This window comes from Salmo trutta, chromosome 27 (genome assembly GCF_901001165.1).
Source record: "Salmo trutta chromosome 27, fSalTru1.1, whole genome shotgun sequence".
NCBI lineage: Eukaryota > Metazoa > Chordata > Actinopteri > Salmoniformes > Salmonidae > Salmo > Salmo trutta.
Window position 1 is genome coordinate 19,674,679 of NC_042983.1, and position 113,251 is coordinate 19,787,929.

Consider the following 113,251-nt stretch of genomic DNA (forward strand, 5'->3'; position numbering starts at 1 on the left):
ATTCAGTTAATAATGAAATAATCAATCTTTGTCATCCTTCATGTTTACTTTTAGATTACAAATAAGTTGTGTTTTTCTTGTCAGGTAAAATATTTCTATAACTGGTGTAAAATATGATCATTCCATGTGTTGGCAACAGGTGGCGCTCAACTCAGTAAAAACCATGACTGTTTTAACTCTGGTTCTTAATGATACACAGTATGAGTTAAAACTCCCTTTTTATTTTTGTCTCTAATTGCATAGTTAGTTTGATATCTGATTTATAGATTTCATCAAGTGATAATAAGGCTGTGGTATCTTTGTCACATCTACGGAAGGGTTCTGCCTTGTGTCTGGGGCAGGGGGAAGCCTGTCTCTGATAAACAGCTTAATGTCTCTTTACAACTCGACAAAATACACGATGAACTGTGTGACTTATAAATCACCTGAGTAGTTTAGTGATGACAATGCCAGCCAGGAATAAAAGTATGTGTGCTGTGTGTGTCAATGCATCTCCATTGGCCTTTCTTTATATCGACTATGCATCCGCCAGAGGGGTGTGATCATTTGGGATGATGAAACAAAATGTTATTTGTAACTTTGGAATGATAGGTTTTCGACTTACCTTCAAATTACACAAACCAAGTCAAGTTTATTTCTCATATGTACAGGAACACATGGTACACCAAAACATAAGACTGGTTGCTCTTCATTTTCCAGTATTGACCATGCACATTTCGATCTTGTGCTGTTGAAATGAAATGTGTTTACACAATGCAATCATGTTTGTTAAGTTTAGGGATTTTATTTAAAGACTAAGATAAATAAGTATTTTACAGACGAGTAGGTACGGGCCCCCATCGCTGTGGCTCCTCTCCATAGAGCCCAACGTGATGATGTGCCACGATCACCGAAGTTTGCCGGAGCACGACTACGGAGCGAATCACTGCCCCATAATCAAGACTTTGTGGAGAGGCTGAGCTCTGATTTTAAACCCGCCCTCCGGAGAGATCTAATTTCCCCAAAACCTCCCATTTTCTCTCTCTCCTTCTGTCCCTTTTTCTTTATCTCTTATTTTTCGTCTTTCGCTGTAACCTACCCCCCACTCACGAATCATGGATCTCACAACGAGATGTTTGTTTCTTCTACCCTGCCTTTGCATGATATCTGCGATCGATTTAGAAGCAATAGAAACAAGCTACTATGTGGAGCCCACTGCCACATCAGATGTGATCGACTATAAGGATCCCTGTAAAGCTGGTAAGATTTTGGAACGCTATTTACCTCATTTATGTGGACCTCAAACATGCCACGAAATGCTTTTGTGTGTCTGGAAGCTTGTGGTCAGTGAAGGAAATGCATTTGGAGATGACAGCGGTGAATCGAGTTTTAAGGTATAAGGATATTTTATATTTCTTTATTTTTGACCTATTGTCATAGTTTTGCTGATTCACGCGTTGAACATAACATACTGTTGACATAGCTGGTGGTGGAAAGCTGGCACTCGTTGAAATAAAAGGACAATGTCATTTCTCAGGGTATAATGTTCAAAGCATGGAAGAAAAAAAAGTTTTGAATTTTTACTGGAACATAATGCAAACATGTTATTAGTTTAAAAGTTTTGTCATATCTTTATAGAAAGTATTTTCGATGTATGATATGTCTGTGTAGTTAAAACATTATGGCATTTTTAGAATAGCCTATTTAAAGAGATTAAGGAGTTATAGCTTAACTTGGAAGAATAAAGAACCATTGGAGAGCACCAAATAACCACCTATTGAACTGTCAATTGAAACTATTATAATCCTTTCTACCGATCTTACGTTCACTTAAGTAGGCCTTGATCGTGAAGAAAAACGTTGTATTTTAGTATGTTATGAGGCTCCAGTGTTACCCACTTGGTTTTGTCATTGCGCAAAATGACGTGCATTTAATACTTCACCGGCTGTTCATGTGACCACTGAAAACAAGCGGCTGGAGGGGGTGCTGTAATGTAGTCCACACCTGGTCTGTTTTATCCTCATGTATGATCTCCAGTTCTGACCACTCAAAATCCCAATTCTGTTGACATTAATTGGGGGCCTATGTGATCTTCTAATTATAAACTACATGACCAAAAATATGTGGACACCAGCATGAAAAACAGGCCCAGACCATTATTCCTCCTTCACCAAACTTTACAGTTGGCACTATGCATTAAGGCAGGTAGCGTTTTCCTGGCAAACACAGATTCGTCCATCGGACTGCCAGATGCTGAAGTGTGATTCATCACTCCAGAGAACGCGTTTCCACTGCTCCAGAGTCCAATGGCTGCAAGCTTTACAGCCGACGCTTGGCATTGCACATAGTGAGCTTTGGCTTGTGTGAACCTGCTCTGCCATGGAAACCCATTTCATGAAGCTCTCGATGAGCAGTTCTTGTGGTGACGTTGCTTCAGGAGCCCGTTTGGAACTCAGTAGTGAGTGTTGCAACCGAGGACAGAGGATTTTTTTGCGCTTCAGCACACGGCGGTCCCGTTCCGTGAGCTTGTGTAGCCAACCACTTCATGTCTGAGCCGTTGTTGCTCCGAGACGTTTCCACTTCACAATAACAGCACTTACAGTTGACCGAGGCAGCTCTAGCAGGGCAGAAATTTGACGAACTGACTTGTTGGAAAGGTGGCATCCCATGACGGTTCCACGTTAAAGTCACTGAGCTCTTCATTAAGGCCATTCTACTGCCAATGTTTGTCTATGGAGATTGCATGGCGGTGTGCTCTTTTTTTCTGCACCTGTCAGCAACGGCTCTGGCTGACATAGCCAAATCCACTTATTTTAAGGGTTGTGTGTGTGTGTGTGTGTGTGTGTGTGTGTGTGTGTGTGTGTGTGTTTATACATACATACAGTTGAAGTCGGAAGTTTACATACACCTTAGCCAAATACATTTAAACTCAGTTTTTCACAATTCCTGACATTTAATCCTAGTAAAAATTCCCTGTCTTAGGTCAGTTAGGATCACCACTTTATTTTAGGAATGTGAAATGTCAGAATAATAGTAGTGAGAATGATTTATTTAAGCTTTTATTTCTTTCATATTCCCAGTGGGTCAGAAGTTTACATACACTCAAATAGTATTTGGTAGTATTGCCTTTAAATTGTTTAACTTGGGTCAAACGTTTTGGGTAGCCTTCCACAAGCTTCCTACAATAAGTTCGGTGAATTTTGGCCCATTCCCCCTAACAGAGCTAGTGTAACTGAGTCAGGTTTGTAGGCCTCCTAGCTCGCACACGCTTTTTCAGTTATGCCAACAAATGTTCTATAGGATTGAGGTCAGGGCTTTGTGATGGCCACTCCAATACCTTGACTTTGTTGTCCTTAAAGCCATTTTGCCACAACTTTGGAAGTATGCTTGGGGTCATTGTCCATTTCGAAGACCCATTTGCAACCAAGCTTTAACTTCCTGACTGATGTCTTGAGATGTTTCTTCAATATATCCACATAATTTTCCATCCTCATGATGCCATCTATTTTAAGACGTGCACCAGTCCCTCCTGCAGCAAAGCACCCCCACAACATGATGCTGCCACCCGTGCTTTACGGTTGGGATGGTGTTCTTCGGCTTGCAAGCGCCCCACTTTTTCCTTTTTAACATAACGATGGTAATTATAGCCAAACAGTTTTATTTTTGTTTCATCAGACCAGAAGACATTTCTCCAAAAAGTACGATCTTTGCAAGCTGCTTGCAAGCCTCCCCCTTTTTTCTTCTTAACATAACGATGGTCATTATGGCCAAGCAGTTCTAATTTTGTTTCATCAGACCATAGGACATTTCTCCAAAAAGTACGATCTTTGTCCCCATGTGCAGTTGCAAACCGTAGTCTGGCTTTTTTATGGCGGTTTTGGAGCAGTGGCTTCTTCCTTGCTGAGCGGCCTTTCAGGTTATGTCGATATAGGACTCGTTTTACTGTGGATATAGATACTTTTGTACCTGTACCTTTTGTACATAATTTTCTGGAATTTTCCAAGCTGTTTAAAGGCATAGTCAATTTAGTGTATGTAAAAAACATGTTTTACAGTGATTTATAAATGAAATAATATGTCTGTAAACAATTGTTGGATTAATTACTTAGGACATCTACTTTGTGCATGACACAACAGACTTGCCAAAACTATAGTTTGTTATTAAGAAATTTGTGGAGTGGTTGAAAAAAAAGAGTTTTAATGACTCCAACCTAAGTGTATGTAAACTTCCGACTTCAACTGTAGGTACTGCCAGCTATAGCAAGAAGTAAAAAAAGTTAGCCCAACTAGATAATCATTAATTATTTGCATGATCTCAATTATCATTCTGTCACTGCACATTTGTTATAGCCTGCAATTATTTTTGTCTTCAAAGCCAACAACAAGACATGTATTTTTGGAAAATGCTCTTGTTCAGTAGTTTATTTTCATACCAATAGGCCTACATGAAACCAAAATTGCAATAGCCTGCTGGACGAATAAATGAAAATAATAAATTAGGCTTACAGCTATCACAACCTATATTTTAATAGCAATAAAACAGCTTTTGGTTTCAAAAAAGGAGGACTCCCCTCCTCCCAATTAAAATGAACCCCTGGCTATCAGATTACAACAAGGCTTACAAGACCAAGTTCAAATGCCAACATCAAATTCAAAGCAATCAGCACACTGCCTAAACAGCTTATCGGCAAAGGAAATGGCACTGTCTCTGCCCTCTGCTTTCTAAAAGTGACAGAAAAAGGCGCACAGGCTAGAAGCTGCTCTTCAATGCTCTGCATGGTCCTAAAGCCAGCCTTTACAGGTAAACAGACATTGCAATTTTAAATCAGGATTGGTATGATTTTAGTCTACGTGTCTTGTTGTTGCCTCTGCTGGAGCGGGGTGCTGAGATTTTTCGGCACGCTAGAGACGGCTATATCGAAATGCTAATACAGAACTGGTTAAGGCCCAGTGCATAATATTGTTTTTTTTATTCCAATTTTTCAGGGGGTGCAGCAGCACCCTCAGCACCCCTACTTCCCACGGCTATGCCTACAACCTAGGCTATGGGAGACTATCCATATGATGAGAGAAATACCACGTAAACAAACAACAGCCAAGATATATACACAGTACCAGTCAAAGGTTTGGGCACACCTACTCATTCAAGGGTTTTTCTTTATTTTTACTAATTCTACATTGTAGAATAAAAGTGAAGACATCCCAACTATGAAATAAAACATATGGAGTCATGTGGTGCCCACAAAAAGTGTTAAACAAATCAAGATATTGTATTTTATACATTCTTCAAAGTAGCCACCCTTTGCCCTGTTGACAGCTTTGCAAACTCTTGGCATTCTCTCAACCAGCATCACCTGGAATGCATTTCCAACAGTCTTGAAGGAGTTCCCACATATGTTGAGCACTTGTTGGCTGCTTTTTAAAATTATATATACAGTTGAAGTCGGAAGTTTACATACACTTAGGTTGGAGTCATTGAAACTTGTTTTTCAACCCCTCCACAGAATTCTTGAGAACAAACTATAGTTTTGGCAAGTCGGTTAGGACATCTACTTTTTGCATGACACAAGTCATTTTTCCAACAATTGTTTACAGACAGACTATTTACATACACATACACTACCTGTACCGAGGCGCTGTCCATTCAGCGGTGCTGAATCACGAACGCTGCCTTAATGCGTAGGTTTTTCGTCATTCCTTGGTCGAGTTGTTTGTCCTTGTCGATTGTAGGCCTAAGTAATTCCTTTTATGTATGCCTTTTATTTCAATGCATGTGCAGGATTTTTCTGGCATAGTGTCAATGTCGGCCTTGATAGCGTGTATTATGCATCTATTTCTTCATGTTGCGCTGTTCCCCAAGTAGGCTAAATTAGTCTGTGTAGCATATGTATGAGGTTGAGTAGTGCATTGTACACGCCATTTCACAGACATTTAAACATAATATTGACGTGATAATGTCTGGGGGACATTTTTGTTTGTTTTTGCTGTTCTCCAAATAGCATTTTATTGTTTTAAAATTGTGTATAAGTACAGTAAATGAGCTTCAACTGGCGGGTGTATTTCTAGACACCCCGCTTTGCCATACCCTAGGTTTAGCTGAGCTGCACCACCCCCACCCCCAAACTATGGCTATGGTTGTAGGGGTGCTTCATTTATAACCCAGGTAAGATGTGTAGCCTAATTAAATCCAATCAATACATTCGGATTACATCAAGATCTGATTACACCATCCTCTGGCTAGTTTATTTCTACAAATATGACAACATTCAGAACAGAATAGGCATATATATTTTGTGTGGAAGAGCATATCTCAGTTGTCATCGTAATAAACAATGTGCTGTGAATTCACTGTCTCCCAAAGTGTCTTTGGTGAATTTCTAGAGATTATTTTCCCCATCTGCTGAAGGCATTTAGGGTACAGACAAGAGACATGGCTCCTGGTACTTAAATTGTTTGGCGCTTGTGTCTGTCTCATTCGTGCTTGACAGCATCAGGCAGACGAAGGGTATGTGTAAAGTCCTTCATGTCCCTGTTAGTTCAGTTCTCCTCCTCCTACTTCTCCTCTGTCTTCATGTATCCTCAGTCCAGTGGCCTGGATTCTTTGTCCTGTTAAACACCTGAGTAGAAGCTGGGTTGAGCATGATACCAGCCACTATATTTGGGCAATTCCATGGAAACGGAATTGCGCTGAGACTAAGATTTTTTACTTACAATGTATGCCAAACCAAAACTAATGATTTAAAAGTTTAACAAACCATATAACGCTATGATCAAGGACTACTTTAAAAATGTACAATGAACATTTGTCAAAAACACATTTACTGGAAGAGCTGTGCAGATGCAAAGTTGGGACAGAATTTCAGGAATATCTCCCTCTGTTTGTTATGTGACCACGTTTTCCAAATATCTGCTCCGAATTAAGATTCAAAGATGTCTGCAGAAATGATTGGGAGTCAGCTATGACATGACACCTTGCGTTTTAAAAATATATATTTTGGTTATTGAACTACAGTAAGTGAAGTGGATTTACACTTAGTAACGAATATTCATCATGGGTCCCTGATCTATACTACACAGAAATGCATAATTATGGATATGTTGAATGTCATTCTCTTCATGGGGATGTATACTAAATAGGATTCAGTACAGCACATTATAGTGTGCTCAACTGTATTGTACTAAGCTCTACTTTACTTTTCTTTACTGTACTGTGCTGTCCAAGCATAGCCATCTATGATTGGTTCTGATTTGGTGGAGGATGCTGGTTATAGAATTACATAGGAAAGAGAGGGGGCTCATGGGTAGGTGTCAGTAAAAGTCGGGAGAGGTCGCGTTCATTTTTATTTTCTATTTTATTTCACCTTTATTTAACCAGGTAGGCCAGTTGAGAACAAGTTCTCATTTACAACTGCGACCTGGCCAAGATAAAGCAAAGCAGTGTGACAAAAACAACAACACAGAGTTACACATAAACAAACAGAGTCAATAACACAAAAGAAAATAAAAATTGAAAAATCTATGTACAGTGTGTGCAAATGTAGAAGAGTAGGGAGGTAGGCAATAAATAGGCTCTAGAGGTGAAAATAATTACAATTTAGCATTAATACTGGAGTGGTAGATGTGCAGATGATGATGTGCAAGTAGAGATACTGGGGTGCAAGAGGGTAAGTAATAGTATGGGGATGAGGTAGAAGGAAAGAGATGGAGAGAGAGAGGGTTCCAGACTTGAGTTTTAATCACTTAATAATTCATAAACAAAATGTATATCAGTGAAAACACAAACTAACTGATAGGTCCACCTTTCCTTGTTACTTCTGTGAACTTTCATTATCCTCCCTCCTCACAAGGGAAAGAGAAATTAGAAAATATCTTAAAGATATGAATTTCAAAGCACAAGGCAATGTTTCTTAAACTTACAGAAGGCAGAAAAAGTTATCCTAAACTAAATATTGATATTAGTTCAACATTGTGTTAATGTATATATGCCTTAATTAAAATACATTTTGAAAAACAAATATATATGAAATTGTATTTGTCACATACACATGGTTAGCAGATGTTAATGCGAGTGTAGCGAAATGCTTGTGCTTCTAGTTCCGACCATGCAGTAATATCTAACCTAACAATTTCACAACTACCTTATACACACAAGTGTAAAGGAATGAATAAGAATATGTACATAAAAATATATGAATGCGTGATGGCCGAACAGCATAGGCAAGATGCAGTAGATGGTATAGAGTACAGTATATACATATGAGATGAGTAATGTAGGGCATGTAAGCATTATATAAAGTGGCATTGTTTAAAGTGGCTAGTGATACATTTATTACATAAAGATGAAGTAGATGGTATAGAGTACAGTAAATTGAGATGAGTAATGTAGGGTATGTAAACATTAGTGGCATTGTTTAAAATGGCTAGTGATACATTTATTACATACATTTTTCCATTATTAAAGTGGCTAGAGTTGAGTCAGTATGTTGGCAGCAGCCACTCAATGTTAGTGATGGCTGTTTAACAGTCTGATGGCCTTGAGATAGAAGCTGTTTTTCAGTCTCTCGGTCCCAGCTTTGATGCACCTGTACTGACCTCGCCTTCTGGATGATAGCGGGATGAACAGGCAGTGACTCGGGTGGTTGTTGTCCTTGATCTTTTTGGCCTTCCTGTGACATCGAGTGGTGTAGGTGTCCTGGAGGGCAGGTAGTTTGCCCCCGGTGATGCGTTGTGCAGACCTCACTACCCTCTGGAGAGCCTTACGGTTATGGGCGGAGCAGTTGCCGTACCAGGCGGTGATACAGCCCGACAGGATGCTCTCGATTGTGCATCTGTAAAAGTTTGAGTGTTTTTGGTGACAAGCCGAATTTCTTCTGCCTCCTGAGGCGCTGCTGTGCCTTCTTCACCACGCTGTCTGTGTGGGTGGACCATTTCAGTTTGTCCGTGATGTGTATGCCGAGGAACTTAAAACTTTGCACTTTCTCCACTACTGTCCCGTCTGTGGATAGAGGGCTGCTCCCTCTGCTGTTTCCTGAAGTCCACGATCATCTCCTTTGTTTTGTTAAAATTGACTGTTGTGGTTATTTTCCTGGCACCAGACTCCGAGGGCCCTCACCTCTTCCCTGTAGGCCATCTCGCCGTTGTTGGTAATCAAGCCTACCACTGTAGTGGTCTGCAAACTAGTAGTGGTCTACCACTGTAGTGGTCTGCAAGCCTACCACTGTAGTGGTAGACCTGTAGTGGTAGGCTGGTCTGTAGTGGTAGGCTGGTCTGCAAACTGTAGTGGCCTACCACTGTAGTGGTCTGCAAGCCTACCACTGTAGTGGTCTGCAAACTTGATGATTGAGTTGGAGGCGTGCATGGCCACGTAGTCCTGGGTGAACAGGGAGTACAGGAGAGGGCTGAGACACCCTTGTGGGGCCCCAGTGTTGAGGATCAGCGGGGTGGAGCGTCAGGAAGTCCAGGACCCAGTTGCACAGGGTGGGGTCGAGACCCAGGGTCTCGAGCTTAATGACGAGTCTGGAGGGTACTATGGTGTTAAATGCTGAGCTGTAATCGATGAACAGCATTCTTACATAGGTATTCCTCTTGTCCAGATGGGTTAGAGCAGTGTGCAGTGTGATTGCGTCGTCTGTGGACCTATTGGGGCGGTAAGCAAATTGGAGTGGGTGTCAGGTAGGGTGGAGGTGATATGGTCCTTGACTCGTCTCTCAAAGCACTTCATGATGAGGGAAGTGAGTGTTACGGGGCGGTAGTCATTTAGCTCAGTTACCTTAGCTTTCTTGGGAACAGGAACAATGGTGGCCCTTTTGAAGCATGTGGGAACAGCAGACTGGGATAAGGTTTGATTGAATATGTCCGTAAACACACCAGCCAGCTGCTCTGCGAGCCATGTTTCCGTGAAACAAAGAACGTTACAGTCTCTGATGTCTCTCTGGAAGGCAACTCTTGCTCGGATTTCGTCTACCTTGTTGTCAAGAGACTGGACATTGGCGAGGAGTATGCTCGGGAGTGGTGCGCGATGTACCCTTCTACGGAGCCTGGCCAGAAGACCGCTCCGTCTGCCCCTTCTACGGCGCCGTTGTTTTGGGTCGCCGGCTGGGATACGATCCTTTGTCCTGGGTGGTGGGCCAAACAGAGGATCAGCTTTGGGAAAGTCGTATTCCTGGTCGTAATGTTGGTGAGTTGACGTTACTCTTATATCCAATAGTTCCTCCCGACTGTATGTAATAAAACCTAAGATATCCTGGGGTAACAATGTAAGAAATAACACATAAAAAAATTAAATACTGCATAGTTTCCCATACATACTGTCACGATTGTCTAGGACCAGTAGATATGTGAAATCAGGAGCAGGAGACAGAGGGCCGGAGCAACTGAGTTTTAATAATAAATACCAGACGCAATAGCCGTTGGGCACAGGGCGCGTGGCGAAGTCCGCCAGGAGAAAACACTTTTCTCAAAACAAATAAGCGCACTGGAAAACAAACAGCGCGCGGGGCGCAGCCCGGCAATATAATGTCTACTTAATCGGATATAATTACAACTGTCCTTAGTGAACAAATGAACAATCCCGCACGAGAACCCCAACTGAAAATACACATTAAATAACCCCCCACTAATGACAAACACAAAACAGGTGCGGGATAGACAGACAAAACCAAAAGACACAGAAACAACGATCGGTGGCAGCTAATAGGCCGGCGACGACGACCGGCGAGCGCCGCCCGACCGAGGAGGGGCGCCACCTTCGTTAGATACTGTGACACATACATACATACATACATACATACATACATACATACATACATACATACATACATACATACATACATACAGTTGTAGTCAGAAGTCTACATACACTTAGGTTGGAGTCATTAAAACTCGTTTTTCAACCACTCCACAAATTTCTTGTTAACAAACTATAGTTTTGACAAGTCAGTTAGCACATCGACTTTGCATGACACAAGTCATTTTTACAACAATTGTTTACAGACAGATTATTTAACTTATAATTCACTGTATCACAATTCCAGTGAGTCAGAAATGTACATACACTAAGTTGACTGTGCCTTTAAACAGCTTGGAAAATTCCAGAAAATGATGTCATGGCTTTAGAAGCTTCTGATAGGCTAATTGACATAATTTGAGTCAATTGGAGGTGTACCTGTGGATGTATTTCAAGGCCTACCTTCAAACTCAGTGCCTCTTTGCTTGACATCATGGGAAAATCTAAAAAAATCGGCCAAGATCTAAGACCTCAACAAGTCTGGTTCATCCTTGGGGGCAATTGCCAAACGCCTGAAGGTACCATGTTCATCTGTACAAACAATAGTACGCAAGTATAAACACCAAGCATACTTCCAAAGTTGTGGCAAAATGGCTTAAGGACAGAAAAGTCAAGGTATTGGAGTGGCCATCACAAAGCCCTGACCTCAATACTATAGAAAATCTGTGGGCAGAACTGAAAAAGCGTATGCGAGCAAGGAGGCCTACAAACCTGACTCAGTTACACCAGCTCTGTCAGGAGGAATGGGCCAAAGTTCACCCAACTTATTGTGGAAGCTTGTGGAAGGCTACCTGAAACGTTTGACCCAAGTTAAGCAATTTAAAGGCAATGCTACCAATACTATTTGAGTGTATGTAAACTTCTGACCCACTGGGAATGAAAGAAATAAAAGCTGAAATAAATAATTCTCTCTACTATTATTCTGACATTTCACATTCTTAAAATTAAGTGGTGATCCTAACTGACCTAAAACAGGGAACCTTTACTAGGATTAAATGTCAGGAATTGTGAAAAACGGAGTTTAAATGTATTTGTAAACTTCCGACTTCAATTGTATATCAAATATATATATAAACTCTTAGCTTTCATTTGACACCCAATTTGACATGCTCCCATGAACTTCACATGTTGGTGCTCATGGGTCCTTTTACATGGAAATGACCAGAGGCAGAACATAATAAAAGTGGTGTTTTGCAATACAGAATCTATCACACACACATTGCTCTAATTTCATATAGCTTGTTTATACTTTTCTTGTATGTAGTAAGGCGTGATTACGTGAGATGTTTTTACAGGGGTTCAAGAGGTTGCTTCCTCTACTATCTACATAGATGTGTTTAGGGGAGCAAAGTTACAGTATTTGTCATCTCAGTTGTCCAGGCAAATAGTTTTACTTATAAATAGGAAAATGTGGGATCTGATATGCAAGAGGATAACTGACACATGACTCATGGTTAGGAGCCCCCTGGAAGCAGAGTAACTCAATCAGTACAAGTGCTCCAAGTGGGATTCCTAAATGTAAACAAGTATGTCTTCAAATCGGGATTGAATGGTTAGGAGCCCCCTGGAAGCAGAGTAACTCAATCAGTACAAGTGCTCCAAGTGGGATTCCTAAATGTAAACAAGTATGTCTTCAAGTAAGGTTTGAATGGGCTGGAATTGAGGATGCCACATAAACAAAAATGTGCAGTGTTTGCTAAAGATCAAAGGTCCGAGGTGTCAGTTGTTTACTCGTTGCTTATTCCATTGACCTAACATGATATCTTTAATTTGTCTAGACAGAGCAAATTACCAAAATCAAACAAACAAATGTCAGGGAATCACACATGTCAAGAAATGACTTATTTTAGTAGGGATGGTAGACCAGTCCCGTCATCGTTTGAACAGTGGGTTAATATGTTCACACGTACCCGTGGGCAATGTTAAGGACAGGTTCTGGAAAGACGGTTAAGTACAACACCCACCCATTTCTAGCCTCCGCCCCATTTCAGCTGTCTCACTCAAACTTCTTCACTCAATGACTCGCTTACTGACTTACTCATGCTCTCTCGCAAAAGGTGACAACCACTGTCAGCAATCGACAGTGGTGTAGTGTTCCATCGCTAGTGCCTGTATCGATTTTTACTAAAGGATACCATTGCATTTAGTCAATTTGATAGCAGTCTGCTGCTTTCAAGGTTAGCTTTAGGTCAACAGTGGTTAGTGCGCTTACAAGATTATAAGATTAAACAATAAATTCAACAATAAATTGTTTACTTGAGCAAAATAGAATTGCTAACATTACAAATTGATTAATATAAATTGTAAATGGGGAAAATCCATTTAAAACAGTTATCTGATGGAAAACGCCTTAGTTCAGAGCTCCAACCATGGCAGCATCCCAGCAACTTGTTTACTGTAAAAACCTATTAAGATCCACTCATTTTCTATATAAAAAAAATGAGTGGATTCTATATAAAAAATGAGTGGATTCTATAATTCTATATAAAAAATGCAAGTCACGCTCAATGCCTCCTGTATTTAAATCATGATAGATCTTCAAGAGAGCAGAAACTGACTTGACATTTGAGTTTGCATTATGGGGTAGATGACTTAATCTACCAAGGAGCTTCTTTCAAGGGATGAGTCTGTTGGATTTGAAATCATATATCCTTCTAATTTGTATTCTGACATCATTTAATTTGAAGTCTGTGGGCTACAACAGGCTTTGCCCTGCATTTGAGCTCCTCTGCTGTAAGCGTTACCAAGAGACGTGCTGTAGCCTATAGGGAGGGTGAGGAGGAGACCAGCCTCAAGCAGCCCTCGCTTATGCAAGTGGTTTTCCTGTCTCCCCCACCCCCTCCTCTCCCCTCTGACTGTACCTGGCAGTTCCCACAGACTGTACTGTAGGTCATTCACGCCATGCCAGGGCAGAGCTGCTGGAAGGTGGAGGGCAGGCTGGGCAGACTGGCCACGCCAGCATAAGGTGAGTGAAGCCCATTGGCAGCTTATCTAGGAGCTGTTAACTGGCCCTGAGGATTGCATGCATGCAGTCAACCCAAGCCTTTAATCATCCCCACCATTACTTATGCATTTGACTATGAGCTAGTTTCTGACTTGATAATAAACAATGGATCATGGGTGATAGGGGATGTTTGGAAGGCAGCTGTTTACTCTGATGTCTTTGTCATCTGAAGAGTCTAGTTGGATAATTCCCTAATTAATTTCAGGTGTCCTGCGCTGTTGATAGTGTGACCCAGAGGGAGCTTGTAGCTTGAGGCCATGTTCTCTAAGAGACCTCACATGTGCTACTCAAGGGTTCAAAACCTGGATATTTAAATCACTGAATATAAATCACTCCTCAAAAAATGTGATCCCAGCGGGTAAGGTTATTCTCAAACAGATCTAGTGAAATGTTACTTGTGTGATTTAGACAGCAAGAGCCAGATGTTTGTCATTGGGAGAGAATTTGATAGGTGATTATATTAGTCAACAAAACAAAAACATCTAAAATATCAGCGTTGTTGTAAACCAATAGTATTTTAATGTCTGTTATATGGTTTGTTGATTTTAGAACTAAACTCTCCATCTCTTATTTTTGGAGAAAAATAAATTAAAACGGTATAGTCTTTGTAAATGATATCATAAATATGACTGGTGGAGTTATGTCATACATGCAGCTAACAAAACTATATGGAAAAGTGTGCTTATTGCAGCAATAACGCAAAAATGGAAGAGGCAAGTAGAAGGGGGAGAAAGTAAAGAACTTGTCGGCCCTGCATTAAAGACCGAAATTGGTTAAAGAAAAATTGGTTAAAAAGGTATACTAGTTTCATTTAAGGACCAAACAATTAACAGCTGTGCCATATATATATTACAAAATAGTTGGGATAGATTTTCGATGTACCGATTCCATGGCACATGGTTTATGAACTAATACACAAAATAACGCTGGATTCAAAACTTTTAGTTTTTCCATTTAAATTATTATACAAAATTCTTGCAACCAATAGAATGTTATATACTAACGTTACCGTTCAAAAGTTTGGGGTCACTTAGAAATGTCCTTGTTTTTGAAAGAAAAGCAAAAACGATTTGTCCATTTTAAAATAACATAAAATTGATCAGAAATACAGTGTAGACAATGTTAATGTTGTAAATTACTATTGTAGCTGGAAACGGCAGATTTTTATTAATGGAATATCTACATAGACGTACAGAGGCCCATTATCAGCAACCATCACTCCTGTGTTCCAATGACATGTTGTGTTGGCTAATCCAAGTTTATCATTTTAAAAGGCTAATTGATCATTAGAAAACCCTTTTGCAATAATGTTGTCACAGCTTAAAACTGTTCTGATTTAAAGAAGCAATAAAACTGGCCTGCTTTAGACTCGTTGAGTATCTGGAGCATCAGCATTTGTGGGTTTCTTCTGAAACTTGTCAGTCTATTCTTGAAATGAAAAATGAAAGCTATTCCATGCGAGAAATTGCCAAGAAACTGAAGATCTCGTACAACGCTGTATACTACTCCCTTCACAGAACAGCGCAAACTGGCTCTAACCAGAATAGAAAGAGGAGTGGGAGGCCACGGTGCACAACTGAGCAAGAGGAAAAGTACATTAGTGTCTAGTTTGAGAAACAGACGCCTCACAAGTCCTCAACTGGCAGCTTCATTAAATAGTACCCGCAAAACACCAGTCTCAACGTCAACAGTGAAGAGGCGACTTCGGGATGCTGGGCTTCTAGGAAGAGTTCCGAAGAAAAGGCCATATCTCAGACTGACCAATAAAAAGAAAAGCTTAAGATGGGCAAAAGAACACAGACACTGGACAGAGGAACTCTGCCTAGAAGGCCAGCATCCCTGAGTCGCCTCTTCACTGTTGACGTTGAGACTGGTGTTTTGCGGGTACTATTTAATGAAGCTGCCAGTTGAGGACTTGTGAGGCGTCTGTTTCTCAATATATACAGTTCCAGTCAAAGGTTTGGACACACCTACTCATTCCAGGGTTTTTCTTTATTTGTTATATTTTCTACATTGTAGAATAATAGTGAAGACATCAAAACAATGATATAACACATATGGAATCATGTAGTAACCAAAAAAGTGTTAAACAAATATATTATATATATATGAGCTTCTTCAAAGTAGCCACCCTTTGCCTTGATGACAGCTTTGCACACTCTTGGAAATGATGCAGACAATTACATTGATGGAATCCACGATCTATCTGCAGTATTAATGCTGATCTACCCCCCCCCCCCCCCAAAAAAACAATTTCAAATAATAATAAATAGAACTCCATAAATCTCCATTTAGTTACTATTGGGACTTGCTTCTAGAAAGCTCCCAAGGCAATTAGTTATCTAAAGGGTATGCAGCCATGCATGGAAGATGAAATGTATACAAACCAGCCCACACATAATGTAGTTTACATCAATAGCTTTGCTCCTGTAGTTTTCAGGTGATTTAGGGTGCCATGGTGTGGTCATAATCTGGGTGCATTAGTGGGAACAATATGTTTGTTGTCAATGCTAAGAAATAACAAATGCTCTGGGAGTGCTCATTTAAATGACTCAAAGCATGCCTAATTAAGCAACAATAATGAGGAGCTAAACAAGCAAAAAGGGAACTTCTTTACAGTTCAGTCCCATTTGTCATTCATTTTGACTTGTCTGAATTATTCATTTGAGCTCCATTACTGTTCATCTGGAAATAGTGTTTTCCCCACCTGTAGTTTCTTTAAAAGTCTCCTTTTTAATTTATTTAAAGAAGCTTGGATGTCTCTTCATGACACAATGCATATTTAAGCCTATCTCAGCTTGACTAATGACTATGATAATTCTAAAGTAAATTCTCTAATCTCTGATTTGTACCTTATGTAGCTACCACTCTTCACTAGCCATAAAAATGCATCACAAAGATATGGCATATGAGTAATAACAGACATCATGTAACCATTGCAACATATTATGATCTCATAAAACTCTAATGATTATTTGAAAATGTTATGGCTATACGATATGGGAGTTATTGGAGAACACGATGTCAGTCATGATTTGAAGATAACATTTTAGACATGGATAAATGTGGGAAATCAGATCCTGCTAATGGGCCTGATGGAGTTTGAAATACGTTAGAAGAGACAGGCTCTGGACATGTGGCTCTCCAGCTGAAGCTGTCTTCATGGTGTCAATAATAAGACTCTGGACTGATCTCTGCTGTGGTGCCTGATGAGACTTCTAGGCTTTTATTGGAGTGTAATCCCCTCTTAGAATCTGGGGCTTTAGCCTGAGGCTTCTCCGGAATCTCTCCTAATTACACCTTTAGTTATGTTTTTTTTCTCCTGCCTTGGGCTCAAATTGCAGTGTGAGGAAGTATCAAGGTAAACATTTGCTCAAGAATAACAGCTGGAGTTGTTTTTACAGAAGGAGAGGGGCACAATATTTACAAGACTCCCACCTTCCATAATATCACCAATCACCTCTTACTATAAGCTTTTCATAGACTGTAACACTGTTTGCCTCACTATTTGTGGTGCCTGGATGTTTTGTTTGTATTTTTCTCTCAGGAATTTTAAAGATACAGCCACAGAAGGCACAATGATGCCTCATTTTCGACTCGAAAACCAGTGTTACCCTAGTGTATACTAAGTGTAACAAAATGTGTTTCCATAGCTAGGGCTGACAGGGAAAGATCAGAATCAACAACCTCTGCGCAATCAAAACAGTTGCGTTGTGAGAAGGTGTTGAAGTTCACAGTTAGCCATTGTTATTTAAATGATATCTGAAAAATACCAGTGGCCTTGCTTTGGCCCCAAGTGAGAGCAGGTCTGCCGGAGCCATGGCCCATTGAGACACGGGTGCCGGCCCGCGTAGATGGAAACAGAAAAGTCTGAGCCTTTTGGGTAAATGCTATGTGGAAATGTGCCATGAGTGTAGGGTATCACCCTGCTGCCACACTGTAGCCAACATGTGTGAAGTCAGATAGGGTTGGCATTCACAGAATGAAACCTGAAAAGTGATACTTGCCCTTTTCATCAGATGGTAATCATCTTAACGCAATACACTATTGGCTGTCATTGGAATTCAAATGCATGTTTGTTTTCAAAACACCCTCACTGTGAGAGGCATTGCCATTTCATTGTAATGCATTTCAAGCCCACGTCAGCTGTTCTTTTCCAGATCTCATCTCAGGGTCTTCGATAGGAAAATATCACTTTTTTTCAGGCAACTGAGTACTAGAGAAGTCCAGGTCTCCTAGTGATCCTACTTTCCTTTATGTGATAGTGGTGTTGGTTTTTAGAGGTTGTTTGTAGTTTTACTGTACCAGATGTGGTGTCCTGGTGGTCACACAGGGAGAATAATCAGTAAAGAGGGTTAGTAAGGGTAATTTCCATGTAAAAGGATCCATGAGCACCAACATGTGAAGTTCATAGGAGCATGTCAAATGGAAGCCAAGAGTCTGTTTATTTTATTTTATTATTAAATACATATATACATTTTTCTACCATTTTCCATCCTAAAAATTTGGAATAAGCAAAGGCTTTGATTTCTTTTCAAACAGAGGGAAATGGGGTCTTAGAAAACATCTGCCAGAAGAAATATTTAAAGCTATTAGAAATACATCAAAACACAATGAAGTGGAAGTAAAGACCCCTGCCAACTAATATCAACACTGATATTTAGTTAAGGAAAATGTTGTCCGCGTTCTGTAATTTTAAGAAACATTGCCTTGTTGCCAAAAGCCCAAATATCTTTAAGATATTTTCTAATTGAGGAGGGAGGACAATGAAAGTTCACATAACTAGCAAGTAAAGTTAGAACTATCAATTAGAGTTTTTACTGAAATCAATTTTGTTTCTGAATTAAGTGATAAACTCATTCTGTTACCAAATCGGTAACAGAATTTCAGAAAAATCGTTAACAGAATTTCTGCAATTGAATTGGCTGAACCAATCAGACGTCTATGTTTCACAAGTTTGGACAGCACAGTACAGTAGTCACAAACCAGAGTCACCTGCTACTGTCCTCCTTTCCACTGGCATACTGTTATGTTCAGCTGAAACTTTCTCTTTCTGTCATCTGATGGTCAAAGCAAGTGTGAAAAATCTGGACAACCCCTTTCTCTCTCTTCTCCCTCTTCTCTCCTCTCTCTCTCCAATGAATGTGATCTCTCCCGGCTCTTACTGACAGCAATTCCAGTCCTCGAGGGCCTGATTGGTGTCACAGTTTTGCCCCAGCCCCAGCTAACACAGCTGACTCCAATAATCACCTAATCATGATCTTCAGTTTAGAATGCAATTTGATTAATCAGCTGTGTTTGCTAGGGATGGAGAAAAGCGTGACACCAATCAGGTCCTCGAGGACTGGAGTTGCCCACCGCTGATTTAGGCATTTACTGTAACCAACATCCTCACCCACTGCGCACGGTCCGACACCGGAAGTCCATGGACATTGAAAAGTAGTTTGGTCAGTCCGCCCTGGCCGTCCGGACCGGCCTTCGTTTGTCCAAAACATATACGTCCATGATTTGTTAAGATTTGGTCTGGTCTGAACCAAATCTGAACCAATCATAGACGTCTATGTTTCACAAGTTTGGACAGTAAAGTAGAGTACAGTGTAGTGTAGTATAGTACAGCACAGTCCTGTATTGTACAGTAGAATAGAGTACACAGTAGAGCACACTATAGTTGCGTGCTCACTGCTTTAGCACACTCCGCTAACCCTGATGTCCTTGCCGTGTCTGAATCCTGTTTTAGGAAGGCCACCAAAAAATCAGAGATTTCCATACCCAACTACAACATTTTCTGTCAAGATCGAACTGCCAAAGGGGGAGGAGTTACAATCTACTCTAGAGAGAGCCTACAACGTTCTGTCATACTTTCCGGGTCTATGCCCAAACAGTTTGAGCTTCTAATTTTAAAAATGAATCTCTCCAGAAAAAAGTCTCTCACTGTTGCCGCCTGTTATAGACCCCCCTCAGCTCCTAGCTGTGCCCTGGACACCATATGTGAATTGATTGCCCACCATCTATCTTCAGAGTTCGTTCTGTTTGGTGACCTAAACTGAGATATGCTTAACACTCTGGCAGTCCTACAATCTAAGCTAGATGCCCTCAATCTCGCACAAATTATCAAGGAACCCACCAGGTACAACCCTAAATCCGTAAACATGGGCGCCCTCATAGATATTATCCTGACCAACTTGCCCTCCAAATACACTTCTGCTGTTTTCAATCAGGATCTCAGCAATCACTGCCTCGTTGCCTGCATCCGCTATGGGTCCGCGGTCAAACGACCACCCCTCATCACTGTCAAACGCTCCCTAAAACACTTCTGCGAGCAGGCCTTTCTAATCGACCTGGCCCGGGTATCCTGGAAGGATATTGACCTCATCCTGTCAGTCGAGGATGCCTGGTCCTTCTTTAAAAGTGCTTTCCTCACCATCTTAAATAAGCATGCCCCTTTCAAAAAATGTAGAACTAAGAACAGATATAGCCCTTGGTTCACTCCAGACCTGACTGCCCTCGACCAGCACAAAAACATCCTGTGGCGGACTGCACTAGCATCGTATAGTCCCCGCGATATGCAACTTCTCAGAGAAGTCAGGAATCAATACATGCAGTCAGTCAGTCAGGAAAGCAAAGGCTATCTTTTTCAAACAGAAATTTGCATCCTGTAGCTCTAACTCCAAAACATTTTGGGACACTGTAAAGTCCATGGAGAATAAGAGCACCTCCTCCCAGCTGCCCACTGCACTGAGGCTAGGTAACACTGTCACCACCGATAAATCCACGATAATTGAGAATTTCAAGAAGCATTTCTCTATGGCTGGCCATGCTTTCCTCCTGGCTACCCCAACCCCGACCAACAGCTCCACACCCCCCACAGCTACTTGCCCAAGCCTCCCCAGCTTCTCCTTCACCCAAATCCAGATAGCAGATGTTTTGAAAGAGCTGCAAAACCTGGACCCATACAAATCAGCTGGGCTAGACAATCCCTCTCTTTCTAAAATTATCCGCCGCCATTGTTGCGACCCCTATTACCAGTCTGTTCAACCTCTTTCGTATCATCCGAGATCCCTAAAGATTGGAAAGCTGCCACGGTCATCCCCTCTTCAAAGGGGGTGACACTCTAGACCCAAACTGTTATAGACCTATATCCATCCTGCCCTGCCTTTCTAAAGTCTTCGAAAGCCAAGTTAATAAACAGATCACTGACCATTTTGAATCCCACCGTACTTTCTCCGCTGTGCAATCCGGTTTTCGAGCTGGTCACGGGTGCACCTCAGCCACGCTCAAGGTACAAAACGATATCATAACCGCCATCGATAAAAGACAGTACTGTGCAGCCGTCTTCGTCGACCTGGCCAAGGCTTTCGACTCTGTCAATCACCGTATTCTTATCGGCAGACTCAACAGCCTTGGTTTCTCAAATGACTGCCTCGCCTGGTTCACCAACTACTTCTCAGACAGAGATCAGCGTGTCAAATCGGAGGGCCTGTTATCCGGACCTCTGGCAGTCTCTATGGGGGTACCACATGGTTCAATTCTCAGGTCGACTCTTTTCTCTGTTTATATCAACGATGTCGCTCTTGCTGCGGGTGATTCCCTGATCCACCTCTACGCAGACGACACCATTCTGTATACATCTGGCCCTTTTTTGGACACTGTTAACTAACCTCCAAACGAGCTTCAATGCCATACAACACTCCTTCCGTGGCCTCCAACTGCTCTTAAACGCTAGTAAAACCAAATGCATGCTTTTCAACTGTTCGCTGCCCGCACCCACCCGCCCGACTAGCATCACTACTCTGGACGGTTCTGACTTAGAATATGTGGACAACTACAAATACCTAGGTGTCTGGCTAGACTGTAAACTCTCCTTCCAGACTCATATTAAACATCTCCAATCCAAAATTAAATCTAGAATCGGCTTCCTATTTCGCAACAAAGCCTCCTTCACTCACACCGCCAAACATACCCTCGTAAAACTGACTATCTTACCGATCCTCGACTTCGGCGATGTCATTTACAAAATAGCTTCCAATACTCTACTCAGAAAATTGGATGCAGTCTATCACAGTGCCATCCGTTTTGTCACCAAAGCCCCTTATACCACCCACCACGTTTGCCCACTGATAAAGAAAGGATCAGTCTATAATTTTAATGGTAGGTTTATTTGAACAGTAAGAAACAGAATAACAACAAAAATATCCAGAAAACCGCGTGTCAAAAATGTTATAAATTGATTGGCATTTTAATGAGGAAAATAAGTATTTGACCCCCTCTCAATCAGAAAGATTTCTGGCTCCCAGGTGTCTTTTATACAGGTAACGATCTGAGATTAGGAGCACACTCTTAAAGGGAGTGCTCCTAACCACAGCTTGTTACCTGTAAAAAAGACACCTGTCCACAGAAGCAATCAATCAATCAGATTCCAAACTCTCCACCATGGCCAAGACCAAAGAGCTCTCCAAGGATGTCAGGGACAAGATTGTAGACCTACACAAGGCTGGAATGGGCTACAAGACCATCGCCAAGCAGCTTGGTGAGAAGGTGACAACATTTGGTGCGATTATTCGCAAATGGAAGAAACATAAAAGAACTGTCAATATCCCTCGGCCTGGGGCTCCATGCAAGATCTCACCTCGTGGGGTTGCAATGATCATGAGAACGGTGAGGAATCAGCCCAGAACTACACGGGAGGATCTTGTCAATGATCTCAAGGCAGCTAGGACCATAGTCACCAAGAAAACAATTGGTAACACACTACGCCGTGAAGGACTGAAATCCTGCAGCGCCCGCAAGGTTCCCCTGCTCAAGAAAGCACATATACATGCCCGTCTGAAGTTTGCCAATGAACATCTAAATGATTCAGAGGACAACTGGGTGAAAGTGTTGTGGTCAGATGAGACCAAAATGGAGCTCTTTGACATCAACTCAACTCGCCGTGTTTGGAGGAGGAGGAATGCTGCCTATGACCCCAAGAACACCATCCCCACCATCAAACATGGAGGTGGGAAACATTATGCTTTGGGGGTGTTTTTCTGCTAAGGGGACAGGACAACTTCACCGCATCAAAGGGACGATGGACGGGCCCATGTACCGTCAAACCTTGGGTGAGAACATCCTTCCCTCAGCCAGGGCATTGAAAATGGGTCGTGGATGGGTACTTCAGCATGACAATGACCCAAAACACACGGCCAAGGCAACAAAGGAGTGGCTCAAGAAGAAGCACATTAAGGTCCTGGAGTGGCCTAGCCAGTCTCCAGACCTTAATCCCATAGAAAATCTGTGGAAGGAGCTGAAGGTTCGAGTTGCCAAATGTCAGCCTCGAAACCTTAATGACTTGGAGAAGATCTGCAAAGAGGAGTGGGACAAAGTCCCTCCTGAGATGTGTGCAAACCTGGTGGCCAACTCCAAGAAACGTCTGACCTCTGTGATTGCCAACAAGGGTTTTGCCACCAAGTACTAAGTCATGTTTTGCAGAGGGGTCAAAGACTTATTTCCCTAATTAAAATGCAAATCATTTTTGACATGCGTTTTTCTGGATTTTTTTGTTGTCATTCTGTCTCTCACTGTTCAAATAAACCTACTATTAAAATTATAGATTGATAATTTCTTTGTCAGTGGGCAAACGTACAAAATCAGCAGGGGATCAAATACTTTTTTCCCCCACTGTATGCTCTAGTTGGCTGGCCCTCGCTACATACTTGTCGCTAAACCCACTGGCTCCAGGTCTCCAGACCTTAATCCCATAGAAAATCTACAAGTCTATGCTAGGTAAAGCTCCGCCTTATCTCAGCTCACTGGTCACGATAACAACACCTACCCATAGCACACGCTCCAGCAGGTCTATCTCACTGGTCATCCCCAAAGCCAACACTTACGTTGGCCGCCTTTCCTTCCAGTTCTCTGCTGCCAATGACTGGAACGAATTGCAAAAGTTGCTGAAACTGACGACTTATATTTCCCTCACTAACTTTAAACATCAGCTATCTGAGCAGCTAACCGATCGCTGCAGCTGTACATAGCCCATCTGTAAATAGCCCACCCAATCTACATACCTCATCCCCATATTGTTTTTATTTACTTTTCTGCTCTTTTGCACACCAGTATTTCTACATGCACATCACCATCTGCTCATCTATCACAACAGTGTTCATTTGCTATTATGGCCTATTTACTGCCTTACCTCCTCACGCCATATGTAAACACTGTATATAGACTTTCTTTTTTTTCTATTGTGTTATTGACTGTACGCTTGTTTATTCCATGTGTAACTTTGTGTTGTTGTGTGCTTTGCTTTATCTTGGCCAGGTCGCAGTTGTAAATGAGAACTTATTCTGAACTAGCTTACCTGGTTAAATAAAGGTGAAATAAAAAATGTATAAAATAAAAAAGTACACTAATAGGGCCGGGACGATACCAGTATCGCGATACTCATTAGTATCGTGGCAAGGAACCAAAACACGAAGCGGATTTAACTTATTTAGGAAAACAGCATGTTGGTGTCACGTCCGTCGTAAGGAGGAGACCAAGGCGCAGCGTGAATATCGTTCCACATCTTTATTATGTTGTGAAACTTAGCCAAACAAACTATAAACAAACAACAAACCGTGACGACAGTGCATGTTGCACCTCTAACTCAAAATAATCTGGGAAAAACAACTACTTAAATATGATCCCCAATTAGAGACAACGATGACCAGCTGCCTCTAATTGGGAATCATACAAAAAAAAACAACATAGAAAAAAGAAACTAGAACACAACATAGAAAAAAGAAACTAGATAAACATAATCTAGAATGCCCACCCAAATCACAGCATTAGCCATGGCAAAATACATAGAATTGCAGGAGATTAGCTTCAAAACTGCTAAATGTTCTCTCAGCTCAGTGTATTTGTTTTGTTTTTATTGCAGAAAATTTGCAACAGCAACATTTGCTCTATGCCGCCAAGATATTTTTCTACTGAATAGACTGTTAGAGTTTACACGTCCTCTTCCAATAAACTGTGTGGAGGTCAAAATTAATTAATATAATGAAACTGTCTACCAAATCTATTCATTTTAAAATGTTGATTACTTCTACTTGCCATTATCGTTCACTTGATGATAAGACAAGACGTCACTCTTTATTAAAATTTTTGCTAACATAGGATTTTTTACATTTTATTTTACCCTTATTTTAACAGGTAAGTTGACGACTGAGAACCCATTCTTATTTACAGCAACGACCTGGGGAATAGTTACAGGGGAGAGAAAGGGGGATGAATTAGCCAATTGAAATCTGGGTATGATTAGGTAGCCATAATGGTATGAGGGCCAGATTGGGAAATTAGCCAGGCCCCCGGGCATAACACCCCTACTCTCATGATAAGTGCCATGGGATCTTTAATGACCATAGACAGTCAGGACACCCGTTTAACATCCCATGAAAGACGGCACCCTACACAGGGCAATATCCCTAATCACTGCCCTGTGGCATTGGGATATTTGTTTTTTAGACCAGAGGAAAGAGTGCCCCCTGCTGGCCCTCCAACAACCCTTCCAGCAGCATATTGTCTCCAATCCAGGGGCCAACCAGGACCAACCCTGCTTAGCTTCAGAGGCAAGCTAACAGTGGGATGCATGGTGGTATGCTGCTGGCAGTGGGATGATGGGGGCCCTGGGTTGCAGGTTTGCCTGGGCGGGGGGGTCCCTGGGCAAGAAAAGTTTGAAAACTCCTGCTGTACTGAACTCTACTCTACTGTTCTGTACCGCACTGTACTCTACTGAGCTCCACTGTGCTGTACTTTGATGTTCAAATTTGTGATTGGTTCAGATTTGGTGTTGTCCAGACCAACCAAATTTGGTCTTGGTTGGTGTCGGAGCTCATTAAAACAATAGCAAGTGTGTAGAACAATACCCAAATATGTAAATTAGGATATTGCATATTTCTACCTTTTTTGTGTACTTATTTAGGATACATCACCATGAGGAGAATGAGATTCATATCCATAATTTTGCATTTCTGTGTTCAGATCAGGGACCCAGGATGAAATTCTGTTACCAGGTATATATACACTTCACTTACTGTAGTTCAATAACCACAGATTTTTTTCAAACTCAAGGTGTCATGTCATAGGTGACAGGCGATTGTTTCTGCAGACATCTTTGAATCTTAATTCGGAACAGATATTTCTGAGTTTATTTAAAACATGGTCACATAAAAAACTGAGGGAGATTTTACCAAAATTCGGTTACCACACTTTGCATCTGCACAGTTCTTCTAGTAAATGTATTTTTGTAAAATGTTGAGTGAAAATTCTTAAAAGTAGTCATTGTACATAAAGTTGTATGGTTTTTGTTTGCGCAAATCTGCAATTCAGTCATGGTGTGTGTCTTACACCAAGGAGGCCGTGTCCTGGGAATTCCCTGAATCAAATGGTGTTTAATTTGATAGAGATCTTGTGCGTAATCTGACGGGCCAAACTGATTGATGGGGGTGGTCTGAGATGAAAGGTATTATGATGGTTAAGATGATCTAAAGACACATTCCAGCGATGGGGGAGGAGAGGGAGAAAGTGTAACGTGCAATCAATCAAATGTTTAATCAAAGGCTGTTTTTATCTTTCCAGTATGTCCCATACAGTGATGAACAGCATCACTGTCCCAGCCACTAAGTGTGGCACGTAAATGAAAATGCCTGTTGTTTGTGTTTCTCCACAATAGATATTTATGTTAGGACACTGAGAACCATATCATCTTTAAACTGGAATGGAACGATCTCTTAGAGCGGAAATGATCAAATTGTTCAACCTTTACATTTCTGTTGAAATTAATACCATCGTTGCAGCTGTTGTCAGTTAGGTAATGAATGTTGCTCGAAAGAGAGTGGTGGCAGTGCTGTGCTCAATAATGATTGTCTGTCTGTCTGTCTGTCTGTCTGTCTGTCTGTCTGTCTGTCTGTCTGTCTGTCTGTCTGTCTGTCTGTCTGTCTGTCTGTCTGTCTGTCTGTCTGTCTGTCTGTCTGTCTGTCTGTCTGTCTGTCTGTCTGTCTGTCTGTCTGTCTGTCTGTCTGTCTGTCTGTCTGTCTGTCTGTCTGTCTGTCTGTCTGTCTGTCTGTCTGTCTGTCTGTCTGTCTGTCTGTCTGTCTTGTCTGTCTGTCTTGTCTGTCCTGTCTGTCTGTCCTGTCTGTCTGTCCTGTCTGTCTGTCTGTCTGTCTGTCTGTCCTGTCTGTCTGTCCTGTCTGTCTGTCCTGTCTGTCCTGTCTGTCCCGTCTGTCTGTCTGTCTGTGCGCTCAGTCTGTTTTGACAGTCGTGTACATGTAGTGGGGTTTCTCTGTTTTTAAAAATCAACTGGCCAGTGCAATGGCTGCCATCCTGTCCTCTACCCGGTGCTCCATATTGAAGAATCCACAGATTCTGTCTGTGTCCGTGGATAATTAAAGCCAGTAGACAAGGGGATTAATTTTCAATCCCTGGGAGACTTTCCCTAAACCTGCAGCGTCTCCAGGACGACTGGGAAGCCCGGGGGAAATGAGACCTAATGCCGCCGGGGCTGTGCATTTGCTCACTTCAATCTTAGCTGTTGTCAGGGAACAATTATACGCTGGATTAAGAGCTTGTCCCCAGAATGTTTTGTGGATGAGTGGGTCTCAGCCATGGACGGAAAGTACATTAGCCCTCTGTGCACGGCGTGGGGGTGGGGACAATCCTGCAACTTGTTGTGTGGTTAGTTGGTTCTAGCATTAGGCCAATAAATCAATGTTAATAACTGTGTGTAACTCAGTTTAGTATTACTGTAGCATTACGTATTAGGTAAAGCAGGGTTACTCTCATAAATTAAGTCTTCAAATTGCAGCTGCATTTTTATCTTCCACTGTGGAAAGAGTGCTCCCTGTCCTCTCGGTGACAGCCCCAAATTGATGTTGGTTTTGTCGAAGTGCTTTCTATTCTCTCATCCTTTAATGTTGTCAGTTCTTGGAATCAAAAGTAAGAACAAGAGGATAAAAGAGCATTGTGACAGTAAGTTTGTATCCATTGCATACTGTATGGACAGCTGGTAGCTTGTAGTGATCCGATACAATGTCTTCAGAAAGTATTCACACCGCTTTTAAAATAAAATAGAAAGTAAAATAAATCATGAAATAAAAACAAATACATTTATATTACATAGTAATTTCATGGATGTAAAGCCCCGTTAGTTAAGAGTTCAGAAATGTCCGCTGCAGCTTTTTTCCATGTGTCCAGAGTGGAGACCTTGGCCCTGGTGGATCCTGGCCGTGGAGAGCTCCATAAGTACAATTTCCTTAAATGTGAGCAACCATTGTTGCAATGGTAACTGATAAGGTGGAATCCACCTTTGTACAATAATCTTCTTAGCAGCTGTGGTTCCTGCCAACCACACTCTCTGTTGGCGTTTTGACAAGTGCAAATCAGAGTCATCACAGAGCAACATCACTATTGGATCTAATGGCATTATTTTATCTATAAGTACAGAGATGACATTGTTGACTTTCCCCCGCGGGCATTTCCACAGCATATGCTAAAAAGTACCAAAGTCCCCTGTGGTGCAGAACTCACATAATGGCGATGGACTAATGCCCATGTGATGTATTTTTTGAGGTGTTAGATAGAAAGGGGGATACCTAGTCAGTTGTACAACTGAAATGTGTCTTCCGCATTTAACCCAACCCCTCTGAATCAGAGAGGTGCAGAGGGCTGCCTTAATCGACATCCACGTCTTTGGGGAACAGTGGGTTAACTGCCTTGCTCAAGGGCAGAACGACAGATTTTTACCTTATCAGCTCGGGATTCGATCCAGCAACCTTTCGGTTACTGGCCCAACGCTCTAACCACCAGATATGTTTTTATTAATTAATTGGTGATTGGGGTTTCTAGATGATCCAGATATATTTTTCCATACTGTCTCCCAATTTATTTGTCTGTCAGCAAGTGTAAAATCCTTTTCCCATACAGTGGATAGAGTTAATGGTTTTTGTGCTGCTAGAATTAATTAACTATAGATATTAGAAACAACTCCCTTTGATGGGGGTCTGTCCGTTAGAAGTTTGACCAATGGGTGTTCTGCTAGTGCTGCTCCCCAGGGGACCCCACAGGCTCACATGGATAGGCGGAGTTGAAGGTAAAGACAAAATGATGAACCTGGGACATTAAAACACTGGCGGATTTCCTGGAAACTGAGGAGTCAAATTGAATGTCTTTTAAAGTATAAAAAATCTCTAAATGTATTGTATGAATCCTATGAATTGAAATAATAAACTTTATGCAAATGTATTACTGAATATAAAATGGATTAAATTCAGATTTTGTGTCACTGGCCTACACACAATTCTCCATGTCGTCAAAGTGAAATGTTTGGTAAATACATTTTTAAAAGAAAGCTGAAATGTCTTGAGTCAATAAGTATTCAACCGCTTTGTTATGGCAAGCCTTAATAAGTTCAGGACAGGATTTTTGAATGACTACCTCATCTCTGTACCCCACAGTTACAATTATATGTAAGGTCCCTCAGATGAGCAGTGAATTTCAAACACAGATTCAACCACAAAGACCATAGAGTTTTTTTAAGAAAGCAGATATTGAATATCCCTTTGAGCATGGTGAAGTTATTAATTGCACTTTGGATGGTGTATCAATACACCCAGTCACTACAAAGATACAGGCGTCCTTCCTAACTCGGTTGCCGGAGAGGAAGGAAACCACTCAGGGATTTCACCATGAGACCAATGAGGCCTATTTCCAAGCATGGTGGTGTCTGCATCGTGTTATGGGTATGCTTGTCATCGGCAAAGACCAGGGAGTTTTTTGGGATAAAAAGTAATGGAATAAAACAAATTCCCCTTTCAGCAGGACAATAAGCTAAAGCACAATGCCAAATAAAGCCTACGGTGGAGTTGCTTACCAAGACGACATTGACTTTTCTTGAGTGGCCTAGTTACGGTTTTGACTTAAATCGTCTTGAAAATATATGGCAAGATATGAAAATAGCTGTCTAGCAGTGATCAACAACCAACTTGGCCGAGCTTGAAGAATTGTAAAAAGTGTGCAAATATTGTACAATCCAGGTGTGCAACGCTCTTAGACTTACCCAGAAAGACTCTCAGCTGTAATCGCTGCCGAAGCTGCTTCTACAAAGTATTGACTCGTGTGTGAATACTTATGTATATGAGATATTTCTATATTTCATTTTCAATAAATTAGCAAAGCATTCGAAAAAATATTTTTGCTTTGTCATTATGGGGTATTGCGTGTAGATGGGTGAGAGAAAAAATAGATTTAATCGTTTTTGAATTCAGGCTGTAACACAACAAAATGTGGAATAAGTCAAGGGGTATGAACACTTTCTGAAGGCACTGTATACTCTTGGCACAGAGTGTCCATATTAGAGCTGAGTACGAATAGTCTATTTTAATGTTTTGGGGATTTGGTGACACTCACAGTGATTGAGCATTTTTCTGAGTGCAAATGATAGGATCCCTTTGACTTATGGTATTTTAAACCTGCCCGCTGAGCTCTGAGCATGCAATATGTTGCAGGCAAAGATCTACACCTTTTCTTATTGCTGTCATTAGCTTGTAATCTTGCTAGCCCACAACATGCCCTCTCCGACCCTCTGTTGCTTGTGTGAGACTGTGGCTACATCTCAGCCAGCTACATATTGTCTAAATAATTATCCTCTGGTGGATAAGGGGACACAAGCTAAAAAGTTTTTTCCTCTATTGTTTTCCTTCGTCGTCTTTTCTCTCTGACACAAACGCACACCACGATCTGACTGTTATTAATGGTCGGGCCAATGATAGCTCAGTTATAACAGTCTTAGATGATTGTTGTAGAGTTTTAAAAACAACCTTAAGCCCTGAAAAGATGCATTCACTTTGATTCCCAGACCACAGTTTGTCAGTTTTTAGTTATCCATCTTTCACTATAGCAGTTGATGTTGTTTTTGCCAGTCAAGCAGTTCCCAGAAGGGCAATTCCACAGGAACAGAATGATGCTGAGACTCGATTTGTCACTTTAAAATGTATGCCAAACAAAAACCAATGATTTGCATGGGTTGTTTAACTTTGCACTCTATGCACAAGGACGACTTTAACATTTTACAAAACACATTTACAAAAACAATGCAGATGCAAAGTTAGGTGACAACAGCACAAACCGTCATTCTGCTCCTGAACTTTGCATCTGCACTGTTCTTCAACTAAATGTGTTTTGTAAAGAAAAATTGTGGAAATTGTTAAAGCAGAACTTGTGCATAGAGTTGTATGGTCCACTCCTGCACACAGGACAGGACGTAAATTCAGCAAACGTGCTGGTTTAAAAGCTTTTAAAACAGAGCGGCCTGTATCTGTGGAGAGGACTCCTGCCCAAACTGCCGAAGAAATAGGGCATTTAGCAAGGAATGCCATTCTTCATAAAGGGTGACTGTTTGGTTATTTTTCCTTCTCCTTGGCCTCATTAAGAACTTATTACTTGTTCAAGGTGCCCCATATACAGTATTGAGGCAGCATCTTACAGTATTAGGTCTGCTCGAGGACTCATTAACGGTACAAAGATATCAGGACATGACATATTCCCCCAGAGTTTTCTCAACGGCAACTGGATTGACCCAGCACATCTGGGGTATGCTGATCTGAAAGCTTTTGAATGTAGCTCTCATTAATTGATTGAATATGTCCTCCACTGAATGTCATACAGAGATGTTCCCTCCCCTGATGGTATGACTTATTTAGCTTGGAGCTTATAGAGCTCTGAGATTCAGACCGCATTCCTCTCCTGTTATTCAAACTTTCACATAACTGCTGTTTCACAACTCTGTGTGTCTGTTTGCGAGAGGGGAGAGGGGGCCAAAGAGATGGGAGGGAGGGAGAGAATGTCTAGCTTTTTCACCCTCTGTTTTAATGGATGCCTATGTGATCGACAGGGTTTGTCGGACTGCAGAGCAGGAAAACCTTGAGGCTATTGAACGGTGCAAAACAATATTGTAAAGACGCCTTAAATATGTCTGCTTTCTCTCTTTGTGTGTCTGTTTCAGTTGCCTTTTGGGGAGACATTGCTCTGGATGAGGAGGACATGCGCATGTTTAAGGTGGACCGGATTATAAACATGGCCCAACGGACCGTCCAGACCTTCAATGAGACAACCACAGGTGAGCAAGAGCTGTGAGGCTGGCTGACCCGGTCATGGTTACTGAGAATAAAGACTAAGGCCTATCGCCATAGCCTTAAAGCGTGCATTTTCTTGTAAACGTGCCTGTCATCAATTCTAAAAGTCTGACTCCATTATTGCATGTGCTATTATATAGTGCTGACTAAAATGTCTCCTTAATGATACAATGCAAACCAGTCCAAGAAAGAAAACTTGCATTCAGTTAAATAGTTCCCACATTTTCCCACCTCAAGGCCAATTATGCAAGGAGGCTTTGTAACTCTCTCCCAGTGCATCTGCCAGGAAGATGTTTACGATGCATGAACCGCTCAGCACCAGGTGATGACTCCTCTCCAACACTGGGTTGGCCAAGACACCTGTTGTAAACAAACAGCATGTTTATCACCAGCACTCTCAAAGTGTTTATGTAAAGAAAATGCTCAACAAAGTTATAAAGCATGCTTCATTGTCATTATCATCTCTTTACCATTTAGGAACAGCTGAAATGTTGTAATCTCATCATGGTTTTTACCATGTTCTCACCAGAGTTGAACTTTTTAATTGGATGGTTTTCTGTGATTATATTGTACAAACCTCATCTTTGGCTGGTAATTGGGAATGACAGGGTCTTCTGCCAATGAGTCCAGTCGAAACAGAGCATTGCCAAACCGGCAAGGATCACACCGCAGGAAAAGGGCGGCGACCTCCAGACCTGAGAGGGTGTGGCCAGAAGGTGTCATTCCCTATGTCATCAGTGGGAACTTCAGTGGTAAGTCCCACATCATCACTGCTGTTTACTTGCCCTATGTGTCTTATATGCGCCCTATAACATAGTACCCTACTAAAAGGTGGTAGCTGGTGTCCATTAAGCATACTTCAGCATACTTGCATCCACTACATTAAAATGAATGTCTTGGCAGCTATTGGACATAACATTTTTTTATTAACTTTACTTGGGATGAATTTGGCACTACGAGCAAGCTGTTAGCGTTGGTATTTTATCCTCCTTTTTATGTGACTTATGGACGTCAGCCTCACTGATCTCCTCCCTTCTTCCCGTCACATTCAGGCAGCCAGCGGGCGATATTCCGCCAGGCCATGCGTCACTGGGAGAAGCATACCTGCGTGACCTTTATCGAAAGGACAACAGAGGAGAGCTACATTGTGTTCACTTACCGTCCGTGTGGGTAAGTCCACGCAGGCCTGGGCTCACTTCCCTCAGGAAGGAAGTGTAGCTGGTCAGCCTGCTCAGACATGACAGTTCTTTATCCACACAGCCATAATGAGTTATCGCTTAAGTACTTTTCCATACCACTCTTCCATTGTCCTTTAGTGCTGACTCATCCCCTCTGTCCACAGTCTGTCTGCGTGAGTTGTGCTAATTGCAGCCCCCTGCAAGTCCTGAGAAAGATGGCCATTCATGCCCAAGGAATGCATGCTGTGCCTCATAGTTCAGGCAATTCTTTCACTGAGCACTGGTGTCACACATGTTTTTTTTAATGTCACCCAAGGGAGACATCCTCAGCTTTACCATAACCCGTAATTCCACATTATATATTTTGTCCTTTTCCCAGCTATACATGTTTTTAAGTTCAAAAGATTTTACACAAAAACTGTAGCCACGTTGATGGCGTTATACTCTGGCTCTGCATGTACAGTAAATCCGTTACCAAGAAGAACATATTAAAGAGCGGATATGGAGCATAAACTGGTCTTTTTCCACCCAGCTGTTGATAGCCATTTTTAGCCTGGTAACTGTCTTCCAGAGTAACAGGGATGACATTATCCACTCAGGCGGCTGCGGTTAGTGGGAATGCCTGGGCTCTGGGCTGGCCTGCTGCAGGCCCCATCTGTCCTGTGCAAAGTTCAAGGCCCGTCTCAGGAAAGCCTGGCTCACAGTAATTAGAGAGAGGCTGGTTGGCCTACGGGGGTGCGGTGTGTGTGTCCATGGACCAGGCTTCCACACTGACCCTTTCATGTCAGGGAGGGAGAGAGGGAGAGCCCTGCAGTCTAAAGTCAGCCAGCCTTCACTGTCACACATTGTAACCTTCCATCTACAGTGAAGCACGCATCAATGAATGTCACCACTGTATTAGGATGTAGGGTCACCTCACCTCCGCTAGTTTTCCTATGACGTGCTAGAAAGGCTGTTAAGAATGCTCTTCCTAATACTGTATATATGCATTAGAGATGTGAGTTGAACCACAAACTGTTGAGGTCAGACCCTGCGTCTCTCCAGGAACAGGGATTCCTTCCATAGACTACTTCACTTGGCTTATTCATATTTGTTCACTCTTTCTGGTTTACACTTTCATGTTTGTGGAAGTAAAGTTCTATATATTCGGTGTAACACGAAGTTCACCAAGTTCTTAATACATGATTGAGATGTACACAGAAATGTAGCATTTACATAGTACTATGGTAAGCACGATGGCCAATCTTAAGCTAATGCTCTCATCTTTGTGTCTGCCAAGTTAAAAGTGACTTAGTTTAGTCTAATATGTAGCCAGTTACCACAGTCTTTGAACTAGCTTGTTACCCTGCCAGTTGACCTGTCTCTGATCTTTGTTCTGTGTGTTGGACCCTGCAGGTGCTGTTCCTATGTGGGCCGCAGGGGTGGCGGTCCCCAGGCCATCTCCATAGGAAAGAACTGTGACAAGTTTGGAATAGTGGTGCATGAGCTGGGCCACGTGATTGGTTTCTGGCACGAGCACACCCGGCCCGACAGAGACGAACACGTCAGCATCATCAGGGACAACATCCAGCCAGGTAAGACTGCTTTGTAGACTGCTGTGTATGGAACAGCCCACTCATCTTTCCCTTTCTAGGAGATAGCCTCCCGCTTTTGCTATTTAGTATTCTGGTACAGTATTTGAGGTAATGGTGGGTTTCAGGTTTCAGTATCTGTTTTCTTGCTTCCATTCACAGGACAGGAGTATAACTTCTTGAAGATGGAGCCAGGGGAGGTGGACTCTCTGGGTGAAGTGTATGACTTTGACAGCATCATGCACTATGCCAGGAATACATTCTCAAGGTAGGAGATGGGTCAAGTTCCACTTCATACACAGCAGAACAGACATCATGGAAATCAGTTACAGTTTAGGCCAGAGAGCAGTTTCCCAGACTGGCACTTTTGCTCTCATGTCTCACTTCAGGTCTTTTCCATGTGAGTCACTTCATAGTTCTACAATGTGTCAATGTCTCTTTTTTTTCTCCATTATTTTGTTTAATTTTAGAGCCAGGGGCTGACTTCAAGGCTTAGGAAAGGTGGCGCAAATTGAAGCTTAGATACTATTCAGTTAATGACCTGCTGACATTCATAGCCTGGGGGACAAATATACTGCTGACTTGTCAGTGTTACTTAGCCTGTATGATGGTTGGTCTGATGAATTTAAAGTACAGGGAAGCAGGACAAAGACACAACTCAGTGATGGACCTCATGAACGTGTCAGTGCCTTGGCTTAAAGGAAGAACATCTGCAGAATATAATACTTTTTGGGAGTGTCTACTCTTTCTCTCTCTTCCGCAAATTTATTTTGGCTTGGATCTTTTAACTCTCTCAACGGTCACCGCTTACATTTGAGCGTGCAGTGGAAATGCTCAGGGGTAAACTGATGTGGTTTCCGTGAGATGCAGAACGGATTATATTGCTTGTCCATGTAATGAGATTTCTAAGGGTAAAAAAGTGTAATCCATCAGGATGCCTGGAGTAACGTGTCATTAGAGTTGACACATCTGGCCCATTTAGCTTTTTGGGGCCCAGAAAGAGCAGGATTACAGAGCTTTCGCTTTCAATCCTGGTGAATGTTTTATACGTTTTCCTAGACAGCCCCAACTTTTTGATCTTGTATAGCCCACCTTACCCAGTCCATCTGTAGTCTAGTAGTAGAAGGGCACCTACAAAAATCAATGCACACAAACTGCAGCATGCTTTACCATCCCCATGTAATACAATGCCTATCTGTTTTGTATTATGTGGTTAGGCATATATCATATTGATTGCTTCCAGTCTTTCAGGTAGCTACGTCTCTCAGTGGGGATGCTGTCCAGCGGCAGCTATGTATTAAGGGGGGTATTTGTTGGATAAGGCTATTTCCATGTAAAAGGATCCATGAGCACCAACATGTTAAGTTCATAGGAGCATGTCAAATTGGGTGTCAAATCAAAACTAAGAGTCTATATTTTTGAGAAATTAAGGCATATATACATTTTTCAACCATTTTCCATCCTAAAATGTTGAATTAAGCGAAGGCTTTGATTTCTGGTCAAACAGATGGAAAAGGGGTCTTAGAAAACATAATAATAAAGATAATAAAGACGCCTACCAACTAATATCAACACATATTTAGTTTAGGAGAAATGGTTCAGCCATCTGTAAGTTTAATGCCAGGCATACACTACACGATTTTGCCATGCCATGTTTTGGCCGTTCCAGATTCATTTTGATAATTGGGGTGAAATCCTATGAATTTGAGCTAGGATCAGTAGGTCGGGACTGGCATAGTTCGCGCGGATCAAGGCCGCACCAATGATGGCTGTTCCATACCCCTGTCGGATATCCCGAGAATTTTTGGACATGTCTGAAATTTTGGTCGATCATCTTGTAGTAGCAGTGCTGCGACGCAATTGGGCAAGGGCTGCTGCCAATAGCCAATGAGTATTCAGCATGTGAGTCCAAAACAATGATGGTGAAGAGGAAAGCAACAACAATACGCACCTTGTGGGCCGAGGTGATGGAATACGTTGGTGGAGCAGTGGAGAGAACAAAGCTGCCTTTTCAACGGGCGAGTTTGTTTTACGTGGCCCGGTGCCCCAGTTGGGTGGCATTTGAATATTTTAGAACATTCCATAGGTGCTTAAGTGAAATCCCCACCGACCCGGGGCACCGGGTCATGCAAAACGAAATCCACCAATATTACCTCTATGTCCTACAATGACAGAAACCCAAAATATTATTCATATTTTCATAATAAGTATTCTGCGCCTCTGTCTCGTGTTTTTATGTTTCTGCACATAATTATGTGCACACTAACAAAGCAACTCACTATTTGCATGTCGGAATGTTTTTCCTACGAAAACCGAGAGACGCAGGGCAGGATCAATCATTGTAATGTGGATGGAATGAAAAGATCTGTGAAAGGAAATGGCGAAATGTGAGCATGTCCAAATTGTTACGATTTTAGAAGTCATGTAGTGTATGCCTAGCATAAGAAACTGCCTTGTGCATAAACATTCTGTTACCAAAAACCTGTTACCAAAATATATTTTTAAATTTCTGTCCCTCATTAGGAGGGAGGGTAATGAAAGTTCACAGAAGTGACAAGTAAAGGTAGACCTATCAATAAGTTATAGTCTTTTTACTGATATCAATTTTGTTTATGAATTATTAATTAAGTGATTAAAACTCAATTCTGTTAAAAAATCAGTAAAGGAATTTACAAAAAATACAGTACACACTAGAGTTGAGTACACAATAATGTACTGTACTGACCTCTACTCTACTGAGGGCTACTGTGCTGTACTTTAATGTCCAAAGTTGTGAAATGTAGATGTCTATGATTGGTTCAGATTTGGTACGGTCTGGACCAACCAAATTTGGTCTTGTTTCGGGGCGGAATAATACCCAAATATGAAAAAGAGGAGATTGCATATTTCTACCTTTGTGTACCTGTTCAGGATACATCACCATGAAGAGAATGACATTCATATCCATAATTATGCATTTCTGTGTAGTACAGATCATGGACCCAAGATGAAATTCCGTTACCGCAATTCCGTTACCAGGTGTAAATCCACTCTACTTACTGTAGTTCAATAACCAAAGTAGATTTTTTCAAAGTTAATGTGTCATGTCATAGCTGACACCCCATTCTTTCTGCAGACGTCTTTGAATCTTAATTCGGAGCAGATAGTTAAGAGTTTTTGGAAAACTTGGACACAAAGAACTGAGGGAGATTTCACCAAAATTCTGTTACCTAACTTTACATCTGCAAAGTTCTTCCAGGAAATTTTTTTGGGGGGTAAAAATGTCAGTGTAAAAAAAAAAGTTTTTGTGCGTAGTTATATGGTTTGTTAAACTTTGAAATCAATGGTTTTTGTTTGGCGTACATTTTAAGTGGAAAAATCTGAGTCTCAGTGCAATTCCGTTTCCGTGGAATTACCCATAAGGCTTGATTGTGTCTACCTTTTGATGAGCCAGCTTTTACCCACAGCCACAGGTTGTTCCAATTATCACTCCCTTGGTTGGCTCAAGCTGCCTGAGTGTGTAGCAGCAGCCCAGTAAACCTCCACATCCAACCCCAGGTTCAGCTAGAGCCGCTAGCGCCAGTGGCCCTGCTGCAGCACATCAGGCTACATGGCACACTCATACCTCTGTGAAGCTCCTTGTAAAAGTTCTCCTCTCATAGTGTGAACTGCCTCATTATGCCACATAGAGCCCCTTTGAAGTGGCTTTGATCGTCGTTAGCAACATGATCCCACATACCAGGCTTCTTTAGGAGGTTATAGGGTTTTATTCCCAAGGTGTCTGCTGGCTAGCTTCATGGCTCCCTGGTGTAAAAAAAAAAAGTCAGGTCTACTTGCTAGCATGATTTAGGTCAACCACTAATGATCACATAAACATGTTTAGGTCTCCATGTGGAAATGGAGACCATTCAATGTCATTTCCCCGACATTGACTTGACAAGTCAAATCTCTGAGAGTACAGAATCAAACTGATCCTGTTTTCAGGTGCGTTCTGACTGCAAGCTATAGATTTTTCAATAAATTGTTGATATGATCGATCTATTGTGGCCTTTGTGATCAAGGCGTCATAGATGGTTTGTGCAGCTTTTATAAAGGGCAAAAGGAGTGTAAAAGATCCCACAGCTTTTTCTTTTCATGGCCACGGAGATAGAATCTGTTAAGATTCTATTTTTGTCACACTTTGCCCTCTAAGATTTTTTTTTCTCAGTAGAATCTATGTAATACTAAACAGCAGGAAGACCGTTATCCAGTCAAACCAAACTCTTTAAGTGCTGTTGTAGTACATGCTGCTGCGATTTGAAATTCATATTTCACAAAATTGCTTCTTGTCCTTGAAGTATGCTTGAAAAGGAGAGCAGTGCATGTGTCATGGTTTTTGGTACTCCACTGTGCCAGTGCGTCCCTCTGTGCCAGCTGACCTCTTTATTTCTCCCAGACTCCCTGTCGGATGCATCTGGAAATCTCTCCAGATGCTGTCCTGTTAGTCACAGATAGAGACAGTGGTGTCATAGTGGCTGTTTGAGATTTGGACCAGCCCAGCTTCTATGACGACTGCATGCTTATTTGGGTTTTACCCATCTCCTCGCTTTTTAGGCTGCAGTTTGGCACTGTTTCTGTCTGTTTCCGTTGGATCAAAGCAAAGCCAAAAAGGTCCACTTGGGACTGAGTTGGAGATTGAGCTGTAAATTTGGTGTCATTACATAAGTGATACAAGCCCAGCATAAAGGTTGCATGACATCCTTGTCAGGCAGTGTGCAGTCTATAATGGATTGCATGACAATGGGGGGGATACCCTGGCACTGAGTTTAACATACCGGTAACATGCGGTTCCCTCCCTCAGCAGGAAGACCGTTATCCAGTGTGATACATTTTTGGTACCCGCTGTGCAATTCGACGCGGACTTTCTTCGAAAGATCTTTTACATAAACAAAATGTGAAATTGTCTAGCGCTACAGACATCGGCAGCAGTGATTGTTGTTCCAATTCAATGCCTCTTTCCCAATTGCAGGAAGGGGTTTGGCATGCCCCTGCTTCCCAGTGTGAATGTAATGTGAGCCTGGGTACATGCAAGGCGAGTGAGAGCTGGAGGAGAGGGTGGCCAGACCAGACTGGAATCATTACTACACAGCTCTCTGGTATGAGAACCAGCTGTTGGCTCTCCTTTTGTTCAAAATTTTCTGCCCTTTTTTTCACAGAGGCTGGCCCTTTCCTCAATACCTCCTATTGCAGCCTGTCCCAAATAACCTGCCATGTGCTCGTGGCAACTGGATTCTGGGAAACCGGGAGAGATTCTTTCTCTACAAGCAGGCTGAGATTGGATACAAACACTCTTTCAGGCCACTGCACAGAATGGGCTGCCTAGCCCTTTATTTTTCTAACTGTACAGGCAATGTGCTTTCCAGGGGATGACAATGAAGTAGGTTTGTGATTGTTGATGCTTTCTGCTCTATTGTCATTCAACCTCTCTGAGCATGTTCTATTTTCCCTGAGTATAGCCAGCCTTATTTAATTAGTTCACTGTTTAGAGATGAAAAAGTAATGGATTGTATTGAGAGCGTGGTCAGTGTGTTTTCAGAGCACCTTATTAGGAGACAAGGGGCTCCTGTTAGCTTTTCTCAGTTTACAGTTTACACTTCCCCTGCATGCTGATCAGTGGAGGCTTCTGAGGGCAGGACTACTCATAATAATGGCTGGAACGGAGCAAATAGATTGGCATCAAACACATGAAAACAATGTGTTTGATGTATTTGATACCATTCCACTCATTCCGCTGCAGCCATTACCATGAGCCCGTCTTCCCCAATTAAGGTGTTACCAACCTCCTCTGATGCTGATGTACCTGTCCCAATGTCTAGCTTTGTTTCCCCATTATTAGCCTGTGTGTTTGCACAGCGTTTTTACTGTAAATCACCGTGGGAAGCCAGGGCCTTTGCCGAGATTGTTGTTGGCAAGATTTCATGGGGAGCCCTCATGTTTTGAAGTGTCTCCTGGGGACAAGTAAGGCAGCTCCCCATGCTTTTTGTCTGGGGCATGTTACCCAACCCTGGGCTTTATCCGCCCCTCTGCGCTGGGGACATTTTTCAGGCCTGGTGCATAAAGCAGAGCCAACTCAAATAAAGAGCTGCCAGTGTGCCCTTTGTCTGCTCTGACACTGGCTGGAGTGGCGTTGTTCACCGACAGCCAGCTTACGGGCTCCTGGAGGCAGGCAGGCAGACAGACAGACAGTGCTTAAACTGTTAGCTCAGGCTGCTCTGTTTGCACAGGCCTGGCGTTGATGGGTACGTCACCATGGGAACAGCCAGGAACCAGGCTTTGCTCACCATTGCAGAGAGAGAAAAGGAGATGATAAACTAGCAAAGTGTCAAGTGAGAAAGTGGTGTGAAAAGGTCTGGTTTTTCAGCATCAACTGTTCTGGACTCCTTTTCAAGCCAAAGGCAAGCCACCATGATGCGATTTTTGTACATCTTTCTAATTGTTCTTGTTCTTTTGGACTTTTAATCCTTATGCTAAATGTTGCTGTTGTCCATACAACAAACCAATCAAGTTTTAGATTTTCCCATAGAGTTGTCAGAGGAGGGCGTTTGGTTTTTAGTATTGGAATTGGATAGTGTTTTTCTTCCATCTGCACAGCACACATGACGAGGTCAGTGGGAGGTCAGTTTTGACCCCCAGACCTGTTTGAACTACCTCCTCTCTCTGAGGAGGACATTCCTACAGCCTTGGAGGGGACCACTGACCAGTAACAGTCAATTGGTTGTTTTTTTATATAATAATATTTGAAGTTAGGTCATTGTTTTTGACCGTGTTGATAAGGGTCAAGGGTCCGCTGATGGGTGTGGCTCCACTTCTCTGTGCTGAGTTCACTGATGAGAAAAATTGAATGGGCACCGCCTTGCCTCAGAGCCATACAAAATATACTTGACGTGTTTCTGAGCACCACCAAGATGTATGATACCTACTAATGGTCTAGTTACTTTAGACAGAAAGGAAAGTAGGGAGGTTGGTCGGTGAGGATGGGTGAGCGTTATCTGTGACAGTCTAGCAATCCAAAGCTTGAATGCTCGAGTTGCGTCGGGTCCCACTGTAGCGTTTTAGCTAACCTTCCCCTAACCCATATTCTAAACTTAACCCAATTCACCTAACCTTCTACATAAATTCGCCTAACCTTTGTTGTTTTAGTTCTCCTAACCGCCAAGTAAATTCTCCCCATAATTCTCCTTTGTTGTTACGGCGCAACAAGCAACCTGGTCTCCGATAAAGATGTGCAATATTATACGTCAACCAAGATGTATGAGAAGGTACATCATCCAATTTGTATGATATTATACCACCGAGTAAGACGTATGATACTACACATCCTCTAGTACGTATGTTATTGTATGTTATTCCATTTATAATGGAACCTAACGTATCATATCATACTAAAAGGAGTGTCACAGATTTATGTACAGAATAATACAAATTGCCCTGAGACCACATTGTTGGGCAGCACGGCTTGGGATCACACTCAGTCCACTCTCTTAACTGGCATAATGTTCCAGTGCATGTTTTGTGGTGTTTTGGCACCATATCAATAAAAAACAACAACTGTGTTTTATATACTGTATGCTCCCCATACAGTATATCGCACTCCTTAGCTCAGGCCCTATTGGCTGCAGGCTGCCAGACTCACACAGGTAAAGTTGTGGCCTGATGCTGCCATAAATGTCAGCATCCTCAGTATATCACTGAATAATGCCTACTGTCAGTGTTAGTGTCAGAAGTTCAGCCGCTGGCTGATGGATCTTTAGGGTTCACCACTGCCCTCTGAATGGTGTCTTTTCTGAGAAAGTGTGTACCAGTGTGTATGTGCAAGTGCCTTCTCGGTTATGCAGTGTTTTGATCTAACAGCGGTCTCTTCTCCTGAAATGCAGAGGAATCTTCTTGGACACCATCCTGCCACGCTATGATGTCAATGCAGTGAGACCGCCAATTGGCCAGAGGACAAGGCTAAGCAAAGGGGATATCACACAGGCACGCAAACTCTACAAGTGTTCCAGTAAGAACAGTACAATTATTGCAAACAATATTCAAACACATTTTGGTGTATACAGTGGCAAGAAAAAGTATGTGTTACCTGAATACCTGAATTTCTGCATAAATTGGTCATCAAATTTTATCTGATCTTCATCTAAGTCACAACAATAGACAGTCTGCTTAAACTAATAATACACAAATTATTGTATTGAATACATAATTTAAACATTCACAGTGTAGGTTGGAAAAAGTATGTGAAGCCCTAGGCTAATGACTTCTCCTAAAGCTAATTGGAGTCAGCTAACCTGGAGTCCAATCAATGAGACGAGATTGGAAATGTTGGTCAGAACTGTCTTGCTATTCACAAGAAGCATTGCCTGATATGAAACATGCCTCGAACAAAAGAGATCTCAGAAGACCTAAGATTAAGAATTGTTATCTTGCATAAAGCTGGATATGGTTACAAAAGTATATCTAAAAGCCTTGATGTTCATCAGTCCATGGTAAGACAAATTGTCTATAAATGGAGAAAGTTCAGCAATGTTGCTACTCTCCCTAGGAGTGGTTGTAAAGGACAGATGACTGTAAGAGCACAGCGCAGAATGCTCAATGTGGTAAAGAAGAATCCTAGAGTGTGAGCTAAAGACTAACAGAAATATAAGGAGCATGTTAACATCTCTGTTGACAAGTCTACCATACATAAAGCACTAAACAAGAATGGTGTTCATGGGAGGACACCACAGAAGAAGCCACTGCTGTCCAAAAAAAACATTGCTGCACATCTGAAGTTTGCAAAAGTGTAAAGTATGGTGGAGGGAGCATCACTGTTTGGGGCTGCTTTGCTGCCTCAGGAAATGGACAGCTTGCTCTCATCGACGGAAAAACGAATTCCCAAGTTTATCAAGACATTTTGGAGGAGAATGTTAGGCTATCTGTCTGCCAATTGAAGCTCAACAGAAGTTGGGTGATGCAACAGGACAACGACCCAAAACACAGAAGTAAATCAACAACAGAATGGCTTCAACAGAAAAAAATATGCCTTCTGGAGTGGCCCAGTCAGAGTCCTGACCTCAACCCAATTTGAGATGCTATGGCATGACCTCAAGAGTGGTTCACACCAGACATCCCAAGAATACTGCTGAACTGAAACAGTTTTGTGGAAAGAGGAATGGTCCAAAATTCTTCCTGACCGTTGTGCAAGTCTGATCCCAAACTACAGAAAACATTTGGTTGAGGTTATTGCTGCCAAAGGAGGGTTAACCTGTTATTAAATCCAAGGGTTCACATACTTTTCCCACCCTGCACTGTGAACGTTTACACGGTGTGTTCAATAAAGACATGAAAACGTATAATTGTTTGTGTGTTATTAGTTTAAACAGACTGTTTGTCTATTGTTGTGACTTAAAATGTGATCTGATCTTCCTCTATGACCAATTTATGCAGAAATTCAGATCCTTCCAAAGTGTTCACATACATTTTCTTGCCACTGTAGTTTGTACATTGCATAAGGTAGATATTAAACAATAGGTCTATGAAGTTGACATAATAATGCACAATGGACATTATGTAGTGCTTTTGTTGCTTTTGCTTACCTCAGAGTGAGAATTGTTATTCTACTATTTCGTGTCTCTCAATATCACAGAGTGAATATTCGAAAACGCTCCTTGTTTTTCTAGATGTAGTTTACGTGTGGAAATAGTTGAGCATCTACCATTGATGTGACGTGGTTCCCTGGCTACAGTTGCCGTGACTCCCTGGCTAGGGGAAGGAGTGTAAACAGTGCCCTAGGACAGGAAGTGTCATCACTCTTTCCCAGATAGACTCAAAAGAAAGGCTGGTCTCAAGAGAACAATGACTAGAATGATGGCTGGGAATCAACATACTCTATTCTTAGGGTCCAGAGATCAAGATATTTTCAATGTAAACTGAACATATGTGTTCTAAAGGAAAACATCCTGCCCTGACACTTTACCAGTAGTTTTGTTGGTCTAGAAAGACTTAGAGGTTTAATAAGGTTTTTAAGGCTGAAGGGACAACGACTACAGGCGTAAGGTCAATTTATAGCATAAACCAACAAGTTTAAAATAGTCATTCATAAAATAAAAGTGATGTCAGAGCGTTAATTGTGGGTCAGACAGGGAAAACTGGGTTTGTCAGAACCACATTAAAGCTCAGTGAATAAACAGTATACTGCTGGCCAGAACTGGACCACTGAATGTGGTTTTAGTGGGGGGAATCATCTTTCTTCACCATAGATGGTTTAGAGAGGTGGGGCTGTTTTGAGTGGGTGTGTTATGTGTCCTTCACAGTGATAAACTCTCTCTCAGTGGAACAGGGGATAGTGGATGATGTGGCGTACAGGGGATGCAGCTAGGAATGAGTCTCTCTCTCAGTTTTCATGGAAAACAGATTGAACGAGCGCAGCGCAGTGGATCCTTATTCACACAGCATTCCTGGGAGCATTTGTCATCCCCTCAGAGTGATTGTTAATGCTTTAGCATCAGCAGACCTCTGCCAAGCGTTATTTGACGCTTTATGGCCTGGAGGGAGGGAGCCAATGAACGTAACCAGTTGTGGGAGATGTTTTTCTTACTCCCGCTGAGTAAGAAAACTCAGTAAGAAGTTCCCCTAGAGCACTGTGCATGCATGCTGGTTGAAATTATCCCCTGTAGCACAGTGGGTTTAGCCAGTTGGCCAGGGGGAGGATTGAACTACCAGCATGTTCATAATTTATTAGGTCTCCTAGAGGATTTGGTTATTTACAGTAGGCCAGATTTATTTTGAGACGATGCACATAGAATGTGTCTCATACGGTCTTCTATTGCTTCTCATCAACTGGAAGAGGTTGATAATCATCACCATCATCAGATGCTATTTTGAAAATGAAAGAGTTGCCCTCTTAAGATTCAGAATTATAGTTGTAGCATCAAACTGCTATCTTCTACAGTCTGCCTTTAGTGGGACTTGGCTACTTCATTTCTGTTTCTCAAATCAGTATTTTAGCCCTTATCAGAGAAAAACGAATTGCTAGATTCTCCACTGGTTGACGTGGTCCTCATGTTAATCTCTCTCTCTCTGTCTCTCTGTCTCTCTGTCTCTCTGTCTCTCTGTCTCTCTGTCTGTCTGTCTGTCTGTCTGTCTGTCTGTCTGTCTGTCTGTCTGTCTGTCTGTCTGTCTGTCTGTCTGTCTGTCTGTCTGTCTGTCTGTCGATAGGATGTGGAGACAGTCTGCAGGAAAGCAGTGGGAACTTCTCCTCTCCTGGCTTCCCCAATGGATACTCAGCCTACATGCACTGCATCTGGAGAATATCGGTCACGCCAGGGGAAAAGGTGGGAGGCCATGGAAAACTGACTGAGATAGAAACTTGAAGTGCTTTGTTTATTGTGACTTAGTGATAACTCTGTTCCCTTTGTTGGTCACTCTGTATAACATACCATGGTGAGTCAACGACCAATCATATTCACTGAAAACTGAAATCATGCCCAACGGGCCAATAGATAGATGCCAAGCCCACTATTGGAAGCCCCGCCTTCCTGGCTATAATACCGGGGTTCGTGGAATACCGGGGGAACGTGTCACGCAATTTACTAACTTTTCAAGCAAACGAAGACTACGAGATTCGGCTCCGACTTATGTGTCTGTTAGTGGGGATACAGTACTCGTCCCTGTAGATGTTGCGAGTTTTGGGTCTTGGCATTGGTTTTTGCGTTTGCTAAAACCCCACTACTTTCTGCTCTGCTTGTGTAGCTAATGCTTCCTTGAATAAGATGGCCAGTGGTAAGAGTAAGTTCTAATCAGTTGAGTTTGAACCACTGACCGTGCCCTAGGGCATGTGGTTTCATAATGAAAATTAAAGATATTCATGAGTGCTGTCCTGTTGCCTGGGGTGGAAACACGCTTTGGCTCAGGCCAGTTTGTGTGACATTTTCTCCGGCTTGGTTCAACTTCCATTGGGCGTTGGGCTGACTTTGTGAGAGAGATTGGCGCTGCTGGCGAAGGGTCTTCCGGTGAAGCGACCCCAGGAATGGGGTTGTCTGAGGCCAGAAAAGAGCAGCAGTGGTGGTCAGAGTTGTCAACCCAGCCGAGTGAGGCTCATTCTGGTTTCTCTGGCAGTGTTCAGAGTCCGGATGATATACAATCCCTTGTTGGCTCTTGAGGGTTTTCAGAGTGTGAATTGGATGTCATCAGTCCGGGGCAGCCTAAAGCCACGGCTTTGGATTCTGTGTGGGAGAGTGAACCATTGGTGGTATATGTGCCTTTTGATGGAGCTGTGTCATAGGGTGGTAGATCACCTGTGGGTGGATTGGCCATGTTCTCCCCCACAGCAGAGTTGCTCCAAGTTTGGGGGAAGGTATTTACCTCCTGTCCCTGCAGCAGTGAAGCGTTGCTTACCCCTATTTAAAGATTTCACCGATGAGCTAAAGGCAACCTGGGATTCCCCTCATTCAGCCAGGCTGGATCATGAATGTAGAGGATATGGAGAAAGCTGGGCTTGTTTGCACAGTGCTGATGGATGGAAAGCTGGCGAGTTACTTTTGTATATATAGTGTATGTGGAAACCCTTCAAATTAGTGGATTCGGCCATTTCAGCCACACCCATTGCTGACAGGTATATAAAATCAAGCACATAGCCATGCAATCTCTATAGACAAGCATTTGCAGTAGAATGGCCTTACTGAAGAGCTCAGTGACTTTCAATGTGGGCACCGTCATAGGTTGCCACTGTTCCAACAAGTCAGTTCGTCAAATTTCTGCCCTGCTAGAGCTTCCCCAGTCAACTGTAAGTGCTGTTACTGTGAAGTGGAAATGTCTAGGAGCAAGAACGGCTCGGCCGTAAAGTGGTAGTGCGTAAAAATTGCCAAATAGGTAGGATATAACCCCACCCACTTTGCCAAAGCACAGCCCCCACACCACTGGAGGGATATCTCCAACCACCAACATACCATCCCGGGACAAGGCCGAGTATAGCCCACAAAGATCTCCGTCACGGCACAACCCAAGGGGGGGGCGCCAACCCAGACAGGAAGACCACATCAGTGACTCAACCCACTCAAGTGACGCACCCTTCCCAGGGACGGCATGGAAGAACACCAGTAAGCCAGTGACTCAGCCCCTGTAATAGGGGTAGAGGCAGAGAATCCCAGTGGAAAGAGAGGAACCGGCCAGGCAGAGACGGCAAGGGCGGTTCGTTGCTCCAGCCTTTCCGTTCACCTTCACACCCCTGGGCCAGACTACACTTAATCATAGGACCTACTGAAGAGATATGTCTTCAGTAAAGACTTAAAGGTTGAGACTGAGTCTGCGTCTCTCACATGGGTAGGCAGACTATTCCATAAAAATTTAGCTCTATAGGAGAAAGCCCTGCCTCCAGCTGTTTGCTTAGAAATTCTAGGAACAATTAGGAGGCCCGCATCTTGTGACCGTAGCGTACGTGTAGGTATGTACGGCAGGACCAAATCGGAAAGATAGGTAGGAGCAAGCCCATGTAATGCTTTTGTAGGTTAGCAGTAAAACCTTGAAATCAGCCCTAGCCTTAACAGGAAGCCAGTGTAGGGAGGCTAGCACTGGAGTAATATGATCACATTTTTTGGTTCTAGTCAGGATTCTAGCAGCCGTATTTAGCACTAACTGAAGTTTATTTAGTGCTTTATCTGGGTAGCCGGAAAGTAGAGAATTGCAGTAGTCCAACCTAGAAGTAACAAAGGCATGGATACATTTTTCTGCGTCATTTTTGGATAGAAAGTTTCTGATTTTTGCAATGTTACGTAGATGGAAAAAAACTGTCTTTGAAACAGTCTTGATATGTTCTTCAAAAGAGAGATCAGGGTCCAGAGTAACGCCGAGGTCCTTCACAGTTTTATTTGAGACAACTGTACAACCATCCAGATTAATTGTCAGATTCAACAGAAGATCTCTTTGTTTCTTGGGACCTAGAACAAGCATCTCTGTTTTGTCCGAGTTTAAAAGTAAAAAGTTTGCAGCCATCCACTTCCTTATGTCTGAGACACAGGCTTCTAGCGAGGGCAATTTTGGGGCTTCACCATGTTTCATTGAAATGTACAGCTGTGTGTCATCCGCATAGCAGTGAAATTTAACATTATGTTTTCGAATGACATCCCCAAGAGGTAAAATATATAGTGAAAACAATAGTGGTCCTAAAACGGAACCTTGAGGAACACCGAAATTTACAGTTGATTTGTCAGGGGACAAACCATTCACAGAGACAAACTGATATCTTTCCAACAGATAAGATCTAAACCAGGCCAGAACTTGTCCATGTAGACCAATTTGGGTTTCCAATCTCTCCAAAAGAATGTGGTGATCGATGGTATCAAAAGCAGCACTAAGATCTAGGAGCACGAGGACAGATGCAGAGCCTCGGTCTGACGTCATTAAAAGGTCATTTACCACCTTCACAAGTGCAGTCTCAGTGCTATGATGGGGTCTAAAACCAGACTGAAGTGTTTCGTGTACATTGTTTGTCTTCAGGAAAGCAACAGCTTTTTCAATTTTTTTTGAGAGGAATGGAAGATTCTATATAGGCCAAAGTTTTTTATAATTTCTGGGTCAAGATTTGGCTTTTTCAAGAGAGGCTTTATTACTGCCACTTTTAGTGAGTTTGGTACACATCTGGTGGATAGAGAGCCATTTATTATGTTCAACATAGGAGGGCCAAGCACAGAAAGCAGCTCTTTCAGTAGTTTAGTTGGAATAGGGTCCAGTATGCAGCTTGAAGGTTTAGAGGCCAATTATTTTCATCATTGTGTCAAGAGATATAGTACTAATACACTTTAGTGTCTCCCTTGATCCTAGGTCCTGGCAGGGTTGTGCAGACTCAGGACAATGGAGCTTTGGAGGAATACGCAGATTTAAAGCGGAGTCCGTAATTTGCTTTCTAATGATCATGATCTTTACCTCAAAGAAGTTAATGAATTCATTACTGCTGAAGTGAGAGCCATCCTCTCTTGGGGAATGCTGCTTTTTAGTTAGCTTTGCGACAGTATCAAAAAGAAATTTCAGATTGTTCTTATTTTCCTCAATTAAGTTGGAAAAATAGGATGATCGAGCAGCAGTGAGGGCTCTTCGATACTGCACGGTACTGTCTTTCCAAGCTGGTCGGAAGACTTCCAGTTTGGTGTGGCGCCATTTCCGTTCCAATTTTCTGAAAGCTTGCTTCAGAGCTCGTGCATTTTCTGTATACCAGGGAGCTAGTTTCTTATGACAAATGTTTTAGTTTTTAGGGGTGCAACTGCATCTAGGGTATTGCGCAAGGTTAAATTGAGTTCCTCGGTTAGGTGGTTAACTGATTTTTGTCCTCTGACGTCCTTGGGCAGGCAGAGGGAGTCTGGAAGGGCATCAAGGAATCTTTGGGTTGTCTGAGAATTTATAGCACGACTTTTATTGCTTCTTGGTTGGGGTCTGAGCAGATTATTTGTTACGATTGGAAACGTAATAAAATGGTGGTCTGATAGTCCAGGATTATGAGGAAAAACATTAAGATCCACAACATTTATTCCATGGGACAAAACTAAGTCCAGAGTATGACTGTGGCAGTGAGTAGGTCCAGAGACATGTTGGACAAACCCACTGAGTCGATGATGGCTCCGAAGGCCTTTTGGAGTGGGTCTGTGGACTTTTCCATGTGAATATTAAAGTCAGCAAAAATTAGAATATTATCTGCGATGACCACAAGGTCGGATAGGAATTCAGGGAACTCAGTGAGGAACGCTGCATATGGCCCAGGAGGCCTGTAAACAGTAGCTATAAAAAGTGATTGAGTAGGCTGCATAGATTTCATGACTAGAAGCTCAAAAGACGAAAACGTCGTTGTTGTTTTGTTTTTTTTTGTAAATTGAAATTTGCTATCGTAAATGTTAGCAACACCTCCGCCTTTGCGGGATGCGCGGGGGATATGGTCACTAGTGTAACCAGGGGGTGAGGCCTCATTTAACACAGTAAATTCATCAGGCTTAAGCCATGTTTCAGTCAGGCCAATCACATCAAGATTATGATCAGTGATTAGTTCATTGACTATAACTGCCTTTGAAGTGAGGGATCTAACATTAAGTAGTCCTATTTTGAGATGTGAGGTATCACAATCCCTTTCAATAATGGCAGGGATGGAGGAGGTCTTTATACTAGTGAGATTGCTAAGGCGAACACCGCCATCTTTAATTTTGCCCAACCTAGGTCGAGGCACAGACACGGTCTCAATGGGGATAGCTGAGCTGACTACACTGACTGTGCTAGTGGCAGACTCCACTAAGCTGGCAGGCTGGCTAACAGCCTGCTGCCTGGTCTGCACCCTATCTCATTGTGGAGCTAGAGGAGTTAGAGCCCTGTCTATGTTCGTAGATAAGATGAGAGCACCCCTCCAGCTAGGATGGAGTCCGTCACTCCTCAACAGGCCAGGCTTGGCCCTGTTTGTGGGTGAGTCCCAGAAAGAGGGCCAATTATCTACAAATTCTATCTTTTGGGAGGGGCAGAAAACAGTTTTCAACCAGCGATTGAGTTGTGAGACTCTGCTGTAGAGCTCATCACTCCCCCTAACTGGGAGGGGGCCATAGACAATTAATCGATGCCGACACATCTTTCTAGCTGATTTACACGCTGAAGCTATGTTGCGCTTGGTGACCTCTGACTGTTTCATCCTAACATCGTTGGTGCCGACGTGGATAACAATATCTCTATACTCTCTACACTCGCCAGTTTTAGCTTTAGCCAGCACCGTCTTTAGATTAGCCTTAACGTAGCCCTGCCCCCTGGTAAACAGTGTATGATTGCTGGGTGATTCGTTTTAAGTCTAATACTGCGGGTAATGGAGTCGCCAATGACTAGGGTTTTCAATTTGTCAGAGCTAATGGTGAGAGGCTTCGGCGTCTCAGACCCCATAATGGGAGGAGCAGAGACCAGAGAAGTCTCGGCCTCTGACTCCGACTCGCTAAATGGGGAAAACCGGTTGAAAGTTTCTGTCGGCTGAATAAGTGACACCGGTTGAGCATTCCTACAGCGTTTCCCTCCAGAAGCCATGAGAAAGTTGTCCGGCTGCGGGGACTGTGCGAGGGGATTTATACTATCTGTACTTACTGGTGGCACAGACGCCGTTTCATCCTTTCCTACACTGAAATTGCCCTTGCCTAACGATTGCGTCTGAAGCTGGGCTTGCAGCACAGCTATCCTCGCCGTAAGGCGATCGTTCTCCTGTATATTATGAGTACAACGACTGCAATTAGAAGGCATCATGTTAATGTTACTTAGTTTCGGCTGTTTGAAGTCCTGACGAACCATTTCCAGATAAAACCTCCGGGGTGAAAAAGTTGAATGAAAAAAAGTTGAGTGAGGGAAAAACAAAAAATATACGGTAATGAAAAAGTAAAAACAGTGAAGTAGTCAGGTAGCAAAGTAAGATTGGCAACAAAACGCACAGCAGCACTTAAACAAGTCTGCAAGTTGTGACCGGAAACAGGAAGCAGGTAGATCCCTAACCTGCACAGAGCCCTGACCTGAACCCCATCGAACACCTTTGGGATGAATTTGAACGCCAACTGCGAGCCAGGCCTAATCGCCCAACATCAGTGCCCGACCTCACTAATGCTCTTGTGGCTGAATGGAAGCAAGTCCCCGCATCTAGTGGAAAGCTTTCCCAGAAGAGTGGAGGCTGTTATAGCAGCAAAGGGGGGACCAACTCCATATTAATGCCCATCATTTTGGAATGAGATGTTCGACAAGCAGGTGTCCACATACTTTTGGTCATGTAGTGTTCTTAGCCTGTGGGGCTAACAATGGGGCTAATCCTAGCACGGTGCTTCCAAATAAACAGTGCCAGTTCTCAGCGGATTAGCTGGACAAAGTGTACCAGGCTAAGGGTGTGGCGGCCTAGTCATTGAATATGGTCACAATGCTGCAGATGTACAATGCATTCGGGAAGTATTCAGACCGCTTGCCTTTTTCCATTTTGTTACGTTACGGCCTTTGTCTAAAATGTATTAAATAATTTTTTCCCCTGATCTATCTACACACAATACCCCATAATTACATTTTTGCAAATGTATTAAAAATAAATAACTGAAATATCACATTTAAGTAAGTATCCAGACCCTTTACTCAGTACTTTGTTGAAGCACCTTTGGCAGCGATTAGAGCCTTGAGTCTTTTTGGGTATGACGCTACAAGCTTGGCACACCTGTATTTGGGGAGTTTCTCCCATTCATTTCTGCAGATCCACTCAAGCGCTGTCAGGTTGGATGGGGAGTGTCGCTGCACAGCTATTTGCAAGTCTCTCCAGAGATGTTTGATCGGGTTCAAGTCCGGGCTCTTGCTGGGCCACTCAAGGACATTCAGAAATGTGTCCTGAAGCCACTCCTGCGTGGTCTTGCTTGTGTGCTTAGGGTCGTTGTCCTGTTGGAAGGTGAACCTCGCCCCAGTCTGAGGTCCTGAGCGCTCTGGAGCAGGTTTTCATCAAGGATCTCTGTACTTTGCTCTGTTCATCTTTACCTCGATCCTGACTAATCTCCTAGTCTCTGCTGCTGAAAAACATCCCCACCGCATGATGCTGCCACCACCATGGTTCACGGTAATGTTTGCGTTAGGTTTGCTCCAGACATGACGCTTGGCATTCAGGCCAAAGAGTAAAGAGTGCAATCTTGGTTTCATCAGACTAGAGAATCTTGTTTCTCATGGTCTGAGAGTCCTTTAGGTGCCTTTTACTGAGTGGCGGCTTCCGTCTGACCACTCTACCATAAAGGCCTGATTGGTGGATTGCTCCAGAGATGGTTGTCTTTCTGAAAGGTTCTCCCATCTCCACAGAGGAACTCTGGAGCTCTGTCAGAGTGACCATTGGGTTCTTGGTCACCTCTCTAACCAAGGCCCTTCTCCTCCGATTGCTCAGTTTGGCCGGTCGGTTCCAAACTTCTTCCATTTAAGAATGATGTAGGCCACTGTGTTCTTGACGACCTTCAATGCAGCAGAACTTTTTTGGTATCCTTCCCCATATCTGTGCCTCCACACAATTATTTTTCAGACCTTTACGGATAATTCCTTAATCCTCATAGCTTGGTTTATGCTCTGACATGCACTGTCAACTGTGGGACCTTATATAGACAGGTGTGTGCGTTTCCAAATCATGTCCAATCAATACAATTTTATCACAGGTGGACTCCAATGAAGTTGTAGAAACATCTCAAGGATGATAAATGGAAACAGGATGCACCTGAGCTCAACTTCGAGTCTAATAGCAGAGGGTCTGAATACTTATGCAAATAATAAAAAAATTTTTTATTGACATTTGCTAAAATGTCTTAACCTGTTTTTGCTTTGTCATTATTGGGTATTATATGTAGATTGAGATTATTATTATTATTTGTTTATCCATTTTATAATAAGGCTGTAAGAGAACAAAATGTGGAAAAAGGGGAGGCATCTGCATACTTCTCGAATGCACTGTATCATATACATTTTCTGCAGGAACTGAATAAGACCATGGAGGCGGGAAGCCGGTTTCAGAGCTTCTCGACGAAATCGTGGCTATTGCTGATTTTGTGCTGCGTCTGTCCCGCTGTACTATCCTGGCTGTGGGTAAAATATTGGTGGATGGTGATGTATTTGGATGAAACAGTCCTGTTTCGAGGAGAAACAAAATCAGGACACAGCTCTACGAGTCCTTTTCCCACGAGGCTCGGCAGTTCCTGAGGAGTGAAGGAAAGTGTCCAGGCCAGAGGCGGGTTTCCCTGGGCCAGGGGCGGCTTAGATGTCTGTTTTTGACCGTCTTTGTGCTTCTGGGCAGCGGTGGATGTCTTGGCACGGACTATGTGCTGGGTCGAAGGAGAGTGGGGTGAAAGTGGATTCTTCCGCGGTATGGGTGCAAAAGCAGACCTCGCGACACTAGCTGGAGGCTGGGGGACTGGAAGTGTTCTTGGGGCCCTCCTCCCCAAGCATTTACGGTGGTAGCAGTGCTCCAAAGTGGGTCGATCAATGGGGGCAAGTTACTAGTTGCCGAAGTCTCCAAACCCGGTTTAGGCTCGGTATCAGAACTTCGGTACCATTAAAGCACATTGCTTCTACCCAAGGTTCCTCTGTGTTCAGGGGTATCGAAAGTACGGTATTGTCCAGGTGTGGGCATAATAAACACAGTTCCTTCCCCACATTCAGACACACAGTTGTCAAGAGTGTTGGATATGAGAACAAGCATCGTAGAAAAACCTAATTATCCCAGTCCTCAAGCTGGTGCTTTGCCCCTTCAGTAGATAATGTATGGGAGATTGGCAGCATGCTCCATCCAGTGGTGGGCATGTGCAGTTTCACCATGGGTGATGAAGACGATGATGAGAGGGTACGGTCTGCAGTTCGCCCATGCGTCTTCCTCCTTTTCGTTGCATCATTACATCAATAGTCCCCGAGGTCCTAACGCCTGTCTTGAGAGAGGAGATTTACTCTCTCCTTCAAAAGCAGGCTATTCGGGTGGTCTCTGTGTCAGAAGTACAGAGCGGTTGGTATAGCCAGTGCTTGTTAGTTCCCAAGAGCGATGGAACGTTGCGTCCCATCCTGGACTTGCGTGTTTTAAATAAGAACCTCAAGGTTTGAAGTTTAAAATGCTCACGCTTTGCGAGCTATTGCAGTCGCTGAGTCCCAGCAATTGGTTCACATCCTGAAGGATTAATATTTTTTTTATGTGTATGCATATTCTCTATAGAACGTTTCTGAGGTTTCATTTCAAGGGTGTGGCTTACGAGTTTCTGGTCCTGCCTTTCGGGCTCTCCCTTTTGCCCTGCACCTTTTCTATGGTGGTGGTGGCGGCTTTGGCACTTGTGCGGTGACAGGGATCAGAGTATTGGCTGGTCGTAGCGGAGTCGAGCGAACAGGTGGAGCTCCACACTGCCACGCTGGTTTCCCATATTCAGTCTCTGGGGTTCATAGTGAATCACAAAAAAAGTTGTTTGACTCTGGCTCAGCGCATTCAGTTACTGGGTCTCGTCTGGACTCTGTTCTCAATATGCTCTTCTGGCATGGTTTCAGCTGGGGCACTTTTTTCGCTTGTGCCTTTTCGTTATTGGGTTTGATGCCCTCTGATAGCTGTGGTGCTTCTGGGACTTCTGTTGATGTGTCTATTTCAGCACTGGGTAATTGCTATGCATCTGGATGCATCTCACCACTGCCTTCGGTTGCTCAAGGTATCCCAGTCGTGCCTAAGGGCGTTGACTCCTTGGAGGGACCCACGACTGCTGTGGAAGGGGGTTCTCATTTGTCAGGTAGTGTCCCGGTGGTTGATAACTTACTGGGATGGGGAGCGCTGTGTGTGGGGTACTTGGAAATAAGGATTTGATCAACAGCGCAAAGGCGCTGCATATCAATTACCTAGAGCTACTGACTGTTTTGCTAGTGCTGAGGCGTTTCTTTCCAACGTTGGAGGGCCAGCATGTGTTGGTAAGGTCCGACAACTGGACAGCGATGGTATACATCAACAGGCAGTGGGGGACGTGGTCTCTCTCTCTCCAAAACCTGGCCCATTATCTGCTCGTATGGAGCAGTGCACATTTCCTGTCACTCAGGACGACATATCTTCCCAGGTCTCTCAACGTGGGTGCGGATCTACTTTCCAGGGGGGGAGGGTCCTATCTCTACGGAGGGGAGACTGCACCCCACGGTGGTTGTCCAGATATGGGACCGGTTCGGCAGGGCCGAGGTAGATCTTTACGCAATGTGAGAAAACGCACATTGTTGTCTGTTCTTCTCAATGAGGGATCTGGGCGCTCGGTTGGGAACGGATGCTTTGGCATATCAGTGACCTCAGACCCTGCTCTATGCGTTTCCTCCGGTGGACCTGATTCAGGCCACCATGGAGAGGGTCCGTTAGCAGGGTCTGTTGTTGATTATGGTGGCTCCCCATTGGCCCAGATAACCCTGGTTCCCGGAGATCATCCGCTTGTAGGGCGGGGACCCGTGTAGTGTTCCATGTCGTCGGGACAGAGAGTTTGGCACCAACAACCAAAGATGTGGGTTTGGCCCTTGAAAAGTTGAATTTGACAGCTACGGGTTTACCCTCAAACGTGATTAAAACTATACAGTCGGCACATGCGCCCTCTACGAGAGGGTTATATACATATATAAGTGGTGCGCGTTTGAGGGTTGATGTCATGTTGATGGAGTTCTCCTTTTCAAAGCTCTTTGGTGGACATTTTGATGTTCTTGCAAGTGCTTTTTGAGCAGGGCCTTTCATTGTCCACATTGAAGATTTATATGGCCCTACCCTGGGGTCTCATCCTCTAGTGGTGTGGTTCCTGAAAGGCATGCTGTGGCTCAGACCAGTGTCTAAGCCTATGGCACCGACCTGGGACCTGGTGTTGGTCCTGGACACACTGTTTGAGCCTCCTTTTGAACCATTGGAGTCTGTGGACCTGAAGGTAATTTTCTACAAGACTGCCCTTTTCATGGCCTTGCCACCGGCCAAGCGCGTTGGGAATCTCCACGCGCTATCAGTACACCCTTCCTGTTTGGAGTTTGCACTTAGCGACTTCAAAGTGATGTTATGTCCTAATGCAGCTTTTACTTCCTAGTTTATGCCTAAGTCTTACAGGTTCCTGGCTTTTGAGCTGTTCCTTTTTTAACCTCCTCAGTTTGTTTCCAGTGAACAATGGAGGTTGCATGGCCTGTATCCGGTGCACGCTTTACTCACTTGTATGGATGGATAGGACCAAGGATATCCATGTTTGTGACCATCTTTTTGTCTGTTTTGCTAATCCAGCTCTGGATAGGGTGCTTTTAAGCAACGTCTTTGGACTGTGGAGGCTATCTCCCTGGCATGTGACAGTAACGAACAAGGGTTGCCTAGCGGTGTGTGTGTGCTAACTCTACTAGGGGTGTGGCGGCTTCATGGGCATTCCCCACATACCTTTTCGAGGTTTTATCATATGGATGTAACTGTCCCAGTGTGGCTCATAGTGTTCTTATGTCTGGGTCCGGGAGTGGGTCTTATGCAGTGCGCAGGTTGCACATTTATCCGGGTTACCACAGTTCCCTATGGGTTTGAGCCTTATTGTGCGGCAGTGCGTAAAGAGGGCATTATCATGGTTACCACAGTTTCCTGTGGATTTGAGCCTTGGTCTGCCATGGCAGCGGCGAGTACACAGTTTCCAGATTACTGCAGGTTTGCTGTGGGTTTGAGCCTCAGGCTGCTGAGGCAGCACACTATGCAGCACACGTGCGATTTCTTGCTCGAGTACTGGCATTTCAGGATGGCAAGGTAAGTATTATTATTGGAACCATGGGGTCTATGGACTTGGGCTGCAGTGGCAGCGTGTCAGTGCGCATGGCCAATTTGTAGTAGGTTCTGGTTCCCTATATTGGGCTTTGACAGTTCAGGCTTCTCGTGTAAGTATTAGGGAAAAAGGTGGCTTCTGTAACCCCTTTTTGGAGATGTGGGCCTGCTAGTTTGGTACCCTCTGAGCTGGCTTGGGGCGTGATTGTATGTCCCCATAGAATGTTATACAGAGTGACCGACTGAAAGGGAAGGTACAGTTATGAATATAACTACAGTTCCCTGAAGGCGGGAACGAAGTATAACATATTTTGGCCACATGCCGTCAGAGGGTTTGGGATCACTGAAGAGCAGTACTGAATTGTGGAAATTAATGCGAGTATTATTGCCAGGAAGGTAGGGCTTCCGAGGGCGGGCTCGGCATTCATTGGCCCGTTGGGTGTAATTTCAATTTTCTTCAGGTGAATATGATTGGTTGTTGACTCCCCACAGTATGTTATACCTCATTCCCTCCTTCAGGGAACAGTAGTTATATTCATAACTAAGTTTTCCTTAGGATGATATAATCTTAGAAAATCTCAATTTTAAAGTCTGCACTGGATTTTTGTTTTCTTCTCATGTTGAAACTGTTTGGACTCTATTTGGTCAGTAACCATCATGCTCTCTTGGTTTTTAAGATCATTCTGAACTTCACCTCCATGGATCTGTACAGGAGTCACCTGTGTTGGTATGACCATGTTGAGATCAGAGATGGATACTCCAGGAAAGCCCCTCTGAAAGGTTAGGATTTAAGAATGTCTTAGACCCATACACTATGGTAAAGTGATGCTGAAAATAAACTTAAATGTAACACAAGTGTGTCTGGACCAAAAGGTAGTTCTGAGTGTAATAAGGTGGTCTGGTGTGTGTGTTCCAGGTCGTTTCTGTGGGGATAAGCTGCCTGAACCAATCATCTCCACTGACAGCCGTTTGTGGATCGAGTTCCGCAGCAGCAGTAACTGGGTGGGGAAGGGCTTCTCCGCTGTGTATGAAGGTAAGGCCAGAGCCCAATCCCCAGCAGTCCCATAGCAACACAGCTCAGCTGACTGACTGGCCACATGGGTCACAGATTGAACAACATGCCTGAAAGCAGCTCAGTGATTCTGTCAAATCCCCAAGTCTGGCTGCCTCCATGCTGATGTATCCAGCACATCAGCATGGCTCATTGTAACATTGTATCCAGACTGTAAGCACGGTTGGGCAAACTTTTTGGCTCGAGGGCCACATCGGGATTTTCAAATTCAACGGAGGGACGCATTTTTTGGGGGACCAATTGTTCGTTAAAATCAATTTGCAGGGGCCTCCTGAGTGGCGCAGGGGTCTAAGGTACTGTATCGATCCCAGGCTGTGTCACAGCTGGCCGTGGGGTCTAATTGGCCCAGCGTCGTCCGGGTTAGGAGAGGGTTTGGCAGGCTGAGATTTCCCTGTCCCATCGCGCTCTAGTGACTCCTGTGGTGATCCGGGCGCATGTACGCTGACAAGGTCGCCAGGTGTACAGTGTTTCCTCCGACACATTGGTGCGGCTGGCTTCCAGGTTAAGCGAGCATTGTGTCAAGAATCAGTGCGGCCTGGCTGGGTTGTGTTTCGGAGGACGCACGGCTCTCGGCCTTCTCCTCTCCCGAGTCCGTACGGAAGTTGCAGCGATGCGACAAGAGTGTAACTACCAATTGTATACCATGAAAAAAGGGGTAAATTGAAGTGCCCGACGAGCCGGCTATGGCCCATGGGCCGTACTTTACTCCCCCCCCCCCTGCTGTAGAGCATGGTGTATTGAATATAGGAACCATTTAATTTAATCCACATTATGAAATCCATCAAACAAAACCCATTGAAAGAAATGTGATGATGATGATAGATAGCTATGACGTCACTGCATGTTCTCTGCCATTCAGCCATCTGTGGAGGAGAGGTGAAGAAGGATAACGGACAGATCCAGTCTCCTAACTACCCAGACGACTATCGGCCCAACAAGGTGTGCATATGGAAGATCAGTGTGTCTCAAGGCTTCCACGTCGGCCTGACCTTCCAGTCCTTTGAGGTAAGAGATACGGGCCTCTACTTGTTCCTTTCACTCCCTTATCCATTATCACATTTTTACATACCGCTACATCATTGTCCTCTGCAACCTTTGTGTATGAGGAATGAAAATGACTTGGAAGTTCTAACCTTGTCCCTTTTACCCATCCCTTTCTTAGATTGAGAGGCATGACAGCTGTGCCTATGACTACCTGGAGGTGAGGGATGGGAACTCCGAGAACAGCCCACTGGTGGGACGCTTTTGTGGTTACGACAAGCCAGATGACATTAAGACCAGTTCCAACCAGCTCTGGATGAAGTTTGTGTCTGATGGCTCTGTCAATAAGGCTGGCTTCGCTGCCAACTTTTTCAAAGGTCAGATCTCAAGGGTTTTGTACTGTATAAATAAACACCCAGGGAGTCATTGCTGATGGCATATGCCCTTGTTGTAGAAATTACCAGCCTAAGTTTCATAGTAATGAATCTCTCAGCATCATTACAAGGTGAATTTTGAGTAATTTGATAATTCTGTCATGATTGGTTGTGTTAAATTATATATAATTCAGGACAGACAATTTCGTCATTCATCATTTGTGACCTTTTAATGTCTATCTTTGGTTTAGTTTTGGAGGGATGCACTTGTAGGCTAATGAGTTGTGAGGCCATGTAAAGGGCGCTAACCTGTTGTTGTTGTGGTGGTTGTAGAGATGGACGAGTGCTCCAAGCCAGACAATGGTCGCTGTGAGCAACGCTGTGTCAACACACTGGGCAGCTACAAGTGTGCCTGTGACCCGGGCTATGAGCTGGCTGCCGACAAGCGCAGCTGTGAGGGTGAGTACAGAATACTGACCAGAGCCTGCTCAATAATGCCCCCTCTACTGCAGGTCACACAGTGATGCAGTTCAGTGCTGTTCTTTAGTCACTGCCCCCCAAATACACCAGTTGCCCCACATACAGTAGCTAGAAAAAATACCTCCAGAGATTTGTGTACTCAACAGTTCGTCATTTGGATTTTTTGCCACCCAATGGGGTTGTATTTGTTGCCCTCACCCTACCAAAATTCAACCCCAACTTCACAGGTAATCAGAGCCCAAAGCAAGTGTTGAAAACATCCTGACTAATTCAACCATCATCTGTAAATTAGAAACAGACAGAAGTGCTGCTGATGCAGGGGTTTATTGTTTTACCTTTTCGTTTTCCAAACCTGACCACTGTCTGCCTCTAGAGGAGGTGTGCTATGACATGTTCTTCAAACATTGAAAAATTATCCAACTTAACCCTTTTGGGTGACATTCATTTCTGCATGTTTAAGCTTTTGGTAAAAATATATCAGGTTGTCTGTTAGAAAATTATTCTCAATGGTTAAATAATACCCAGCTTAACCTTTTTGGATGACAAACATTGTGCTTTTAAGCTTTTTGGGGGATAAAATCCCACCAATATAGATAGATGGTCATTGATACACCTTTTTTATATACACCATTTTATCCTTCTAACCATATGAAGTTTAGGCACATCTTAACCATTGTCCTGGTCTTCTCTCATATGGACATCTGTCTATGTGTCTGTCTGTGTGTTTAGCTGCATGTGGAGGTTTCATCACCAAGCTGAACGGCTCCATGACCAGCCCAGGCTGGCCTAGAGAGTACCCCCCCAACAAGAACTGTATCTGGCAGCTGGTGGCGCCCACACAGTACCGCATCACCCTGCTCTTTGACGTCTTTGAGACGGAGGGCAATGACGTAAGCACCGAGGTTATTATGACTGTGCACAGGTTGTGTTTGTTCTATCTCCATAGGCCTTAGTGGTGTCATCATGGATCTGTCCTCCTGTCTGTCATAGAGTACAGAATGTTGTCCTTATATTGTACTTTGTAATAGTATATATTCCTGTGCATCGTATTTGTGTACAAATTGTAATTGCATTCCCAAATGTTTCATGTTGTAATGACCTGATGCTTCTCTGTCCAGGTGTGTAAATATGACTATGTGGAGGTGCGCAGTGGGCTCTCAGCAGACTCAAGGCTACATGGGAAATTCTGTGGAGCAGAGAAACCCGAGACCATCACCTCTCAGTACAACAACATGCGCATTGAGTTTAAGTCAGACAACACAGTCTCCAAGAAGGGATTCAAAGCTCAGTTCTTCTCAGGTGAGCCTTTGGCACTGTGTGTGTGTGTGTCTTTCCCTCCGAGAGTCTGTTTCTGTGTGTATGAGTGAAGGTTAATCAATTCGACCCCACAAGTGTGTTTGAGTGCTAATGGCAGGGTGGTAGTGTGGGAGAAACGTTCACGAAGGTAGTGTCCCTTTATGTCCCCAGACAAAGACGAGTGCTCAAAGGAGAATGGAGGCTGCCAACACGAGTGTGTCAACACCTTCGGAAGCTACAGCTGTCAGTGCCGCAGTGGCTTTGTGCTGCACGAGAACAAACACGACTGCAAAGAAGGTACCGATCGGCCACCTGCACACTGAAACTGAGACCCACTGGCACATTGATTCTGGGTTTATGTATTTTATGCGGGTTGGAGCTCTGGAGGTTATTTTTAGGGGGATGACTTCACAGGAGGTTGGTGGCACCTTAATTGGGGAGACAGATAATGGTTGGAGTGGAATAAGTGGAATGGTATCAAATGCATCAGTCACATGGTTTCCATGTGTTTGATGCCATTCCATTGGCTCCGTTCCAGACATTATTATGAGCTGTCCTCCCCTCAACAGCCTCCAGTGGATGCCTTCCTATTGCAATGATTGGAGGAGAGCAAGTACACACTCCCTTGTGCCAAGTACCACAGTGCAGCTCCTGAGTGGAGTTTGAACATTGGCCTGTGTGGAGCAGTAATGTTACAGGGGAGCGATGTTGATCTTGTGGATGTATTTTTCCAGCCGGCTGTGATCACGTTGTGAACAGTGTGACTGGCACTATCACAAGCCCCAATTGGCCAGATAAATACCCCAGCAAGAAGGCATGCACCTGGGCACTCTCCACCATCGCAGGCCATCGCATCAAAATCGTATGTGTCCCCCTCCAACTCTCTCTACAGTCTTAACATACGGATTGCATGTGTGTGTGTAGGTATGGGTATGCATGTGTTTGTGGGAAGGGGGGTTTGGGTGAACTGTGGAAACCATTGAGGACTTTGCACTGTACTGTACTGAGCACCACAGCCTCTGCTTGATTGAAACAATCCCCTAACCACAAATCTCTCCCCCTTCTGTCACAATCATACCGTTTGTATATGTACAGTCCATGGCAGACTGTACATATCTCAGATTTTTGAATATGGTTAACTTAGCCTAGCCAATGAAAAGTGATTGCATGTGTTTATGCTCTTTATTCCAATTGGTTTCTTAAGGTTATTACCCTGATAGGGAAACATTATATTTCATACTCCGCTCTTCTAGCTTTTGTAAAACAGGCTGTATACCTGCGACCTTCTTTCCTTATTTCTCTCCCCTCATGCTTTGTCTTAGGCCTTCAATGAAATTGACATGGAGGCCCATCTAGAGTGTGCCTACGACCACATTGAGATCTATGACGGGCGCGATAGCAAAGCCCCCAGTCTGGGTCGCTTCTGTGGCAGCAAGAAGCCTCCTCCCATCATGTCCAGCGCCAACAAGATGTTCATCCGCTTCTTCTCTGATAACTCTGTTCAGAAGAAGGGCTTCGAGGCCTCCCACACAGCAGGTATATTACTGCCATCACAACTTAGACTCTAGCCCACTTTGTGAATATAAATACTGCAGTGGTTTCTCATAAATTGTCATTGGTTAGTTCCTTCTAAATGATGTCTATGGTGTTTTTTATCTCCAGAGTGTGGAGGTCGTCTCAAGGCTGAGGTCAAGACCAAAGACCTGTACTCCCATGCTCAATTTGGGGACAATAACTACCCCGGTGCATCTGACTGCCAGTGGGTGATTTCTGCTGAGAAAGGCTATGGGGTGGAGCTCATCTTCCAGACCTTTGAGATTGAGGAGGAGGCTGACTGTGGCTACGACTACATGGAGCTCTTTGATGGCGCTGACACCAAGTCCCCAAGGCTGGGACGCTACTGTGGCTCTGGGGTAAAATCCCTGATAACCTCATCTATTGAAAGGCTTTTTCTGCCCAACAGAATTTCTAGCACCAACAATATACTGTCATAATATAATTTATCTCGTTCAGGCCTAGTTTTATTGAACCACTGCAGCTGTGTTAAAACAACACTTTCAGAGGCAGTGTGAAATTACCTCTGCAGTCGAATAACCTTTTATACTGTGTGTCTGTGTTTGAGCGTTAAAGAATGGCCCCATGGTTGTGAAGATTTCCACTCCGCTCTCCATCTTTAATCACTTTGTTAAAGTTGATGTGTTCCTCTGGGTTGGACAATATTGCTTCAGTAGCAGCTGAGCTCAATAAGAGCGGGCCCTGGCTGGCTTGTGATAGGCTATCATGGTCTCCAGCACTGAGCTGTAACTGAGAATGAATCAGCCAGTGCTGAGGCGACAGCGGGTGTGGGGTAGCTGGAGCAATGAGGCCACTGGGGAGTTGAAACGTTACCTCCATAGGCCATGGAACAACCTTGATTTCATTTAACATACTTAATAATACGCCTGTCTCTCTATCTCTCTAGCTACTTTACTGATGCCTGGTACTGTAAATCAGTTCTAGCAGGAGCTGGAGGGCACATAATGCTCACAGTACCAAAATTACCACTTCCTCCAAGTCCTTTTTTAGACATGTTGGACTAAATTGCAAACTGAGACTGTAAAGTAAGGTGGAAAGCTCATTATGGGTTTTATTGGAGAATAAGTTGTTCACTCCAACAGCCCTCCCCCTCCCTTATGCTACAGTCCCCTCAGTCTGTATCTATGAGATATCATTTGGTTTTAATTTAAATGCAGTCAGAGTGCCAGAAACCGACAGCCGTTAACTCAATCTGTGTTTTTTCCCTCTGTTCCCCCAGCCTCCCGAGGAGATCTACTCTGCCGGCGACTCCATTGTAATCAAGTTCCACTCTGACGACACCATCAACAAGAAAGGCTTCCATGTCCGCTACACCAGCACTAAGTTCCAGGACACACTGCACTCGCGCAAGTGACCAGCGGGGGCCGGAAAGGGCCGGGTGGGGAAGAGGGGCAAGCGGAGGGGCCCCCAGGGGAGGCGCCAGCCTGACACTCGGAAACCTTCGGCCACCAAGATTATTCAGAAACGACAGAACAGCCGCAAGACCACCAACCGCACCTCAGTTCCCAGGGGCTCCAGCCCCCGACAGACTGTGAGGAGTAAAGCCATTCTGCAGTAGACCTTGTTTTTACCTTTTTTATGGTTATGATTGGGGTGGGTGGGTGGATATTTGGTTTAGGTGGATTCAGGGGGAAAGTTTATCTACCCCCAGGTTTTTTATTTTGTATTTTATTTTAAAAACAAATGCCTCCTAATGAGAGCTAAATGAACAACAGTGGATTCTCAGGACCTGTAGGAAGGCAGGCATCAGCTGGACAGATCCCTGCTTTTGTCAGGCCAGCCCACCATGCCAGGGGGGAAGAAGGAGAAGAGGAGGAGACCGGAGGGAGTTCCAGAGGGATTAGCCAACCCCAACCTCCCGGCCGCACTCCTCCGGAATACTAGAGCTCCTCTCCTCACATCCCCATCCCTATTGTTCAAGGATTCCAATCCATAAGAGGATTAGAGGAATACCTTTGACTTGAGGTTTTGATACTGTATGTTAGAGAATTGCAAGTGTAATTGGAATTGTCCTGGCAACCAGTACAGGATTCTCATTATTACCATTAACAAGGAAATTAAGGAAGCAGTTATCTAATAAATAAAATGTGACCCATGTCTTCTGGTTGGTAATTGCTTGCCCATTGAGGGGCTATTGCTGTACCTCTCTGTGTAATTGTAATGAGTATGATTATTCAAAGGGAAGTGACATTCTTTCCTCAAATCAGTAAGCACTTTACAGTGAATTGTTCCAAATCATGAACTCATGAGATTTTGTAAAATGCAAGTTCACTTATTTTTTATGCATTTTTATGCAAATCACTTCTATTCCCTGATTTTATTTTTTCATTGCTCCATTTAGTTTCTCAGGCGTGCTGGAGAGCTGTTTGGACCCTGTAACATTGGGGAATAAAGATATGGTTTCTGTTTTAGTGTTGATCTAAAGTTTTAATGTGCAGGATTTTCTCCCACTAGACTAAAACTCTCCATAGATAGTACAATCTCCAGTTGCAAGCCAGAGACTCCTTTATTGTAATAGAAGGTTCTGGATGCTGGCAAGTCTGAGTAGTCATTGTCATAGCAACACATTGCACAATATAATCATCTGTTTATGGTGGGGCACTGCAGAATTCCATGCTAGTATGAAAGTGTTGGTATTTTGCAGCAAGACTGATGTTGAATACATGTCAATTACTGTTATCCCACTCTATTTTCAGGTTCTTTTTCATTTGACTGACAATGCCAGCTGTGTCACTTAATGTCTTTGCCTTTATAACCAATCAATGCAGATGTTTAGCATGGTTGGATTTGTAAAAACCAATGGATGTGCTTGTGATAACAAAGTAAGTGCTATGTGTGTTTGTATGCTGTCATATGCTCCTGTCTCTTCAGCTGTCTGTGTTTAGCATATGCTGTTTAGCTGAGAGTCCTGAGCACTGTAGAGAGAAAATACTTCCACAGGAGTCAGAACTGATTATTTTCTAACAGCCTGAAGCACATTGGCCTGAGACTGCCAAGCTCCACAAACCAATGAAGACGAAGCATTTTCAGTTATTCAATCACACACTCTTAGCCCCACAAAAAGGCTAACCATTTCATCTTCTGAAATGATTTCCTGGGTTTAGTTTGAGTTTCAGGTTATATTTGGTTTCAACATATCTGTAATAATGATGACCTGTGAACATATCCAGTGACCTCTGACATAATGGTTCAGCCACTGTTTTGCTCTGTACAATACTGCCTTATTATTCATGTTGCATGAGTGATAATGTTATCAAGCAATAATCCTCAGGGTGGCACCAAATAGACTGAACTCACACTAGCTGTGCTCACTGGAAACCAAATCTGTACATCTAACAGTAACAAATAGCATAGCCTGTCTTTGTGCATTTTAAATCTGCTAATATGAAAAGTATTTCTGTTTTTTTTTTTTTCTTGCTCAGCAGGAAATACATGGTTCTGTTCAGTAAAATTAAAAAGCAATTATTCTTGGAATCATTTAATTAACTAAATATTATATTCTCTGCCATGGTTGATGGACAGTAATTACAAATTATGAAATGATCACATCAGCTTGTCTCATACAGCGCTAGTAGGATATATAAGCACAGACATCTAATCATATTCCATATTGAGCTCGCAAGTGGTGTAGCGGTCTAAGGCACTGCAATTCAGTGTGTCACTACAGTTCCTGGTTCGAATCCAGGCTGTATCACATCCGGCCGTGATTGGGAGTCCCATAGGGAGGCGCACAATTGGCCCAGCATTGGCCGCTATAGGCCATCATTGTAAATAAGAATTTGTTCTTAACTGACTTACCTAGTTAAGTAAAGGTACAAAACAATGTTGAACATAAGCTGTCAGGGTGCTGTGTGCTTTAGGGCTCTATTGAATCGCTTTACAGATCTGCAATAGAAATGTAAAGGTCATTTCAGATTGAGCCGACATATGCAGCATTTAGGTGAATGCAGCCTCCGCTAAAGCGGGAACATTGCCTTTAAATTTTAATCGCGCTGTAAAGCTGAACTTCCGCGATGCGGATTGAATAGAGACACTAGTCATCAGACAGTAGGTGGCTTGTGGATATCTATGTCAATAACAGTTCTTTGTGTGCCAAATGATTTACATGAAAAATGAATTGCGCATGAGCTATTTATCATTAATTATTAACTGTCACCAGAGAAGACGTGTCTAAGCTGTCACAATCGGCTTAGTGCGACACTCAAATTCACTGAACGTCACACTAAACTGATTGTGGTATCTCTGCTCCCATGAGATATGGTGTTACCAAGCAAAATCGGAGGCAAGGGCTGCAAACCAAGGACAAGGGGACACACAAGTGTGATTCTAAAAACTTGAGCCGTAGTTAGTTAAGAGCAGTAGTCTACTTGCAATCAAAATCAATCAAAATAACAGTGAAATAACATCTCTTTTGGATGTTTGCCCTTCAAGAACATCTATAATTTCCTCAGATAGAGTAAGTGGGTAGTGCATTAGAAGTGCAGTTGAAATGTGTGCCTTAGAACCTTAGATGGTTATATGTAACATAAACCTATATCATTTCAAGCATCACTCTTAAATCAGTTTGAAATTAAGGGAATTAAAATAACCACTTTTTTTCTTCCTCCATCTCATACCTTCTTTATTTAATGCCTACAGCAACAGGTCTACACATATAATGTACTGAAGTGTTACAGATTCCGCAATAGACATAAGGTAAAGGTAAATTCCGATTGAGCCGACATGTGGAACGTTTACGGTGAATGCAGTCGCCACTAAAGGCGGAACATTGCCTGTAAAATTCAATCACGCTGGAAAGCTGAAATTTCCGCAATGTGGATTGATTAGAGTCCTTAATCCAGTTACAGATTCATCATGTAGTCTAACTTAAAAAACATTATTTAAGCAATAATAACATGAGGCCATGTGTTATGACATTTTTATCATGGCTGTGACCTGGTCATTCGCCTCATGGCATAGACTAGTGGTGTGCGGTCTAGCTGTTTGTTCACTCACACCCTCCTACAATTGCTAATAGCCTCACCTCTCCGTAACCACTAGACTATATGATTAAGTGAAAATCTGAGGCCCGCACCCGACCCTAACCCGCAAATATAGAAAATACACTGTAGTCAACAGTCAAAGACTGCAGAATGGGTTTTTTTGTGCCAAATTTGGAAATGTTTCTGCTTATAATTTCCGACATTTTGGTAGGCTATTTCGAGAGTTTTTCACTATAAGGCTCTATCTGCATTTTTGTCAAATTTGAGTTATAGACATAGCCTTGTTTTGTTAAATGGTCTCTAGCTATATAATACTCTAAATAACCCCAATTCATGTTGATAAACCAATGAGGGTTTGGAACTTTTAAAGCCAATTATCTCAGAATCATCGTTTTGTAGATATAAACTTACAGTCCCAAGCTCCCCTGAATGAGACGTTAGCTCCCCTAAATGCAACAGAAGTCAAACTTTAGGGGGGGCTTTCAAAAAAAAAAGCTAAATTAACCATTCTTTAAAATGTAGTGGTAAATACACTACATGACCAAAAGTATGTGGACACCTGCTCGTCGAACAACTCATTCCAAAATCATGGGCATTAGTATGGAGTTGGTCCCCCCTTTGCTGCTATAACAGCCTCCACTCTTCTGGGAAGGCTTTCCACTAGATGTTGGAACATTGCTGATGGGACTTGCTTCCATTCAGCCACAAGAGCATTAGTAAGGTTGGGTACTGATTAGGCCTGGCTCGCAGTCGGCTTCCAATTCATCCCAAAGGTGTTTGATTGGGTTGAGGTCAGGGCTCTGTGCAGGCCAGTCAAGTTCTTCCACAGTGATCTTGACAAACCATTTCTGCATGAACCTCAGTTTGTGCACGAGGGAGGGCATTGTCATGCTGAAAAAGGAAAGGGCCTCCCACTAACTGTTGCCACAAATTTGGAAGCACAGAATTGTCTAGAATGTAATTGCATGCTGTAGCCCAAACCATGAAAAAACATTATTCCTGCTCCACCAAACTTTACAGTTGGCACTATGCATTGGGGCAGGTAGTGTTCTGGCATCCACCAAACCCAGATTAGTCTGTCGGACTGCCAGATGGTGAAGCGTGGTTCATCACTCCAGAGAATGTGTTTCCATTGCTCCAAAGTCCAGTGGCGATGAGCTTTACGACACTCCAGCCGACGCTTGGCATTGCACGTGTTGATCTTAGGCTTGTGTGCAGCTGCTCGGCCATGGAAACCAATTTCATGAAGCTCCCGACAAAACAGTTATTGTGCTGACGTTGCTTCCATAGGGAGTTTGGAACTCTGTAGTGAGTGTTACAACCCGAGGACAGACAATTTTTATGCGCTTCACCATTCGGCGGTCCCATTCTGTGAGCTTGTGTGGCCTATCCCTTTGAGGCTGAGCCTTGTTGCTCCTAGATGTTTCCACTTCACAATAACAGCACTTATAGTTGACTGGGGCAGGTCTAGCAGGACAGAAATTTAGCCAACTGACTTGTTGGAAAGGTGGCTTCCTATGAAGGTGCGATTGAAAGTCACTGAGCTCTTCAGTAAGGCCATTCTACTGCAATGTTTGTCTATAGTGATTGCATGGCTGTGTGCTCGATTTTATACACCTGCCAGCAACAGGTGTGGCTGAAATAGCCGAATCCACCATACTTTTGTATATATAGTGTATGTTTTACATTGGTAAATATGAAAATAAAAGCTTCTAAATGAAACGAACACCCCCACTTCTCTCTTATGGAGAAATCCATGTAGTTCTATGTGGAACACTGTACACTCAGTAGTGTTGAATTTCAGCCTCAACTGAGCTCTTTATGCATAGATTTTCCTTTGTACTTCCTAATTGTCGCTATTTATTTTCCTTGCGTCCTTGACAAAAAAATAACCTATGCCTTTATTGCAATGCATTAGATTTATCTGTTGATTTATCATTGTTTGCTTTTGCTTCTTTTCCAGGTGTGCGCGGGTACTGTTGTTCTTCGTGCCATACATGGCCAGAAGTAGTACACCATTTATTTAGCTTTATTGTTTTTTTTATCAATATTTGTTTCCTTTCCTTGATCAACTGATGATGGTCGACAATATCACTAGATAACTATTCTAAAGCCAGATGCGCATCCAATCCATCCAAAAAGTACACGTTAACGACAGTAGGCCTATAAGGTAACTCTTTCGGTTAGACAAGGTTTTAAAGTTCGGTTGATTAGAAGCATTCGATTTTGCAATGGTACAGGCCTACATTATTTGGGATTTGTGTGACCATGAGAACTGTTTCACGGCGAAACATAGGCCTAATGAAATGTTACGTAGGAATAGATACACTTACAGTGCATTCTCCGAGATCGCCAAGATCCATAGTTGGTACAGGGTTTAAATTTAGTGTCCTAATTCAATTGTTAAATGCTCAATAATGACAAATAACACTGTCATAAATGTCATTAATGTAAGGAAAGGTAGTATTTTATATCAAGTTAACGCTGTTTTACCACATTTTGCAGAAAAATGCATTAAAAGTATAGGGGGCGTTACTTTTATTTACCACAATCAGAGTTTACCCACCAATTTTTTTTACCACTACATCAGGGGTTACTGGTAGGCCTATTTGAAGTTCATGGTGAGACGCATTGTAGCCTAGTTTAGTAAATAGTGTATTAGTGACCATCCCATTTTTCCGGGACAGTTTCAGCCCCATTTCAGGTGTCCAAACTTTTCAGGCTACAAAAAAGGGAAATTTGTCAGCAAGACGCATCAATTAATGTAGGCCTAATCAATGGCAATTCCTAATTAGTTGTGCTCATGCCACATTAAAAGGTCATTCCTTTTTAAATTACGTCATTATTAGGCCCATAAAAAATGGCATGCATGCGCAAGAACAATGAGACAGACATTTCACTGGATGTAGGTATAAATGTGAAGCATCCGTTTGGCTTTTCCACTCACCAAATATGGTGATGAGAGGAAGCCCACTGGCCGGCAGTGGAAGAACATGGAGCGAGATGGATTTTGACCGACATCCTGCACATTTTCTCCTCGATAAAATATTTGATCTCAATACAGTTTTCTGTTTCCAAAACTATAATCTGTAACAAACAAAGTGGACAACGTTTTGTAGACTTTACACTTTGCCAAAGTTTCAAAAAATTGCGTTGTTTAGAAGAGGCGCATGATTTATTGCACACGTGTATTTCACAAAGTAGAGGTTCCCTAACAGAAATATGCAAATAACTGCTAGAACGCGCCAATAGGATCTGGCACATACGTCTCTTGTCTGAGCCATTGAATTGTGATTGGCTTGGGTAGGTTGTAACTTTTACAGTGGGAACAACATCCCCTATACACTTCCTGATGAACTCAGTCACCGTGTCGGTGTATACATCAATGTTATTATCTGAGGCTACCTGGAACATATCCCAGTCTGCGTGATCAAAACAATCTTGAAGCATGGATTCTGATTGGTCAGACCAGTGTTGAATAGACCTTAGCACAGATAATTCCTGTTTGAATTTCTGCCTATAGGAAGGGAGGAGCAAAATGGAGTTGTGATCTGATTTGCCGAAGGGAGGGCGGGGGAGGGCCTTGTAGGCATCGCTGAAGAGAAAATAGCAGTGCTTGAGTGTTTTCCCAGCACGAGTGCTACAGTCAATGTGTTGATAGAACTTTGGTAGCGTTTTCCTCAAATTTGCTTTGTTAATATCCCCAACAACAATTAATGCAGCCTCAGGATATGTGCTTTCCAGTTTGCATAAAGTCCAGGGTAGTTCCTTGAGAACCGTCATGGTATATACACTGCTGTGACTATAACCGAAGAGAATTCTCTCGGGAGGCAATACGGTCAGCATTTGACTGTAGGGTATTCTAGGTCGGGTGAACAAAAGGACTTGAGTTTAAGTATGTTATCACAATCACACCATGAGTGGTTAATCATGAAACATACACCACCGCCCTTCTTCTCTGAGAGTTCTTTATTCCTGTCTGCGTGATGTACTGAAAACCCAGCTGGCTGTATGGACGGGGAATGTATATCCGTAGAGAGCCATGATTCCGTGAAACAGAGTATGTTACAGTCTCTGATGTCTCTCGGAAGGAGATCCTCGCCTTGAGCTGGTCTATTTTATTGTCCAGAGACTGAACATTAGCGAGTAATATACTCGGAAGCGGTGGATGGTGTACCCGCCTCCTGAGTCGGACTAGAAGTCCACTCCGAGTACAAATGGGTCATAGTAGGCAGGACAAGCAAGGAGGGGGCAGAGCCAAGCATGAGCTAGAGCATGTATTTGCATATTTCCATTGGGGAACACCTACTCGGTGAAGTGTGCGTGTGCAATCACGCACATTTTATGTTGTGTGGATGGAAACAGCATATGACCTTATGTATCACAAAGCATGATCAAATTAATTAGCTAGCTACAATAATTTTGAGAAACATTGAGATTTTTTGGTAGATTTTTGGGTCAAATTAACCAGTTATCTACCTTTGATAAGCAGCTTGCTAGCTAGTTAGCTCCGATGACAATTTCAAGTCTTTCTAAACTAATATCTGACTAACTCGTAAATATGAAGTTATTTCAGAAAAAAAGTTAACTGGCTAGGGCAACATGCTTTGTGACATTATGTTAGCTAGCTATCCCCAGTTAGATGATGTGTTTTCACTTATTGCATCTGCATGCTTGTTGCGTTCTCCCTTGTGCACTCATGATGTGAGCTCATTCTAAATAGTATAATCTAATCTGTTCAAAACAGTGGACGCATGTCAGAGGTCATTCCTTTTTTTTGCCATGCAAAAGTGAAATAGGTGTACAGTTGAAGTCAGAAGTTTACATACACTTAGGTTGGAGTCATTAAAACTTGTTTTTCAACCACTCCACAAATTTCTTGTTAACAAACTATAGTTTTGGCAAGTCGATTAGGAGATCTACTTTGTGCATGAAACAAAGTAATTTTTCCAACAATTGTTTACAGACAGATTATTTCACCTATAATTCACTGTATCACAATTCCAGTGGATCCAAAGTTTACATACACTAAGTTCACTGTGCCTTTAAACAGCTTGGAAAATCCCAGAAAATGATGTCATGGCTTTAGAAGCTTCTGACAGGATAACTGACATAATTTGAGTCAATTCGAGGTGTATCTGTGGATGTATTTCAAGGCCTACCTTCAAACTCAGTGCCACTTTGGTTGACATCATGGGAAAATCAAAAGAAATCAGCCAAGACCTCAGAAAAACAATTGTAAACCTCCACAAGTCTGGTTCATCCTTGGGAGCAATTTCCAAACACCTGGAGGTACCACGTTCATCTGTACAAACATTAGTATGTAAGTATAAACACCATAGGACCACACAGCTGTCATAACGCTTAGGAAGAAGACGCTTTCTGTCTCCTAGAGATGAACGCACTTTGGTGTGAAAAGTGCAAATCCATCCCAGAACAACAGTAAAGGACCTTGTGAAGATGCTGGAGGAAACAGGTACAAAAGTATCTATATCCACAGTAAAATGAGTCCTATATCAACATAACCTGAAAGGCCGCTCAGCAAAGGCCGCCATTAAAAAGCCAGACCACGGTTTGCAACTGCACATGGAGACAAATATCGTACTTTTTGGAGCAATGTGCTCTGGTCTGATGAAACAAAAATAGAACTGTTTGGCCATAATGACCATCGTTATGTTTGGAGGAAAAAGGGGGATGCTTGCAAGCCGAAGAACACCATCCCAACCGTGAAGCATGGGGGTGGCAGCATCATGTTGTACGGCTGCAGGAAGGACTGGTGCACTTCACAAAATAGATGGCATCATAAGGATGGAAAATTATGTGGATATATTGAAGCAACATCTCAAGACATCAGTCAGGAAGTTAAAGCTTGGTCGCAAATGGGTCTTCCAAATGGACAATGACCCCAAGCGTTCTTCCTAAGTTGTGGCAAAATGGCTTAAGGACAACAAAGTCAAGGTATTGGAGTGGCCATCACAAAGCCCTGACGTCAATCCTATAGAAGTTTTGTGGGCAGAACTGAAAAAGCGTGTGTGAGGAAGCAGGCCTATAAATCTGACTCAGTTACACCAGCTCTGTCAGGAGGAATGGGCCAAATTCACCCAATTTATTGTGGGAAGCTTGTGAAAGCTATCCGAAACATTTGACCCAAGTTAAAGGCAATGCTACCAAATACTAATTGAGTATATGTAAACTTCTGACCCACTGAGAATGTGATGAATGAAGTTGAAATAAATAATTCTCTCTACTATTATTCTGACATTTCACATTAAAATAAAGTGGTGATCCTAACTGACCTAAGGCAGGGAATTGTTACTAGGATTAAATGTGAGGGATTGTGAAAAACTGAGTTTAAATTATTTGGCTAAGGTGTATGTAAACTTCCGACTTCAACTGTATTTATGCTGTTGTTCAAATGCACAGATCACTTTATATATCTTCTCAAAGAAACTACCAGTAGTTCGAAAACTTGCCATCATATATTTCTGTCATGCTGCTTTGTTGACAACACCAACCATCTCGTGCCCTGGGTATTCAACAAATCAGCGGCCGCCACTAGACTTTTAGTAAGTACTGTCAAGTGCTTTGCAAAGGGCATTGAGTGCCTTCACCCGAGATGCTCTCAAATGCTCATCTCTTAGCATTGGTTCAGGATTGAGTCATTTAAAACATCCGATGTGTGAATAATTTGTAGAGTTATGTGTATTGTGGGCCAATCCGAGACACTCCATTTAGTGTGATATGTTTTGTTTTGTATGTTATGTATTCATTTGTGGATGTCCATCATCCATTTCGTTTGATATGTTATGAATTCCAATTCATATGATATGTAAAAAAAATGGTAAAACGAGCAATATGTCACAAATTTGCAAAACCTATGATTTTTACGAATTCCAATGTGTTAGCTAAACCTTCCCTTAACCCTAACCTTATCCCTAACCCCTAGCCTAGCTAACATTAGCCAGCTAGCTAATGTTAGCTAGGTGGCTAACGCTAACATTAGCTAGCTGGCTAACATTAGCTAGACTAGGGGTTAGGGTTAAAATTAAGGTTAGTACTTAGGTTAAAGGGTTAAGGTTAGGGTTAGGTTTAGCTAAAAGGGTTAACGTTAGGGGACGGGTTAGCTAACATGCTAAGTAGTTGCAAAGTAGCTAAAAATTGGAAGTAGTTGATAATTAGCTAAAATGCTGAAGTTGTCCATGATGAGATTCGAACACGCAAACTTGCTAGACTTTCGCGTTTGTTCACTGTCCTTTCGTTTTTGCCTTAAGTAACCTTCTGTCTTATGTAACCATACCAAACGTATCATATCATACTAATTTGAGTGTCCTGGATTTATTACGCTTACTATGTTGTGTCTAATCTATGAGACCAGGCTGTGTGGGCAGACAAGGAAAGGGCAAAGGGAGGGAGACTGGGCACAGTACATGTACTGTACTGTGCCCAGTGCTTAATTTGTAAATCGGGAGGTACCAGAACAAAAAGTGAGCATGAGAGGGGGATGCCCTGGGGGGCTTTGAGATACCGGAACATTGCATGCATATCATCCTATTTGCGTAGTGTCATAGAGCGGTATAGTAGAGGTGCTTGCAGAAGTTGCACAAAAGGGGAAATATTTTTGTAGCGTAGGGTCTGCGATTTCTTTTTGCCTTTACATGACTGGAGACTTTAGCATAATCTTTTTTAATTCCACAAATTATCAAAATGACAGGCAACTTTGACATTGACAAACTGAGATCAATAAAAACAACCTTGTCTTTAATCCCTCAACAGCCTAGGCCTAGGTGTGTGGAGACACACATCTTGTATAATATGAGGAGGGAATTATAGGCCTAAAAAAGCTTTCCAGTTTCACTGACTCACCCAATGATGCACAGTTCATGCACCAGAGATAGCTGATGTGCTTATGCCAAAAGCCTCTCTCTCTCTCATTTTACTTTGTAAAACAATGTTGTTTGCTCAATATGCCTGTTTGGAAGTTGGTAGAATATTGTGGAGCCTCTACAGACAGATCAGTCCTCTCTTTTCAGCAGGAGCCATTTGCTTTCCAACCTGTGTTTTCACGCAATTGTATTTGAAATACTGCAAAAAGGCCTGTTTGGGCAGCATGCTGTTCACTGACAGAGTTGCGGCACATTCCGGACTGTAGGCTATGCCTTCCAATTGGGCTACACACAATCCACAGCTAGGCAAAAATGAAATAAGCTATTGATCCTCTGTGTCTAAATTATAGGCCTACTCCTTGTGTAGCATTCTGAATGGTTTCATTTATTTATGAACAGACTGCTGTAATTCTATAACTATGGCAAATGTAGCCCTATTTCAATTTATCAGGTTTTCAGCAGATATGATTCTATAAAGAAATAAATGATGAATTGCAATGCTGGAGAGATGATAGTTGCAGGCTCATATCTATCAGAGCAGAGAGAGGGAGAGAGATAATCAGTGTCGACCCGTCATTGAGGGCAGGTGGGGCAGAGCCCCAACTGTTTTGAGCCCCACATTTTTAACAACAAAACAAATATATATAAAGCACCTGTCAAAAGTTTGGACACACCTACTCATTCCAGGGTTTTTCTTTATTTTTACTATTTTATACATTTTAGAATAATAGTGAAGACATCAAAACTATGAAATAACACATGGAATCATGTAGTAACCAAAAAACTGTTAAACAAATACAAATGTATTTTATATTTGAAATTCTTCAAAGTATCCACTCTAATGGAATTTTAATGTTTGTGCTTTTCTTATAACGAATTTCTGTGTTCTATTTATGTGCTGTTTTATAAACCAATTTCTGTGTTTTATTTTTTATTTATTTATTTAACTAGGCAAGTCAGTTAAGAACAAAATTCTTATTTACAATGATGGCCTACCAAAAGGCAAAAGGCCTCCTGCGGGGATGGGGGCTGGGATTAAAAATAAAAATAAATGATATAAAAATATAGGACAAAACACACATCACGACAAGAGAGACCACATAACACTACATAAAGAGAGACCTAAGACAACAACGTAGCATGGCAGCAACAGGAATTTCTTTCCTTCTTAATGTGTTCATACAAGTGGCTGACTGAACAAATCCTCACTATCAGTAGCTGCAATTTGGCAGTACGCCCAAACCTTGTTTTGAGAACGAACGAAAGATATCTCAGTTTCAAGGTCTCAGCTTAGAGAGAAGAAGCCTTGTGAGGGATTGGTCTGTCAAATGTTATGAAACAAAACGGTAATGATTAATTAATTATGCTAAATTATGCAAATATAACTTTTCTGTGTAAAGACGAATATAAGACAACTGCTGGGACTGCCCAGGCAGAGCTCCTGATTGACATGTGTATTATGGTGCATTGGGTTGGTTGGAAACTTTCTGGCGCACTGACAATAAACACGATTAATTTAAGATTGACTTCGAGTGTCCCTGTGTAAGAATTTCCAAGACACCACCCTTTGCCTTGATGACAGCTTTGCACAGTCTTGGCATTCTCTCAACCACCTTCATGAGGTAGTCACCTGGAGTGCATTTCAATTAACAGGTGTGCCTTGTTAAAAGCTCTCATGAGGACCACCACTGGAATGAAAAACCCAGAAGTACCTCTGCTGCAGACGATAAGTTCATTAGAGTTACCAGCCTCAGAAATTGCGCCCAAATAAATGCTTCACAGAGTTCAAGTAATAGACACATCTCAACATCAACTGTTCAGAGGAGACTGCGTGAATCAGGCCTTCATGGTCGAATTGCTGAATAGAAACCTGTACTAAAGGACACCAATAAGAAGAAGAGACTTGCTTGGGCCATGAAACACAAGCAATGGGCATTAGACCGATGGAAATCTGTCCTTTGGTCTGATGAGTCCAAATTTGAGATTTTTGATTCCAAATCGCTGTGTCTTAGTGAGACGAGTAGTAGGTGAACGGATGATCTCCGCATGTGTGGTTCCCACCGTGAAGCATGGATGAGGAGGTGTGATGGTGTGCGGGTGCTTTGCTGGGGACACTGATTTATTTCAAATTCAAGGCATACTTAACCAGCATGGCTACCACAGCATTCTGCAGCGATACGCCATCCCATCTGGTTTGCACTTAGTGGCACTATCATTTGTTTTTCAATAGGACAATGACCCAACACACCTCCAGGCTGTGTAAGGGCTATTTGATCAAGAATTAGAGTGATGGAGTGCTGCATCAGATGACCTGGTCTCCACAATCACCTGACCTCAACCCAAATTAGATGGTTTGGGATGAGTTGGACCACAGAGTGAAGAAAAAGCACACAACAAGTGCTCAGCATATGTGGGACCTCCTTCAAGAGTGTTGGAAAAGCATTCGAGGTGAAGCTGGTTGAGAGAATACCAAGCATGTGCGAAGCGTTCATCAAGGCAAAGGGTGGCTACTTTTTTTTATTATTTGCGTAACACTTTTCTGGTTACTACATGATTCTATACGTGTTATTTCATAGTTTTGATATCTTCACTACCATTTTACAATGTAGAAAATAGTAAAATAAAGAAAATCCCTGGAATGAGTAGGTGTGTCCAAACTTTTGACTGGTGATATATATATATATATTTTTTTTTTTTTGGGGGGGGGGGCTGGTTTGCATGTTATTTTGACATTAAGCCATGTCACATATGTTTAAAAACATTGTAAAAAAATAAAAATAATAATAATAATTGAGTTAATAAAGCTGCATACAAAAATTGTGTCTTTTTTGCTTTCTTGAGTAAGGCAACTCCAAATTGTAAGGCAACTCCAAAAGGTGTTTCAGCCTAGCTCAGTGCTTTCTGTGGTGGTGGGGCAGCCAGCGGGAAATACGGAGGGGCTGGTAATGTTCTCTAGTTGCGCCGTGATTGACTCTGTGTTTTGTCACTCATGGGGACACTATGTCACCGCCAAATCTAAGGGTAAAGCTTGAAAATCCAAGCCCCTTGGCTGCTGCCATAGGTACATTAGAAGTGCCCATCCAAGAAGTTGGAAATCGCAAATTCAACATTGAGTAGTTTGGAAGGAATTGGTGGCTAACTGCAAACATTGCAAAGCAATCACTAGCCTGCTATTCAGTGGAGTGGCTGTGTGGTCCCAAGTCTGGGTTTAAGGGTCTCTTTTCCAAGCTTAAAAGGATAAACATTCAACATTGGCCATGCTGACAATCCAGCATGATTTCTGCCACGCTCAAAACAACTTTTAACGCAGAACTGGCAAATCTGACTTCAGTGAGTTCAAGACAACTGGGAACTTGTGAAAAAATGAACTCCGCTTGGGAAAAGAAGTTTTGAATGGTCATCCAACTCAGAATTATAAATCAGGAACTCTGGCCTTTTTCTAGAGCTATCACCTGAAGATCACTGACGTCGTCATAATACAACCTTGTTTTTTTCTGAGTTCCCAGTTGCCTTGAAAGTACCATAAATCCAGAGAATGCCAGGCTTTGATTTTTTGTGATTTTTTAAATTTATTTAACTAGGCAAGTCAGCTAATAACAAATTCCTATTTACAATGACAGCCTACACCGGTCAAACCCAGAGGATGCTGAGCCAATTGTGCGCCGCCCTATGGGACTCCCAATCACGGCCGGTTGTGATATAGGCTGGAATCAAACCAGGGTTTCTGTAGTGACGCCTCAAGCACTGAGATGCAGTGCCTTAGACTGCTGTGCCACTCAGGAGCCCGAGTTAAAAGTTTGAGGACTCAATTTTCCCACAAAGTACTGAGGCGCCACCTTTCTGTTCAAGTGAGCACAGCATCACAAGGTGAGTCAAAAAATGTATTGTATGCTGCTGCATAAATTATGTAATATGCCAGGGAGATATGTATACGGTAGCTAAGAAATAGTAAATGTATGTTGTGTAGTAAGCTTTAACCTGTTGGGGCTAGGGGGCAGTATTTGCACGGCCGGATAAAAAAAGTACCCGATTTAATCTGGTTACTACTCCTGCCCAGAAACTAGAATATGCATATAATTAGTAGATTTGGATAGAAAACACTCTAAAGTTTCTAAAACTGTTTGAATGGTGTCTGTGAGTATAACAGAACTCATATGGCAGGCCAAAACCTGAGAAAATTCCATACAGGAAGTGCCCTGTCTGACAATTTGTTGTCCTTCTGTTGCATCTCTATCGAAAATACAGCATCTGTGCTGTAACATGACACTTTCTAAGGCTCCCATTGGCTCTCTAAAGCCGCCAGAAAGTGTAATGGGGTGTCTGCTGTCTCTGGGCAAAGAACAGCAGGAGAATTTGTGAGTGGTCAGCCTGGGGACAGTGACACTGGAGATGCGCGTTCAGGAGAATTCTCAATGTTGCCCGGTTGGAATATTAGCGCTATTTTATGATAAAAATAGCATAAAAATTCATTTTAAACAGCGTTTGACATGCTTCTAAATACGGCAATGGAATATTTTGAAAATTTTTTGTCACGAAATGCGCTCGCGCGTCACCCTTCGGATAGTGACCTGAACGCACGAACAAAATGGAGCTATTTGAATATAACTATGGATTATTTGGAACCAAAACAGCATTTGTTGTTGAAGTAGAAGTCCTGGGAGTGCATTCTGATGAAGAACAGCAAAGGTAATCCAATTTTTCTAATAGTAATTCTGAGTTTAGGTTGTCCCAAACTTGGTGGGTGTCAAAATAGCTAGCCGTGATGGCCGGGCTATGTACTCAGAATATTGCAAAATGTGCTTTCGCCGAAAAGCTATTTTAAAATCTGACACCGCGATTGCATAAAGGAGTTCTGTATCTATAATTCTTAAAATAATTGTTATGTATTTTGTGAACGTTTATCATGAGTAATTTAGTAAATTCACTGGAAGTTTGCGGTGGGTATGCTAGTTCTGAACATCACATGCTAATGTAAAAAGCTGGTTTTTGATATAAATATGAACTTGATTGAACAAAACATGCATGTATTGTATAACATAATGTCCTAGGAGGAGTGTCATCTGATGAAGATCATCAAAGGTTAGTGCTGCATTTAGCTGTGGTTTTGGTTTTTGTGACATATATGCTTGCTTTGAAAATGGCTGTGTGATTATTTTTGGCAGGGTACTCTCCTGACATAATCTAATGTTTTGCTTTCACTGTAAAGCCTTTTTGAAATCGGACAATGTGGTTAGATCAACGAGAGTCTTGTCTTTAAAATGGTGTAAAATAGTCATATGTTTGAGAAATTGAAGTTATAGCATTTTTGAGGTATTTGTATTTCGCACCACACAATTCCACTGGCTGTTGACTAGGTGGGACGCTAGCCCAGGGATGTTAAGTAACCCATGTGCCTCACCCTAATAATTTGGTCCCGTTTCCCCTCTTAATTTCGCCTACTGTTCTGAATTGGTAGTGCACATGTAGCCTGTAGCCTGTTTTAGAGAAATGTAATCATCTAATATTGTAAGAGCTTTCAATGTCTGCTTATATGCCCCCTTTATTTATCCTAAGGTTCTGACTTTGTGTACAGGGAGAACACTAAGAATGGCCCATGTTCTGAATTCTGTCGCTGTACATTTGAAAAGTGCTGAACAAATAGTTATATTGACTTCGTCCATCCTAGCTTGCTCATTAACGTCTTAATCGAAATTACAGCTTGCCTCTTATCCCCCACTTATCCACTTTCCTCTTATCCACTTGTTGTCCCTTTATGCCATAGTTTGTACATCTCAATTGTCAGTAGAAACCACACTGTTTAAGCAAGTTAGCCATATCAGCTATGTTTTTGTCAAGGCAGTAAATGAGGCTGAATGAACAGTTTAGCTGAAAGCCAGGTGTAGCAGTGGTAAGGTGTTGGGACTGCTGTTGGGACTCTGCTGTTGGGGCAGATTTATGTAGGCCCTAACAGTTTGTGGGCACCGTTTGTCACTGTTATAGTGCAATTAATGTATTGTTTAGTTTTGTGTTGTGTAGTGGCTTTGCTGGCATGCATCCCACAATTTTTTACCTTCATCTCCCAAATCGCCACTGGAGATAATATAAAGTGAATCTCATTCTAGTTCTGTGAGAGATAGGCTACCGGCATGCTTATCTCACACCACAGCAACGTGTTGTTCCCTAGGCTACAATGTTGCGCAAACTATAAACCCGGTCCTCCCAACGCAAATTCATTCTTAGAATATCAGGCAAGGGCTGAAATCTACGTTTTCACAATACGTTTTTTAGGGGGCATTAGAATTACAAAGGCAACTCGAATTAACTGTGATTGGTTTTATTCAAATTTTTACATTACAGTGAAGAAGAAGAAAAAAAGTCATGCGATGAGAGGTACCAGATCCTGGCAAATACGTTCCACAACGAAAAAGTCAAGGGCAGGAATCGGCTCAAATGAAGCACTGACTGTGCCATAGAATTGATACCTTCACCACAGTACATAACTCACATTTTTGTAGGTTTACAATTTACCATTTCCAGTCTGAAGTGCATGAAGATACTACAGTATTGCTTCAGGGTCTATTCAATCAAATCTGCTTTTGCAGACTGCATAGCTGTTGTTTTGGCAGTGCATTATACGTAAAGCAGACATTGTCATTGGCTGCACAGTCAAATTAACAGAAATCCCATGCAGTCTTGTTTACAAGTTCGAACACTGGAACGTGAGATGTAAGCCTAATCTACACCTCGATTATGATGATAGAAATTCTCATTATTTAGTTTAATGATTTGTCAATTTGAGCGTAATTATTTATATATAGCCTACACTTTCTCATTCTGACCTTTTATGCGAATGTGGCGGTGTATGCAGTTCGACCTCACACACCTCCAAAACATCAGTGTCCGCTATCGTTGATCTGATTGAATCTAGGCCTTAGAGAGAAATGTACAGTACATTTGAACCACAATGAGAGGGCTAGCATTTTTCTTAGCATTTTTGTTCAGGTATGTGTGGTTAGTGCTTAATTTCCTTATCAGATGTTAAAGTTGAGTTACTCCTGTCTGTGGCATTGTTTGCGGAATTGCAATTGGTGTTCGTGGAATTGCAATATCCCTTCCTCAAAATGCTCCTCAAATCACTGCTCTATTACCACCGAATGTTACAGCACTCAAGGAGTGTGTTAGTAGGTAGCCTCAGGAGAAGGAAAACATTTCCCAAGTGTGTGTGTTATTAGCAGCATACAGTACAGTGCATTCGGAAAGTATTCAGACCCCTTGACTTTTTCCACATTCTGTTGTTACAGCCGTATTCCAAAATTTATTAAATTGTTTTCCTCATCAATCTACATACAATACCCAATAATGACAAAGCAAAAACAGGTTATTGAAAATAAAAAACAGAAATACCTTATTTACATAAGTATTCAGACCCTTCAGATCCTTGAGATGATCAACTTGATTGGAGTCCACCTGTTGTAAATTCAATTGATTGGACATTATTTGGAAAGGCACACACCTGTCTATATAAAGGTCCCACAGTTGAGAGTGCATGTCAGAGCAAAAACCAAGCCATGAGGTCGAAGGAATTCTCCGTAGAGCTCCGAGACAGGATTGTGTCGAGGCACAGATCTGGGGAAGGGTACCAAAAAATGGCTACAGCATTGAAGGTCCCCAAGAAGACAGTGGCCTCCATCATTCTTAAATAGAACAAGTTTGAAACCACCAAGACTCTTCCTAGCGCTGGCCGCCCGGCCAAATTGAGCAATCAGGGAGAAGGGCCTTCCTTGGTCAGGGAGGTAACCAAGAACCTGATGGGATATCTCACACTACATCTAAGATCTACACATGTAGACTGGACAAGAGTGAGGCCAGTAAAGTAAAGCAACTTTTATCCCAGTTTTTACAATCTTCCCAATTTACACTGGCCTTGTCTTGAATAATCTTTTGACTCGCAACATTCTCTTCTGAACAATCAGAGAAGTGAAGAGGTGTGATGTGAGTGATAGGCTTATCACTGGAATAAGGGAGTGCATGACAATGATTCATATTGTTTTAATGATTCAACGCCTGTCTTCTTGGACCTCAAAGTGTGGTTTCAAATCTCCAGAGATGAGGTTAGTGCTAACAGCAGGTCAGAGAAGCCAGTAATTTTCAGAAGAAAAAAAATATTCTCAGGAACAGAGTAACATGGACAATAGAACAACGTGGACCCAACCAGTATTTAATCAACACTGTGTAATCTCCTTCTGTGGGCAGTTGGCTGCATCCACAGAAACCAAAGCCTATTCTGCAGACTATTTATTCTCAAGAGACCACATTCTGTTCTTCTGGTAAAAAAATGATTCAACTTTATCCACATCAACAATGGTCTACTTCAACAAGATGCTTTTACTTATCTGAAACCTTCTAGCTGCATGTATAGAACAATACTAAACTGAGGTTTAGACAAAGCCTCTTAGTTCTGCTTACAGAGGTAACAGTAGTGGTTGAGTTTTTGTGGTCACATGGTGACTACTGTGTGCCAGGGACTGGTCCTAGTTGCCCAGCACAGGGCAACGCCAAAGGCTGTGGTGCCCAGTACTGCCAGGCTGGCCTTCAGCACGGCACCGGGAGGCCTGTGGAAGTTGGCAGGGCCCATGGTGGCTAACATGGCTGCTGTCACTGTCAGGGTGAACAAAATGGACACTACTGTGTTTATGGCCACGATCTGACCAAATTTAGCAAAAGGCACAATGACACAGAAGAAGAGAAGGATGGTTGAAATGACTGTGGGTACAGCACTGGACACTATGGCAACTCCTACGTGGTTCACTGCGTCTAGGGTCTGTCTCTGCCTTTTAGCTGACAGATCCTGAGAATACAAACAGATTTAGCTGACAGATTTAACCCTCAGCCATATTTTATTTATTTTATCCTTTTTTTAACTAGGCAAGTCAGTTAAGAACAAATTCTTATTTTCAATGACGGCCTAGGAACAGTGGGTTAACTGCCTTGTTCAGGGGCAGAACGACAGATTTGTACCTTGTCAGCTCGGGGATTCAAACTTGCAACCTTTCGGTTACTAGCCCAACACTCTAACCACTAGGCTACCCTGCCGCCCCCGTATTCCATTAAACCCGGTGGCATTCATCACAGAGTGACTTTTAAGTAAACAGAATATACTCAAGGCAAATCCTTCATTTACCAAGTTTGGCTCTCTAACAGTAGAATATATAATATGTAAATTAAATTCCTCATGTGCCAATAATAGATGCATATCAGATTGTGTTGTACGTACCATAGTGTGTTCTGGTGTGGATGGTAAGGTCTCCCCAGCCAGCAGGTAGCCCTCCACTGAGGAGCCCACTAGGATGGACAGAGAGATGGCCTCCATGGCCCCCAACTCCCAGCCCAGCCAGTTCATGATGGCCACCACCAGACAGATGACCCCTGCATATGGTCAAGAGATCACAGTCACATACTGACAGACAGATGACCCCCTAATCCTCCCACGGCTAAAACCACAGAACATACAGTATGTACATTACAACAGTTAATGACTGCCTCTTACATTATACCCAATGACACATCAATACTGCATTGTATCTAATTATTGGAGACCTTTCTCCGCAGTCTATTCACAGTGGGCCATCCTGATAAAAATAAAGGCTTGATCAGCAGTGTCTTACCCATAATGGTGAGCAGTATTGGCAGCAGCAGAAGCGTATGGGTAGTGAAAACAGACACAGCTGCCACACATATGGCCAGGGACAGAAGCAGACTGCAGAGGGCGCTCTCCACACCTACATAAAACCCAGGATGGAGTCAGTCAGCACAGGAAAGTTACATTCCCAGAAGGACTGAAATAATCATCTTTTACATATATTTATTAGCTGTCCTCCGGATTCCAGTGCTCACAGGTCTGGAAACCTCTCCGTAGAGCTGAGAGCTGCTCTTGTAGGAAGGTCTCCCATTGGAGGAAGTCTGAGCGAGTCTGGAAAGAGGATTTCCCCTTGTAGGTGGTCTTAGGAACAGACAGATGAAAAATACATGGGCTCAGATCAGGGCTATATCACTACATTAGAGGTGGTAGTATACACCAAGGACAACAGTGGCTAGCACTCACAGACTCAAAGGCCATGGAGAGCCAGCGCACTCTGCCACCGTGTGTCCCCACGGCCCCATGGGACAGCTGGCCTGGCAACAGTTTGGGCTCAGGGAGGGAGTGGCAGTCTGGGTGGAGTAAGGGCAGGATAGAAGAAAGCTTGTTGCCTAAAGAGAGGGAGAGAGAGAATACATGTAACTCATATCAAACGTGGTTTGTGTATGTGTGCTGTTATATGGGTTAGACTGTGCCTGTGCAGTTTGTACCGGAGGGTAGACATTGGGCTCGTCCTGGCTTCACAAGCTGTTTATTAGCACTGATGACTTTACAGATTTGGCAGAGATGACCAATCTCTTGGAAGATATCAAAGTTTGGATCCAATATCACACTGCCCTTTGGAGAGAATTTTAAAGCAAATGAATACAAGTAAAACAGTATTGATTATTAAATTACACCTTCATATCTTTATTGTCTCGCAGTTGGCCCCTCACCATGTCCCCAATGACGTGGTTGTCTGTGCGTTGGCTGCGGTTGACTCCCAGTATTCCAAACACCACAAACACCATGGCACCAGTGTCAACCAGAGGACGGACTGCTTGCTGGCCACAGCTACCTCCACTACAGGGGTTAAAACCGGAGGTCCTGGACCTTTTCGTTGAGGTGGAATCTTTGAAACAAGGTACAAATTAGGAAAAAGGTCACTCCATCACATTCATAAGCAACAATTCATAGTAGACTCTTATTTCAGTATTCATGCAGTTCCCTGATGTCTTCTGGCTCCAGATGTTCTCCCTCTCTTACCTGTGGGGAGCAGTGTGTAGAAGTAGCCCCGTGTGGGTCCGTCAGGCCCGTAGCTGATCACACAACCAGGTGGTTCTGCACACACTCGGCTTGGATGAGGACTAAGTTTGTGCTGGGCAAAATACAGCCTCCTAGGAGGCACAAGGACAGCTGTGTTAACAGTTTGACCACAAACAGCTTGACTGTTCTCTATTCCTCCATCTGTTCCTCGTCAATCCTTTTACCTGCTGTGCTGCTGCTCAGCCGATGCCACATAGAAGCTGAACTCTGACCTCCAGCCGTGGCGTGGGTCATATGACTGGGAAGTGATCATCCAGCGAGGGCTGGGGTGGGACACACACACAGTCATGTGGGTGCTGAAGTTGCTGTGAGGTTCAATGTAAGCCTGTTTAGAGACACCAGAAGTTATATGATGAAGCTGATTATCAGAAGTTAGATATTCGATCATAACCCAGTAATACCGCATTTTTATTTTGGGGTCATCTAACCTGAAAAGATGGAACTTCTCCATTCCTAGGACTGAGGCTTTTCCAAGGCGAGGGCATACGAGTATTCAGAGAGAAGCGGTACAGAGTGATAGAAGTGCCTACACCCAGCTTAGAGACATACACGGTCAGCAGAGGCCCTGTCATGAAAAGATACAGTAGTAGTATACGCAGTAGATTAATAGAAGCACACATTTAAATATTGACAGAACATTGCCAGGGATATATTCATGTGGATCCTATTTTGATATGTTAACATACTATCCAGTACCTGTTGTGATGGAGGAAGTGCTTGGTGTGATTGGGCTTGGTGTGATTGGGCTCTGTAGAGTTGAGTTTGAAGTGCTTTTGGTATGTTGCTGGGCGTGAAACCAAGCCACGGAGGGGGTAGTATGGGTAGGGCTGTGCAGAAGAGGAGGTTTCTCCATGAACAGACCTGCAGGGGACATTTCGATTCAATGCTAAATTATTGGCAGAGCTTATTATCCTGCTATATGCAATGTCCTGGGAGTATTGTAAATGTGAGCACTGAACTGGAGCATGCAAATACCCATAGCAAGAATAATAATGCAATGGAGTCAGCTCTTACCAAGAGTCGACTGTAAATTAATATCCCAGTCTAAAATGAATTGAAATGTTGCTTAAAGACATTTACAGCCAGACAGTTGCAGGACTGGGGAGTTTCATTGGGCTTTAAAGTAGTGGAATCAGTTTACTTTACACCCATCTGGGTTCCATCACACAGATTGATGGCGACGCCTCACCAGAGCACATGTGGCAGGATATGCCCTGGGCACTGAGGTTGTTCCTCAGTCCCAGTAGAGTCTGGAGGTTGGTGTCTGGATGAAACCGTAACGGGGCATGAGTGTCCGGCCGCAGGAGGCAGCAGCACAAGGCTGCAACCCCATTGAGGATGCCCAGGTATCTCACCCCAAAGACCAATGCTAGTGAGCCCAAAGAATGTCAGGAACACTGTAGAGACACACCAAAGTGACTGACTGCGAGACCTCATGCATGTGGTATCAAAATAATAAGAATACTATACTGAGGCTAGCTTATCAGATACCATGTATAACAGCATATGACCTATAGGAAATGTTGCAATAACATGCATGTTATATCTAATGCAGGTGGGAGAGTGCATGGGAACTTACTTGAGAAGGAGGTGAGGAAATAGACCAGCAGAGTGATGCAGCCTCCACTGATCAGCGCCAGCAACATGTCTCTGTAGAAGGACTGTCTCACCTCGTTATCAAACAGCTCTGTGCCCCCATACAACACCTTCACATGGCTAGCATCCCACATATCCAGAGATAAGGAGACAGATACAAGATAATTAAAAAATAGTATGTGGGTGTCATGAAAGGAGGGACTCTTTGATTGTGCTTAATTACAATTGGTCTGGAGAGTCAAAGTCTTGTGAGAAATTAAAAACAGCATCAGTTCATCTTATGGCTCTTTATGTCTTTTAGAATGTGGTTCTTTTAAAGCTTACACAGCACACAGCGTATCATCAGCATTGGCAGAGGGCCCCATAAGCCATAACCCACCTGGTGGACTGCTGAGCCAGGATGTCAGCGTACTGAACCACAAAGTTCCTGAAGCGGCTTCTCTGCTCCTCAGGCCGGTCCTGGAGGGAGCAGTAAGAGGGCAGCGGAGCTCCAAATTGGATCTCAATGTGCAGGAGAGAGGAGAGCCGGTCAGGGGCCAGACTCTCATCCACATGCCAGTAGAACTGTGGGTGGGTGATCGCTAGACTCAGAGCACCTGTGAGTAGAAACAAGTGAAGATCAAAGTGGTACAATCACTGCCTGCTCCCTTTAATGTTCTGCTTGATCTCCCTTAAGCAGAAGAGCTCCCTACTAAATCATGCAGAGCAGCAACTGTTCGTACAGAAGTTGCCCAGTTTTATAAACATCAGGCTCACCATGGATGTCAGCCAGGTTGGGTCCCATGCCATCGTAGTAGATCCTGCCTCCCCGTTCACTGGGAAAGAGGTAGGAGAGGAGGGAGCTTGGAGGGGAGCAGTAGGAGGGGCCCAGGGGCAGGTCTCTCAGGACCTCCAGAGGCTTCCAACAGAACTGTTGGAACTGGGGATGCTGCATGAGCAGGCGCTCTATGTGGTGGATGGTGCGGAGACGCTCTGGGGTGAAGATATTGTTGTCCCCCCCACCCTGAGCTACAAACACCAACTCCATCCTCCACATGGCCTGGCTCTGCAGGTATAAGTAGTTGGGAGCAAACCTGCGCATCCTAGTCTGAGATCTCTCACTGTCCCTGTCGCTTTCTCCTTCTATTGTCTCACGACTCTCAGATTTTCCTAAATTTGTTGTATTTTTATCCTCCTCTCTTACCTCTACTTTACCACCCCTAGTCTCTCCGTCTCTTGCTGACTCAGGGCATCTCCTCTCTGTTCCATACCTACTCTTTTGAACAAGTTTTTTTTCAGAGATTCCGAGTTCAGCCCTCCATGTGATGTCCTGTTGGATGTTCCATCTCCCTGCCTACCCAGCATGTTCAACAGCAGCTCCTGTAGAGCGGTGGAGTCATAGGGGTCCACGTCACGCCTGCGTCTGTCCCAGGACCCCAACTGAGTCTTTATGGCAATGGTGAGTGCATCAAACCGCTCAGCGGAGCAGTGGCTGTGAACCTCAAAAGCACTGTAGGAAAGGTCTATGTCCAATGGGGGGCAGTATAGGAACATGTAGGCAGAGAGGGCACAGAGGAGAAAAACTCCAACTCCCAGGACAACACCACTCACCCAGGGCTGTGTGTAGACCCAGCCCACCGCTCCCCACACCCCATTGCCTCCAATGGTGCTGGTCCTCCCATTAATCTGTGTATCTGACTCCCCACCCTCCTCCTCCTCCTCCTCTTCTTTCTCAGCATCCCAGCTGCTCTGGAATAACAATAGCTCATCTTCCAAGTCCATGGCTGGAGCACCTGTCACAAACACTCACAGTACTTCATTACACTCTCCGAATGTAAATCCTCTCCTGTCCTTGGGCAGAAAAACAGACAAACTATAGGTAATTTACAGAGCAGTCATAATAGTGGTGCAGGGTATTCTGCAGTACACAGCCAGCAAGAGCACAGCCATTAAATCTGTCCCTCAATAGCCAAGACACACAGGGTTCTTATTCAGCTGACAGAAATGTCAAGGGGAGAATTTAGGAAGAAGATGGACCTTGTCTCAAGGGCCCAAAGCAGTGTACCGGTCTGCCAGTTTAATATGCTGAACACTAAGGCTGGGGGCTTAGAGAGTATTGGCTGTAATTTCATGCCTCTCACTCATTCCTTCAGTGTGTGCAAAAAACAATATTTCCCCTAGAGTGCTCAGTGGCGTCTTTGTCCATATCAACAGTCGACTTGGGTTTGGCTGATCTTCAGCAAATGAAATACTCTCACTTGTCTAATTATGGAGAGTGGAGAGACGTGTGGAATGTTAGAGAGAGGTGGAATATGAGGGGTTTTATCCCTGGTGATAGACAGCTTCTGATAGTGTTAAGCTATTGTTCCTTCCTTTTTTCACTCCACTGCAAACACAGGATACTGCAGTAACTTGGTATTCAAGTGGCAATAATCGTGCTAACGACAAATTGGTAAGTCATCTACCATCTTTAGAATAGAGCTCCAGGGTCATCTAGGTGCGGCGGGATGCCAAAAGAGTGGGTGCATCATTTCCATATCGCTCTTCAGTCTGGGTCTTGAATATTTACGTTTCCGATAAGATAAGTGTATTTGAATCGATTGTTAATTTGGTTGGTAAACCTATGGCCATTGATCAAGAACGAAAATAGGCATTATGATTTGTTATCAGCCGTAGTAGCTAGGTATCTGTACACATTTGCAGCTGCACCTGCACATAGTCACGAATACAGTCTATTCAAGGAGATCACCATGACAATGAGTCCACCCCGTGCCATGCCATTGTTCAGGGCAGAGATGGACACCCTCACTGAGAGAACAGAGCAGTTCAACATCTGTCTGCACTGGGAGAACATCTGGGTCTGCAGAGGACACATTCATTAGACACAGGATCAGTCCGTTGAGAGGGGAGAGGGAGAAAAAGAGGGGAAAGGAGAGGAAGAAAAAGAGGGGAAATGGAACACCTTACAACACCAACAAATGATGATGTCCTGTATGAAAGGCAGCTTAGTGCAGTTTAATATTCAAGGCAGTTTAAAATCAGCTAGCTCTGTACATTTCCATACCTGCCATGTTTGTTTCCACATGCCTGGAATTACTGATCAGTTGTGGTGAAACACCATGCTGGCCCCTCACACTACTCTTCAGTTATGCAGACTCTGTGCTATTAAAGCAGAGCTGTGTATTTCATGTTAATGGTCGTTTGCTGAGAACACCGTTACACAGACATAACATAGATGTACAGTAGAGCATCCCTGGCTCCCTCCACCACCAGGCAGATTACTGCCATGCCTCCTGGAGTAATCGGTCTCTGACACATCTTTTTCCCCGGTTGATGAATTCAGCCGCGCCGCTTTTCCAGCCATACAATATCTTTATGAGAGAAGCCTCAACTGCAGGATAACACTCCAAGGGCTGAAGCGAGAATGAGAAATGTGTTTACAAGCTGCCAGAATCATTCAACTTTTAAATGTTTCTTTAATGCTTGAGAGCAGAGGAAGTCAATTTAGGCTGTGCGGGTGGGGGAATAAAAATAAAATAACAAAAGCATTCTGAAAAGTTTCAAATCAGCATGATTCTGGAACTTTGTCATTCTAGTCTGTCATTTATTTTTAGACCCATATTGTAGAGACGCTGCCCAGCTGAATTTATAGGTTATTTTCAACTGCAGATTTTCCACAGCAAAGACAAATTCATTGGATGAGGTTGATCATTTTGTACATTTACAATGCTGTGACATCTCAATTACCCTGATACAACTATTAAATAAAATGCAGTGAAAGGTGAATTAATGTCCTTATGTGAATAACCTTCTAGAGAACTGAAGATATAACCGTCCTCCCAGACCAAATGCTAGCTTTTTGGGTTGACTTTGGAATGTGAAGCACCAATGCCCAGGGTTGAATGCCAGTTGGTGACTACTGCTGTTGTGTGGCAGTGTGTGGTTTTCTTGGTACTGTACTGTCTATGCTGAGTGTTAGTCTCCTGTGGATCTGATGTGGCACTCTAAACACTCCCAGCATGCCATCCAACACACCCTCACTAACAGGCACATAAGGCTTTTATTTCTTGCTTTCTGGGGATGTGCCGATGCGTGTGTGTATGCCTGTGTGTTTGCACAAGTGTCTTGAAAGGTGGGGGTAAGGAGGATACATACATACTATTTTTAGCTGTTGTCGGTAAGAAAGGTTATGCTCTGGTCTGCTCTCCTTCCTCCCCTTCCCCATTTGGGAAAGGATGAATCTAATATGGATTTCAGTTTTCTCCTGCCCCACAGATTCAGCATGGTTTAAATTCACAGACAATGCAACATCATTTAACATTAATCTCAGCCCAGCATGCCTGTTTGGCCCTGTCCGAGGGTATCATCGGATGGGGCCACAGTGTCTTCTGATCCCTCCTGTCTCAGCCTCCAGTATTTATGCTGCAGTAGTTTATGTGCCGGGGGGCTAGGGTCAGTCTGTTTCATCTGGAGTATTCTCTTGTCTTATCCGGTGTCCTGTGTGAATTTAAATATGCTCTCTCTAATTCTCTCTTTCTCTCTTTCTTTCTTTCTCTCGGAGGACCTGAGCCCTAGGACCATGCCTCGGGACTACCTGGCATGATGACTCCTTGCTGTCCCCAGTCCACCTGGCCATGCTGCTGCTCCAGTTTCAACTGTTCTGCCTGCGGCTACGGAACCCTGACCTGTTCACCGGACGTGCTTGTTGCACCCTCGACAACTACAATGATTATTATTATTTGACCATGCTGGTCATTTATGAACATTTTAACATCTTGACCATGTTCTGTTATAATATCCACCCGGCACAGCCAGAAGAGGACTGGCCACCCCTCATAGCCTGGTTCCTCTCTAGGTTTCTTCCTAGGTTTTTGGCCTTTCTAGGGAGTTTTTCCTAGGGAGTTTTTCCTAGCCACCGTGCCTCTTTCACATGCATTGCTTGCTGTTTGGGGTTTTAGGCTGGGTTTCTGTACAGCACTTTGAGATTTCAGCTGATATACGAAGGGCTATATAAAAACATTTGATTTGATTTGATTTGAGAAGACAGACATTGCTTATGTATGAGCACTGAGTATATAACTAAAGGGGAATCACTGAGGGTGATGCCTCTATTCTTCACAGATCCCTAGGATATAAAGGTTCAGCATAGTTCAAGTGTAAAGATCTCACACTCATGCTCCATTTGTGCCTACTGTAATGATAGTGATTTGTTTGATATTTGCAAACACGGATGACTCCCTCAACACATGCAAGTACCATAAACCCAAATCTGAAATCTCACTACTGCTGCTACACCTGGGGGAGATGGTGGGTGATTGCAGAAGAAGAGTGATTGCCTGGAGATTTACAGAGCCATGCGAAGTTTGACGACAGATAAAAAAATAAAACCATCCCATTACAGCAAGCCAAGGTCTCTGAAACTTTTCAATCCACCTGAGAGCTCCATTTACTGCAGTGTACAGCAAAGCCTGAGAATCTTACCTGAGCTTGATGAGTAGAGGTATGAACTGACGGAATGTGCAGCCCTACGGAGTACTCTGAGGATGCAAACCTGTGCTGAACAATTTCATTTCAAACTTGTTCTCCAGATGTTCACTTGATTCGCTCTGTTGTTCTCTGTTTAATGTTCAGTGTTCTAGCTCCACGTTCTCTGTTTGATCTCTGTTTAATGTTCAGTGTTCTAGCTCCACGAGGGAGAGCGCCTGCACCGTTGTGCAGCCTCTCTGATACAAGATCTTTATGTTGCTCAATGAGTCTTGGCCACCATGACAATTATGTTTTGTTGTTTTCTCCCTTTCTCTCACTCTTCCCTCCCTCCTGTGCCTGGTCGTCCAGGCGACAGTCAGTGAGAGTATCAGTTCTTTCACTCTCCCAGCAGCTCTTCTCTCATGGCTTTGTTCAGGCTTCTCTCCTGACTGGCACACCGAGGGAAGGGGAGCACAGCCCTGGGCATCAAGGACACTACATGTGATGGGATACATCTCATCACAGCCTAACAGGTAATACAAAAAGAGGGCTGACTCTGATTCAAGCTCTATTTGGCATGAAACACGTGTCTAACGGGAAGGTTTTGCCAACAGACTGCAGCAGAGTCCCCCTTGGCTTCGAGAGGAATTGGTTGGTATCGTCTGGCCGGGGCTCTGCGAGGAGGAAAGTGAGAGGGGGATAGTTCAGAAGGTTGATCAGAGTAACTGGATACAGTTGAAGACAAGGTGTAGGCCATATCATTTCAACCCCAGGAGTCTGAGCCCATCAAGCATGTGTTCTTTTTTGTTACCCCAATTCCCTCCTGCATTCACATCTAATACATTTTGTTAAAGGGAACGCTCTCAGAGCTATCATTATTCAACATGAAATGTATAGTTATTTCAGTAGACTGCTATGATTGGATAATATGGTTAGATAGGGCTGCTTGTGGTCACATCACTTTGGTTCATTATTATACAGTGAGGATTTTACATATTCTCCACTGTTTACACCCATTGTTCCGTGTACCGATGCACTACACTGGGTATAAACCTACAGTATTGCAATCTCCATCATATTTCTGTCACGAATGAGTGGTTTGATGATGTTATAGTCTTATTACATACACTCCTGTATTCTTTTTAATCAATCACTTCATCATCCAGCTCAAACTTTCAAAACTAATATACAGTAAGTCTTTGCTCAGCGTGTGCGTACGCATATACACACAAACATTCACACAAGAGACGATAGCCAATCCATCATTGCTAAATGGAAATATTTTAGATAAGGCTGAAATGTAAATTCCTGCTGGCTTTCTCAATTACAACGGGTGTTGTTGCACTTACTAGGCAGGGAGAATGGGGTTGCAGACAGGGCCAGGAGTGTGAGTGCAAGTCAATCTGTCTCTGCAACATGCAGGCCACTTTGTCATTGTCCTTTTCAAGATGCTGCATAGGATACCATCTTACCTCAGAATAATCCTACATATCTACAGTGATTTCAGCTCACCTGCTTAGTAGGAACAGAGGGAAATGACGACAGATACCAGACTGCTGTGAGTCATAGCTGCCATCTGGAGGACTGAATGGGGACGCATTGGACGACTCTGCAGATCTTATGATCGCTCAGATCTTATCAATTATTGAGGACACCCTGCAAAGCAATCTCACAGAGACCAGACTGTTGTTGTTAGGGTTTAATGAGTCTTTTGAATCTGAACAGACATCATTCCATCAACTTACATGTATCACAAATATTGGTAGACAAGCACTTTCAGGCAGTTTGTAAAGTCGAACATATACAGTTAAATAATAGAAACGCACACAAGCACATCCTCTCATTCAGATAGACATTCAGACATGCGTACGTGCACACACACAGCCATACTGTCCTTTCCGAAAGACTGAACAGACACTGTGTTCTCCCTGATCACACAGAAGTTAGTGTTTCTGCTCAGATGGTGCTTTTCTGTAAGGCTAGTCTTTCTGAATAAACATCATCCTTTGGGAACCTTTCCATGTTTGGCTAACGGAACAGATGCGCATTTACAATGTCAATAATTAGAGAAACTTTAGAATCGCTAATGTTAAATGGATGTAGGGTGGGGAAGATGCACTAACGTCACGCAATGATATTAGTCCCGAATCACAAATAACGGGCTGCAGTTGTATGGGCATACTCCACTTGGGGATCTACATAGAAAAAATTTGAATACAATTACGGGTGCATGCATGAGTTCAATCAAGAACCATGTTAGTCTCTCACACCTCCAACATCCCTGTCATCTGGGTAGGACTAGACCTAGACTTCTGAATCTGCCTCTACAAGACACTGCCTCTATGAGGCACAATGCATACATGGGGTCATTTTTACATGGGGTACAATATTTGAATGCATTCTGAGATATGGACAGTAAAGGACTGCCTAAGGACAGTAAAATCATTTTGCATAGTGGCTTTCTACAATTCATCACTATACTCCTCAAATCAGTGCTGGACTCAACCATAACTATCCTGCATTTCCTGAAAAGCTACACACACACACACACACACACACACACACACACACACACACACTCAAGTCTTTGTGTCTGCTATTCATAAATGATCTAGTCTCAGTCGTCCAACAACAAGTGAAAGAAAAGCCTGACTAGAAACTTCATATTGAGAAAAGGAATGCTGTATTCTGTTGTGAACGTACGACTTCGCTATGGGACTAATATATGCACAAACACAGTGCAAATGTACAACTGGAATGATATGTAAACATGACACGCGTCAAGAACACAAGCCTGCTCTAGCTAACTACTGTACCCCTCCACCCTATAGACCAGGTCAAACCAAACCCCTGTAGCATCCCTGAACACCAGGATCATAGTGCATAATGTTTGGTTCTCTCCCGCTGTTCATCTTTACAGAATGTCACAAAAAAATTAAAAGGAGAAACCAATAAACGGCTGATTATATTTACTCGGCACACATACTTTCAGAAACTTGGATCGTGGTTTGAGATCACTCTTCCATAAATAGATACCTCAATGGAAACAAACGTAGCAGTACATGCACAACCTGTGCCATAACGCAATAAAGACCCTAGAAAACAACTTAATACTGCACATTATAAAAACACATTTCCAACCACAACCAAAAGACCCAACAGACATTTAGACAGACGATTGTTGCACTTTGTTTTTGATCATGGGTGTCTCACATTATGGCCAACTCAATACAATGGACCAGCTCTGCCTGAGACACAATGGTCAAAATCCTCCAGCCAAGAGGCCAGTGGACAGACAAAAAGGACAGCTGGATGTGCTATGGTCAGTGTGAGCTCAGTGATATTGCCATACAGTACAGTACCCACATTCTCACCTACACTCTCAAAGACACGCGATCAGTGGGGAACTGTCAGTTGCATTGGGCTACCACAGGTGTGTCTCCCGAATATCCAAGATGATGTTGCTGTCTTTTTGGAGAGCCCGAGGAAGGAGGAAAGAAAGAAAGAAAGAAAGAAAGAAAGAAAGAAAGAAAGAAAGAAAGAAAGAAAACTGGTGTTAAAGGGAGAAACAGAAAGTACAATATAAAGTGCATGAAAGTCTACACCCAGTAAGTAGGGATACCAGTAGCACCCATACAGTAACTCCAGCATCTGGGCCACCTCTGTCCTCTGTTGTGCTGTATCCTGGGACTCGATGAGCAGCTCCTGCAGCAGGTTCTGTTTGTACAGCTGGCCCACCAGCTCAGAGAAGGGGTCAGATGTTACAATCTGTCACAAATCTAATTTGATACAGTGCTGCTCTACAGGCTTGCGCTAGGTCAGTTCTGACTACTGATTCCACTACTCACTGTGTCCAGGAGGTTGATGGCCTGGCCCTTCACAAGGCTGCTGAAACCTGCCACTGGTGCATTCTCCTCCGCCATTTTCTCACTCTTCCAGTGTTTCTCTCCATCCTGCCGGCCCTAAAATAGGTGAAATGAGGGGTTCAATTCAGTTTGTCTGTTCTAGTAACATGTTAAAAGTCATTCAAGTAAATTTCACAACTGGCTTAGTGAAATTCCTTAAAAGTGAAGTCCATACTGGCATGAAAAGACAGCATCACACTCGAGCCCTCTGGTCAACATTAGGCTCATCTACATGCATGAAAGCAGAACATCTGCTTTGAGTTGAGACAGAATTACCTGTTGACTGTTGACAGATGCTGAGACCTGAGCAGCATCAGTGAATTCTGGGTGCTTTGTGTTGATGTAAGCAAGCTCAATTTGAACAAAGTTGTGGACCTGCTCGGAATCATCCACAAACACAGGCAGATGGCCAGTAAGGAATAGCATTAAATTGTAGAATAATTACATTCAGTAAGATCTGTAATATTTTTTTTAAAGTAAATCACAAAAATGAACTCTTACCATGCCATTAGTAATGGGAAAGCACTTCCTGAGTAAACTAGTCACCACCTCCACAATGGAGTCGTGCAGCTTGGGAAACCGAAGGAGCTCCTGACAAACACACAGCATGCCAGAATACAATTATATTACAATTTGCTTCAGGGTTGTCATAGCTTTAAGTGAATGCTTTGTAGTATGTGTTGTGCAGTGTATAGCGTACCGGTGTGCTGTAGGAATAGCAGTGCTGGATGATCCTCTGTAGCTCCTCGTGGACCAGCTCCACACAGCGCAGGCTGGGTTCCTCCAGACGCTTGATCTGCCTCTTCACTAGCAGCTCAAAGGAAATCTCAGGCACAAAGAGGGCCGGTTGCGGACCCTGAAGCACCGCACACACACAGCCCTCTGTTAACATAACTCATGTGCTTCTCTACATCCATTAGCTTTAATGAAAAACTATTCAAAAGATCTGTTTAACCTACACACAGACAATTCAATTGGAGCTGATATGAGATTGGAGCTGGTGGTTTTTATTGTAGCATTGTGGATTGCAGTGAGGATGTCAAGCTCCGTTAAGCCCCCCAGGGGATCGATAGACTGAAGAGTGAGGCCAAAGGTCTCATGGAATATGTAGCAGATACGAGCCCCTCCGCAGCTGACAAGAGAAGACAAAGGAAGCCGTATCAGTGTGTGAGGGATGTCAACTTCAGATGCAGTCAGTAAGACTGAGTCAATACTTGCTTCACATGCTTGAGGAAATCAATAAATCAGTGAGTGGTACAAGTGCTATTTCAATGAAGCTGCAAAATATGAAATGCCAATGCATGAACACCTCCAAAGTTACAATGAGGCCAAGAAATACAATAAACGCCTGCAACATTTACCTGGAGCTAACTCTGCAGATAGCACTAATGGGTGATTTGAAAAATCAGTCAATCGATCAATAATATAATAATACTTTTAGTAAAAATGTTTGTTTAATTTACAATCTGTAGAAACTATGAGAATAGAAAGGTTCAGAACTTTTCTGAAACAGCACAGCACAGTTGAACAAAATATGGCAAATAGAACTGGATGGTCTTCAGAGATAGATGGGAGGGGTGGAGAGTAGTTGAAGGATGGGATTAAAAACAAAACAAACGATATCTACTGTAAAATACATTGTGTCCATAAAATATAGAATCTTAAGTATTGCTGTCCATTAGTTTACTCCAATTAGGGAAGGGGTGGTAGGGTCAGGGGAAAATAATAAAGGAAAATATATTATACACACACACAGTACCAGTCAAAAGGTTTGGACACATCTACTCATTCCAGGGTTTTTCTTTATTTTTATATTGTAGAATAATAGAAGACATCAAACTATGAAATAACACATGGAATCATGTACAAAGCTTTCATCAAGGCAAAGGGTGGCTACTTTGAAGAATTTCAAATATAAAATATATTTAGATTTGTTTAACACTTTTTTGGTTACTATATGATTCCATATGTGTTATTTCATCGTTTTGATGTCTTCACTATTATTCTACAATGTAGTGTTAGGTTCTTATTTTTCAGAGTAAATAACTCACACTACAGAAGCTTAACCAAGTTTAATTCTTACCTAAGGGTCTTTACAGCTGTAATTCAGACAACCAAACATTTCTCACCATCACAGGTATATACAGTTGAAGACGGAAGTTTACATACACCTTAGCCAAATACATTTAAACTCAGTTTTTCACAATTCCTGACATTTAATTAGAGTAAAAATTCCCTGTCTTAGGTCAGTTAGGATAACCACTTTATTTTAAGAATGTGAAATGTCAGAATAATAGTAGAGAGAATGATTTATTTCAACTTTTATTTCTTTCATCACATTCCCAGTGGGTCAGAAGTTTACATGCACTCAATTAGTATGTGGTAGCGTTGCCTTTAAATTGTTGAACTTGGGTCAAACGTTTCAAGTAGCCTTCCACAAGCTTCCCACAATAAGTTGGGTGAATTTTGGCCCATTCCTCCTGACAGCGCTGGTGTAACTGAGTCAGGTGTGTAGGCCTACTTGCTCGCACACACTTTTTCAGTTCTGCCAACAAAATTTCTATAGGATTGAGGTCAGGGCTTTGTGATGGCCACTCCAATACCTTGACTTTGTTGTCCTTAGGCCATTTTGCCAAAACTTTGGAAGTACGCTTGGGGTCATTGTCCATTTGGAAGACCCATTTGCGGCCAAGCTTTAACTTCCTGACTGATGTCTTGAGATGTTGCTTCAATATATCCACATAATTATCTCACCTCATGATGCCATCTATTTTGTGAAGTGTACCAGTCCCTCCTGCAGCAAAGCACCCCCACAACATGATGCTGCCACCCCTGTGCGTCACGGTTGGGATGGTGTTATTCGGCTTGCAAGCCTCCTCCTTTTTCCTCCAAACATAACTATAGTCATTATGGCCAAACAGTTCTATTTTGTTTCATCAAACCAGAGGACATTTCTCCAGAAAGTACGATCTTTGTCCCCATGTGCAGTTGGAAACCGTAGTCTGGCTTTTTTATGGCGGTTTTGGAGCAGTGGCTTCTTTCTTGCTAAGCGGCCTTTCAGATTATGTCGATATAGGACTCGTTTTACTGTGGATATAGATACTTTTGTAACTGTTTCCTCCAGCATCTTCACAAGGTCCTTTGCTGTTGTTCTGGGATTGATTTGCACTTTTCACACTAAAGTACGTTAATCTCTAGTAGACAGAACGCGTCTCCTTCCTGAGCGGTATGATGGCTGCGTGGTCCCATGGTGTTTATACTTGCATACTATTGTTTGTACAGATGAATGTGGTACCTTCAGGCATTTGGAAATTGCTCCCAAGGATGAACCAGACTTGTGGAGGTCTACAATATTTTTTCTGAGGTCTTGGCTGATTTCTTTTGATTTTCCCATGATGTCAAGCAAAGAGGCACTGAGTTTGAAGGTAGGCCTTGAAATACATCCACAGATACACCTCCAATTGACTCAAATTATGTCAATTAGCCTATCAGAAGCTTCTAAAGCCATGACATCATTTTCTGGAATTTTCAATTTTCAATTTTTCCAAGCCGTTTAAAGGCAAAGTCAACTTAGTGTATGCAAACTTCTGACCTACTGGAATTGTGATACAGTGAATTATAAGCGAAATAATCTGTGTGTAAACAATTGTCGAAAGAATTACTTGTGTCATGCACAAAGTAGATGTCCTAACCAACTTGCCAGAACTATAGTTTGGTAACAAGGCATTTGGAGTGGTTGAAAAACGAGTTTTAATGACTCCAACCTAAGTGTATGTAAACTCCCGACTTCAACTGTATATCCCACTTAAGACACTTCTCCTTCTCTCCAATCCTTACACGTATTAGTCCCTTCAGGGGATCTGACCTCACCTCCTGACCACAACCCCTCCTTCGCCTAATCCACAGATGTCCATCTGCCTCCCCTATAGCAATCCTTTGATCTCCTCCCGTCCACCCAGCACATTCCACACCCACTCTGTCTTTCTACAGATCTCACTCCTTTATATACTATGCATCTGATCTAACATGTCTTTAATATCTCAATGTTCAAAGTATCAAATCCAACAGTAGAAAATAGTAAAAAATAAAGAAAAACCCTGGAATGAGTATGAGTGTCCAAACATTTGACCGGTACTGTCTATATTTACCCCAAAAATATATGGAGAATTGGAAATGATGCAGACAATTACATTGATGGAAGCTACAATCTGCAGTATTAATGCTGATCTACCCCCTAAAAATATTATCTACACTAAAATAAATAAAACACCTGCCTAAGTGAAATGCATTCAGCAGAATAACCATTGTGTGGTGAGTTTCCTGTCACAAAATGGCAGCTGTGCAGCATCTAGGTGGTTGCTAGATATTTGGTGGTCAATGATTGCGAGTCGCTCCAATACAATATAAAATACTGAAAGATGACTGCTGCCTGGATAAAGTAGCCTAAAGCAGTTGAACTACTCACAGCTCAGATGTCTGGATGTGCGTGGTGGTGCCCTCGATGGTGTCGCAGTAGTCGCTGGCAAATTTGGTGACGATCTGCAGCAGGGTGGTGCTATGGTCCTCTACTGGCTGGCCGTAGCTGCTGAGCCAGGCCTGGTACTGGGCACCTAGCACCGTCACATGGGTCTTCAACTCCGGCAGGCAGTCCCGGATGTGGAGCATGAGGAAGCGGCTCAGAGTGTGGGCCAGGTAGTGAGACCCGCAGCGGGAGGCCAGAGACGGGTAGTGGCACTGGAGGAAGGCCTGCTCGTCCCGCGCCATGTCCTCTATGCTCTTCTGGGTGTTGATGTCATGCTGGCTCCTAGAAGGGAGAAACGTGGAGAGTGACAGCTGGAGTTAGAGAAGACTTCACAGTGGCTCTGCATGATCAAATAGTCACCAGTTAGCTCTAGCATAGCAGGAAATAATACACCTCAATTACAGGATGAAGCACTTTTGAAATGGCCGTTACTGTATCTGTAACATTTCTTTAAAAAACGAATCTTCAGCACTCTGGGGGAGTGTGCTAGGCTACTGACTTCAGACAGCCTTCCCTGTGAGTTGCTATGATTGACTCAGCTCAGTGAAATTGCTTCTGAAAATGACTTAACATTTCAGCCTCTGAGGAGTGGATATGTCGTTTTTTGGCAATCTTGCAACCTCGGTGAAAAACCACTCACATAACTCATACATCAGCCCTGTGCTGAAACCAATGAGCAAGACATGGCACACATATTTCAGCAGGGTGTGTGAGAACCTAATATCGATCTCAAAGTGGGGAGACAGAAATCTTTAATTGCTGAATGATTGTTTGGCAGATGCAACTAAATTGAGCTGGTGAATAGCAGAGACATTGGAACATTTGTTGTTTATAGCTTTAAGGTCTCTGAGGGTACCAGAGTTAATTTAACAACACAAATGACTCAGATCCATCATACTCAGTCTGATAGATGTGGTACATTGATCACATTTTTGTATGCCATCTTCCACTGCTATGGAGCTGCATCTTTTTAAGCATCGTGGTGACATCATCAAGTAAAAATGAGATAAGTCTGTTAGATAAGTTATAGGCATATGATATAGACAAACCTGTTGACCACTCCCACAATTCCAAGCTGCACTGGAATGACCCGACCCAGTAAGACCTCCAGAGCATCTGTCCCTGCGTCCATCAGGTCCAGCTTACTGACCACCAGCAGTGTTCTACGGCCTGCAAGACACACATGGACACAAAAGCTGGGTAAAGACAAGCCCCTTTTGTCCATGGCTCTCATATACATACATACTAACAGCATTTGAATGGCAGTTCATTATGTCCTCTAAAATGTGTTGTGCATTTAGGAGTCACTGATCTTAAAGTTCACTGAGGTCAAACCTAAAAAGTAACATTGACCAGGTTTACTGATATTTATATCAATGAACAAACAATACACACACTGAAAAGACATGCAATGAAAAATTAAAGAGCATAAGTGTACAGTATGCCTCAGCATCTGGGTCAACCTCGCAAGCCAATTTAATGGCATCAGAGGTGGCCAAGTCAGAGTTGGCAGGAGACAGAGGATAAGGGAGTTGGGGTTGGAGAGGAAGGATAGGATCATGTCTTGGACTTGAGCTTCTGTCCTCTGGCTAGTCTCCAACTGGAACCTTGAACATCAACAATAAATAAATAACTCTACAATACTGTAAATAAATATACACATGTATTTGTTTTCAATGAGTAATGGTATTTATTTTACCATGAGGAACATCATAGTTCTGCATATTCAAGTAAGTGGGATTAATACACTGGTTGAGAATACCTTGGTTATTCCTGGCAAATCAACCCATGTGAGATTGAGGACATGAGGAGAGAAAATCTTCAAATAGATGGGCTCAGGGCTGACTCTCTAGGGGTCACGAGAGGAAATACAGATGGCGAGAGAAGCAGATAAATGAAATCAGTAGCTCATAAACTAGAGATAAGCCATATTTACCCACAACTATTTATCCAAACCTTGTTGCCTCCCAAGCTACGTTCAGTCTCTTCTTCAATCTCCTTGCGAATCTCCATGAAATCTGAGAAAATCTATAATGCAAACAGAGAGATGGGATACTGAAATATCGACTTCACCAACACCCCTAGCAGCATGACATTAGGAGATAGTGTGTTTGAGACCACCTAAAGCGAGACCAATTCAAGACCAAGACCGGAGGGGGACAAGGGTCTGAGACCGAGTCAAGACCAAGACCAGAAAAATGCGAGTCCATTTCAAGACCATGATTGTAATTGTCAAATCACCACCCTAATAAGAGTTCAAAATGTCCAGTATTTCTATATTCATATTTCAGAACAACATATGGATTCTTTAGACATTCAGAAAAGTGCAAAAAATGCATGCTGGGGGAAATTATTACTGACCCAAAACACAGTGGGGAACAACGGGTCTTCAACGCCTTCAGAGGGGCCAAGGATTAATTAAAGAATGATCATAATAATAATAATAATCATTCATTTTCAATTATTTTTTGATTGAACCCTTTCCAACAAAAACTGAAGCGATTAACACTGAAGAGAAGAAAAATATCCAATCAAGATTTTTCTTTGCTGGTCTCTGGGGAGATAGCTCGCCAGATTTGAGTTAGCCATTGGCTAGGCCATCAGAAGCTAGATAAAGGCATCTTCCATTGAACTGCATTAGGGCCAAATGTTGAGTGACAGTTGAATCAACCAATCACATACTGACTTAATGAGAGGACCGTTTTCACAAAAACGTATGGAAACGTCTGCCTTTTTGAAGGCCAACATGTCACTGCGCAACAGCGAGCAGTAGTTATCCCACAGTCTACCTAGCTAGCTTTTGTTGTCGACTAGTATTTTGCCAACAATGCATTAGTGTACGTCATGGAACGTTGATTCAAATATAACCTATTTTTAAAACCTCTTATAAAGTTGGTTTTGTAGTGTAAACTGGGAATTTTATATTTTTTGACTGATATTCTGATTGTGTGTTGAATTTTTTCAAAGTAGTTCATTACTATGTCTGAGTTCATGGACTACTTATCCTTTAAGATCATGCTGTGTGTGACTGCTGCTTTTCCATCAGCCCTATGCAGTGGTGCCTGGAGAAGTGGGTATACTTTAATTTAGGCAAAAAGTTCCCGCCAAGCGAAGGAAAAGCACCCTGTGTGAAACTCCTGTTTTCCTATGTTTTTTTTATGAGTTCTCCTACAGATTTTCACACTCAAACATTTTTTTGATGGAAAAAAATACCAAACTTTGATGATCTAAGTACACAACAATGCTTAAACCACATCAATATGATGGGGTGGGCCTGCCAGGGCCTGGCTCCCCAGTGAGTGGGCCTCTGTCCACCCACGCCTATCCATGTCTACGCCCCTGATGCAAACAGGCATGATGACAATTGCGCATTACAAATAGCCTACCAACCAACACTTCGAACAAGGCCTTCCGAGTGGCGCAGCAGTCTAAGGCAATGCATCGCAGTGCTTGAGGTGTCACTAGAGAGTCGGGTTCGATCTCGGGCTATGTTGCAGCCGGCTGCAACCCGGAGACGGTGCACAATTGGCCCAGCATCGTATGGGTTACGGGAGGGTTTGGCTGGCCGGGATGTCCTTGTCCCATCACGCTCTAGCGGACTCCTGTGGCGGGCCAGGCGCACGCACACTGACACAGTCGCCAGTTGTACGGTATTTCCTCCGACACAATGGTGTGGCTGGCTTCCAGGTTAAGCGAGCAGTGCGGCTTGGCTGGGTCGTGTTTCAGAGGACGCATGGCTCTCTACAAATTGGGGAGAAAAAGGGGTAAAAAGTTTTACATTTTTAATTTCTTTTTTATAAAAAAAATACAAAACTTTTTCAATACCTGGTTTGCATACCCTTTGTTTCCCTAGTCAGAATTTACTAGTAGATATTCTAAATTGAAACGTCTTTATTACCCTACCGGCTACCGATGTCATTCTTCTGTGAGCTACTCCATGCCAAAACCAGTTGAGAGCTGCACACTCTTGCTGCCTGCAGATTATATTCCTCTGAAACTAGGCTGTGTGTGGCGTACATGTGAATATATTTCACGTGCTTTGCGACTGTGTAGGCTACTGTGCATGTTCTCTATTGTACTATATAATTGATACTGTTAAATCATATACCGCCACTACACAAATCAACTTTGATACACATCAGTAGAGATTAAGGAGTATAAACAATGCCCACTGAAAACCAAGTAGGTATACAGTTTATATCTGCATATACCTTACATGGCATAACTGGCCCTTTGTGTTTCACAAAAAGTACACTCTCCTACATAAATGCACTGGTCTTACAGTTGCTGTCCTTTAAGAATCCCAAACCTGCCACACTGCGCAAACATGTCTATAATAAAGGCTGTTAAGATAATCATGTTTCAAGAAAGGAGTGTATATATTTAGCCTGGCGAAGCGGTTTTATGTGCTGACTGACTGGAAGCTGATAATTTGTTTTTTTACTCCACTGGTCTCGGGAAGAAATTACGAGTCCTCACTGTCCGAGAACGAGTCAAGATGGAGTACAACTATATTCGACAAGACCGAGATGCTCAATATGTGGTCTCGAGACCTGTCTAAAGTACTACAACACTGGACATACAAGTACCAAGACTCTCAGACAATGCAATGCTGTTCTACAAATATGGAAACCCTCACAATGTGCATTGCAAAACAGCTAAATAGATGTGCATAATGAATTATGGTGTCACATAACTGGGTCTTGCTGTGAAGGAATGTGCCCCATTCCTCAGCCTTGATCCCTTGACAAAATATAAAGGAATGAGTGTAAAATAATGTGCAATCAAAGGAAATATTCATATTACATATAAAACAGACTTGGATGGGGTTTATCAGTATAGAAGGCAATATGACAGAGACAGAGTTTGTAAGTTGATGTGATGATTAGACAGAGTAAATGAAAAGTGATGAGGATCACAAGACGATATTAAGACGAATGACAACACAACAGGTCCATGCAGATAAACTATGGAATTAAAGACCTGGGTAGGTGTTTGCGTTTTGTTTTACCCCATTTCCTGAGAAAAGCAGTGAAGGGAAAGTAAATATAATGTTAGAAAAAAAAGACAAAATCTCTGAAAGACCACTTGGGCTTTATCCACTGAGTGAAACTCAATGCATGCGAGATAATATTGAAATTAATTCAATACCTGTCAACTGGACTGGGTTTGGTTTGTGTAAGTGTGTCCAGTATGTCTGCTAGAAGTAACACCAGATTGCTTTTAAAGTGACAGTCACATCTCTGTTTCTGTGTCAAGTCCATATCATTTTCTTGCAGAATCCTCTCCACCAATGGGGGCACATTAACCAGCTGTCCACTAGGGGTCGCCGTGTGACTATCCCTGATCCCCGAGGCAAAGAAATCCCTTCCAACCAGACTCTCGAACATAGGACTCTTGGCGCTGCTCTGTAATGGGAAGAGAGGAGATTGATTTTTAGAAAGGCTTTGACACTTAGCTACATTAATGATTCATTGCTATTATTTATGCTTTCTTCATCTCCCTGGACACTGAACTGTTTATTTCAACAATAGCACAATTCTCCAGTGTAACAGGTAACAGTTGATTCTTGCATTTTGATTCTGTAATGACCTGAGATCCAACCACCACTATCTGAGGCAGCTGTATGATCTCTGCCCCCACTGTCATGAAGACTTCCTGGAGCCGGTTGATGATGGGAATTAGAGCCTCCATTGCTCAGGACTGGACACTATAGTTGGTAAGAGAAAATGAAAGAAGCAATGGTGAGATTAAACATAATATTTTACACATCAGTCTCTGTAATCCCCTACAAAAGCAAAAACAAGAGACCTCTTATAGATACTAGATAAGCCTGTGTACAGGACCAAGCAATAAACACGTAATGGCTTAGTGTTTATTGTTGTGATTCATAAGCTCTCGTGATGTTAGCCAACACATTACATAAGAAGGGTAGTCAGAATTTGAAAGGGAAAGGAAAGGAATTCAGGCCCTAATAAGAGAAAACTGGAATAGTTTGGAGTTGACTGTTGATTTGGTGGCCACATATAGCTTGCTTGCTAGCTACTGTAGCTAGCTTTGAAGATAGCATATATAGTCTAGCTAATTAGTTAAGGGATCCACCCCTTTTTTTCAAATGTTCGCCTGAAATGACATACCCAAATCTAACTGCCTGTAGCTCAGGCCCTGAAGCAAGGATATGCATATTCTTTATACCATTTGAAAGGAAACACTGAGGTTTGTGGAAATGTGAAAGGAATGTAGGAGAATATAACACAATAGATCTGGTAAAAGATAATACAAAGAAAAAAAATAACATTATTTTGTAGTTTTTTTGTACCATCATCTTTGAAATGCAAGAGAAAGGCCATAATGTATTATTCCAGCCCAGGTGTAATTTAGATGTTGTCCACTAGATGGCAGCAGTGTATGTGCAAAGTTGTAGACTGATCCAATGAATCATTGCATTGCTGTTCATATTTTGGAACAAGACTGCCCAAATGTGCCTAATTTCCTTATTAATAACTTTTCATGTTCAAAATTGTGCACTCTCCTCAAACAATAGCATTGTATTATTTCACTGTAATAGCTACTGTAAATTGGACAGTGCAGTTAGATTAACAAGAATTTAAGCTTTCTGCCAATATCAGATATGTCTATGTCCTGGGAAATGTTCTTGTTACTTACAACTTCATGCTAATCGCATTAGCCTACGTTAGCTCAACTGTCCAGTGGAAGGGACACTGATTCTGTGACCCTATCATGCAATAATGTAACGTTAGGCCTCATTTCACAAGCTAGCCAGATTTTAAGCATGGCCAAGTCTGCATATCTTTCGGTATGCAACATGATTTTGCTATAAAGGGGACAAACAAAAATGCTGCTGGACGTCCTACTAGCTTAGTCGAATCAGGTCAAGATGCTCTGTCATGAGGAAGCAAGGAAAGTGGTTAGCTAGCTGTTTCCTTACCGGAGGAGGACACGGTGAAGGCTTTCCTCCGAATCCAAGAACGTCCTCACTTCATACTGTAATGATAACTACAGTAACTGAAGTTGTGTATTATCTACTATTTAGCGCTGTCTGCATTTTTAGTGACAACAAACCGGTTTGTATTCAAGGAATGATTGAAAATTGGGTGTTTCTCGCGTCATTTTAAAAAGAGGTGATTGGTCATACAACGTGATTCGTATACATTTATTTCTTAGCTGATTGGTTTAAATAAAGTTCTCATCATTTTGACAATGCTCTCCACGCGTTTTTAAAGAGCAATTCAAAATATACACACACAAAAAAACAGAGGGTGCGTTTGTAAATTTACTCTGGAGTGCCAAAGAGCGCTCTGGGCGTTCATAAATTCGGAGCTTTGTCAGATTGTCCGTTCGTAAATTCGTAGAGTTTAGAGCGCACATTGGACGCTCTGGCTGAGGAGTAGGGTTGATCCGAGCGTTCTGACCTCTCAACGACAGTCAAGCACCCAAGCTAACTGGCTAAAGTTAGCTACCTTGCTAGTTACAGTACTTTCAGACATAAATGAGAGAACACCCCACTCTGGTTATTTTACTTGCCCTAGCAGAGCTGGCTAGGCTGTTTTCATGTTATCCAGAGTGTTGGTGACTAACTGTGCTGCTGGCAACAATTTAATTAAGCTTTTTTTGCCAATGTTTACTGACACCGGCCATATTCAACTGGGTGTTGAGTTTTCGTAAATTCGTCAGTTATTCTGCGCTCAGGCACTCTGAAATCAGAGTAGATAGCCAGGGTGAATTTACGAACGCGACCTGTATAGAACAGAGTATACGAACAGTCAGGGGAATACAGACAATACATTATATATAAGACCTTGTAAAAAGTAAAGATTACATTTTTATAAGAAGAACGTGTTTATATATTGTTCAATTTCATTCAAAAAAAATAAAAAACATAGGTTTTCGACTCAAATGTACACGTATGAATATGGAATTTAGCTAAAATAACATTTTCAATTAAAAAGGCAAAATAATCATGCATATGATAAGACAAATCTACAGATAATGCCCTTTTTTTCCTTCTCTACCACGTCTCTACCGCAAGCTCTGAACCTTTACACTGGATCATCACAGCTAGCTAGCTGCTATCCGAGTGGCTACTCCTGGCTAACGTCTCTGTCCCGAAGCAAGCACCAGTTAGCCTGGAGCTAGCCCTGAGCTAGGCCCACCTCCCGGCTAGCTGAAGAGGTCCATCAGCCAATTTCTTGGGCTGCAATACCTATTTTGCCAAATGGCCTGGATCCTTTTACTGCCTACACGGAGCCCTGCCGATACATCACGACTGGTCTGCCGACGAACCGTCCGAGGGGGCTTCAACAGACTCTTCCGTCGCGACGTCCCCTAAGGCCCTTCTGCTAGCCTGCTAGCCCCGGCCTGCTAGCGGTCTGAATCGCCGTGTCTCTAGCTCGCCTAGCTACTCACTGGACCCTATGATCACTCGGCTACGCATGCCTCTCCCTATTGTCAATATGCCTTGTCCATTGCTGTTTTGGTTAGTGATTGTCTTATTTCACTGTAGAGCCTCCAGTCCTGCTCAATATGCCTCAGTTAGGCCTTTTGTTCCACCTCCCACACATGCGGTGACCTCACCTGGTTTATATGGTGTCCCTAGAGACAAAACCTCTCTCATCATCATTCAATGCCTAGGTTTCCCTCCACTATATTCACATCCTACCATACCCTTGTTTGTACATTATGCCGTGAATCTATTCTTCCCCGCCCAGAAACCTGCTCCTTTTACTCTCTGTTCCGAACGCACTAGACGACCAGTTCTTATAGCCTTTAGCCGTACCCTTAGCCTACCCCTCCTTGGTTCCTCTGGTGATGTAGAGGTTAATCCAGACCCTGCAGCACCTAGCTCCACTCCCAGTCCGAGGCGCTCTCATTTGTTGACTTCTGTAACCGTAAAAGCCTTGGCTTCATGCATGTTAATATTAGAAGCCTCCTCCCTAAGTTTGTTTTATTCACTACTTTAGCACACTCTGCCAACCTGGATGTCCTAGCCGTGTCGTAATCCTGGATTAGGAAGGCCACCAAAAATCCTGACATTTCCATCCCTAACTATAACATTTTCCGACAAGATAGAACTGCCAAAGGGGGTGGAATTGCAATCTACTGCAGAGATAGCCTGCAGAGCTCTGTCTTACTATCCAGGTCTTTGCCCAAACAATTCGAGCTTCTACTTTTAAAAATCCACCTTTCCAGAAACAAGTTTCTCACCGTTGCCGCTTGTTATAGATCACCCTCAGCCCCCAGCTGTGCCCTGGACACCATATGTGAATTGATTGCCCCCCCATCTATCTTCAGAACTCGTACTGTTAGGTGACCTAAATTGGGAAATGTTTCACACCCCGGCCGTCCTACAATCTAAACTAGATGCCCTCAATCTCACACAAATTATCAAGGAACCTACCGGTTACAACCCCAAATCCGTAAACACGGGCACCCTCATAGATATCATCCTGACCAACCTGCCCTCTAAATACACCTCTGCTGTTTTCAGCCAGGATCTCAGCGATCACTGCCTCATTGCTTGCGTCCGTAATGGGTCTGCGGTCAAACGACCACCCCTCATCACTGTCAAACGCTCCTTAAAACACTTCAGCGAGCAGGCCTTTCTAATCGACCTGACCCGGGTATCCTGGAAGGATATTGACCTCATTCCATCAGTAGAGGATGTCTGGTTATTCTTTAAAAGTGCTTTCCTCACCATCTTAAATAAGCATGCCCCATTCAAAACATTTAGAACCAGGAACAGATATAGCCCTTGGTTCACTCCAGACCTGACTGCCCTTGACCAGTGTAACCAATGTGAAATGGCTAGTTAGTTAGCGGTGGTGCTAATGGCATTTCAATCAGTGACGTCACTCGCTCTGAGACTTGAAGTAGGGGTTCCCCTTGCGTTGCAAGGGCCGCGGCTTTTGTGGCGTGATGGGTAACGATGCTTCGTGGGGTGTCAGTTGTTGATGTGTGCAAGGGTCCCTGGTTCGAGCCCGGGTTGGGGCGAAGAGAGGGATGGAACCTACACTGTTACATTGGTGCCGTGACCCGGATCATTGGTTGCTGCGGAAAAGGAGGAGGTCAAAAGGGGGGTGAGTGTAACCGATGTGAAATGGCTAGTTAGTTAGCGGTGGTGCGTGCTAATAGCATTTCAATCAGTGACGTCACTCGCGCTGAGACTTGAAGTAGGGTTTCCCCTTGCGTTGCAAGGGCCGCGGCTTTTGTGGCGCGATGGGTAACGTTGCTTCGTGGGGTGTCAGTTGTTGATGTGTGCAAGGGTCCCTGGTTCGAGCCCGGGTTGGT

At 42.9% G+C, this 113,251-nt stretch overlaps 3 protein-coding genes and 1 pseudogene across 6 annotated transcripts; 1 reads left to right on the forward strand and 3 right to left on the reverse strand.

Annotated features, from left to right (window-relative positions):
• The first annotated feature begins 907 nt into the window (after positions 1 to 907).
• On the forward strand, positions 908 to 67,163 carry LOC115164536 (bone morphogenetic protein 1). 2 transcript variants are annotated; one of them, XM_029717128.1, is made up of 20 exons: positions 914 to 1,239; positions 31,788 to 31,901; positions 32,526 to 32,669; positions 32,970 to 33,087; positions 34,491 to 34,669; positions 34,829 to 34,934; positions 42,559 to 42,683; positions 45,875 to 45,990; positions 58,589 to 58,691; positions 58,828 to 58,944; positions 59,843 to 59,988; positions 60,146 to 60,341; positions 60,672 to 60,797; positions 61,548 to 61,708; positions 61,937 to 62,117; positions 62,286 to 62,411; positions 62,849 to 62,976; positions 63,437 to 63,650; positions 63,777 to 64,027; positions 64,909 to 67,163. In XM_029717128.1, the coding sequence occupies exons 1-20, from the start codon at positions 1,095 to 1,097 to the stop codon at positions 65,041 to 65,043; spliced, it is 2,931 nt and encodes a 976-aa protein (XP_029572988.1). In that variant the 5' UTR covers positions 914 to 1,094; the 3' UTR covers positions 65,044 to 67,163. The 2 variants fall into 2 exon arrangements, with proteins under 2 accessions (XP_029572989.1, XP_029572988.1); XM_029717129.1 differs by lacking the exons at positions 63,777 to 64,027; positions 64,909 to 67,163 and having other exon boundaries at positions 908 to 1,239; positions 62,849 to 63,034; positions 63,437 to 63,497.
• A 17,843-nt stretch (positions 67,164 to 85,006) lies between these two features.
• LOC115164060 (protein dispatched homolog 3-like) lies at positions 85,007 to 90,658 on the reverse strand. Its single transcript, XM_029716179.1, is given in 16 exon segments — positions 85,007 to 85,381; positions 85,808 to 85,959; positions 86,199 to 86,319; positions 86,384 to 86,533; positions 86,636 to 86,781; positions 86,881 to 87,007; positions 87,106 to 87,281; positions 87,416 to 87,546; positions 87,640 to 87,800; positions 87,904 to 88,040; positions 88,172 to 88,348; positions 88,665 to 88,739; positions 88,831 to 88,872; positions 89,055 to 89,191; positions 89,451 to 89,667; positions 89,828 to 90,658. Coding segments are annotated over 16 exon segments (2,625 nt in total). The 5' UTR covers positions 90,153 to 90,658; the 3' UTR covers positions 85,007 to 85,030.
• Positions 90,659 to 96,200: 5,542 nt separating this feature from the next.
• Positions 96,201 to 104,393, reverse strand: LOC115164538 (dynamin-1-like protein; annotated as a pseudogene).
• An 18-nt stretch (positions 104,394 to 104,411) lies between these two features.
• LOC115164537 (dynamin-1-like protein) lies at positions 104,412 to 111,252 on the reverse strand. Of its 3 annotated transcripts, none has more exons than XM_029717132.1 (5): positions 111,168 to 111,252; positions 108,536 to 108,653; positions 108,095 to 108,351; positions 104,900 to 104,971; positions 104,412 to 104,792 (listed from the first exon to the last, which is right to left on the reverse strand). In XM_029717132.1, the coding sequence occupies exons 2-5, from the start codon at positions 108,635 to 108,637 to the stop codon at positions 104,765 to 104,767; spliced, it is 459 nt and encodes a 152-aa protein (XP_029572992.1). In that variant the 5' UTR covers positions 108,638 to 108,653; positions 111,168 to 111,252; the 3' UTR covers positions 104,412 to 104,764. The 3 variants fall into 3 exon arrangements, with proteins under 3 accessions (XP_029572992.1, XP_029572990.1, XP_029572991.1); XM_029717130.1 differs by lacking the exon at positions 111,168 to 111,252 and adding an exon at positions 109,893 to 110,224; XM_029717131.1 differs by lacking the exon at positions 111,168 to 111,252 and having other exon boundaries at positions 108,536 to 108,807.
• Positions 111,253 to 113,251: the final 1,999 nt, after the last annotated feature.

Bases quoted from the DNA above. Each gene is read 5' to 3' on its own strand.
- LOC115164536 (XM_029717128.1), top strand. From the start codon at position 1,095: ATGGATCTCACAACGAGATGTTTGTTTCTTCTACCCTGCCTTTGCATG. The intron at 45,991-58,588 runs GTGGGAGGCCAT...TTGGTTTTTAAG, and splicing joins CGGTCACGCCAGGGGAAAAG to ATCATTCTGAACTTCACCTC. The intron at 64,028-64,908 runs GTAAAATCCCTG...CTGTTCCCCCAG, and splicing joins GACGCTACTGTGGCTCTGGG to CCTCCCGAGGAGATCTACTC.
- LOC115164537 (XM_029717132.1), bottom strand. From the start codon at position 108,637: ATGGAGGCTCTAATTCCCATCATCAACCGGCTCCAGGAAGTCTTCATG. The intron at 104,972-108,094 runs GTATTGAATTAA...TTTGCATTATAG, and splicing joins AAACCCAGTCCAGTTGACAG to ATTTTCTCAGATTTCATGGA. The intron at 104,793-104,899 runs GTTTGGATAAAT...CGTGACCCCTAG, and splicing joins GTAGCTTGGGAGGCAACAAG to AGAGTCAGCCCTGAGCCCAT.